The sequence below is a fragment of the Leopardus geoffroyi genome, chromosome C1 (assembly GCF_018350155.1).
Source record: "Leopardus geoffroyi isolate Oge1 chromosome C1, O.geoffroyi_Oge1_pat1.0, whole genome shotgun sequence".
NCBI classification, from domain to species: Eukaryota; Metazoa; Chordata; class Mammalia; order Carnivora; family Felidae; genus Leopardus; species Leopardus geoffroyi.
Window position 1 is genome coordinate 194109423 of NC_059328.1, and position 144179 is coordinate 194253601.

The 144179-nt window shown below is 38.7% G+C and overlaps 1 protein-coding gene across 2 annotated transcripts; it reads left to right on the top strand.

The window, feature by feature from the left end:
- The first annotated feature begins 7935 nt into the window (after positions 1-7935).
- PTH2R (parathyroid hormone 2 receptor) lies at positions 7936-99675 on the top strand. 2 transcript variants are annotated; one of them, XM_045481010.1, is made up of 13 exons: positions 7936-8420; positions 39482-39590; positions 47515-47625; positions 47734-47855; positions 56524-56621; positions 60248-60437; positions 61622-61775; positions 70523-70583; positions 78382-78448; positions 87789-87883; positions 95755-95893; positions 97351-97392; positions 98448-99675. In XM_045481010.1, exons 1-13 carry the CDS (start codon positions 8346-8348, stop codon positions 98841-98843), a joined length of 1659 nt encoding a protein of 552 aa, XP_045336966.1. In that variant the 5' UTR covers positions 7936-8345; the 3' UTR covers positions 98844-99675. The 2 variants fall into 2 exon arrangements, with proteins under 2 accessions (XP_045336966.1, XP_045336967.1); XM_045481011.1 differs by having other exon boundaries at positions 39482-39584.
- Positions 99676-144179: the final 44504 nt, after the last annotated feature.

Here is a 144179-nt window from a genome sequence, read left to right on the forward strand (position 1 = left end):
GTTAGATACTGGGAAAGAGGTTTGCATCTAATTTTCAAGAAACAAGTGAAAACCACTGGGCATTTAACAAGCGAGGGCAAAGGGAAATTTGAGAGAGAGGAGTGGGATGGTGCCACACACATAATTGTCCAACTTCTTAATTTTCCTTAGGCTTCATCTTGACTGAGGTGGGCTTTGAGTTTTTTAATTACTCCCTTTAATCCTCAGCAGGAAAAACTTAAGATTTGCTGTTGCTTCCATTTCATTATTTTCCCTTAAGCTACAAATTAATTACCGAATATTTGAGAAGACTTTGCATATTAACAACTGTAACTCGAATGTGATAGCTGTATGAAAGTGTCCTGTAAATACTGTCTCACTGTCCTTTGTGTAATTTTGTACAGCTGATAAGTTTCTTTGACATCGTTGCCTCACTTAATTCTCACATGAACATTTGAAGCCAGTTATTAATAATAACAACCATCCCAGATTAAACAGACGGAAAGCCACGTGCATATGAGCCCTTGCACATCAGCTTGGGGTTCAGGCAGAGGCTCCCTCCTTGTGGAACACTTTTTCTCTTCTGAGTAGCTGACCTACACCTGTGTATAGATGGCCAGGCTTTTCCTTGCTGCTATCTGCCTACTTCCCGAATGCCAGCCCGAAAGTCCCCCATCTAAACCTTGGAGGCTTCATTTCTTCCAGCTTCCCAAATCGAACTGTTACACGCTCAGAAGGAACACTGCCAACAGCTTGACAGGGGCCTCTGACATCTGGGTTTGATGAATGGGATTCTATCCTGGGTAAAATGGAGAGATGCTCTCTTAAACTCTCTGCAAGCTCTGCTTTAATTTCTAAGCCCCTTCTAACATAGCAGCCTTATGTGGTGCTGAGGTTGTGATTTTAGAACCATCAGCAAACTTTCACCCTCTGTCCCCCCTTCGAAATGTCTTTCCCATTAAAAAGATGGATTCTTGAACACATCATGCTATGTTAACAGATTAGGTACCTGGGAAAACTGTTAAATCACCATTTAAAATATCTGCTACTTCAAAAAAAAGTTTAAGTGTAGAGTTATGAAATAGCGAAAAAGAACTAGAAAAAACCTGATGACAAGATATTTTATTTATTTTTTTTAAATGTTTATTTATTTTTGAGAGAGAGGGATGGGGGCGGGGGTGGGTATAGAGAGAGGGAGACAGAGGATCTGAAGCAGGCTCCTCACTGTCAGTGCAGAGCCCGATGCGGACTCGAACTCACAAACTATGAGATCATGATCTGAGCCGAAGTCTGACATTTACCTGACTGAGTGTCCGAGGTACCCCTGATGAAAAGATATTTTAATTTTTAGTGTGCAATTTCTTTCTTGGCATAGAAACTAAGGAAGGAACTATCAAAGAAAACATTGATAGATTCAGATACATAAAAGCTTTTAAAAAATTTCTGCACTGATTAAGTATTACAAGTGTTTAATTGTACAAATAATTAGGCTGAATATAGCATTAGAACAATATTTTGGTATTTATACCAGAGAAAGATTCAATAGTCTAAATATAGACAGTGGTTTTCTACATAAGTAGGAAAATTCAAACTCAGCAGAGTCCTTTGCCCATTCTGAAACTATGGTCACAAGAAAAATCATTGATAACAATAATGATTAATACTAATCAATACTAATACAATACTACTCATAATAGCTAACATTTATTAAGTATTTCCCCTGGATTAGACTTTGCTTTTCATACTTTGTGTTTGTTAACTCATTTAACTTTTCGAACAAACTTTTGCCCAGGGTTACACGGCTAAGACACAGCTAGGATTTCAAACGCAGGCTATCTGGCTTCAGATAAATGCCACTTCATTTCTTCCATCAAGAGGAAAGAAAAGATTTTCAAAAGAACGAATGCAATTAATTACCCAATAAATATATACAACAGTCAACTGTATTGGCAAACTAAAAAATAGAATTAAGGCAATAATGACATATCATCCTTGTTAAATGGATGGGAGTCTAAAAAAATAATAATACTAATGAAAGCAAGAGTGTAGGAAAATGCTCTATTGAGATTACAAATAAGTTCACTTTGTAAATACATGTATACACGATAAACTTTAAATTTAAGCATATGGTTAACAAAAACTTTGATTTAAAATTTTAAGATAATATTCAATGATTTACATTAAAATACATGTTCAAGGAAGTTACCACAGTGATATTTTTGTTTCCAGAATATTTTTTATAACTTTTTGCTTCCAGAATATGTTATTATACAATAAACATATAGAAAGTATGGAAAATTAAATAATAAAACTGATCCAGCCCAACATTCTTATTGAGTCTGTTTGTTTCTCCTCCTTTAAAAAATATTATATACACTAAAGGCCAATTTTACTTTAAAATAATTATGTGTAGACACAAAATTAGATAAAGGAATTTTGGCTGATTTTTATTCTCTTTATGATTTTTCTGCATTCTCAAAATTTGCTTTTGGAGCAGATATTATTTAAAAAAGTGTGACTAAGAATATGTATGTATGTATGTATATATGTATTTATTTAGACTCAGGGAAGGGGGAAGAGGGAGAGAGAGAGACTTCTAAGCAGGTTCCTTACTCAGCACGGAGCCTGTTATGGGGCTCGATACCATGACCCTGGGATCATGACCTGAGCTTAAATCAAGAGTCAGACACTCAACCAACTGAGCCACCCAGGTGCCCCAAGAATTTTAAAATATATTTTAACTTGGGTTTCCAGAAAACGATAGTAGGCTGGGAATATATATTTGTTTCTACTTCCTGTGTAAAGCCTCATTGAAATGAGAGAAAACATATATATAATTGACCCTTGAACATCATGATTGAACTACAAGGGTCCACTTATATGTGGATTTTTTTGGTAAATCCAATTTAGTACTGTAAGTGTATTTTCTCTTCCTTCCATTTCTCAATAGCATTCTTTTGTGAAATAGCATTCTTTTCTCTAGCTTATTTTATTGTTAAGAATACAGTATTTAATACATATAACATACAAAAATACACATTAATTGACTATTTAAGCTATTAGTAGTTAAATTTGGGGAAGTCAAAAGTTATACATGGATTTTTGACTGAGTAGGGTTCAGTGCCCCTAACCCCTGCATTGTACAGGGGTCAACTCTGTATTAAAATTGTTTTTCTTCAATGTTTATTTATTTTTGAGAGAGAGAGAGAGACAGACGATGAGTGGGGAAGGGCAGAGAGGGAGACACAGAATCCGAAGCAGGCTCCAGGCTCTGAGCTGTCCACATAGGGCCTGATGTGGGGCTCAAACCCACAAACCATGACATCACGACCTGAGCCAAAATCAGACGCTTAACCGACTGAGCCACCCAGGTGCCCCTGTATTTTTAAAGAATCAAACTTCATCCTACTGGAAAACATCAAAGACTGAGATTGGTACACTAGAGTTTTTGAGAAATTCCTGGAATGCTGAAAGCAGATACAACTGCAAATACACACACGGACACAGACTCACACACACTCACAGACACGCACATACACACAGACACACAGAGACACGGACACAATCAGAGACACAGCAACAACAGCAAAAACCATACACAAACTTGGGATCAAAAAGCTTGAAGTCATAAGGCAATTAAATCACATTGATTAATTAATCTCAATTTAGTTAATTATTTTAGCACTTTCGTTGCCCTTTCCCCAAATCTAGAGCAGCTGTAGCAGGGATCTTTGCTCCTAGAATAAAGCTTTTCCAGTTAGTCCCTAGAGACAGTGTGTGGGTTTGCTCAAGAGCAGCTCAGAAAGGAGCACTGGAGCTTGAGCAAGCAGAGCAGAGCTTCAGATCCTGTGGTCCTCCTCCACGAGCACAAAGACAGAAGCACAGCGTTAGAACATGGGAAGACACCTACACTCAGAAATGGAGTAACAACAACCAAAACAAAAGTGGTCTTCCTTACCATAAGGCTGTTCTTGTGCAATTGAGGAAGTCGGGCTAATACCCTCCTGTCCCCATATCTCCACTTTACAAAGTAGGCTGCAAACGACATATCAGATAAGGGTTAGTATCCAAAATCTATAAAGAACTTATCAAACTCAGCACCCAAAAAACAAATAATCCAGTGAAGAAATGGGTAAAAGACATGAATAGGCACTTCTCCAAAGAAGACATCCAGATGGCCAACCGACACATGAAAAAATGCTCAACATCACTCATCATCAGGGAAATACAAATCAAAACCACAATGAGATACCACCTTACACCTGTCAGAATGGCAACATTAACAACTCAGGCAACAACAGATGTTGGCGAGGATGCGGAGAAACAGGATCTCTTTTGCATTGTTGGTGGGAATGCAAGCTGGTGCAGCCACTCTGGAAAACAGGATGGAGGTTCCTCAAAAAACTAAAAATAGAACTACCCTATGACCCAGCAATTGCACTACTGGGCATTTATCCAAGGGATACAGGTGTGCTGTTTCAAAGGGACACATGCACCCCCATGTTTATAGCAGCACTATCAACAATAGCCAAAGTATGGAAAGAGCCCACATGTCCATCAATGGATAAATGGATAAAGAAGATGTGGTATGTATGTATATATATATATATATATATATATATATATATATATATACACACTGTGTGTGTGTGTGTGTGTGTATATATATATATATATATATATATATATATAGTATTACTCAGCAATCAAAAAGAATGAAATCTTGCCATTTGCAGCTATGTGGATGGAACTGGACGGTATTATGCTAAGCAAAATTAGATAAAGACAAAAATCATATGACTTCACTCATATGAGGACTTTAAGAGACAAAACAGATGACCATAAGGGAAGGGAAACAAAAATAGTATAAAAACAGGGAGGGGGACAAAACATAAGAGACTCTTTATTTATTTATTTATTTATTTATTTATTTATTTATTTATTTATTAAAATCTACATCCAAATTAGTTAGCATATAGTGCAACAATGATTTCAGGAGTAGATTCCTTAGTGCCCCTTACCCATTTAGCCCATCCCTCCTCCCACAGCTCCTCTAGTAACCCTCTGTTTGTTCTCCATATTTGTGAGTCTCTTCTGTTTTGTCCCCCTCCCTGTAAATTAAAAAACAAACAAACAAAACAAAACAAAGTAGGCTGTTGAGCCACCACCCCTGCCCCTTTGTCGCAGAGGATAGTGCACTTTTCATGGAAGAGAAGTAAGTATTGGGCTATCAGACCTCACAACTGCCCCGGGGAGCCCGCGCCAGCTGCATGTACCAGTCTAAACAGTGGTGCTGAAACTTTATCTTGTATGAGAATTACCAGGAGCTTGTAAAAATGTAGATTTCCAAGTGCCATCCCTGGAGATAGGGGTTCAGCAGGTCTGAGGTAAAGTCAAGAATGTGCATTTTTAACAAGCATGCCAACTAATTCTGACACAGGTCAGTATGTGACATAGGGGACCTACAAAAGACAACAATGAACAACTGCAAAAACAAACCAAACAAAACTGCCAGAAGTCAGAGCATTTCCTTGGGGCTATGATTTGCTTGGGATTGAATCCTTTAATGATCAAGACCCTGTTTTTCATTTGTGGGATGATCAGAGCTGTCACTTATCTTTCATTGATTTTAAGGCTTGACAAGATATAATTTGCAAAGAGATTTGTTGGGTAAGTCACTCCATCAACTCAACATAAAGGGTTTTTTTTTGTTTTGTTTTTTTGTTTTTTTTTAAGTTATTGGTTTACAACTGAGCTTAACTAATTGTTCCTAGTTTACCCACAATATCAGCAATTATATATTTTCCAGCAAGGGTCACAAATATCCTGATGATCTCATAGGAGTTTGTGTTATTATTTTTTATTTTACCTAACTTTTTCATGTAGCATGATTTAATATCTTCAAAATTTTGAATAAATTTAGTCTAGAGCCTGGGGATTTTTACCTGTTTGTATGAATGAACCATTTAAATAGCATAAGTTTTACACAAATTGATTGTAAGTTCCAATATATAGGCCTGTTTTATTTTATTGAACATCTAGTTAATAAACAGCTGACAGTTTTGGGTACCCTTTTTACTGTAATGCAGGGTTTCTCAACCTTGTCACTATTGACGTTTGGGGACAGGGATTTGTCTGTCACGAGAAGCTGTCCTGTGGATTGTGGGATGTGTGCCAGCATCCCTGGCCTCTACCCACTGCATGCTAGTACTGTGTAGTGTGCCACACGAAACATGTGTCCAGACACTGCCAGGTGTCCCCTGGGGGACAAAATTATCCTTGGCTCAGAACCACTGCTGTAATGTGCGGTAAATCATTTTCAAGTTTAGGGAGGGCAAACAAAGAAAAATAAAATCTGGCTGGAAAAGTGTTTCTGGTTTTGTGAGTTCTAAGGAGTATGGAAAAAAATCTGTAATAATACTTTTGCACAAATAGAGGGGCACATGATTAGTAGTGACACAGCAATCGAATATCTGGACCTTGGGGCACCGGGGTGGCTCAGTCGGTTAAGCATCTGGCTCTTGATTTCGGCTCAGATCATGATTTTACAGTTCCTGAGACTGAGCACTGCATTGGGCTCTGTGCTGACAGTGTGGAGCCTGCTTGGGATTCTCTCTCTCCCTCTCTCTCTGTCCCTCCCCTGCTTGCACTCATGCTCTCTCTCTCCCTCTCTCAAAGTAAATAAATACACTTAAGAAAATAAGAATATTTGGACCTTGGGCAAATGACTTACTGTCTGTTTCCTTATCTGTAAATATGGCTAACAATAATGCCTATCTCTCACAGTTAATGGAAAGATGAGTTTTAGGTAAAGTTCTTAGAAGAATAATGGGAATGGAATAAATGACTTAATGCTATCTATCAGTATTATTGCTATTGCCATTATTTCTTGCTAGAGTCGGATAATATAACAGGTAATAATTCTAAATAATTTAATCAAACTGAAGATGTTAGATAATAATCACCACAGAGAGTGAATAAATCTTTGATAGAATAAATAGGAAGTGAACTATACTTGGTAATTTTACAGGTGTGTGCCTGTGTGTATGTTGTATAATTTAGATTTTGCTGCTTCTGAAGAGCACATGAGATTTTTCACAATACATATACATAATATAAACAGTGCTATTAAAATAGATAGGAGTAAACATTTTTAGACATGTAGAAACAGACATAAAAGTTATCCCTTTCTGGTGTTTTACAGTGGTCAACCATTAATAATCTACAAATTTTAAAAGCAAACCCAGTTTTCACTTTGGCACTCCTGTGAAAGCCAATTGTGACAAATCTCAGATCTTCATTGTCAAGAGGAGAGGGAATTATTTTGTTTCCTCTATAAGAATCATTCTTTCCCAACTGGGTCAGATCCTGGGAGACTGAATATTCCTGAACTCAATGTCTGTAAAGCAAGGTCTTTGGCATCTTTTATGCCTGTAAGAAAAATAAGGAACAGGTTTTGTCCCAGATGAAGATGTTTACACACACACACACACACACACACACACACACAAACTATAAACGAATGTCAGTTGCGTTTCTTTAATGTCTGGACCCAAAACTCAAAATGATGCAAAGAAATTTTGACCCAGAGATTTCTGCTGGAGTAGAATCTCTCCCACACCCTCCCCCTCTCTTCCTCCTGTCCCCCTTCCTTCTCTCTCTCTCTCTCCCCCCCTCCCCCTCTCCTTCTCTCCCTCCCTCCCTCTCCTTCCCTCCCCCTCCCGCCCCCCACAATTATTATAAACAGTGGTTAGGAGAAAGGCAATCGGAGAACTTGAGAGGGTTGTGGACAGTGCTTAGCACACAGGTGTCGCACACCACACTACCCAGGGCCTGCCTTGGCTGGTGGCTCTTCTGGACAGCAGGGAACTTTGAGACCACTCCCCGAGGACCCAGGGCGCCTCAAGAGACAGCGGGTTGGAAGCCGGTACAGAGTGGACAGTAGAGACGGCGGGAGCTGCGGGTGGCGGCAGCAGCGCCCAGGGTCCGTGGCCCTCGGGTCCTCTGGGCTGCGGGACGCAGTGACTTTCAGGAGGAGCGCGAGCGTCCCCCCGCCCCTCCTGCCTCCACGCGGGGCGCGCCGGGATCGGGGGCGGGGGGGTGGTGGTGGTCCGAGAGCGCCCCCCTCTCCCACGCGGGCCTCGCGGGGCGGTGAGTCAAGGCCGGGAGCCGAGCCGCTCTCCTCGGCAGACCCGACCGAGGCGCGGGCGGCGGCGCGCAGGACGGGGATCCGAGACGCGCTCCCGCCGCCCCAGCTGCGCTGCGCTCCCGGCCACAAGTTTGCCCCGCGTTGGCCAAGTTGCGAGTGGGGAGCCTCTCCGGGCTCCGGGGTGAGCGTCCGTCTTCTCGCTCAGGCTGGTCCGGGCATGGCCGGGCCGGGAGCGTCGCCCCACGTCTGGGGGTGGCTGCTGCTTGGAGGTTGCCTTCTCGTCGGAGCCCAGGTAAGAGTCCGTGCCCCGCGGCACCTGCTTCCCGGAGCCTCGGGACGTGGCGTTAGGGAGACGGAGACCGAGGCGTGCTGGGCTAACGCTGACACATCCGGGCACACACACACACACATACACACACACACGTGCACCCAGCAGGGTTTGACAGGCATTTAGTGGAGCTGCAAAGAATTACCTTAGGTGAGGGTCCTGAGGTGGGTTCTATTCAGACCACCGTCTTGGCATATGCAAGGTGAAGGGATATTCACGGGTTCTGGATCAGGAAGCGACGCTGGGAGGTGAATGAACTTTTCTTCCCCTTACACTCCTTGGTTCTCATTTAATTAATCCAAATTATTTTTGTCTGCTGGCAATTTACTGTCACTTTTGAGAACTTAAACTTCTAGGATTGATAGTAACTACTACTGAAAGCCGGGATAACCGGCTTTCCCTGATAGAGAATCACGTATCATTAATGCGAAGATGTTAGATAGAAGAGAAATACAGTGTTAAATAAGGCTCAGTTTGCTAATGTTAAGAATCAGTGATAGTTGTCATTTTGTACCGCTAGTACTGTTTAGAGATTTTCTGGGTGAATTTTTTGAATGGAACCTCTATAATGTGCAAATTACAATTCAACGTCACATTTTTTTGAGTCAAATAAAATGTAGGGTTTACACTCAGCTTTTCAGATGAACTGTAAGGAGATGCGTGTAGTTGTGGGTGTAATGCAGAAGAGCCCTGTGAATTTAAGCTGTATCAACATTATTTCTCTCTTCTTTTCAGCAGGGGGCGCACCTTGACCATCAAATGGAGCCCCAAGTGTTTCTGTGTTGTGTTTTGTTTTTTTTTTGTTTGTTAGTTTTTTTGTTTTACATTCTTTAACCATGAGAAAATCAAGGCATTGATTTATGTACTGATACTGTCCAAACTTACTACTATGTTTTTGGCTTTCAGATGACCAGTTTATATGTCAATTATCCTAACAGCGCTAAGGTAGAGGGAATAGTGTTCTGCTAAATACTGGGCTTTACCTAGCATGACCAGCATGTCTAATGTAAACTACTTATGTTAAAAAATCAATCGAACAATATGTGTGTTTTATCTTGACTAATACTATTAGCAATTGTAGGGTATGCTCAAACCTGAAAATTTTCACTAACATAACAGAAGGAATATGAGCAAATGGGAAAAAAAAAAAGACACCCTAAGAATTTGGTGACAGTTATGGAACTCTGGTGATCTCTAATATATTTCCTGTGTTTCTGTCTCATAAAATACGAATAATGTGCTTAAAAACATTGCTTCCTTGTATAAGGGAAAAATGAACTCTAACCATTTGTTTTATTCAGTGTTCTAGATTGCTTTTTCCAAGGGAATGGGGAGATATCGATTAGCACAACCCCCACCCCCACCCCCAATCACTATGGGATTGTGGGAAGAATTTTTCCTTTACTTTTAGCTTTCAATAAAACAATAAGGACATTTGGATGCTTTTTCTGTAATTTTAAACTATTTACATCTTGAGCCATATAATTCCTTGTTGTGGGAGTGTCTTGTACATGTAGGGTATTTAGCAGCGCCCTGTCCTTCCCACTAGATGCCCGTAGCATCCCCTGACACCTGCCCAGTTTTGACAACTAAAAATGTCTCTAGATGTTGCCACATGACCCTTGGGAGGCAAAGTTAGCTCTGGTTAAGACACATTGCTTTAAACTGACTTCAATTTATATTTATAAATTAAGAATTGTATGAAATGACAGTTTGTGATAATATGTTACATTTTTGGCCCCTTAAGCAAAACCTGAAGGTTAAGTGAAATCTGGAAGTGAAAAGAAAGTGATTTAGGTCAACACACTGACACCTTCTCTGATATTCAGTTTCTTCGTCTTCATTCCCAGCTAATATGTATATTGAATTTAGAGAATATATTGAAGGGAATGTATCAAAGCAGAAAAGCTTGTGTAGAACAAATGTTTAACATTCAGTAAATATTGGATCACATCCCAAAATAGATAATATAGACTAGTATCTGTCAATTGTTTTTAAATATCTCTGTGATTTTTGGTTGGTGAAATTGCTGCCTTGGCCTGAATGCACAGTTCAAAACCCATGCATTCACGCCCCAGGTGTTATTACAGTGCCCAGTAATGCCTTTCCTAAAGGCAGCTGATCATGTGGCAATGGGGAGCACTGTATAAATATGTGTAGTATTTTGTTTACTGTGTCAGTGGGTCCTTCTGGACACAGGCTCTGAGATGGAACTAGTGTTACAATTAGATTTGTTTGGTGGGGGGATAATGCCTCTGAAAGAGAAGGGAGTGAGAAAGTATGATCGGACAGGGAGAGCTTCACATCGGGGTGCAAATCTGCCAGAGTCTCGGCCAACCTCACGCAGACCTCAGGGGTAAAGGTTGCCCATCGGAGGAGTCCCACGTGGCGATAAAGTGGCCAGCTCCTAGTACTCCCACTGTTGCTTATTTACTAGCTCAGGGTTGTTTGTGTAATTGTGCACTTGGCCCCAGATCTGAGACTGGCATTTGAAAGTCCGGCAGCTGGAGGCTGTCAGGCAACCATACTCCTTACAGACAAATGGTTGGTTCTTTCTTGAATGACTATCTCAGTGTCTGCCTTCCTTACAAAATTATCAAGGAACAACATTGGTTTTGCTGGGCTCGAGAGTCAGCTGACTCCACATGATTCAGTCACCTACACCAGGCTCCATGGCTGCAGATCAGTGTGGCTCTGACAGTGTATGGGCAGGGAAGTGAATGCAAATCCATCACCACAACTGGAGAAAATTCCCAGAAGATCATGACATAGTGGATGGAAGTATATATGTTCTATAGAGTACTAGGTTTGAGCAGATACCAACGGGTGGGTTTTATTTTTCAGTAATCATTTTAGGGACATTCTGGTGTGGGGGAAGGAGCAGTAGCCTCGGAACCCAAAAACCATGTTCAAATTCCTCCTCTGATAACATGAAACCTCCTTGGGCATGAAACTTATTCTCTCTACTCTTATTTTGTTCACTAAGAAGGATAAGCTATACTGACCTTCTAGTGTAAAGATTCAGAGTCTACTGGGGAATCAAATCTCTTACTTGTGGGGAGGGGATGATAATCAGTGATAATATTTATTTATCTACCAAGTACTAAATACTGTGCTAAACATTTTAACCTATTATTATCTCATTTAATTCTCATAGTAACTTTATGAGATAGGCACTGTAATTATCCATTTCATGAGAAAATGGAGCTGAAATATGTTAGGTAATATTCTCAAGTCACACAGTTAACAAGTAGAGTAGTTATGATTTAGACCCTAGCTTCTACTCTGAAATTCTCGCTCTCACTCCCCCCAGATTGGTGCTCTCATTGTGGAGATCAGTTTGGCACTGCTTAGCTAAATTATGTCTATTCATACTTTCTGTCCCAACAGTATTCACCCCTGTGTATATATCCCAAGGAATTTCTCACACAAGTCCATAGTGGTTATTGCAATAATTCTGTGGTGTTGGGGTCAACTGGGTGTTCATAATGGGATACTGTGAAACTTAAAAAGCAGTAGATTCAAGGTACACAAAATAGCATATATGAGATCCTTTCAAAGAGGATAAGATATGGCATATAAACAATGAGATATATGACATAATTCCATTTACATACGTTTAAATACAAGCACACGAAGCAGCAATATATATTGTATAAACATCGAGATAAAAGATATATGTGTATATGTCTATTCACACAAGTGGTTGCATTTGGGAAGGTAGAGAAGTAGGAGTGGGGTATACAGGTAAAAGGGGATAGATCGATAAATAAATAAAATGAGTAAGCCTACAGCCTGTATGTCAATCTCTGTGTCAGTTGGAGATTGTGGTGATAACAGATGTAACTACCAACAAGCCATCATTGGTAGATTTAAGAAGGAGGACAGAATGAAGACATAGGCAGCTTCTCCAAGATGGTAAGCTAAGGGACTGTTCTTAGCAAAATCAAGCTGAAACTTGCCTGGATTACGTCTGCATTGTACTTATTTCCATAAGCACTACTGTAGTTAAAGATCCAGTGGTTGGTTGGTTTTCCTTCTGACCTGTTGACAGCCAGGATGGTTTCATTGTCTTCTAGTCATAGGGGAAGCCTTGTAGCCCTAAGGCGGTGGACTTCTCTGTGGCTGCACTGTGGGTAGAATCTTCAGCCCTGGCAGCCCAGAAGCTCCAAGATGGAAGGGAGCTAGATATGGCCTTTTCCTGCCAATGCACAGAGAGGTTTCATGTCTTTGGAACTTCCTCAATTCTTTGTGAATAAAAATACTATCTTTCACTGACGTTCACACATTCCATTTATTTTCCCGTCTTGAGCTTCAGTTGGTTTTGTCATGTACTAGAACCCATGTTCTTTCTTTCTTCTGGGGTTTTTGCCTTCTTCCTGAGTTACTCTTTAAATCTTTTAACAGCAATGTGACTTCAGGCAGCCCATTGTACCTTTTGAGTCTTCGTTTCCTCCATTCTAAAGTGATGGGCAATAATGGTGTTTATCTCATGGGATGTGAGAATATTGAATTGAAAAGTATGCAAACAGGGGCGCCTGAGTGGCTTAGTTGGTTAAGCAACTGACTCTTGATTTTGGCTTAGGGCATGATTTTACGGTGTGAGATTGAGCCCCACGTTGTAGAGCCTGCTTGGGATTCTCTCTCTCCCTGTCTCTCTCTCTCTCTCTGCCACTCACCTGCACATGCTCACTCTGTCTCTCTCTCTGTCTCAAAAAAAATAAACTTTTTTTTTGAAAAAAGAAAAAAAAGAAAAATATGCAAACATGCAAAAGCCTTAAGGCGTCTAATAATGAAAATGCCAGATCTTTTCTGTAAGTAGATTGGCTAAGGGCTTTTTATTGGATAATTATTAGATTGAGATTTTAAAACTTATTTTATTTATTTTTTATTTTTGAGAGTGAGAACGCAGGAGCACAAGTCAGGGAGGTACAGAGAGAGAGAATTCTAAGCATGCTCCACCCTGTCAGAGTGGAGCCAGACATGGGGCTCAGTCCTACGAACCACGGTATCATGACCTGAGCAACCTACTGAGACATCCAGGCACCCCAGATTGAGATTATTTCTAAACATGACTGGGAGCCACTAAAGGCTTTACGTGTGTGTGTGTGTGTGTATGTGTGTGTGTGTGTGTGTGAATTTTTCAAGGTTGTTTTCTGCCTCCAACACTGTTCCTTCTATTCCTTACAGTTTCTCCTTCAGAACCCAATTACATTCTGACAGCAATTGGACATTTTATTCATAGTGTTTATTAATTTATTAACAAATTATCTTCTGAGTATTTATTAATGTGAGTACTTGATTAATATCTGTCTTCCCCTTTCAAGAAACCATTCTGAAGACTGAGCAGCTAATCAGAAGGCAGTTGCAGCCATTCTGATAACACTGGTGTGTCTTTGTAGAATTGGAGATGCAAGTAGGCAGAGGGAATCAAGAGGTAGTTAGAAGGTACATTCAGGTGAAGGAAGAGTGGGTTGGGGCAGATATGATGAGTGAAATTTTTAGATAAGCTGTGTGTGAGGTACCTGAGTTATTTAGTAGATGGTTGGATATTATAAAGCTTAAGAAAAGCTCTGGATTTAGCATCAGCACTTCATAGGGGGTCCCTGAAACCACATGTGTGAATGATATTCTCAACGAGACTACAATGGAATTAAAAGGGCTGGCTAACTTGTTTAAAAGAGGGTATGCAGATAGGTTTTTTTTGTAAGATTACCCCTGGATTGTAAACTCACAGGGCACAAGGGACTAATAAACAATTTGGAACACCTTGTGACAATTAGCATGGTGCCTTTGGGTAGCTTACATGTTTGAATGAGATCATTTGTATTTCTTTCATTTTAAGAAAACTCATCCTCTTTGATCCCACTTGGAACTGAAGTCTCTAAGCATTTACTCCAGTTTTAATTTTAAAAATTAATCACTCTCTTCTAAGGGACAGAAGTAACTGCCCTGGGTACAAAGGATGTCACAGAACCTGCATCTTTCTAGTCATGGAGATGGAGAGAAAAGTGCTGTTGGTCTCTAAGAGAGTTCAATGTTTCCAGAGCTCTCTTGTCCTAATAAGTGATAAACAAGCAGGCTCAGTGTTGAGCCTGACTGTTATTCCATTGGCTGATGGAATTTTATAGATGCTCAAAGAAAGTAAATCATAGCTTTTTGGAGGGGGACAAAAGTACATAAAATGGTTAAGATGATGGACTTTGATATAAGAACTGAATTTGTAATCTAAGAACTGAATTTGGAATCTATGTTTCCTACTCTCTAGCTATCACTTAGCATCTCAAAAACTCAGTGTCTCCATTTGAAAAATGGGGATGACCTAAGGCCAAATTCATTGAGTTGGTGTGTGGGTTACACATCATGAAAACCTCAGGAGAAGCATTTAATGTAGTACACGTCACAGAGTTTGCTCATTCTCCCTGCCATCATTGTCATCATCATCATCATTTGGTTATGTTTTCTTTTTTTTTTTTTAATTTTTTTTTCAACGTTTTATTTATTTTTGGGACAGAGAGAGAGACAGACAGAGCATGAACGGGGGAGGGGCAGAGAGAGAGGGAGACACAGAATTGGAAACAGGCTCCAGGCTCTGAGCCATCAGCCCAGAGCCTGACGCGGGGCTCGAACTCACGGAGCGTGAGATCGTGACCTGGCTGAAGTCGGACGCTTAACCGACTGCGCCACCCAGGCGCCCCTTGATTATGTTTTCTAATTAGCTACTGTTGGTATAGAGAAACTGTTATTTTTAGTTATTGATTCATACCTACCAAGTTTATTCTGGAGCAGTAACAATTTTCTCCAATAACTATATCTGTTACTTCTTTTTATCTTTTGTCTTATTGCATTAGTTAGAACTCCCAATGTAATATTGAATGGTAGTAATTATTATAGGCAGTCTATCTTGTTTATTATTATTACTTCAACTGGGACTTCTTCTAAAGATTTATCAAGTATGATATTTGCTCGTGTTCATCAGTGCTAATTTTATTGGCTTGTTAAATGTGAGGCTCATGTAGAAAGTTCTGAATTACATCATATATGATTTTTGTTTTAAAATCATAAATGATATGCCATTTCTTTAAAAATATGTCAAAAAATAGCTGTTTTGATGTTCTGCCACAGATAGTGGACTACATGAGGGCAAGAACTGATTCTTAATAACTTTCTACAGAATATGGTACCTAGTAGATACTCATTGAATATTGGTAAGTGTTTGCATGATTGTAGATAGAAGAAGTATTATATATTGCTGCTTGAATTAGCAAATAAGTCAAATACTCTTGTTAATGATAACATACGTATTGGGTGCCCCTGTGTGGCTCAGTTGGTTAAGTATTTGACTCTTGACTTTGGCTCAGGTTATGATCTTACAATTCATGTGTTTGAGTCCTGTGTTGGGCTCTGCGCTGACAGTACAGAACCTGCTTGCGATTCTCTCTCTCTCTCTCTCTCTCTCTCTCTCTCTCTCTCCCTCTCCTTCTCTCTCTGCCCCTCCCCTGCTGGTGCTTGCTCTCTCTCTCACTCTCTCAAAATACATAAATAAATAAAAAAAATAAAAAAGTAAGATACGTAACTATAATATATTTAAACACCTAGCAAACAAACAAAAGTGTTGCTTAACACTCTGGCCAAATATTCGTGTGACTAGATTGGAATGGACTTCTATGTGTCATTAAGGCAAACTTCTGTCTTTCCTGATGTAAATGAAACCATTTACATCAAATTGCAAACTGGTTACAATTTCTTGAATAAGAATAATTTATATTACTTGTCACTTTCCTTACTTATATAATGAGGCTAGTGCTGTTTTCTATGAGAAAAAAAAATTCAGTTATTTTTTTAAAATACACTTTCTGAGAGCAAAGATTATGTTTAACAATGCATTTAAACCAATTTTGTGGGCATGAGATATGTCTAAGCTTGCATATCCTTCTGCCCACACTACAAGAGAATCTACCTTCAGAAAGGCACTCATGCATATAATGAGCCCAAGGTGGAACTTCTCCTCTGAGCATATATTCTGGCATTTTATTTCCTAGATGAATAAAATCAGTAAGACATGACATCCGGAAGCTTTTGGGTAGTCATGTAAGTGAAAGTTAAGCACAGTTTTCATGTGGATTAATTGAAGTTCGAGATATCTAAAAATTAGAAGAAACCATAGGTGGACACATGGGGCTTTCCCGCAGTCTTAAAAATGCCTTTTAAAAATCAATCTACAAAATGCAATATACTTCTGTTTCTCACCAGATCGGTCATATATAAGTAATGGCATTTTGTCTGTGGGTCTATCACATTTTTTTTTTTTTTTTACCACTCATGCTAATTGTGTAGTAAGTGCCCAAGAGCCACACTGTAGCTCCTGACCTACCTGAGGGCCAGATCCATGGCTAGGGTTTCTTTTATTTCTATCTTCTGCCACAGTGTCTATAAGTAGTGTTTTTTCCATGAAAGGTCTTGGTAGATACTTGTAGAATAAATATACTCAACAATCCTCGCTGCAAAACCAGCACGAGTGGTGTCGAATGAGTAGAAAACTGGCTGACATCTTTTCTGTGAACAGAAGGAGGTACCCTCCAAATAAAATTCTTTTTCCCTAGGTCTTCTTGTTTTCAATTTAGCAAAATTACAGTGGGCTACTAGGTATTACCTTTATGGTGCAGGCTCTCAAAGGGATTAAGACATGGCCTCGTTCTCCAAGGAGCTTCCACTCTAGAGGAGACCGAATGCCAACAATGCAAAGAGGAGTTCTGTGCCTTCTGTCTCCCATCCTGTGGCATCTGTCCATTCTCCTTCTGTCGTGTATTTTGTCTTTTACTTCCATTGTTTGTGCAGTGTAGACGGAAGGTCCTCAACTAGACATGGGAAAGGCCTGCCGATCTCTGCCAAAGGTTCTCATGTTCAGCACTTTTTTTTCTTTTTTGCTTCATTAAGTTTATGTTGGTCAAATATATGTAGAAAGTGATAAAAGTATAGACTTGGTGGGGCACCTGGCTGGCTCAGTTGGTGGAGCGTGTGACTCGATCTCAGGGTTGTGAGTTCGAGCTCCATATTGGGTGTAGTGATTACTTAAAAAATAAAATCTTTTAAAAAAGTACAGGCTTCATAATACTAGTTAATATTTATGCAGTGTTCACCATATAAAGGCTTTAACTAGATGCTTTATATGGATTACTTTCTTTAATCCTCACAACAACTTTAAGAGGAAGGCAAGAAGCATTTAACTAATTATTTTTATTAAAACATTTTAAAAACATTTATTCATTTTTGAGAGACAGAATGTGAGTGGGGGTGGGGCAGAGAGAGAGGGAGACACAGAATCTGAAGCAGGCTCCAGGCTCTGAGCTGTCAGTGCAGAGCCTGATGTGGGGCTCGAACTCATGGACCTCAAGATCATGACCTGACCTGAAGCTGGACGCTTAACTGACTGAGCCACCAAGGCGCCCCAAGAAACACTTTTTGAAAGCGTTTATTTTTGAGAGACTGCAAGTTGGGGAGGGACAGAAAAAGGGAGGCAGAGGATTGGAAGCAGGCTCTGAGCTGACAGCAGCAAGCCCGTTGTGGGGCTTGAACTCACAAACCACAAGATCATGACCTGAGACACAGTTGGACACTCAACAGACTGAGCCACCCAGGCGCCCTGGCAAGGAGCATTATTATTACCTTTCCAACATCCATGTAATTCCTCAGCAACTTTGTGGCAAACAAAGACAAGTGGTAGAGGAAGGATGCACAGTGAAAAAAAAAAACCCAAACCTGAAAATCCCTACCCTTGTGAACTTCACATTCTGTCATTCTTTTGAAGCCTGCTCTACCTGTGGTTTCAGATATATGTGCCAAGAAATTTCCCTAGGTTATCTAGTCAGACGTATATTGGCACAATTTTACATTGAAAGCAAGATAAGATTTGTGCTTTAATTATACAGATACAGGAAAACAAAGAATACCTTATCCATTGAACAACATCTTTCTATTTAAGTTTCAGCTGTGTGAGGTGAACAAGTTCTAGAGGTCTGCAGGACAATATAGTGCTTATAGTCAGCAACACGGTATTGTGCACTTCAAAGTTTAAGAGGGTAGATCTCATGTTAACTCTTTGTACCACAAAAAACAAAAACCAAACAAGAATCACAAGGACACTTTGGAAGATGTTGGCTATGTCTATTACCTTGATTTGGGTGATGGTATCATAAATGTTTGCATATGTCCAAACCCATTGAATTGTACCCATTAAATATATGCAGTTCTTTGTATTTTAATAGTGCTGTTAAAAAAAAAAACACACCAAAATACCTTACCCAACAAACAAACAAAAAACCCCAAACAGGGCAAAATGGGTGAAGGCTGTCAAAATAACAAGTTTTAAAATAAGTTTTAAAAGTTTTAAAATAAGTTTTAAAATAAGTAAGTCATGGGTTCCTGGGTTGCTCAGTCTGTTGAGGGTCCAGTTCTTGATCTTGGCTCAGGTCTTGATCTCAGGGTTGTGAGTTCAAGCCTTGCCTTGGCCTCTGTGCTGGGCATGAAGCCTACTTAAAAAAAAAAGTCTTTTAAATAAGTAAGTCATGAGGATGTAATGTACAGCATGGTGACTATAGTTATAATACTGTCTTGAATATTTGAAAGTTGCGAAGAGGATAGATTTTAAAATTTCTTATCACAAGAAAAAGAATTTTGTAAATGTATGGTAATGGATGTTAACTGGATGATTTGATATTTGCATATATTGTGGAATGACAAATCATTATGCTATATATCTGGAACTAATACAACATGTTCCACATGAGTGAAGCCAGATGATATTTGTCTCTCTGACTAATTTTGCTTAGCATAATACATTTTATTTCCATCCACGTTGTTGCAAATGGCAAGATTTCATTCTTTTTGATTGCTGAGTAATATTCCATTGTGTGTGTGTGTGTGTGTGTGTGTGTGTGTGTGTGTGTGTGTGTGTATATATATATATATATATATATATATACACACCATATCTTCTTTATCCATTCATCCATCAATGGACATTTGGGCTCTTTCCATACTTTGGCTATTGTTGATAGTGTTGCTATAAACAGTGGGGTGCACGTGCCCCTTTGAATCTGTACTTTTGTATCCTTTAGATAAATACCTATTAGTGCAATTGCTGGGTTGTAGGGCAGTTCTATTTTTAATTTTTTGAGGAATCTCCATACTGTTTTTCAGAGTGGCTGCACCAGTTTGCATTCCCACCAGCAGTGCAAAAGGGTTCCTCTTTCTCCACATCCTCACCAACATCTGTCATTTCCTGAGTTCTTTTTTTTTTTTTTTAATTTTTTTTTTCAACGTTTATTTATTTTTGGGACAGAGAGAGACAGAGCATGAATGGGGGAGGGGCAGAGAGAGAGGGAGACACAGAATCGGAAACAGGCTCCAGGCTCTGAGCCATCAGCCCAGAGCCCGACGCGGGGCTTGAACTCATGGACCGCGAGATCGTGACCTGGCTGAAGTCGGACGCTTAACCGACTGCGCCACCCAGGTGCCCATCCTGAGTTCTTAATTGCAGCCATTCTAACAGGTGTGAGGTGGTATCTCATTGTGGTTTTGATTTATATTTCCCTGGTGATGAGTGATGTTGAGCATTTTTTCATGTGTCTGTTAGTCATCTGGTTGTCTTCTTTGGAATGGACATGTCTATTCATGTCTTTCGTCCATGTCTTTACTGCATTATTTGTTTTTTGGGCGTTGAGTTTGGTAAGTTCTTTATAGATTTTGGATACTAACCCTTTATCTGATATGTCATTTGCAAATATCTTCTCCCATTCCATCAGTTGCATTTTATTTTGTTGATTATTTTCTTCACTTTGCAGAAGGTTTTTATCTTGATGAGGTCCCAATACTTCATTTTTGCTTTTGTTTCCCTTGCCTCCAGAGACATGTTGAGTAAGAAGTTGCTGTGGCCAAGGTCAAAGAGGTTTTTGTCTTCTTTCTTCTCTAGGATTTTGATGGCTTCCTGTCTTATTTTTAGGTCTTTCATGCATTTTGAGTTTATTTTTGTGTATGGTGTAAGAAAGCGGTCCAGGTTCATTTTTTGCTTGTCACTGTCAAGTTTTCCCCTTGCTAGTTTTTGTTTGTCTGAGAAACTCTTTATCCCTCCTTGTATTTTGAATAACAGCCTTGCTTGATAAAGAATTGTTGGCTGCATATCTTTTTGATTCATCACATTGAATATATCCTGCCACTCCTTTCTGGCCTGCCAAGTTTCTGTGGATAGGTCTGCTGTGAAACTGATCTGTCTTCTCTTGTAGGTTAAGGATGTTTTTCCCCTTGCTGCTTTTATAATTCTTTACTTGTCTGTGTATTTTGTGAATTTGACTATGATATGCCTTATTGATGACCAGTTTTTGTTGAATCTACTGGGAGTTCTCTGTGCTTCGTGGATTTTGATGTCTGTGTCTTTCTCCAGGTTAGGAAAGTTTTCTGCTGTGATTTGCTCACAAAAACTTTCTACCCCCTTTTTCTCTCTCTTCATTTTCTGGGACTCCTATGACTTAGATGTTATTCCTTTTTAATAAGTCACTGAGTTCTCTAATTTTTAAATCATGCTCTTTTGCCTTAGTTTCCCTCTTTTTTTTTCTGCTTCATTATTCTCCATAGTTTTGTCTTCTATATCACTAATTCACTGCTCTGTTTCATCCATCCTTGCCACTGTGACATCTATTTGAGATTGTATCTCGGTTATAGCATTTTTAATTTAGTCATGATTAGATTTTACCTCTTTTATCTCTGCAGAAAGGGATTCTATGCTTTTTTTCTACCCCATCTAGTATTCTTATTATCATGGTTCTAAATTCTAGAATACATCTTGCTTATATCTGTATTTTTTTTTTTAGCTCAACAAACTTTTATTGTGTAACTTTTTTTTAAATATATGACATTTATTGTCAAATTGGTTTCCATACAACACCCAGTGCTCATCCCAAAAGGTGCCCTCCTCAATACCCATCACCCACCCTCCCCTCCCTCCCATCCCCCCATCAACCCTCAGTTTGTTCTCAGTTTTTAACAGTCTCTTATGCTTTGGCTCTCTCCCACTCTAACCTCTTTTTTTTTTTCCTTCCCCTCCCCCATGGGTTTCTGTTAAGTTTCTCAGGATCCACATAAGAGTGAAACCATATGGTATCTGTCTTTCTCTGTATCGCTTATTTCACTTACCATCACACTCTCCAGTTCCATCCACGTTGCTACAAAAGGCCATATTTCATTTTTTCTCATTGCCACGTAGTATTGCCTTGTGTATATAAACCACAATTTCTTTATCCATTCATCAGTTGATGGACATTTAGGCTCTTTCCATAATTTGGCTATTGTTGAGAGTGCTGCTATAAACATTGGGGTACAAGTGCCCCTATGCATCAGTACTCCTGTATCCCTTGGATAAATTCCTAGCAGTGCTATTGCTGGGTCATAGGGTAGGTCTATTTTTAATTTTCTGAGGAACCTCTACACTGCTTTCCAGAGCGGCTGCACCAATTTGCATTCCCACCAACAGTGCAAGAGGGTTCCCGTTTCTCCACATCCTCTCCAGCATCTATAGTCTCCTGATTTGTTCATTTTGGCCACTCTGACTGGCATGAGGTGATATCTGAGTGTGGTTTTGATTTGTATTTCCCTGATAAGGAGCGACGTTGAACATCTTTTCATGTGCCTGTTGGCCATCCGGATGTCTTCTTTAGAGAAGTGTCTATTCATGTTTTCTGCCCATTTCTTCACTGGATTATTTGTTTTTCGGGTGTGGAGTTTGGTGAGCTCTTTATAGATTTTGGATACTAGCCCTTTGTCCGATATATCATTTGCAAATATCTTTTCCCATTCCGTTGGTTGCCTTTTAGTTTTGTTGGTTGTTTCCTTTGCTGTGCAGAAGGTTTTTATCTTCATAAGGTCCCAATAATTCACTTTTGCTTTTAATTCCCTTGCCTTTGGGGATGTGTCGAGTAAGAGATTGCTATGGCTGAGGTCAGAGAGGTCTTTTCCTGCTTTCTCCTCTAAGGTTTTGATGGTTTCCTGTCTCACATTCAGGTCCTTTATCCATTTTGAGTTTATTTTTGTGAATGGTGTGAGAAAGTGGTCTAGTTTCAACCTTCTGCATGTTGCTGTCCAGTTCTCCCAGCACCATTTGTTAAAGAGACTGTCTTTTTTCCATTGGATGTTCTTTCCTGCTTTGTCAAAGATGAGTTGGCCATACGTTTGTGGGTCTAGTTCTGGGGTTTCTATTCTATTCCATTGGTCTATGTGTCTGTTTTTGTGCCAATACCATGCTGTCTTGATGATTACAGCTTTGTAGTAGAGGCTAAAGTCTGGGATTGTGATGCCTCCTGCTTTGGTCTTCTTCAAAATTACTTTGGCTATTCGGGGCCTTTTGTGGTTCCATATGAATTTTAGGATTGCTTGTTCTAGTTTCGAGAAGAATGCTGGTGCAATTTTGATTGGGATTGCATTGAATGTGTAGATAGCTTTGGGTAGTATTGACATTTTAACAATATTTTTTCTTCCAATCCATGAGCAGGGAATGTCTTTCCATTTCTTTAAATCTTCTTCAATTACCTTCATAAGCTTTCTATAGTTTTCAGCATACAGATCTTTTACATCTTTGGTTAGATTTATTCCTAGGTATTTTATGCTTCTTGGTGCAATTGTGAATGGGATCAGTTTCTTTATTTGTCTTTCTGTTGCTTCATTGTTAGTGTATAAGAATGCAACTGATTTCTGTACATTGATTTTGTATCCTGCAACTTTGCTGAATTCATGTATCAGTTCTAGCAGACTTTTGGTGGAGTCTATCGGATTTTCCATGTATAATATCATGTCATCTGCAAAAAGCGAAAGCTTGACTTCGTCTTTGCCAATTTTGATGCCTTTGATTTCCTTTTGTTGTCTGATTGCTGATGCTAGAACTTCCAGCACTATGTTAAACAACAGCGGTGAGAGTGGGTATTCCTGTCGTGTTCCTGATCTCGGGGAAAAAGCTCTCAGTTTTTCCCCATTGAGGATGATGTTAGCTGTGGGCTTTTCATAAATGGTTTTTATGATGTTTAAGTATGTTCCTTCTATCCCGACTTTCTCAAGGGTTTTTATTAAGAAAGGGTGCTGGATTTTGTCAAAGGCCTTTTCTGCATCGATTGACAGGATCATATGGTTCTTATCTTTTCTTTTATTAATGTGATGTATCACGTTGATTGATTTGCGAATGTTGAACCAGCCCTGCATCCCAGGAATGAATCCCACTTGATCATGGTGAATAATTCTTTTTATATGCCGTTGAATTCAACTTGCTAGTATCTTATTGAGAATTTTTGCATCCATATTCATCAGGGATATTGGCCGGTAGTTCTCTTTTTTTTACTGGGTCTCTGTCTGGTTTAGGAATCAAAGTAATACTGGCTTCATAGAATGAGTCTGGAAGTTTTCCTTCCCTTTGTATTTCTTGGAATAGCTTGAGAAGGATAGGTATTATCTCTGCTTTAAACGTCTGGTAGAACTCCCCTGGGAAGCCATCTGGTCCTGGACTCTTATTTGTTGGGAGATTTTTGATAACCGATTCAATTTCTTCGCTGGTTATGGGTCTGTTCAAGCTTTCTCTTTCCTCCTGATTGAGTTTTGGAAGAGTGTGGGTGTTTAGGAATTTGTCCATTTCTTCCAGGTTGTCCAATTTGTTGGCATATAATTTTTCATAGTATTCCCTGATAATTGCTTGTATCTCTGAGGGATTGGTTGTAGTAATTCCATTTTCATTCATGATTTTATCTATTTGGATCATCTCCCTTTTCTTTTTGAGAAGCCTGGCTAGAGGTTTGTCAATTTTGTTTATTTTTTCAAAAAACCAACTCTTGATTTCGTTGATCTGCTCTACAGTTTTTTTAGATTCTATATTGTTTATTTCTGCTCTGATCTTTATTATTTCTCTTCTTCTGCTGGGTTTAGGGTATCTTTGCTGTTCTGCTTCTATTTCTTTTAGGTGTGCTGTTAAATTTTGTATTTGGGATTTTTCTTGTTCTTGAGATAGGCCTGGATTGCAATGTATTTTCCTCTCACGACTGCCTTCGCTGCGTTCCAAAGCGTTTGGATTGTTGTATTTTCATATTTGTTTGTTTCCATATAGTTTTTAATTTCTTCTCTAATCGCCTGGTTGACCCACTCATTCGTTAGTAGGGTGTTCTTTAACCTCCATGCTTTTGGAGGTTTTCCAGACTTTTTCCTGTGGTTGATTTCAAGCTTCATAGCATTGTGGTCTGAAAGTATGCATGGTATTATTTCAATTCTTGTAAACTTATGAAGGGCTGTTTTGTGACCCAGTATATGATCTATCTTGGAGAATGTTCCATGTTCACTTGAGAAGAAAGTATATTCTGTTGCTTTGGGATGCAGAGTTCTAAATATATCTGTCAAGTCCATCTGATCCAATGTATCATTCAGGGCCCTTGTTTCTTTATTGACCGTGTGTCTAGATGATCTATCCATTTCTGTAAGTGGGGTGTTAAAGTCCCCTGCAATTACCACATTCTTATCAATAAGGTTGCTTATGTTTATGAGTAATTGTTTTATATATTTGGGGGATCCGGTATTCGGTGCATAGACATTTATAATTGTTAGCTCTTCCTGATGGATAGACCCCGTAATTATTATATAATGCCCTTCTTCATCTCTTGTTACAGCCTTTAATTTAAAGTCTAGTTTGTCTGATATAAGTATGGCTACTCCAGCTTTCTTTTGGCTTCCAGTAGCATGATAAATAGTTCTCCATCCCCTCACTCTCAATCTAAAAGTGTCCTCAGGTCTAAAATGAGTCTCTTGTAGACAGCAAATAGATGGGTCTTGTTTTTTATCTATTCTGATACCCTATGTCTTTTGGTTGGCGCATTTAATCCATTTACATTCAGTGTTATTATAGAAAGATATGGGTTTAGAGTCATTGTGATGTCTGTATGTTTTATGCTTGTAGTGATGTCTCTGGTATTTTGTCTCACAGGGTCCCCCTTAGGATCTCTTGTAGGGCTGGTTTAGTGGTGACAAATTCCTTCAGTTTTTGTTTGTTTGGGAAGACCTTTATCTCTCCTTCTATTCTAAATGACAGACTTGCTGGATAAAGGATTCTCGGCTGCATATTATTTCTGTTTAGCACACTGAAGATCTCGTGCCAATTCTTTCTGGCCTGCCAAGTTTCAAAAGAGAGATCAGTCACGAGTCTTATAGGTCTCCCTTTATATGTGAGGGCACGTTTATCCCTTGCTGCTTTCAGAATTTTCTCTTTATCCTTGTATTTTGCCAGTTTCACTATGATATGTCGTGCAGAAGATCGATTCAAGTTACGTCTGAAGGGGGTTCTCTGTGCCTCTTGGATTTCAATGCCTTTTTCCTTCCTCAGTTCAGGGAAGTTCTCAGCTATAATTTCTTCAAGTACCCCTTCAGCACCTTTCCCTCTCTCTTCCTCCTCTGGGATACCAATTATACGTATATTATTTCTTTTTAGTGTATCACTTAGTTCTCTAATTTTCCCCTCATACTCCTGGATTTTTTTATCTCTCTTTCTCTCAGCTTCCTCTTTTTCCATAACTTTATCTTCTAGTTCACCTATTCTCTCCTCTGCCTCTTCAATCCGAGCTGTCGTCATTTCCATTTTGTTTTGCATTTCGTTTAAAGTGCTTTTCAGCTCCTCGTGACTGTTCCTTAGTCCCTTGATCTCTGTAGGAAGACATTCTCTGCTGTCCTCTATACTGTTTTCAAGCCCAGCGATTAATTTTATGACTATTATTCTAAATTCACTTTCTGTTATATTATTTAAATCCTTTTTGATCAGTTCATTAGCTGTTGTTATTTTCTGGAGATTCTTCTGAGGGGAATTCTTCCGCTTGGTCATTTTGGATAGTCCCTGGAGTGGTGAGGACCTGCAGGGCACTCCCCCTGTGCTGTGGTATATAACTGGAGTCGGTGGGCGGGGCCGCAGTCAGACCTGATGTCTGCCTCCAGCCCACCACTGGGGCCACAATCAGACTGGTGTGTGCCTTCTCTTCCCCTCTCCTAGGGGCGGAATTCAGTGTGGGGTGGCGTGGCCCGTCTGGGCTACTTGCACACTGCCAGGCTTGTGGTGCTGGGGATCTGGCGTATTAGCCGTGGTGGGTAGGCAAAGCGCACGGGGGCAGGAGGGGCAGGCTTAGCTCGCTTCTCCTTAGGTGATCCACTTCAGGAGGGGCCCTGTGGCAGCGGGAGGGAGTCAGATCCGCTGCCGGAGGTTTGGCTCCGCAGAAGCACAGAGTTGGGTGTTTGCGCAGAGCGAGCACATTCCCTGGCAGGAACTGGTTCCCTTTGGGATTTTGGCTGGGGGATGGGCGGGGGAGATGGCGCTGGCGAGCGCCTTTGTTCCCCACCAAACTGAGCTCTGTCATCCGGGGGCTCAGCAGCTCTCCCTCCCTTTGTCCTCCAGCCTTCCCGCTTTCCGAGCAGAGCTGTTAACTTATGACCTCCCAGATGCTAAGTCGCGCTTGCTGTGATAACACACTCCGTCTGGCCCCTCCGCTTTTGCCAGCCAGACTCGGGGGGTCTGCTTGGCTGGCAGGCTGCCCTTTCGCCCCGGCTCCCTCCTGCCAGTCCGTGGAGCGCGCACCGCCTCGCCGCCCTTTCTACCCTCCTCCGTGGGCCTCTCATCTGCGCTTGGCTCCGGAGACTCCGTTCTGCTAATCCTCTGGCAGTTTTCTGGGTTATTTAGGCAGGTGTAGGTGGAATCTAAGTGATCAGCAGGACGCACGGTGAGCCCAGCATCCTCCTACGCCGCCATCTTCCTATTGTGTTCACAATAAAATGGAATAAAATGAAATGAAGAAAGTGACATAGAATTAAAAAATTACAAAAAACAAAAACATAGTAAGTAGAATTTAAAAAATTATTAAAAAAAAATGAAAATAATAAATTTTTTCTCTTTCTGTATCCAAGAAAAAGAAAAGAGAGGAGAACAAAGAAAAAAAATAGACCAGCAAACAGAATGAAACCTGAATGAAGTTACATCTAGTTTCCCCTAAAATTCAAGCTATGAATCACTTTATAGTCCATATACTCAGCAGGCAGAGAGACTTGTGATGGTCCTCTAGGGCATTTGCTGTGAGAGTGCAGTTGGGCGGGGCTTGGTGTAATGGCTCTGTTCTCCACTAAGTGGCCCTTCTTAGCTTACTGGGGTGGATCAGTGAGGTGTGCGTATGCATCTATGGGCACACACAGGAGAGGTGAAAATGGATTCACCCAGCTTCCTAGTCTCTGGCACAGGAACTCTGAGCTCTGAAATTTCTGACTCTGTGCACCCCTGTTTATAGAGTCCTAATGGTATTGAAACCCTCTTCTTTCTCCCTGTCAATGGTTTTGGGGAACAGATTTCTTGTTCAGTCCCTTGTAAGTGTTTCCACTCTTTCTCTTCCCACTCTTTTGGAGGGAGAGCTTTTCCTGCACTCTTCTCCCCTTTCTCTGTTCTCTCTCTGCAAAACCAGCTCCCTACTTGGGGCGCTGGGTGGCTCAGTCGGTTAAGCGTCCAACTTCGGCTCGGGTCATGATCTCATGGTTCATGGATTCAAGCCCTGCGTCGGGCTCTGTGCTGACAGGTTGGAGCCTGGAGCCTGCTTTAGATTCTGTCTCTGTCTCCCTGCCCCTCCCCTACTCTCTCTCTCTCTCTCAAATATAAAAAATAAAACATTAAAAAAAAACCCACACGAAACAGCTCCCTACCCTCCGTGGCTTCTCTCTCCCCCAGTTCACCTCTCCTCACGGCATACTTGCCAAGTTCTGTGGCTCAAGTTATGCAGATTGTTGTGTTAATTCTCAGATCAATTTCCTAGGTGTGCAAAATGGTTTGGTGATGATCTAACTGCGTTTCAGGGATGAGAGAAGCCGAGAACTTCCATGCTGCTCTGCCTTCTTGGCCCTTCCGCCTGTCTCTCCATTTATCTGTTCAAATGTTTGTGTCCCAAACTACACTGATCTCACACCGTCTTGTCAAATATAGCTCTCTCCCACTCCCCTATCCCCCCACCCCCACCCCACTGGGTTAAATTTTACTTTACCTCCAATGAGACCATGTGGGTTCACACTTCTTCCTGATTTAGAAACCCTTTATTATTCCCGTATCTGCTGAGTAAATTCCTCATTACTTGTTATCTCTTCCTCCTCCTCCTCCTCCCCACTATTACTCATTCAACTAAGAACAGTCACACCTTGCCTCCTCTCTTTCATCCATAAAGCCAGCTATTATGTGATTGGTGGTTACATCCTTGTATCAGAAATCAAGGAAACCAGAGTTTAGTTCCAACATTCATCCCCCCTGTTTTTTGAGGGGTCATAGATGGTTTCATTTACAAGATCTCATAGTAATTTTCCTTTATTCTCTTAATGTGCATGCATAATTGTTATAGCTAATGAGTGCACAGAGTTTCTACTATGTGAAACTTACCTTATAGTTTGTGGGCCTTATTATTGATGGTGATTTTTACCTCATTGCTTTTGCTGGAAATTAGCCTTCTCATTCTCATTGGATATCAACCATGTATTTTTCCCAGTCACTACTCCTTCCCAGGAATCCACAGCTATGCTGCATGACAGATGTGTTGCCTCGGGTGGTGACACCATAGATGCAAATGGATGGAATGTTGGCCAATGCAATTTGGCCTGCAGCCTGATTTTCTGTATCTCAAATTCTTGTTGCCAGCTGCTTGAAGGAAACAGTCATCTTCCTGATGATTTGTTATGTCCCCAAATAGGGCAACACTGGTTTTTTTTTTTGGGTGAAGGTAGCTTATTTATTTTGTATTGTACTGTTTTTTTTAGGTTGTACAATGTGATTCTTTCAAAGGTGTACAACATGATGATTTCATGTATGTCTACATTGTGATATGATTATCATTATCAAGGTCATTAGCACATCCATCACTCACTTTTTCGTTCATTCTTTTTTTTATTTAAAAAAAAAATTTTTTTTTCAACGTTTATTTATTTTTGGGACAGAGAGAGACAGAGTATGAACGGGGGAGGGGCAGAGAGAGAGGGAGACACAGAATCGGAAACAGGCTCCAGGCTCTGAGCCATCAGCCCAGAGCCTGACGCGGGGCTCGAACTCACGGACCGCGAGATCGTGACCTGGCTGAAGTCGGACGCTTAACCGACTGCGCCACCCAGGCGCCCCTCTTTTTTTTATTTTTATTTTTTATGGTGAAACACTTAAGATTGACAGACTTACCTTGGAGATATTATGGGTTTGGTTCCAGATCATTGCAATAAAGTGAATATTGCAATAAAGTGAGTCAAAAGAATTATTGGGTTTCCCAGTGAATATAAAAGTTATATTTACACTATACTGTAGTATATGAAGTATATAATAGCATTATGTCTGAAAAAAACAATGTACATATCTTAATTATGAATACTTTATTAATAAAAAAATGCTAACCATAATCTGAGCTTTCAGTGAGTCATAATCACTGATCACAGATAACCATAACTAATATAATAATAAATGAAAAAGTTTGAAATATTGCAAGTATTACCAGAATGACACAGAGACATGAAGTGAGCAAATGCTGTTGGAAAAATGGTGCTGAAAGACTCACTCGATGCAGGGTCACCCCAAACGTTTAATTTGTAAAAAAAAAAAAAAAAGTATCTGAGAAGCGCAATAAAGTGAAGTATGCCTGTATTTGAAATCATGTGTTTCCCCCTAACTGCAGAGACCTCATTCAAAGGAAATGTTCAGCTTTTCTATGTTCATAGAAAACTTCTCAAATTCTTAGTGTGGAAAGATTTTGAAAGCCATTTCAGATGTAACTAACTAATTAGGTTTTTAAACAACTAAAAATCTTGAGCCAACTTTGCTGAGATTTGAAAAGGGAGCCTTTGCCTAAAGGATTGAATATTGCACAAACCTCCTTGATCTTATGTGCATAGTTTTTAACTTGGCTACCTCTGAATTTATGTTTTGATGGCAACTTTGTGTAAAATAAGTAAATTACTTTTGAGGAAGATACACATAGTTACTTCATTTGATTGTCAAGGGAGTTATTTTAAATTAGTTGATGAGTAATAGTTGACAATTAGTTTCTTGCTTAGGAGATCTGGTAATGGGTGGGAATTTAAAAATTCTCAGTTCTAATTGGGTTTCATTGAGAATAATAGGGAACCTTTCATATTTATAGAAGTCTGTAAATTATGGGGAGCTACCTAACGCGTGGTTTCTTTTGCATTCACATTCTTTGCCAAGTAGTCTTATTATATTTGAACTTAATTTCCTCAAATTAATAGATTCTATTATGTTTCATTTAACATTTAGTTGATCTGTCATGGTTATAATCATTAATAAACTAAATACAATTCACTAAAAACTATTATATGAATTAAAAAGCTATTTTGAGAAAATTGTAGATTCACATGCAGTGTAAGAAATAATACAGGGATACTATATACCTTTCACCCAATTTCTCCCAGTGGTGACATCTTTCATAACTATAGTACAATAACCCAAGCAGGAAATTGATATTGATGGAATCTGCCTCTTTAATTCAGATGTCACTGGTTTTGTATATACTCATTGGGCATGTGCGTGTGGGGGGCAGTTTTATGTAGTTTTATCACACATAAGCAGATACATGAGACTTACCACCACAGTTAAAATACAGAACAGTTTCAACACAGGAATCCCTCCTGCTCTCCTTCTATGGCCACAACCTCTTCCTTCTCTTCCCTTGCCCCTCCCTCCCCCAATACCTAGCAATGGCTGATCTGTTCTTTACCTCTATCATCATTAAATTACTTAAGAAATTAACATTGCTTTTTCTAAGTGGTAATTGCACTCTACAAATACCTAATAAATTCATGTGGTTAAAATGAAAGAGAAAGGGTGAATGACAGGTGTGAAAAATGACAGTTCTGTGTGACCACATTTCTAGTGTTGCCTTCTTAACTGATTTTGAGCCACATCACAGATAGATACATTATATTCTTTTTTAATGTTTATTTATTTTGAGAGAGAGAGCGTGAGAGAGTAGGGGAGGGACAGATAGAGAGAGAGAGAGAGAGAGAGAGAGAGAATCCTAAGCAGGCTCCTTGCTGTCAGCGCAAAGCCCGATGTGGGGCTCCATCCTATGAACTGTGAGATCATGACCTGAGCCAAGATCAAGAGTCAGACACTCAACTGACTGAGCCCCCAGGTGTCCCTGGATACATTATATTCTTAAACTGCTTTCAGTTTGTTTCCTGCATGAACAGAGTCATGGGAATTTTTATGGTTTATTGCCTAATGTGAAAAATGGACTGGACTTTGGATTAGGTCTGAGTTAGAGGTCAGTTTGTGAAAGGATTAAAAATCTTGAAGGGTGACTGGGTGGCTCAGTCAACAAAGTGTCTGACTCTTGATCTTGGCTCAGGTCATGATGTCATGGTGTGAGATCCAGCCCGGTGTTGGGCTCTGTGCTGATGGTGTGGAGACTGCTTGGGATTCTCTCTCCCTGTCTGTCTCTGACCCTCCCCCACTTATGCTCACTCTCATTCTCTCTCTCTTGAAATAAATAAACAAACAAAAATCTTGAGAAGTCTGGACGCTTGTGGTGTGTGTGTGTGTGTGTGTGTGTGTGTGTGTGTTTATTCTGTGTATTTTATCCATATAACTTGTTTTACTTTGAATTAAAAAAGGACAAATGGGGAAACACTTTCATAGTTGGTGTTTTAATTAAAGGTGGATGGTTCAAAGCTATCATTTATTATAACAGATTCCTTTTCTTTGTTAGAACCCAATATTACAGACAATAAATTCTAAATAATTAAAAACTTGTTTCATTCTCCATCTCACTTCACAAAATAAAAACTTTGCTTGCTCTCAGGGACGCACACTCCTGAGAGTGAAATCAGTATTTAAGAAAGTAAAATAAAATATTAATAGGTCTATATGAACTCTTTGAGGCCTGTGTGAAAACATGGAATAGAAAGTTAATAAAACTGATTTATTATTTGGCCCAGGAAACTAGACTATATGACAAGTCCTGAACTCCAAACAAATTTTTTTATTATAGACAAGCTCACCTTCCTTTTGGAGTATGGAAAGTAGAATGTCTAAAGAAATTCATTCTCTTTAAACATTCTTTCAATCCTTTCTGACTTAGAGTCAGATATGGTATGTAAATATTACAATAGCTTCCTAAGAAGGCATTATATACATTAAGGAAACTTCATTTTATAAAGGAGATATTTTTGCAAAATTATAAAATCATCATATTTTAACAGGTCTTACTTACCTTTGTTTTTTGCAACTACCTTGTGGCAAATCTTCATTTACTAGAATGACGTAATATTTTAAAATATTATATTGTGTTTTTTCAAGTTAGGTGGATTCTTTTTTAAAATATTAACTTATTGAGATAATTGTAGATTCATATGCATTTATAAGAAATAATACAGAGAGAACCCTGTACCCTCTACTCAATTTCTCCCAGTGGTAACATCTTACAAAACTATAGTACAATATCACAACCAGCATATTGACGTCGATCCAGTCAAGATACAGATATATTCCATCTCCAAAAGAATTGCCTTTGTTGCCGTTCTGTAGCCTCCCTCACATCTCCTTCTCCTCAGCCCTGGGGCAACCACTAATCTTTTCTCCATTTCTATAATTCACTTTGTGTCTGCTCTCTTTTTTTCTTTGTCTGCTTGCTAGAAGTTTGTCAATTTTATCATCTTTTCAAAGACATAGCTCTTTGTTTCATTGACATTCTCTACTGTGTTTTTTTTGTTTGTTTTAATTTTATTGATTTCTGTTTTTATCTGTATTATGTCTTTTTTTCTACTTGTTTTATTGTTAGTTTGCTCTCCTTTTTGGGGTGGAACATTGTGTTATTGATATGAGACTTTTCTTCTTTTGCAGTGTAGGTATTTAGTGCTGTAAATTTCTCTCAGCGTTGCTTTAGCTATGCCTTATGCATTTGGATATTTTGTGTTTTCATTTTCATTTAGTTCAGTGTATTGTTTTGATTTCCCTTGAGCCTTCCTTTTTGACCCATGGATTATTTAGAAGTGTGTTGTTTAGTTTCCAAGTGTTTGGAGATTTTCCTGTTATTTTCTGTTTTTGATTTCTAGTTTGATCCCATTGTGGTCTGAGAACATACTCTGTATGATTTCAGTTCTTCTAAACTTGTTGAGATCTGTTTTATGGCCAGGGATGTGGTCTGCCTTGATATATATTCTGTGAACACTTGGAAAGAATGTGTATTCTGCCTTGTTGAGTGAAGTGTTCTATAAATGTCTATTAGATCTCTTGGTTGGTGGTCTTGTTGAGTTCTTTTATCTCTTTGTTGCTTTTCTGTCTAGTTGTTCTATCAATGGAGGAAGGAATTATTGAAATTTTAAACTGTAATTGTGGATTTGTCTATTTCCTCTTTCAAATCTATCAATTTTGGCTTCACTTTTTTTTTTTTGATGCATGCCCTTTTACGACAGCTGTGTTTTCTTGGTGGAATGACACTTTTGTCTTCATACAATGTCCCTCTTGGTCTCTGGTAAGTTTGTTTTCTCTGAAGTATACTTTATCTGGTATTTTTATCTGGTATTAATATAGTTGGGGAAATGAGGGTGTCAATAGAAGTTCAGGTTCCCCAGCCAGCTGCTGTTGGCACCTAAGATGGGGCTCCTTGTTACTGATGGGTGGGGATGGGAGTTGTAGGCCCCATGTGGTCTCCACTGACCTCGTTGCGGGCTGGGGTGGCCTCGTTGTGGGCTGACTTACTTGCTACTCTCTACTCAGTCTTTCCTGACAGCATCCCAGAGGGGGGGATGGAGGGATACCTTGTTCCTGCCAGCAGTGGGTGGAAGTCCAGGCTCCCCAGTAACACTGGAAAGGCGAGGGCACTTGTCACAGAGCAGTGTGGGTGAATGTCCTGGCTCTCTACTTTGCTCTGAAACTATCTCTGGAGAGAGTGTAGGGTCACTTCCTTACAGCCCACCAAGGGTAGAAGACTAGGCGCTCCACTTGGCCTTTGAGGTGTCAGGATAAAACTGCAGCTTTTCTCCTGTGGTGTTTGGCTTAGATTGGGCTATTATTGCGTGAGAGTTTTCTGTCTCGTCAGGCTCCTCCTTTCCTTCTTGGCTATAGAGAGCAAGGTTTTCTGGAGGCCTTTGTTTTTGGTCAGTGTCTCTTGGTGTTTCTGAGTTACCAGCTTCTCACCTCCAAGTCCCAAAATACATGAGGCAGGGGCGCCTGGGTGGCGCAGTCGGTTAAGCGTCCGACTTCAGCCAGGTCACGATCTTGCTGTCCGTGAGTTCGAGCCCCGCGTCGGGCTCTGGACTGATGGCTCGGAGCCTGGAGCCTGCTTCCGATTCTGTGTCTCCCTCTCTCTCTGCCCCTCCCCCGTTCATGCTCTGTCTCTCTCTGTCCCAAAAATAAATAAAACGTTGAAAAAAAAAATTAAAAAAAAATACATGAGGCAAAAAGAAAACGCAGAGAATTCACCACTGTGTTGTTCTTTGGGATCTGAGGTCCCTAGCTGGTCTGCTTTCTGCTCTTCACATTTCAGAATTTTATCTTATGTTCATTTCATGTATAATGTCTAGGGTTTTTAGTTGTACTTACTGAAAGAAATAGAGAAAAGTATATCTACCCCATCATGCCAGAAGTAGAAGTTCCAGAATGCTTCTTTTCAAAAACATCTAATTTATGGGTGCATGTTTACTTAAAAATGGAATAAATGTGAATATTGAAATTATGAAGATTTGCATATTCTGACTTTAACCAGTCAGTATCTGTAACAAGAACGTTAAGTACTTTCAGTAAAATACATCGTTTTCTTTCACATTGTAAATGATCACTTGCCCAGGAAAAATTACTAACATCTTGTTTTTACTAAATGTGCCATTTTGTTTTGGATGCAGTCGTTGCTTTTGGAGTAATAGGCATTGAACATCAAAACTCCTCTTCTGTTTTTTTTTTCTTTTTAAAAAATTTTTTTTAACGTTTATTTATTTTTGAGACAGAGAGAGACAGAGCATGAACGGGGGAGGGGCAGAGAGAGAGGGAGACACAGAATCGGAAGCAGGCTCCAGGCTCTGAGCCGTCAGCCCAGAGCCCGACGCGGGGCTCGAACTCACGGGACGGCGAGATCGTGACGTGGCTGAAGTCGGACGCTTAACCGACTGAGCCACCCAGGCGCCTCTCCTCTTCTGTTTTAAGTACACTATCATTTTACTGTTTCTCTATGGTGAAGAACACTTGTAACTGTAACTAAGGAGGCAGAGAAAGTCATATAAAAGATGTTAAACATTTCCTTATCCTCAGTTGGAATGACTAAAGAGCAATTTAAAAGTTCATGAATTAGCACATTCTACTCAAACTTGCTCCTGGTTAAATTGGCCACATGTGTAGAGTAAAATATCTGTAGAAGCTAAAGTTTATATGATGCTTATGTTCCTGAAAAGATGATCCCAATAAAAAGGCTAAGTCTGCACAAAAGAAAACAAAAACCGTATTTGTTCAAATAAAAATTTACAAGGGGTGATTGGCAATGTTCATGTTTGATAACTGAAGTCAAATTTCTCTGAATCAAATTTTTAGTTCTGAATGTTGGGCACAGCTTTCCCAGTGTTTTCTAGGATTGAGGTACAAGAAAATAACTATTGAATTGGAAAAAAACAAACAACCCAGCCAAAAAATAAAGCAAAACAAAATGTGAATGGTGCCTGGCTGTTTCTGGGGAATGAATGGGAAGAAGTTAATTTTCCTACCATGCTCACTTAGATGACTCATCGGCTTCCATTTCATTCTCCCTTTTGGGTGCGTGAGATTTTTATGGCTCACTTTTAGTGTAGCTACTTTTAACTCAGAATCTGTATTGTGTTTGCTTGATAACTAAATTATGGTATGTATTCCAATCCAAAAAAATCAGTTTTTGTTTGTTCTCTCATTTCGTAAGTATTATTAAAATAAATGTGAGAATTGAACTATGAATATTATCCAGAAATCTCTAAAATTATATTCCAGACTATTCACTGAGCAACTCTGTATTGTAAATATGTTAGGAAATAATAAACTCATAGTTTTCAGAAATAAGACTTATTTTTGATGCTGATATGCGTTCTTATGATAGATATTTTCTGTATCTCCCATTTCAAGTTAACCTGCCAGTGTATCATTTTATGTTATTTAAAATCATAATTATCAGTAATTTCTAGGTGTTTTTATGCCTAATACAAACATCCATTTCTAATGTTCAGTCCCTAATGTCTTATTGCAAAACATAAAAAGGTTTGTTTTCCTTATTTCCTTAAAGGAATGATTCTAGAGAGTAAGTATTTATAACCAAAAATTAAAGATTCGAGGTTTACAAAGGATTGTGTTATTGGGAGTTTGTCACCTAGGTAAATTGATAGGTTTTTCATCTCATTTGATTTAAGATGAATGGATAAAGGAGATGTGGTGTATGTATATATATATATATATATATATATATACACGCACATATATATATATATACACACACACACAATGGAGTACTACTTGGAGGTCCAAAAGAATGAAATCTTGCCATTGGCAACAATGTGAATGGAACTAGAGTGTATTATGCTAAGTGAAGTAAGTCAGTCAGACAAAGACAAATAGCATATGATTTCACTCATATGTGGAATTTAAGAAATAAAACAGATGAACACAGGGGAAGAGAAGGAAAAATAAGGTAAAAACAGAGAGGGAGGCAAACCATAACAGACTCTTAATGACAGAGAACAATCTGAGGGTTGCTTGAGGGGGAAGGTCAGAGGGGGGGAAGATGGGCTAAATAGGCGATGGGCATTAAGGAGGACACTTGTTGGGATGAGCCCTGGGTGTCATATATAAATGATGAGTCACTTCTGGGTTCTACTCTGGAAGCCAATACTACACTGCATGTTAATTAACTTGAAATAAATAAATAAATAAATAAATAAATAGAATCTCTAAGCCCCTAGGAGAAAACAGAAATGCAAAGTTCTGGACCCTACTATTGTTAATAAATCTACAAAAACCACAATACTCAGTATTCTCATTCTGGAAAATAGATGGGCACCTGCAGAAAATTGCAGTTGACTATAGATACATTTATAAATTTTTTGACACCTCCCTTTAAAAGGTACAGATTAATTCCTCTCCCCCTGAGTGAGACTTGGTGGCTTGCTTTTTAGCTAATGGGATATGATGGGAATGACCATGAGTGACATCTGAGAGTAGATCATAAAGGCATGGTGGCTTTCTCCTTGCTTTCTCTCTGGACTCACTCATCTGGTGGGAGCCAATTGTCATGTTGTAAAGACACTTAAGCACCCATAGAGAACCGTAGGGTGAAGAACTAATGTTTCCTCTCAGCCGTTGAGAAACTTAAGCCCTCTGCCAATACCTGTGTGAGTGGACCACCTTGGCAGTGGATCCTCTAGTCCCAATCAAGTCTAGGTAACCACATCTGTAGCTGAAGTCTTGGCTGAAATCTCATAAGAGACTGAGTCCAAAACCACCTAGCTAAGCTTATCCCAAGCTGTGAGATAATTAATGCTTGTTGTAAGCCACAGAGTTTTGGGTCAATTTGTTATATAGCTAGAGATGACAAATACAGATTTTTTTGCTCCTTAAATTCTGTTCTTTTGGAATCACTCTCAGTAGCAAACGAATTGTACCATGTTAGATGGAGCGTGACTTTGTTATTGAGTTTTCTGGAAATTAATTGTGGTTTAAAGAGATATGTGTGGGTGCCAAGTTGACATAGGTAGATTTTGCTGGGTTTGTAATGTGTTAGCTTAGCTGTTTAAACTGCATTTCCCAGAATCCCCATTCCTTTTATGTTTCTGGTTAGGGTGACACACAAGACATGCTTTCATGAGTGCTGGAGGGCAGAAGTGAGGCAGCAGCCATTTTGTTTTTTACACTCAGATGGTCAAGGCAGGTGCTTTCGTATCTCACACGCATTGTTGGCTCTCTATTGGCTCATCTCATTGTGGGGGATAGCAGCCAGGCCTGCAGCAGATTCATATTTTCCTGGGTTCTTCTTTAACTTCTCTGATTCCTGGGCTAAGTGTGTTTAGGTCCATGATAAAGAATGCCAGTTTCTGTGGGACACCTACAACATGAAGGCTGGAGGCCCCGAGAACTCACATGCATTCTACTGTGTCCTCATGGTTCCAAGTTCTTCCTACTCTCTCCCTCTCTCTATATTCATCTCTTTTTAACTGCCTGACCTGCAGATTTCTAGCTCCAGCATCAGACCAAAAAAAAAAAAAAAAAAAAAAAAAAAAAAAAGGCCTTCTAGAAACTATTTAGTCACCTCCCACAACTGTTTAGTCAAATCCTTGTAACAAGTACTTACTTATCCTATTCTATTTTTACTTTTATTTCTCTATATATCCTAATCTCTTATAGTTCTGCTTCTCTGATTGAAACTTGACCAATAGAATGATCTTCACCATTATCTTGTACCTTCAAGTATGTTGGTTGTCAAACCCATTAAAGTTAGTGCAAGAACCACAAAGCGTCCCTGGGAAACACAAGGATTACCAGTCCACCACCTCCAGAAATAAATTCTGACTCACTGAGTCTGATGTGCAGCATAAAGATCTACATTTTATATATGCATCAGATTCAGGTGCTCCAAGCAACAGAATCTGAACAAACAATTATGAATATTTGGTCATATTTAAAATATATTTCATTGAAATAAGGTTTTCCAATAGTAGAATTTCCTCTCCATTACTGGTGGTGCTAAAGCCAAATCTAGGTGAACTCATCCAAGAAGAATTTATTATTCACTTGCTGTAGGTTAGAAGCATGTTTCCGGGTGGGAATCGGTATCAATGTATCTGATGAAAGATATCTTGTAGAAAGTTTGACTCAGATAAAAGACTATTTCAGATAGCTGGCTATCAAAACTTTAATTTTCAACTGTATCAGTATATAATGAAAGGTTATATCATGGCTTAAAAAATGTAATGGAAATATTGTTCTGTTTGTATTTTGTTCATTTCTACAGCTGGATTCTGGTGGCACCATTACCATGGAGGAGCAGATTATCCTTGTCCTGAAAGCTAAAGTACAATGTGAGCTCAACATCACAGCTCAGCCCCAGGGAGGAGGTAAAGGTGCTGAAAACATCATGTCTCCTTGTGTCCCTACCTCAGTCCTCCCAAAGACTTCAAATTCCCCTTTGGAGTTGGTAGTAGGGAGTTCCTCATCACTGATTACATGTTTCTATGTGGAAGGGCGTGATAGCAGAATCGTGTTCTTCTCATCTCCTTCACTACAAGCTCTTCCCTTCCAATGGACGGAGTGACTTGCCTGGTTTCTGAATTTCAGAATAGCCTCTGAGCATGTGCACATCGGTTTCTTTCTCAGGCCTCTCTTTGGGATCTGTTTGCCTGCAGAGAGCGTGCTCGCTGGTCTGCCCTTAACCAGCTAGTAAGCTTGGAGGGGCAGGCTCTGTTCTGGTGGGTATTGCTTGCAGTTTTAGGTAGTACTTATAAAGATCAGAAGAACAAACAAGCAGGCCCTTTTATATGTACCTAGGCCCTGTTCTCAAAAAACATTTTCTCCTTAATAAGGTGATTATTTAATTTCCATCTGCCTGACTCTTTATGCAATTTCTCAATTAGTTCCAAATTCAAGTGGGAAACTGAAAAAACAGAACTACAACACTACAGGTGAGCTTGCAGTGGCTTTGATGCTCTTGGATTGCTCTACTGTTGGAGCTGTACAGGAACTATGGCTTGTGGTGGTCCTCACAGCCTGGTGGTCACTCATAGTTTGCACTGGGGCCATTGAGAAAAGCTGTTTATTGGAATATTTGGAGGAGTGGGAAAACTATAATGTTTTATATGGGAAAATGCCTTGCCTTAATAGTTGAATATATTTAAAGAGTCTTTTTTTTTTTTTTTAATAAAGGGAGCTGCAGTTTACTGAGCTTCCCTAAATTCCCAACATTCTGAATGCAGCAGGTAATATCTTTAAAGCTATGCCCTATAGTGAAATATCTGGTTTGATCTACTTCATTCTAGTCTCCAAATATTTAAGAAAGTTTAAAGTTTATCAATAACTTCTCCTGCTTGAATAATATAAGCAATTTGAAATACTTTAATTGCTTCCAAATTGTATACTATTGTCATATAATTTTTAGAAGTTTTTTTTATGTTTTTATTTTATTTTTGAGAGAGAGACAGAGTATGAATGGGGGAGGGGCAGAGAAAGAGGGAGACACAGAATCTGAAGCAGGCTCCAGGCTCTGAGCTGTCGGCACAAATCCTGATGTGGGACTCAGACTCACAGACTGTGAGATCATGACCTGAGCTGAAGTCGGCTGCTTAACTGACTGAGCCACCCAGGCGCCCCGTATTGTCATATTATCTTATGTTAATAAAGTCATATGATTTTATATTAATTGTATATTATAATTTTTGTTCAAGCTGAAATATGTCTTGCAAAATTTCTTTATGTTAGAACTTGCTTGCAGCAAATGCTCTCAGTTTTTGTTTTTCTAAAAAGGTGCTTATTTCAATCTCAATCTTCAAAGATACACTTTTTCTGGACATGTGACTCTTGGTTGAGAACTATTTACTTTTAGCACCTGAATACTATTTCATTTTCCCCCTAGCTTCCACTGTTATTGGTGACAAATCAGTTTTTGGTCTTTGATGATGGTTAGTTTTTCCTCTCCGGCTCCTTTTAAGAGCTTCTATTTGACTTTGATGTTCTACAGTTTTATTCTGTATCTACCTGTGGATTAATTTGATTTCTAGCGTCTGAGGGTCTGTGTCTTTATTCAGTGGTGGGAATATTTTGCTATTTTGTCTTTGAAACTTTGTTTTCCCCCGTTCTCCTATTGTGTCCATCTGGAACTTTATTTAGACAAATGTAGGACCTTCTTATGCTACTCTTTGTGTCTTCATGTCTTATGTATTTACCTTTTCTTTGTTTCTCTACTGCTGTTTTGGGAATTTCTTCAGATATATTTTCCAGTGTGCTAACTCTTTGTTCAACTTTGTCTAATGGCTGTTTAATCCATCTACTAAGTTAATTTTGATTATCCATTTTTCGCATTCCAGAATCTTCATATTTAATTTTGATAGTCTTTTTATCTTCAATATCTTTTCAACTTATTCTTTTTTTCTTAAACATATTTTATCTTCTGCATTTGATAATTCTAATATCCATAGACTTTGCTTGTCAATGTGTATTATCATACATGGTGGCTTTATTTCCTGTTTGTCCAATGATTTATGATAAAGAACTCATGAGGTCCTCATTTAAAGCACATTTTTCCAGAGACAATTTCTGTCTGCTTCTGTGAGGTGCCTATTGACCTACCTATGTCTATTTTAAAATAAATTTAGGCTACACATGAGTGTGAGCTTGTGGTTAGAAATTTTCAAAGATTTTTTTCTATAGTTTTCTATTCTTTTTTTTTTTATTATTATTATAGTTTTCTATTCGAATTCTAAATGGAGGCAGGAGTGAAGCCAATCTCTTTCTGAAGGAAAGCTTTGTTTCTTGTTCCTTCACTAAAGGGGTCATTTTTTGGGGGGGCATCCTGTTATACAGGGGTTTTCTGTTCAATTTTTTGACTATATCAGGCTTCAGGCTCATCTTTTGTTACCTGAACACAATCATAATCCAAGCTGTAAGCCAGCAAATCAGTAGAGGCCTCCAGGGTAAAGCCCCAAATGCAATTCCTGCTGAGCCTATGGAATAATTTCTAGCCTCAGTGTTATTCCATTCATTTATAAATTTTTTTTGACATTTATTTATTTTTGAGAGACAGAGAGAGGCAGACTGCAAGTGGGGGAGGGGCAGAGAGAGAGGGAGACACAGAATCCAAAGCAGGCTCTGAGCTGACAGCACAGACCCGGACGCAGGGCTCGAACCCACAAACCGTGAGATCATGAGCTGAGCCGAAATTGGATGCTTAACTGACTGAGCCACCTAGGTGCCCCTTATTCCATTCATTTATAGCTAGCAAAACTGTGTTTTAAGAAAGCAAGTTTTTGTATTAATCCAGTCTTTGTAGTTGCCTTGTACTAGAAAGGAGCTCTCTGACACTAAAAGTGTCAGAAAAGAGATTTATTCATGCCACCTGTGAAGAACACTGATTCTGATATCTCAAACATGCGGGGCTACTAACAAGAAGTGACATCACCATAAAGGGATTTATAAAGACTATTATCTATCAAGGCTAAATGAGCTATTTTCTATGGAGTCTCATGAAATTTTGAGCTGGAAGATGGAGACTAGCTAGTCCAACATTGTTATCTTCAGTGCCCCTTTAAGAGTTTGAGAAATATATTATGTGCTTACCGTGTATTGCTTCTGTAGTAAGCAGTGGAAACAATGAATTGTTTCTGTCCTTGCCCCATGATGATGTCCTTGCCCCATGAGATGATGACCTAGTAAGGGAGGTAGACATCTTTCAGTATGGTGTGTGAGTTTAGCAACAGAAGCATCCCAACTACAGAACCAGTGAAAAAGTGTCTTAATTGATTGGGGATGAATGGAGGAGGCTTCCTGGAGGAATAATCATCTCATTTTAAGAGTAAAGGAGCAGGAATTAGATGTGTAGAGGAGGAGAGTAAAAGGACATTCCTGGCAGAGGGAATAGGATGGGCAAAGGCAAGCAAGTATGAATTGGTGACATATCACGTGAGTGACACATAAAAAGAATAAATGATCTGGATATAAACTTATGTAACATCTAAAATTTCTGAAGATGTGAATCATGTGAAACATGTAGATGAATAAATATCAGAAGAGAAAAGATCCTTTCTTTGAGACCTTTTCCCATACAAATAGGATAGAATTAAATCTGGTCAAACTTTGATTTACTTTTCAGTGAAAAATTATGTGTAATTATATGTAAATTGACTCAAAATTTCTTCAATTTGTGTGTAAAAAACTAGAATGACATTTTGAATTCACTGGCTAATTTAAGAAATTTCCATTTTTAAATTCTCTTAAAGTTGAGAGATGCATATCAAAATATTTAGGAGTGAGGTGTTATGCTGTCTGCAATTTACTTTAAAAAGCCCACAGCAAAAAATAAATTCGATGAAATAAATATGATAAAATATTAACAGGTCAGTTCTAGGTAATGTATATATATGCAATATTCCCTGTTTTATTTATGAAAAAAATTTTGTAATAAAAGGAAACATTTTCCCATGTCTATGAAAGAAAAGGAAAAGTAAATGCAAATACCTAGTTATAAAACGATTCAAGTAGTTAAAAACAAAACTCAAAATATTAATGGTCCTGGTTCGATTTCACAAATGTGGGGTTATATTGTGTTATGGGTAACTGTATAACTGAAAAGAGACAAAGTTGGAGTCTCCAAATTTTAGATTGTTCTGTGTAAATATCACGGTTTGAGGAGCTTCACTAATAAGTAGTTTGTCCTGGCATACAGAAAAGATTACGAGGAATGTAATTAATGGTGTAATTTGTAAAGTGAGTCATCAGGCAATTAATTAGTTTCTTGCTAACTAATGAAAGTATTTACTCACATGAAATGTGAAATGATGATCAAAGAGTAGATGTTAATTAAGATCTCTGTATTATCTTTGTGAGGTCATGGCTTCCCCAATCCTTTCAACCTTTGTGAATATTTATTATTATCTTTGTCAAAGGGCCACCAGAGAGATGAACACAATCTACAGAAACATTATTTTTGGGGAATGTTGGTTTTCTGAATTTTGGGGGGTATGCGTGTATGTGTGTCAGGTAGTATCTTGCAGGGAACTAGAAAAGTGTCCCCTTTAGAGCATGAAGAAAATGTCAGCAGATTTGGCTCCATAGCAGTTTAAAAGCTACATAATTATAGAATAAACTGGTCATTGGATTTTAAACTTATAGTAAGACCTTATTCCATCATGTGACTAACTCTTGCCAGAAAATATCAAATGACGTTGCAGCATACATTTTATAGGGACAACTTGTTACCAGAACACAGGAACCCACAAGAAATGTTTGTCCACGTCCAATTTATGTAGATTGCACAATAGATATCCAGTAAAGGATCGGACAGTCCAGATAAATAAGGATGCATGACTCGTTAAAGACAAAGTGAATGGATGGGAAGCCATGTGGAATGTTATCAAAATACAGAAGAGTGCTTAGGGTAAAGTTGATGAAACAGACTGATTCATTGCACTCTGCTTAAACAAGAAAGGAAAACAAAATGCAGATAATGGTGGAAAGAAGCCGGTGAAGCTGTGCACCAGAAGCAGGAGCCAGTGTGATGGGTTCCTGGGTTGCTTGTGACATGTAAAGGCCAGGCTTTTATTATGTGAGCAAAGTGAGGCTGTTTCCAAGAAAACGTTCTCTTTTATAGGAACAGTGTGGGCGAGGGAAGACATTTTCTTTTTCTTCTTGCTTCAGCGGTCCCCAAAGCAAATCAAGTCATTTGTTTCCATGTGATATGGAGGACACTAAGAAGATAATTTCAGGTTTATGCTGGATTCTTTTCTGTACAGATCAGTGTTTGCATGACTATTCAAAACTGAACAAACAAGTTGACATCATGAACATTAGCTAGAACAAAATTCCTCAGCTACAGTTAGTGCAACTGGTAACTGAAAAATTGAGAGAGTTATAATGGATAGTACCTGTAGTAGCAGAATAGGGGTGCCCAAAGATGTCCATACCCTAATATCTGGTGTTATGGCTGTGTGTGCTATGTTACATGGCACAGGGGCATTGCAGGTGGGATTATGGTTACGGGCCTTAAAAATAGGGAGATTATCCTGGATTATCTGGATGGGCTCAATGTAATCTCATGGCTTCTTCAAAGTGGCAGGAGAAGGTGGGCAAATAAGGGAAAAGGAGAGTGGAGAAGACACTTGAAATGTGAGAAGAGTTTGACCTGCCTCCTGACTTTGAAGATGGAGGAAGGGGTCATGACCAAGGAATGCAAGTGGCTGCTAGAAGCTGATAGCCAGCAAGGAAAGGGGGAGCTCAGTCCTAGTTGAACTCACTGGGCTTCTGACTTCAAGAAATAGTGAGATAGTAAGTTTGGGTTATTTGAAGCCGTTACGCTTGTGGTGATTTATTTTGGTAGCAATAGAAAAATGAATACAGCACTCATTAAAAGTACTCTTATTTTGAAATGGAGGATATGTTCTCTTCTTGGAAGTTCCCACACAGGTAATGGAGAGGAGTCCTGAAGAACACAGTGTTGGCACTGACTGACTTTATCCAGTCCATGTCAAGTGCTGGGTGGCTAATGCGTGGAATAAAACAGAATTCCCCACCTTCAGGGTCCCTGTGGTTTCAGAAACCAATACTAAAATAACACTTCATATTGGAAAGCAATGACAGCTCAGGTAAAAACATAGCAGAAAGGGGATAAGGAGTGTTTTGAATGTAATTCTAAATGGGGAAAGTTTACTCAGAAGTAACAATGTGAGTAAAAGTCTGTAGGATGGAAGGTGATAAGTGTTGAGGCCATGGGGGAATTGAACTGAGAGGAGAGCAGGAGGACTTTAGCTGAGATAAATAAATAGTGGGATCTTGAGGGGCTTTCAAACATTTATAATGTCTTTATAAGTCTTTAATGTCTTTATAAGACTTGGCTTCTGCTGGGAGTGAGATGGGAAGCCTTTTGGAAGATTTTGGCCTGTTTTGTGAATAACTGAAAGGAGAGGAAGAACGAATCTGGAAGCCAGATTTATGTTTCAATGAAAAATTTCTTCAATTTATGTGTGAAAAACTAGAATGGCATTTTGAATTCACTAGCTAATTTAAGAAATTTCAATTTTTAAATTCTCTTAAAGTTTGAGATGCATATTAAAATATTTAGGAGTCAGCTGTTATGCTGTCTGCAATTTATATTAAAATACCATAGCAAAAAATAAATTAGATGAAATAAATACGGTAAACTATTAGTAAGTGTCAATTCTAGGTGATGTATATATGTCACATATATACACTATTGTCTGCTTTACTTATGAAAAAAATTATAATAGAAAGAGAACAAGCATTTTCCTCATGTGTATGAAAGAAAAGAAAATGGAAATGCAAAAACCTACTTATAAAATGATTCAAATAGTTAAAAGCAAAACTCCAAATATTGATCCCAGTTTGACTTCACTAATGTGTGGTTATATTGTGTTGTGAGTAACTATAGAACTGAAAAGAGAAAGTTGGAGTCTCCAAATTTCATTTCATTTTTTTAAGTGTATTTATTTTGAGAGAGAGAGAAAGAGAGGCAGAGAAAGAGGGAGAGAGAGAATCCCAAGTAGGCTCCACACTGTTAGCACAAACTGACATAGGACTTGATCTCACCAACTGTAAGATCATGACGTGAACCAAAATCTAGAGTTGGACGCTTGACTGACTGAGTCATGCAGGTGCCCCAGGAGTTTCCAAGTTTTAGGTTGTTCTGTGTAAATATCATGGCTTGACAAGTTTAGACCATGGGTGTGACAATGGAGATTGTGAGAAGTGATTGGGTTCTGGATGCATTTTGTCCATTCAATCCCCTCCCCCGCCGCCCGCCACCCCATTCTGTATCTTTATACTTGATTCTTGAAGAAAGTAGATTTTGTAAGAATTTTGTTTAAGATGAGTGTTAGACTTAAACAAATGTCTAGAATTATTGGTAAAAAAAAAAAAAAAAAGGATCACTGGTAAAAAGGCAAATCCAAATCTTGGAGCTTATCTGTGAAGCTCAATCTGTTTCATATATCATATTTTTTAACATCAATTTTTTAAAATCTAGGGTAAAAAAAATGTAGCTACAACTATAGAAGCTGTTCACAATGAATTCCAATGTTTCTTATATATAGTAATTGCTATAACTCATATATACTGGAATCACTAAAATATTTTTAATTTATGCAAACCAAATGTTCTTATTAGTGGACCTTTAAGGAGGCTGTGTGGATGAATCTTAGGACATTTGCACCTAGTTTCACAACTACTAATTTGTTTTACATTTTGCTGCAGGTATTTTGAGTGCATTTAGTGTCTGGTTCCAATTGCATTTTTGTTTATTTGCTTTTTAATTTTTTCCTTTATTAGAGGGAAATTGTTTCCCAGAATGGGATGGACTCATTTGTTGGCCCAGAGGAACAGTGGGGAAAATATTGGCTGTCCCATGCCCTCCTTATATTTATGACTTCAATCATAAAGGTATTGAATTTTTCTGCAATGATTAATTTGGAATAGAAATGTATTTTTCCCCCTAATGGATGCCAAGGGAACTGAGCAATCTCAATGTTTTTCTTCGTGTCTTTACAGGAGTTGCTTTCCGACACTGTAACCCCAATGGGACGTGGGATTTTATGTACAGTTTAAATAAAACATGGGCTAATTATTCAGAGTGCCTTCGCTTTCTGCAGCCAGATATCAGCATAGGAAAGGTAATGATATTGGGGTGTCTGGGTGGCTCAGTCGGTTAGGGATCTGATGATTTCGGCTCAGGTCATGATTTCACAGTTTTTAAATTTGAGCCCTGTGTCTGGCTCCACACTGTCAGTGTGCTTGGGATCCTCTCTGTCTGCTCCTCCCCATCCTATCAAAATAAATAAACTTAAAAAAAAAAAAGGGAAAGGTAATCATATTTTTGTATTTGCAAACCCCTAAGGGAAAACAGTAATATTTTTATGCAGTTCTTGGTTGTCAACTACTATATGTAAAAACCTTTTTATTCTGGGACACAAAGATTATAAAAGATAAAAGTAAGTTTGGAATCTTTTTAGATATCTAGTTAAGGAAAGGTGTAGGACCTAAAACATTCTGTATTTTCTTTAGGCTAGAGTTATCTGGCTGAGATACAGGCATATATACTAATAAATATGTGTCGGTGTCTATTATGTTATAGCAGATTATGTTTATATTATATTGTATTATGCTATATTACATTATATTATGTGTAAAAATTGAGATAGGTAGTCAGCAGCAGGATTCATGACTTGTTTTGTTACCTATGAATGGTTCCATCTCGTTCCATTCTATATTCCTGAAGGAGATTTGTACTTTTAAGATGTATTTTTCATTTCATAAGATTAGCCAGTAGATGATTTCATTAGTATATGAAAGATTAGAGTTGTAGAATTACGGAGCAGCAAGGGCATCCTATAGGTCTTCCAGACGACACCTTAATTTTACACGTGAGTCAACTCAGAAGCAGAGGCTTTGGGTGTTAGATTGACCCAGCTCGCTGATGACAGGATCTAAAGTGGAATCCTGTTCTCCAGATCTCTCATCAGTGCTGTTTACAGTATAGCAATCATATGTAAACTTTGGAAACTTGTAGATAATCAATTTTAAGTGATATATATGCTTTAAAAGTCATGCTTAAATTCCTATCACTCAGCCCTCGTAAGTAAAATTCTTGACGTATATGCATATGATGTTAGGAGTGAATATGATAAATGGATGTATAAATTATTTCTATGGTGGACCTGAGAACAGTCTATAATACATAAACTGCCAGCATTAGACATTTTTCTTTATGCTTCATTTTTTTTTTTTTTTTTTTTAGTCGGGGGTGGTGAGTAGGGAGAGCAGTAAGGGAAGCGGTGAGTTGAAGATGTCTTTGATTTTGCACTACTAGGATTTCCTTTCTTAACTTTCTTCTTTTCTGACACATAGTGCTATCACCTTAATGAACTCTAGTAAGTTCCTGAAAGAACTTCAGCTTTATATTTCATTGTTGACAAGCTTCTTGCATAAAATTAGTCAATGTGAGGAGATGATGTATTCCACTATGGAGCTAAAACTAACAATGAGTTAATATTAAATGCTTCAAAAAAATTTTAATTTCATTGACACAAGTAAACAGTATTTACTGTGATGAATTTATTTGTGCATTAAATGATGATGCAAATCTTCCACAGCTTTTATTATTATTTTTATTTTATTTCATTTTGTTTTATTTAAAAAAAATTTTTTTTCCCAACGTTTATTTATTTTTGGGACAGAGAGAGACAGAGCATGAATGGGGGAGGGGCAGAGAGAGAGGGAGACACAGAATCGGAAACAGGCTCCAGGCTCTGAGCCATCAGCCCAGAGCCTGACGCGGGGCTCGAACTCACGGACCGCGAGATCGTGACCTGGCTGAAGTCGGACGCTCAACCGACTGCGCCACCCAGGCGCCCCATTCCACAGCTTTTAAATGGCCATTCAATTAAATCATGGTTTTACTTACACTGAACTCTACTCTTACAACCACTCTTTGTGATTACTATATATTCCAACAATCAAAGTAGCCAAGGATGATAATACACCCAATTTGTACTAGTTCATGTGAAAATGATCTAAAAATTAACTGAGAAGCACTTGGGTGGCTCGGTCAGGTAAGCATCCAACTCTTGATTTTGGCTTAGGGAGTGATCTCCAATGTTTGTGAGTTCGAGCCTCATGTTGTGCTCTGCACTGACAGTGGGGAGCCTGCTTGGGATTCTGTCTCCCTGTCTCTCTGTTCCACCTGATTGCTATCTCTATCAAAATAAATAAAAAATAAGCTTAAAAATTAACTAAAAATTTTGATGAATTTTGTTAGCATAAATAATTTTATCTCCTTAATTAAAAACATAAAGAGTGTTTTCTATTGTTTACAACCTTTAAGCAATAATTTGAGAAAACTTAAGAAAACTAAATATCCCCTACTAAGAAAACTGGATATCTCCTAAAGTTTTGATATACTCTAGGGCAAAGTGGTATTACTAATTTATGAGGTATTAATTCTTAATGGTTGTAAGGAGAGCTTTTGTATAAGGAATAAGAAGTAAAAACCAAAAGAGTGTGCATTAAGAATAAACATTTTTATTGGGGAAAATAAGATGAAGATATTTTACACATCTATTGTTTTGTTCCTTAAATAATTTCCTTATTGTTGGCTTGACAAAATGAGACAGTTACTATTAGTAAAAAGATGGGAAGGAACTCTTATGATAAGCCATAAGGTTATTAAATTTTTGAGAGTATTATACTTAAAATAGTAGTATACTCTAAAAATTACCATATAATACATCTCCTTTCTAAAGGCTAAATGAACTTCCGGAAAGCAATTTAGCAATATATATGAAAAACACTTCAAAGTGGTCATAACCTTTCATCTTATAATGTTATGTCTAAGGTTCGAGTATAAAGATTTGGACTGGGGGGAATTGAATGGACAAAATGTTCATTGAGCCACTAATTATTATAGTGAATATTCTGAAGAATATAAGTTTTCAGTGAAGCACCTTCCAGAGAAGGTTAAATAAGCTTATATAAATGTTTTTTGTAAAGACTTTGTGGCCTTAGGAAGTTCTTTTGTTATACAGTTCACAGAAAAAAAAAAAAACAGGTAATAAAGTTGTATGTATATTAAGAATGTAGATGTTCAAAACAATAGAAAATGCTTCATAGAGATAGAATGAAAAGAAATACACAAAATACAATGCTTCTTTTTGGTTGGTAGGAATTCAGGAGATTTTTCCTACCCTCTCTTTTATATTTTACACATTATCCAAATATTTTCTATAGAAGGTTTTAATATTTTATTAATTGATAATAAAATGTGGTAAACATTCTTAAAAAGGAACAAGAGGCAAAATCTTTTGTTTCCAGTTAGGATGTAGGAAGCTGTAGGATGTAGGAATAGATTAAATAAGATGCAAAATTGTTAATCTGTAATAACTCATGATGAGCTACGGATGCCAAGAACTCTAAATGATCCTAATTCTGCAAGTGGGAAAGCCCTTCCTATAAGAGACCTGTGACTGCTGTTTATCGCTGCATTTGTAGCAGAAGAGGAACAACCACACCATCGAAGGGGACAGAAAGAAAAGAGCCAGGCTTTTAAACCAACTTTTAACAGACAAGGGTTGGCACGAGGGCTTAGATTTCCAAGAAGTGAGCCACATTCACAGTGAGCTTTCACCCAGCAACCAGTTGTTTCCCATGGGGCTTCACTGAGTGTGTGGAGGCCGTGTGCCAAAGGCTGGGGGTAGCACAAGTGGGCTAAAAGAAATCCCCCAAGAGTGTATAGGGCTCTCAGAACGAGAGGCAGCAGTTAGCCAAAGGCATAGGACAGAACAGAGGCCCCGTGGGGCCTTCACTAGATGCATAATTGTACGGCCCATATGCCAGGGAAGGGCAGGAGAGCAAAGCAAGATCGCTAGCAACTCAAAATGCTGACGGATGGTTCAAATAGCTGCACAAGTTCTGTGGCTTGGAAAATGTCAAGTGTGCTAAAATCCATATAATGGCCACTAGAGGCTGCTGGTGCTAAGATCTCCAGGTCTGCTGAAGGAGTCTTGATTCTGCTCTCGAAACCTAAAACCAGGATAAAAGGAATCACAAAAAACATAAAACAAAAAACTACAACAGAGCTCAACTCAGGTTAGCAACAGAGTAACTCAGCCTCCCTAAAGAACCCTGACAGAGGAAGAGGCCTGCCTTTCAGGCTGTTACCATCATATACTTTAGTCCCTGTTATTCAGTTACTTACGGGGCCTGGAATGTAACACAAATTATAAGACAGGAACCCAAAATCTCTAGTAAAAATAACAGCAGAAAAAACCCCCAGATGATCCAGATGTTGGAATTTGCAGATGAGTACTTAATAATAACTATTAGAAATGTGTTAGATGATTTAGTGAAAAAGGTACATAACAGATGGAAAAATCAGATAAATGAAAACTTTAAAAAATAACAAATTCTAAAATTGAAATATTCAGTTCAAAGATGAATTCATTTGATATTCAACAACATACTGGATACAGCATGGTAAAGGATCAATGCACTTAGGGGCGCCTGGGTGGCTCAATAGGTTAAGCGTCAGGCTCTTGATTTTGGCTCAGATCATGATCTCAGGGGATCATTACTTTGAGCTTCAAGTCGAGCTCTGTGCTGACAGTATGGAGCCTGCTTGGGATTCCCTCTCTCTCCCTCTTTCTACTCCTCCTCCACTTGCACTCTCTCTCTCTCTCTCTCTCAAAATAAATAAGTAAACTTAAAAAAAAAAAAAGAAAATCTTAAAAGCAGAAAAAGAAAAATGGCACATTATATCTAAGGGAATAGCAATAAAAAAGATGCCTGCCTTTTAGTCAGAAACAATGGAGGCCAGAATACAATGGGATAACATCTTTAAAGTGATCATATGCATTAAGATAAAAGTAAGAAAATGATACATTGCAGACAAAAAATATGAGAGAATCTTTCTCATACCTTCAGTATAGGAAATAATCAAGAAAGTTCTCTAGGGTAAAGAGAACTTTACCAGATGGGAGCATAGATAGGTAAGAAGGAATGAGAGGTACCGGAATGGGTATTAATGTGGATAAAAATGACAGACTAGGGGTACCTGGGTAGCTCAGTTGGTTAGGCGTCTGACTTTGGCTCAGATCATGATCTCACAGCTCATGAGTTTGAGCCTCATGTCGGGCTCTGTGCTGACAGTTCAGAGCCTGGAGCCTGCTTCAGATTCTGTGTCTCCCTCTCTCTGCCCCTCCCCAACTTGCTCTCTCTCTCTCTCTCTCTCAAAAATAAATAAACATTAAAAAAATTTTTTTAAAAATGACAGACTAATAAACAAAACTATTCTTATCATTATTTATTGCTGTTTTATATCTAATCTTTATATCTGTATCTATAATTTAATTCATTTAAAAGTCTATTGACTGCTTAAGGCAAACATAATAGTCTCTTATTAGGGTTTATAAATTATGTAGACAAAATCTAAAAGGGACATAGTCTGGGAAGCAAAATTGAGTATACAATTGGAAACTTTAGTTTGTGAGATAGTTCAATATTATGTAATGTAGGCTCTGATGAGTTCCGGATGCATAATTGCTAAAAAATAACACAAGTGCAGTTTTAAGAAATAATTGGACCCCCGCTCCCCAAATGGAAGGTAAGGAAGTAGGTATAGAGGAACGAATTAAAGGTAAGACATCCAGAATGCAAATGCCAATGTGTTATATTTAAACCCAACCTTAGCAATGATTGTATTCAATGTAAATGAAGTAAACAGTCACTTAAAAGGCAGAATGGGTAATAAAAGTATGGCTGAATTATATACAGTCTTAAAGAAATGTACTCTAAATAGAAAGATACAGATGAATGTGAAGATAATAGATTTGTTGATATCAAAAGGGGGGATAAGTTATATGCAGAGCATACCTTAAGCATAAGAGAGTTGGTGTGACTAACTAGACTTTTTTTTTTTAACCAAACAAAATTTTATTTGTTTTTAAAGGTTCTTTTCTCCTCACTCTGCATTTGACCTTGTAGCCTCCCAAATGGTTGACACATATCTATGGGTAAAGACCCAGCACAAATTCATGCTGAATGTGTTTATAGTCAGGGTTTTTTCAGACACATGTTTTTTAATTTATTTTATTTTATTTTTTAAATTTATATCCAAATTAGTTAGCATATAGTGCAACAAGGATTTCAGGAGTAGGTCCCTTAATGCCCCTTACCCATTTAGCCCATCCCTCCTCCCCAAATCCCTCCAGTAACCCTCTGTTTATTCTCCATATTTAAGACTGTGACTAAGTAGACTTTAAGACAGTATTATCTATGTGGAAGGACATATAAGAATGATAAAAGAATCCATTTGCCAGGAGGAAATAACAATCCTAAATATGCATGCATCTAGGGGCTTCATAAAACAAAAATTGTCAAAGCTAAAGGGAGACATCATCAAATCCCATCATATTGGAATTTATAAAAATGCCATTCTGTCAGTAATTGGCAAAACAATTAGGTAAAAACTTCCATAGAATATCTTTCAAATAATTTGATTAAAATGACGTTTATAGAATACAATAGCCAAACACTACAAAATTCACATTCTTTTAAATTACACACCAAAAGTTCAAGTGTCAATAAATCTCAAGATTAAAATCATACAGAGTCTATTTTCTCAACACAAAAGAACTAATTGAATTCAATTAAAATAAAATATGTAGACAGTTGACAATATGTGTTGGAAATATGTGACCCATGGCAAAAGTTTAAACTGAATAATTATCAAAGCTGAATATATCAAAAATTGGGGGAAACAGTTTTTATAGCTTTCAATGCTTAATTAGAAAAGAAGAAAGGTAACCATTCAATAATCAAAAGTTCCACATTAAACTGTACACAGTAATACCTACAACAAAAGGAGACATCAAAATGGAATTCTACAAAATTTTCTTTTTTTTTTTTTTTTTTTTTTAAATTTTTTTTTTTTTTTCAACGTTTATTTACCTTTGGGACAGAGAGAGACAGAGCATGAACGGGGGAGGGGCAGAGAGAGAGGGAGACACAGAATCGGAAACAGGCTCCAGGCTCCGAGCCATCAGCCCAGAGCCTGACGCGGGGCTCGAACTCACGGACCGCGAGATCGTGACCTGGCTGAAGTCGGACGCTCAACCGACTGTGCCACCCAGGCGCCCCACTACAAAATTTTCAAGTAACCCCACAGCATGGCAGGAAAAATAAAACAGAGAAATGAAAAATAGAACAACAGAAAACAAAAAAATAAAATAATGGACTTAGCCTTAACATATCAATATTATATTTGAAAAATGGTTTAAATATACCAATTAACAGAGATTGAAGAAATCTATTAAAAAACACGATCCAAATGTATGCTGTTTACAAAGTTTGGAACATTTCAAATATAATGCTATACATAGGTTACATACGTACCATACAATACTATTTGGCATAAGAAAGAACAAACTTGATATATGCAACAGCTTGAATGGATCTTGAGGTCATTGCTCTGAGTGAAAAAACCAATCTCAAAAGGTCTCACACTGTATGATTCTATTTCTATAACATTCATGGAATTACAAAATTTTTTAAACTTAAAAATTTTTAAATATTTATTTTTGAGAGAGAGAGACAGACAGAGCACGAGTTGGGGAGGGGCAGAGTGAGAGGGAGACACAGAATCTGAAGTAGGCTCTAGGCTCTAAGCTGTCAGCACAGAGCCTGAACTGGGGCTTGAACTCACAGACCGTGAGATCATGACCCGAGCCGAAGTCGGAGGCTTAACCGACTGAGCCACCCAGACGCCCCTGAAATGACAAAATTATAAAGGTAGAAAACAGATTAATGGTTGCTAGGTGTCAGGGATGCTGGGGAAGAGGGGGGTAAATGTGACTTTAAGGGACCCCACTCTGTGGTGGTAGAATAGTTCTGTATCTTGATTGCATTGCTGGTTACAAAAATTTACATATGTGGTAAAATGATGTAGAATTATAAACACACACATTGCACCATGTCAAATTTCTGCCTTTGATATTTTAGTATAATTACGTTAAGATGTAACCACTGCGGGATACTGAGTGAAGGATACATTGGACGTTTTTTACTATCTTTTCCAGTTTTTGTGAATTTATAATCATTTAAAAAAATTAAAAAGGAATGGATCATTGATTCATGTAACAATATTGGTGAATATACAAAACAGTATGTTGACAAAAACAGTATATACTATTTAATTCTTAGTCTAAGAACGGTCAAAAAATACATGAAGTACATGAACAGATGATGCCAATTTGTGATGACAGAAATTGGAACAGTAGTTACAAGGGGACGAATGGTGGGTGGGTTTCTGGACTCTCAAGGGGCACAGCACAGCTGGTTTGTCAAACCCATCAAACAGTTCATTTGAGATCTGTATTTTATGTAAATGACAGCTCAATAAAAACTTAAAGCTAGAAATAGTATTCCAAAAATGACATCATTTTTACCAGTTTCCTCTTAGAATAGCCATGTAATATGCGTTTTGTTTACTTCAAATATCACATTAGATATACAGCTCCACTAATTAAAGTGGACAGCACAAAAATTCATGAAGTAAATATTGCAACATTTAATTTTCCCTCAATTAAGCAAGAAATGTCAAAGATTATTATATCTTTAACTCTGACTTGAATTTAGGAAGTAAAAGAAAGACCAGATGAATAATCAATGTTCTGTAAATGGGATAACACATTGCCTGTCTGTAAAGAGGGGAAGACATGATTCTTAAGTTTATGCACATCTACTTATTTGTTGAAACCTGTTTTTCTAATTAAATCTCTTCCCCTTCAGCAAGAATTCTTCGAACGCCTCTATGTCATGTACACAATTGGATATTCTGTCTCCTTCGGTTCCTTGGCTGTGGCTATTCTCATCATTGGTTACTTCAGGTGAGTGATCCCTTACCCCTTTTTCCGTGAAGGGACAGGTTCTGTTTCCTATGTATAGAAGATGTAAAGGTGTCAAAATTTCTGCCCCCAAATATTTTTCTCAGTGCAAGTTTTTGAATTCAGCCTAGTGTTATGATATCATTTGGCTTTGAAGATTTATTTTTATGAGGAAATTCAGGGTTTTCGTTTTTGTTATAGTTTAAAAACTAAAAAAATCTTTAAAAGCATCAAAGCAGTATGAAACCAGTAAGCCAATAGATCTGCAGGATAGTGTATTGTTTGCAAAGTGATGCATGCAAAGTGGAGCAGAATGAGTTACAAAAATTTTCATTCCTGGTGCAAAGACTTCATTTTTCCCAAATGATTTTGGTGCCATTGGACAGAAATTCATTTAAAATGATTTCCCAAATTATCTGATGAGATATATAAAATAATCATATTTATTGCTTCTGTTGTGGTTTATTTTTTATCCACTGAGACTTTTGCCCGATTCAATTCAACTTAATCTAAATCAATACAAAATTTTGAGCACCAGTATGGAGATTAAACAGTGCACAGCATGTATGGGAAAGGTATACTCATGATGTTTGCAGCTAGTTTGTGACTCAAGTAGCTGAGAAAACAACTAGTATACAGTGTGAGAAGTGCTATGATTCAGGTGGTGGATGGTAATTTGGGAGGGCAGAGTAAGAAGAGGAGGAAAGACCTCCCAAATGAAGTGAAATCTCAAAAGACACAGGAGTATAAATAAGATTTAACCAAAAAGGACCATTGGGGAACAGAGTTTATATCAAGAAAAGATTATATCAAGAAAAGCATGGAATATTTGAGAATTCAGAGTTGTGGTGTAGGTAAGTGATGGGCAATGAGTGAGACAGGAGAGGTAAGCATGGTTGAGGATGTTTTGAGACCTGAAGGTTATATGAAGAAATTTGAACTTTATCCAAAGACCAATGAGGAGCCATTGAAGAATTTTAAGCAGAAGAGTGACATGAAAGGTCACTTGTAAGGTGGAGGGTGAATTGCTGGGAAGCAAGATAGGAAGCTCATTTGGAAGAGGGTGTCAGAATAACTCCGGACAAGAAGATTGTGGCCTGGCCAACAGCAGTGGCTTTGAGGATTGGCTAGAAATGGAAGGTTTTGAGGTACATTCATTAAGACAATACGATTTTAATAATTTAGTGCTAAATTGTGTGTGGGAAAAGAGATGAGGGTAGATGACATATTTAAAAAACAAAATGTTTTATGTTTTGTTTCTGACCATCTTATGATCCCCTCTTGCTTGAAACTTCTCATATATATTTCCTGTTTTGTCTTTCTCTTTTGATTTATCATTATCTAATGTACTATCTGATGCTTTACTTATCTTTTTATTTATCTCTTCCTCTAGAATGTAAAGCTACGTAAGAGCATTAATTTTTTTCTGTTTGCTCATTGTAGCATTCTTAGTAGCTGCAATGTACTTGATATGTAGTGGTGCTTAGTAAATATTTGTTGAATTAATAAATAAATGACTAATTTAATATTCCAACTACTTCTTCTAAAATGATTACTCCTATTATGGTAGTATAGTTTACATTTTCAAAACTTTTTCTTTATTGATTCACTAGTCCATCTACTCAACAAGCATTTTTCTCTACCATACGATAGACTCTTTTTAGTACTGATGGAGGACAAGTTAAGATATGTTGCAGACTGGAGAAGGAGTATATACACCATTGAGAGAGACTGACTCATTAAATGATTATCAAATCAAATAGTGTTAATACTATAATACAGGTTTTTATAAAGGGTATTGGGAACACCAAGGAGCTAGTCCAAAACTGACTAGATGACAGAGAGAGACTTCCCAAAACAACTGACATGTGAACTGATATTGCAATGATGAGAAGGAATTCAGTACATTCCAGAAGATGGGAACGCAATGTGCAAAACTCAGAGACAGGAAGGAGCAGAGTAGATGCTGGGAACATAGAAGGGTCCAATGTGAAGGCAGCATTTGATTCATACGGAGAAGTGGCCAGGTAGCAATGGCCAGGAAGAAACTAGATTTAGTGGCACTGGGTTTTGCAGGCCCTTGTCAAAGGCTTTGAGTTTTGTCTTGTAAGGGTAGAGAATAGGGAGCTAATGAAAATTTTAAAGTAGAAAGGGAACGCAATCAGATCTGTAAAATTATGAAGGCGTTCTCAAAACAGTCTTGTGAAATTGGCTTGGCAGTTTTATCCCATTTTAGAGACCAAGTAACTGAAGCTCAGTGTCCAAGGTCACAAGGTCACAGGTGGTCCAGTTGGAAACAGAACCTTCATCTTCCAACTCCTATCCAGAGTCCATTCCATTATACTAAGTGTAGCTCTGGTTGTTTAGAATAATAGGTGAATATTTAGGAGAAAAAAAGCTACATAGAATTTCGGGAGGATACAAATCACTAAGTAGTAATTCTTCAATTTACATGGTAATTTATCACTCTATTTAACAAATTCTTTCTAGATAGTACTTTTTATACAGCTACTGTACTGTATAGCAGAATGGTATACAAAAATTTGAGAAACTTCTGTCTCACAAAACAAAGTACTTTTTTATAGGATAGTAAATCATGTTGAGTCTTCTAAAAGTCAATACCTATTTATACACTCTGATGGCACTATTCTCAGTCAATGGTTTTCACAGACACCTGAAAACCTATCTGGTCAAATCCCACTTGCTTGTGAACAAACTCCCCCAAAAGAATCAGTGAGGAGGACTATCTGGGCAGAATGGACATGCATATCTGTCCCTAACATACTAATAAAACACTTCCAAAATGTCTAAATTTAGCTCATTCTTATTTGGCCTACCCCCTCCTATGTTATGAAATATAAAAATATGTTATTGGATTACAAATTTCTTGCTACCTTACCTTTGTGTACTTTGTCCTTTCTGTAAGAGAAGTAGGATTGTGTCCATTGTACAGGGAGATTGTACTGTCTCACAGTCAAGCAATGGTAGAGCTGAGCCAGATTATACATCCCTTCCTAAGTGTTGGTTTTTTTTTTTTTCCATCAAACTTAAAAAAAAAACGGTCTCTTTTGGAGTTAGCTGTTTGCAAAGGAAATTAGTAGTACGGTACCTACTTCTAAGTAAGTTATGACTTGTGTCTAAGATTCTTTTATGAACTCAAAGCTTTTTCTATTAAAGTAAGCTTGTTTACTCTTTAACATTACTTGGAAATAAAGTTGTGTAATGCTAGCAAAATATTTTACTTCTTCTTACAGAGAATCTATTGAAAATGTGGAAGTTCCACTGTTAATATTTATCCCTTTTGAAAATGGTTCTTCATTAACCATTTATTACTTTCATATATAGTTTAGTATAATGCTACAATATAATATAGTATAATAATTAACTGCTAGATCAGAAGAAACATGGTAGCAGATCAGGATAAATTTGAAATTATTATCTCAAAAAGTTACATTTTAGTTTTTGATCCCAGTTGTTTCTATTGGAAATCTATAGTAATGGGTTTCTGTCTTTGTTCACGCGTACTATATTTTATCCTTTTGTGGAGGAGTGTGGGCTCATTCATGTATTTTCTTTCCCCACTTCTAATTTCATCCAAATCGAAGTACTGAATATTTTTTTTTCCGTAGACGATTACATTGCACTAGGAACTATATCCACATGCACCTGTTTGTGTCTTTCATGCTGAGAGCGGTAAGCATCTTCGTCAAGGACAAAGTGGTCCATACTCACATAGGAGTAAAGGAGCTGCAGTCTCTGGTAATGCAGGGTGACCTGCAGAGTTCCATGGAAGTGCCTTCTGTGGACAAGTCACAGTATGTAAGTGTTTTCACCATTTTCTCTCATTACTGATTCATGTAACGTTATAGATACGTTACATTTTACAGTCCACTAAATATTAACTTGTTTGGGCTTATCTCATCTCTGAGTTAACAAAAATAGATGACCAATTTGTATAATGTTTACTGCCTCAGTTCTGTCCTCAAGCTTCACACCTAGTTACTCATCATCTTAGACTATTAAAAGTGTTTGGGCTCTTTCCTCTAGAACATTCTGGCATGGAAACGTCAAAAATCACATGACTGGAGTGCATTTGGTGTATGGCTTCTAGCCGCTGTCATGGCTTTCAAAAGTAAAAAGCCCACTTGCAAAACCAGAAGTGTGGGATTTAAAAGCCCACAACATTTAGTTTCTTTATTGTAGACTCAAAGACTTGTTCAAATATAAGACGACAGAGTACTTGATTCTGTTCTCAAATGTCCCGGGGTTATTTAGTGACCAGAATCACACAATATATCACACAATAATTCAGTTAATTAGATCACTGATGCAATATATCTGGAAATTAAGGATACTAGTTTATATGCCTTGATGGTATGAATTGATACCTTTTCTGTGTCTTTGGTCTTTGCCCTGTAACTTTGTAGGTCCTCCTGATTCTGATTCTGGGCTGGCTTTGTGACTTGTTTTATCCAATAGGATGAAGTAGACGTGGTAGTGTGACAGTCGAGGGTAGAGCTCTGTGAGTGAGCCCAGCCAAGATTAGCTGAACCTGGCCCAGATCAGCAGAATCACGTAGTCAGTCCATAGAATCATAAGATGTATTAAATGTTTATTGTTTTAGCCATTGACTTCTGGGGCATAAAAAAGACAAGAATAAAATAAACTTATGGTAGAATAATGGCTAATATTTCTTCTTTATGCTCTTCTGTACTTTCCTATTTTTTTCTGATGATTAAGTCTTATTTTGATAAACAGGAGAAATTAAGGAAAAATGATTTTTTGGTAACTTCTAATCTTATTAAAAAAAATAGAATCAAGCCCATAGTCTTAGAGATGCGGTCTTAAAATAACTTTGTTCTCTCTTCCAGCAGTCTTGGCTTTCCTAGACACAGGAAATAGATTATAAAAAAGAAATGGAGAACTGCTTTTTGGTGGTCTGATATTGCATCTAGCACAGTTTAGGGTTCTAATATGATGCAATTCTGGTTTATTTGTAACAGATTGGGTGCAAGATTGCTGTTGTGATGTTTATTTACTTCTTGGCTACAAATTACTATTGGATCTTGGTGGAAGGTCTCTACCTGCATAGTCTAATCTTTGTGGCATTCTTTTCGGACACCAAATACCTGTGGGGCTTCACCTTGATAGGCTGGGGTAAGGTATTTATGTCTCCTTTCCCTTTAAACTGGATTGTGGATTTGAGGACTTTCTGTTAAGCCTATCCTTAGCATACTTTCAGCCATTTTCCTGAAATCTCTCCCCATTTTATCTTTATACCTCCTTTTTTCTCTTCCATTGTTCATTGGGGAAAGTTATTAAGATCAAGTCTGTAAGCCCCTCAGTGGTAAGACACTTTTCGTGTTTAACTTATGGTTGGTGTTCTTAGGCCAGATTCTTGAGAGAATTCTTTGGCAGGAATATAAAAGACCACATTGTTAGCCATAGACATTTAGAACTGCTATGCTCATGTCTTATGTCAGTGTCCTGATTTAGCAACAATTTCATTCTAAATATTTTGATTTTTAAATTTCGAAGCTGTACTGATACATCATTGGTAAGTTGGTGAGAATTCCAGGAAGGAATTTATGAGATTGCATCTCCATTGCATTTAATGATACAAATTACAAGCTAATTATGTGGACTTATCATGTCTTTTGGAAAAAAATATTCAAATTACTTTATGCATATGTAATTAAAAAAAAGGATAATCAGCTCACATTCCAAAAATGCCTTATCAGTACTAGACTGGACTAGGCACTAACTCAACATGACATGGGGAAAAGGATGTTGCTTTTTTGTCCAAATTTAAGAGAACTTAAAACTCTTATGTGGCTGCAATTAAGAAACCTCATGATCAACAATTGCAGCTCTCAATTGTTATTTTATTTTATTTTTTTAAAGCTTATTTATTTTGAGAGAGAGAACACACACACACACACACACACACACACACACACACACGAGAGTGGGGGAGGGGATAGATAGAGGGAGAGAGAATCCCAAGCAGGCTCCTCACTGTTAGTGTAGAGCCCTATGTGGGGCTTGAACTCACAAACGATGAGGTCATGACCAGAGCCGAAATCAAGAGTTGGACGCTTAATCGACTGAACCACCCAGGCGTCCTTCAATTGCTGTTTTAATATTCAGATTATGAGGTGCTTGGCATTGGAAAAAAATTAACTAGGTGGTTCAAGATTACATTTGAAGGGCTTTTTTTTTCCTCCTCCAAAATAAGAATATTTCTTTGCTTGTTTTGCCTTAATATTGTTTTAACATTTGAAAATGTGAAGTAAGGAATATTGAATTTCCTGCTAGTTAAGGAATAAGATTTAAGAAAGCAAAGGGTCTATTTACTATAAAATTTAATTTATTATGAAATGATTGTTGTGAATAAAGTTTTATTTCTGAAGGCAGCTTGTCTGTTTTAAAGCTCTCCCTTTGACTAGCAGTTACTAAAAATAAAAAAAAGATGCATTTTATTTTTTTAGAGTACTTTGGAAATTTCCTCAAAAGTGTTTGGCAGTTTGCCTTCAAATCAAAATTACATCTGTGTACATACATAATTACTAGAAGTTGGTAAATGTGTTGATAGAAAACATTTGTCTGAGTTACATTTTATATTTTGGATTTCAAAACCACTGGTCACACATAATATATTCTTTTTTCTCTGTTTACTTATTGGTTTGATGGTTAACTCCCCCATTGACTCTTATTTGGTCAGGGGCACCTAGGTGGCTCAGTTGGTTAAGCCTCCAACTATGGCTCAGATCAAGATCTTGCAGTTTGTAAATTTGAGCCCCGTGTCGGGCTCTGTGCTGACAGCTCAGAGCCTGGAGCCTGCTTGGGATTCTGTGTCTCCCTCTGTGCCCCTCTCCCTCTCACTCATGCTCTGTCTTTGTCCCTGTCTCTGTCTTTCTCCAAAATAAATAAACATTAAAAAAATTTTAAAAAACAGAATTTTAAAAAACAGTCCAGTGAGCTTCCACGCAAGTATGAATTTCATACCTTCCTTTACAACTCTTATTCAATTGTCCACAAGAACGTTGACATTGGAATTATGCCTACAGTAGAGAAGCATCATTACTTGAAATCTTCTTTTTATCAAATGCTTTAAGAACAAACATGAAATCAAGTAGGCTTCACATGGAAACTTTCTTTGAAAAGCATTTTACATGGGTATATCATGTGCACTTAACCACAGTCTGAAACACTAATAACCAATCGTTATAGAATTACAGTTCTCCACTTAGTCTACCTTCTGACTCTCTTTGCAACTCCATTTAAAAAAATGCTCTAACCCTCAAAATGCTCTCCTCATTGTCACTCGTCTTGCTTGTTCAATAATATATAATAAAAAAATGCTCTAGTCTAGGGCATATATAATTATAGGTGTATATTTTTAAGAATCTCTCTCCAATACTTAAATGCAGTTACCATTTAATGAAGTAATATTTTTCCCTTAGCGCTGACAGTCTGATTGGAAAATATTTTTATTTCTGACTCATTTTTCTAAATTCCTATAAGAAAAACAATGATCAACAACATTATAGCTGCTTTGCAGGATCCTTGGCTGGAAATAGTTTAGAGTGAATCCAATTTTGTGCTTTCTTCCACTGATGTGACTTATGAGCTTCATTAGAGAAGAGAACTTGCTTGGATTCCTATGTTACTCATTGGACCCAGTCATTATAACTTTAAGCTCTCTTTGGCTAAATAAATACTCAGAACATTATTGCTCACATTATGGTGATGTGTGCAGCTTTATCATTTACATTGATTTTGCTGGTTCTTAAGAATAAATTGGAAAGGAAGGAAATTACAGTCTAAAGAAGAAGAGATGCCATATCTGACCTTTAATAAATTGAAGGCAAATGTTTAAAATAACTGTTTTTACACATCTTCATCACAAAACAAGATGTATACCAAGGAGTAAAGGCAAATTCTGATGATGACTATATTTCTTTTCTTTCAACCAACCACATTTGTAATTTTTCCTATTCCTGCTTCAGTTTTCTCATAAACTGGGCACTTTATTCTTGGTTCCATTTTGTTCTTTCATGCATGCATTATTTTTCTATATATTTAATTCTGTATTGAAAAGGTATCAGTCTTATTCATTCATCCTTATTGAATGTAGTCATTTACCTCTATAGTAGCAACCATTCTTTTTTTTAAAAAATTTTTTAATGTTTATTTATTTTTGAGAGAAAGAGAACATGAGGGGGAGAGGGACCGAGAGAGAGGGAGACACAGAATTGGAAGCAGGCTCCAGGTTCTGAGCTGTCAGCACAGAGCCCGATGTGGGGCTCGAACTCACGAACCGTGAGATCATGACCTGAGCTGAAGTCAGACATTCAACTGACTGAGCCACCCAGTTGCCCCTAGTAGCAACCATTCTTAATTTTCAACTGTTAGATAAGGTGCCAGGATGTACATATTATCATATAAGATCACCTATCCTGGTTCTACCAATTAGTCATGTCTCTTTTGCCAAGCTTTTGTGTAGAATATTTTCATATTCTGTATTCTCTGAAAATAATCAGGAGAATAGTCTGTATAAGCTGATGTCAATTCAGCAAATATTTTTTGATTATCCAGTTGGCAGTAAATATAATTGAAATATAGAGATATGTCGTAAAGACTACACAAGAAACATGCAGTCTGACCAGTAGGTCATTTTGTTTTGTGTTTACCTGTTCTGATCAGATGTATTATATTCAAAATATTTGATCTGTAAGACCTGTTCTCCACAAAAATTATTTTTGATAGTCAAATGATACCTTTACACAATTAAAAATCTAGAAAAGCCATTTCTCCCATCCTTCATGATTTTTAATTCCCTTATTATTTCTACTGAAGATTGTCTTAAAATTACATTTAACAGAGTCAATAAAAGATCTATATTTTAGCCTTACCTTATGTAAGATACAGAACAAGGTTTTCAGATGTTATTTGAAGTTTTACTCCTAACCATTTAAAATTACAGGGGCGCCTGGGTGGCTCAGTTGGTTAAGCTTCCGACTTCAGCCCAGTTCACAATCTCATGGTTTGTGAGTTCAAGCCCCATGTCGGGCTCTGTACTGGCAGCTTAGAGTCTGGAGCCTGCTTCGGATTGTATGTCTCCCTCTCTCTGTCTCTGCTCCTCCCTGGCTCTCTCTCTCTCTCTCTCTCTCTCTCTCTCTCAGAAATGAGTAAACATTAAAAAAAATTAAAATTATGTGGATGATTACTTCTTTAAAAGAAAACAAATTATAGTCAAGTTTAGATTTCCGTATGTAGCGATTATGTAGGTTTCTCTCAGTGGGTTCACCTGGTTTTAAGATTTCACCTCATCTCCACCAGTTTGATCTACAGTTTCTGCCCACTGGCAATATTTAATTCAGTAAGCATATTTTCTTTTTTATTGTAACTCTTTTATTTCAGACTGTTCTTTCCTGCAGTACATTACTGCATTTTTTGGATTATAATAAAATATATTTTTATATATATTTAGTAATAATATATATATTTTTAAATTTTGTTTAAATGTTTTTATTTATTTTTGAGAGAGAGAGAGAGATAGAGCATGAGCAGGGGAAGGGCAGAGAGAGAGGGAGACACAGAATCTGAAGCAGGCTCCAGGCTCTCAGCTGTCACCACAGAGCCTGACATGGGGCTCGAACTCACGATCTGTGAGATCATGACCTGAAGTGAAGTCGGACGCTTCACCGACTGAGCCACCCAGGGCCCCAATAATAAAATATACTTAAAAAAATTCTTCTGTTTCCTGTAGCAATTCCATCTCAGGAGGAGGTAGCTCTTCTAAAGTTTCAGAAGTAGACACTCTTCCTTGTAACAAAGACTTTCAAAAGTTTTGCAATTTTCCTGACAAAAAGATGTGCTCACTCAGTATTGGCTTCATATCTCCTCAGAGTTGAGAACGATTCTGCCAAAATCATAATGGAGCCACTTCTGGGGGCGCCTGGGTGACTCAGTCGGTTACGCGTCCGACTTCAGCTCAGATCACAATCTCGCGGTCCGTGAGTTCGAGCCCCGCGTCAGGCTCTGGGCTGATGGCTCAGAGCCTGGAGCCTGCTTCCGATTCTGTGTCTCCCTCTCTCTCTGCCCCTCCCCCGTTCATGCTCTGTCTCTCTCTGTCCCAAAAAAATAAACGTTAAAAAAAAAAATTAAAAAAAAAAAAAAAAAAAAAAAAAAAAGGGGGCGCCTGGGTGGCGCAGTCGGTTAAGCGTCCGACTTCAGCCAGGTCACGATCTCGCGGTCCGTGAGTTCGAGCCCCGCGTCGGGCTCTGGGCTGATGGCTCAGAGCCTGGAGCCTGTTTCCGATTCTGTGTCTCCCTCTCTCTCTGCCCCTCCCCCGTTCATGCTCTGTCTCTCTCTGTCCTAAAAATAAATAAACGTTGAAAAAAAAAATAATAATGGAGCCACTTCTAAGTTCCTTAAAGAGATAGATAGGCAATGGAAATGGAATTCCAGCATTCTGTGGCGGGTAGAGCGGGAACTGGAGGTATAGCCTGGAACTTCATGTCTGAGCAGTCAATATGTTGACTAGATTCCCTGGGGAATCAAGATTTCTGGTTATTAAGATATTGTGTGTCTGTAGCTAATCCAGGAATCCCATGTCACGATGGGTCTCTAATTTTCAGAACTAACTTTACACTTTATGATCAACCTATTTTACTATTGTAAAATAGTACTGGCACCACAGGAGGAGAATAAGGATGAGGAAGGGCTTTATGAAGCCTGTGAAGTATCCAAAATGAGATGAAACTCAGTAGACCAAGACTAGAAGATCCTATGTACTGCCTTTGGCTTCAAAGCCTCCCTGTTTTATGTGTGGACTGCTGCCCAAGTTTTTATTTGAAGAAAGGTTTTAATTGCCTAAGCATTTTTGACTACTGTTAATTAGTCCCAAACTTCATTTTAGTTTTTTAATTTTTTAATTTTCTTATTATTAAATTTTTTTTTAATGTTTATTTGTTTTTGAGGGACAGAGACAGAATGTGAGTGGGGGAGAGACAGAGAGAGAGGGAGACACAGAATCCAAAGCAGGCTCCAGGCTCTGAGCTGTCAGCACAGAGCCTGATGCAGGGCTCGAACTTATGATCTGTGAGATCATGACCTGAGTGTAGTCTGTTGCCCAATTGACTGAGCCACCCAGGTGCCCCCAAAACTTCATTTTAAAGGGGAATAGTAATGGAGCCACATGAGAACCCATGTCTATTTTTTAAAAAAAATTTAATGTTTATTTATTTATTTTGAGACAGAGAGCATGAGCAGGGGAGGGGCAGAGAGAAAGGGAGGGAGAGAGAATCATAAGCAGGCTCTGCACTGTCAGTATAGAGCCCAATGCAGGGTTTGAACTCAAGAACTGTGATCTGAACTCAGGTACCTTGAGCTTGAACTCAAGAACCTGAGCTGAAATCAAGAGTCAGATACTCAACCTACTGAACCACCCAGGCACCCTCCACCCCTGTGTTTACTTATTTTTAGACCAGAGATTGATTCCCTCTCAGAGTCACTTATTTATACTGACATTTCATGAAGATTACTCAGCTCTCAAGGTAAATGTATATATTGAGTAACATTTGAATTTACAGTAAATTTACTTACATTGGCATTCAGACTCAAAATAACATCTGAATTTCAAGCATTTTCCTCTATACTTATGTGTTCCCAATTATGTAATGATGTGATACCAAGATTGGTAATCAAAAATCCTTAAATCCCCAAAATGGTTTCAATTCTTTTTTCCTCCATGGTTGCCTCTGTGCTAGCTTTGTGAGTGAGAGTCTTCCAAGAGGATGAGAAAAGTAATTTCATGAAGACATAGTGTCTGATAGAAGATATTTGTTATAATGATCATCTAAAGCAGATTTCCAGCTCAATCGTCCTTGATCGATGTGTATAGAACATTATTCAGGAAATTGCTTGATTGGGAGATTGTAAAGGAAGCAAAAGATAAAGACCTGTAAATGAGAAAATGTGAAAATTCTGATCAAAGGCAGACACTTTTTTAAAATAGCCAAGGCAGCAGAACAGTAAAGAGAGCTATGTCAGGGCTCTTTGAACCACCCTGGCAGAAGGGGCCAGGCTGTCTTCATTACACAGCGTCATTCTTGTTTCCTCCTCAGGGTGCTGACTGATAACTGAAGTTATGTTATTGATTTTGCATCTCCCTACAGAATATGCCTCAGAAAAATGGGAATATTGTTGATCTGTTTATTGTTTTATTTTCTGAAAGTAGAATAATCCTTGACACATACATGGGCACTTAATAAATGCTTACTGGGTGGATGGTTGGATGGATGGATGGATGGATGGATGGATAGGTAGATGAGTAGATAGATGGATGGAGAGATAGATAAAATATGTGAACTGAACCTAAGAAATAATCAGAATTGGGTAGATCTATTTTTTTTTTGTTTATTTATTTTTGAGAAAGAGATAAAGAGACAGAGCGTGAGCAGGGGAGGGACAGAGAGAGAGAGAGATGGAGACATAGAATCCCAAGCAGGCTCCAGGCTCTGAACTGTCAGCACAGAGCCTGACGCAGAGCTCGAACTTGCCAACCATGAGATCATGAGCTGAGCTGAAGTTGGAAGCTTAACCGACTGAGCCACCCAGGTGCCCCCTGGGTAGATCTATTTTGATAAAAACAATTTTCTGGAACATAGAATTTGAAATTTAGATGTTGTATGCAAGCAATAAATAAAATTGGAATACAGAGTTATAAAATTAAATAACCACAGAGTCAGGCTGCAGTGCTGAGGTTAAATTCAATGAGATGATCACCGAGGAGGCCAAAACTTTCTCTATTACAGGGCACCATCTTATTTTCACTTTTAATGGCATTTTTCTTCATCTGAACCTATTCTTTTTCACTTTTTTGCTAAAAAGGAAAACTCAAAAAATTACAAATGTGTTTTTAAGAGTAAAGAATTTAATATTGTGTTTAATAAAAATGTCCTAAGTTAGATTAAAACTTTTTCTCTCCCCTTGTAAAGTGCCTCCTAGCTTCTGCAATGTTTTCATTATGCTCTGTCTTTCCTTTCTTCAAACCACTTTCATAAATTCCACAGAATGAGAAGCTGTCCATCCAAGCCTTTGGTCCTGTTTTGTCATGTTCCATAAAAGTTATGGTTTGCGATTTTTTTTGTGATGTCAGAGTCTAATCAACTATAACATGGACTGAACAGTCAGCCTTTACTGTGGGCACACTTTATACACTTGTGGAAAGTCAGTGTAATAGATTTGACATTGCAAGCTCACGAGGTGTTTATCATTTATGAAGGACACATATTTCAGCGCCCAAAGCCTCAAAGTAACATAGGGTTCACCCTTCGCTATGGTCTTAATGCATGCATATGCTTGTCTTGAGCCAACATGAACCCCCCTCAAAAGAAGAGGCTACACAGATTAAAACTTCCTAGTATAGCTTCTCTAATGGCTTGCACATTTAGAATGGCAAAGCTCTAATTTTTTACAATAATAGCCTCCCTGTAGCATCTCATGAAGTCTGTGGCCTCATTCCTCCGTGAAGGCTTGTAGCTATCAGTTTGGCAAGAATCAAAGTCCAAAGCTCCAACTGCTACCTGCTTCTGACTCCAGGAACTTCTGTCCCCTCCCCATGTGGCTTGATCCTACATCCCTCAAGGGGACATTGGGCCAACCTTCAAATCTTCACACTTTCAGGGGCAAATTACAGCAATGTACCTGGCTCATTTCTCAGGGGGGTCAAGAGGAAAACTAAGAAGAATTTTGTGTTGATATACCCATATTTTTTCATGTCTATTTTCCTCTCTCAACTTTTAGTAGTATATTTTTATGTGTGCTGAGTATGAGATTAAAAATTCCTTTAATCTTAAAGTAAGTATGGTCCCTGAATCCCTTTTTGATTACAGGGTTCCCGGCAGCATTTGTTGCAGCCTGGGCTGTGGCGCGAGCGACTCTGGCTGACGCAAGGTGAGTGAAAAAGAAGAGGTAAAGAGAGAGCCTAAAATTTCCTAAGACTCAGTCTTCCTGCCTGGAATTTACACTGGCTGCTGTTGTGGACCACATTTCCTTTTATGGACATCATGTAGGAAATTACCTTGGTGAAATTATAACCTTTGATACATTACCAACAAGCTATCCATCCCAGAGGTCTTGGGACAGAAAGACTCACAGACCAGATTAGGATGCTTGACCTCTCTGGTTTGTAATATCATTTTAAAACATATTGTAAGAATTCAAGGGGAAGGAGATAGGTTAAGTTAACATGCTTAAGATAATGGTGGAAGCATGTGGAAGGATCGCACCACCTGAGTCATGGGATAGGCAATATTCAGATCTCCTCTCTCAATCTGTCCATGTCAGCCGTCCCCACTTGATGGTGTGGTTTGGAAGACCAGAGATGTGGTTGCAGCAAGGAGACCCACAGACAGAAGGTGCCCTGGGCCAATGACACACAATTGCCTTCTCGTATTGATGAGAAGAAAGTATACTTGGTCATAGTTATAGCTGGCCAGTTAGCCTGCTAAACAGCTTTGGGTTTTATTTGTGTGCCTTGGGCAGAAAATACATGGGCATGGGTTTCACCAATCAGTGGTGGAATTAAGATGTCAAGGATATTGAGCACTTCCTGTCTATCAGGGGTATTTTGTGTCTCATATATATGGTGTATCATGAATATATAGTGCCCAGTTATACTTATGTTTAACGTGCATGGGCTCCACCTATTACATACTTATCTCTATTTGATGCAAACTATGGGTTTCATCCAACCCATTTGGGTTTTTTTGGTCTTTTATAGAACAATTAAATGTTTTCAAAAAATAAATGCACATTGGAAGTGATTCACTAGGATTACCAAGTAGCCTGGGGCTAATTTGAAGTGGCATTTAATTATTATTATTATTTATTATTATTATTATTTAATGTTTATTTGAGAGAGAGAGAGAGAGAGAGAGAGTGTGCGAGTGCATGAGGGAGGGGCAGAGAGAGAGGAAGACAGAGGATCTGAAGCAGGCTGTGTGCCGACAGCAGTGAGCCCAATGTGGAACTTGAACTCATGAACTATGAGATCGTGACTTGAGCTGAATGAAGTCCAATGCTTAATCAACTGAGCCATGCAGGTGCCCCTGAAGTAGCATTTTAAAGTACAGTGCAGTGATGGTGAATGATGGTAAAAGACCTTATTTTTAGACTTACACAGACCTGAGTTCAAATCTTGGTTTAGCTGCTGTTAGCTTCAAGACCATGGGAAACACACATGACCTCTTTGTACATCCGTTTCTTGATATAAAACAGAGATAATAATGTATACATGACATTAATACAGACAAAAAGCTTAGCACAGCCTGGTAGCTGACAGGCACTAAATGCGGACATAATGAGGAAGGGTTCAGGTGCAGGTAACTCACAGGCCTGTTCTACTACTTGTTGGTCTGTGACAACAGATGTACTACCTGGCCTCTCTCATCAATGAAGTGCAGGTAAAATGAATATTACTCTTCACGGCATTGTTGTAAGATTGAACGGGAATGTATGCAAAATACCTAGAGTTTTGGAATAGAGTTTGGAATAGTAAGTACTAAATACTTATTAGCAAGTATTATTCCCTTAATTATTTCATTAATTTATACCTATATGTAATGTCTGACCAAAAATAATGTTTTTGTTATGTTATTCCATTAGAAAGCAGGACTTATGTTTTCATTAATCCTAACTGATGGTATTTATCCTATCAAGCCAGCGGAGCCTTGATTCTGCTAAAGTTAGAGCTTAAAAATGAGGCTGGAGAAGAGATGGGGGCCACATCTTCCAGATCTTTATAGGTTACATTAGGATGGTTGTTTTCTTTTTTTTTTTCCTTTCAGTGACAATGACAACAGATTTGCATTTTATAAAGATCATTACCAGCATGAAAGGAAAAATGGGAGAAAAGTAATAATAAAGATGACAGCTAGCATTTTTTAAAAAAAATATTTACTTATTTTGAGGGGAGTGGGGAGAGGGGCAGAGAGAGAGAGGGAGATAGAGAATCCTAAGCAGTTTCCATGTTGTTAGGGCGAGCCCAACGCAGGGCTCGATCTCACAAATCGTGACATCATGACATGAGCTGAAATCAGCAGTCAGACGCTTAACTGACTGAGCCACCTAGGCACTCCAGTAGCTAGCATTTTTGAATGATACCCACATTCCAGGCACTTTCTAAGGTTCTGTAACTATTAGTTTAATTGAACTTCATAACAACTCTATGAGACTGAGGCCAGAATAGTCGTACCCAACATTGCACAGCCACAAGCGGTAGAGAAGGAATTTGTCTAGACAGTCGGGCTCCAGAGGCTCTCAATAAATACCATGAGCAGAGTAGATGTTTCTTTTAAGACTAGTGGTGTTTTTATTTTCTGTGGGGGAGGAGTGTTGTAGAGGGATTCCTTTTACATTATCACTGACAGCTGCTCACCCTTCAGTTGCTTCAACACCTCTGGTAATGAGGGATGCAGAGGGGACAATGCCCATTGTACCCTGGGCAGTTTTTCATGCCTTCATTATATCTGCATTTTGTCCTTCTACCACTTGTAGTTCTATTCTCTAAATCAGAAATAATTCATCGCCTATGATGGACTTTTTAATAGTTCACATTTTTTGCAAGGTATGAGCTCATGCTGGGGCATTGGTGTTGTATGTAAACATACAGAGCTATTTACTAGCACATGTTTCTCTCATTACATGATATGATTAAATCTACATTTCATGGTGTTGAGAAAGGAAAACCATAACTACAAGTAGTCTGCAACTTCAGTATGTTTGAACTCACTATCCCACCATGTAAAATCTTCCTTATCAAATTCCTGTAGCATTTTGTATGTATATTCTGTTATTTTCCCTTTCTTACATACTATCTTATTTCTCTTGATGTGCATGTATAACTGTCAGATTTGAAAAAAAAAACCTATGAATTACAAACGGGTAGGAGTGAATTTCTCTGTTTTATAATAGAAAACTCTTCAATGCTTGCTGATCAGTTGTTATGGATCTATTTGGCCACTTTCCTCCATTTGCTAAGTGTCTCTTGAGCAAGATAAAGTCTGACTTAATGCAAACTGTGAGTTACCAGGAGATGCATTTTCTCGTCCGTTTGTTAATTGTGGCCATTTCCCTTAGCCTCAGACTTCCCATTTGTAAAATGAAAATATTCTTGGTGATGAGTAAGGTTGTGAGTCTGCAGGGGGTAGATTTGAAAATCAGATGAGAGCCCGTTTATGAAAGGGCTTTGCAAACTCCAACTTCTATGCAAACATTAAATTTGCTAATAATTGAGGGTTAATGTTACCAGCATTATCATTATTGCTATATGTATACGATGATACTGGAAATGTCAAAGAAAACTTACAGTGTCTGCTATTTGATTTCTTGCGGGGTGGGTTGAGTCAGTAAAGAGGTACTAAATAATGCTAAATAATTTTACCCTGAGATGTGTAACCATATAACTTAGATTCGGAATTTTAGAGAAAATAGATCCTGAGGTATTTTTTCGTTCAATCCTCTCATTTGAGAGATGAATAAAATGCCTCCCAGAGACATCAGGTTACATCTCCAAAACCTACGGTCAGCCTGTAGCAATTTTGACTCATTCATCCGTTCAACAGATATTCCAAGCCTTGAGCATAGAAAGCAAGCAAAAATATTCACAATGCATTTTATATTGAATTAGATAATTAGTTTTCTTAGCGATCTTTTATTCTTTCTTGAAAATCATAAACTGAATCATATACCATTAACAGTCATATGTATTTTTTTTAAGAAAAAAAATTATACGTGTATTGTTTTTGAGGCAAAACATCCTTTAGGTACACCATATTTCAAAAAGTACAACTGATACTGAATATTGCTCTGAAACAGTTGAATTAATGCCAAAAAAATTAAATATAAGTTAGATCATGTGACTCCTCTGTGCAAAACATTTATTCCTGCCTTACTCAGAATAAAATTTCGAATTTTATAGTGTCCTGATTTGAACGTGATAATTGGGTTAAGGGGCCATTTTATATTTATTTTGCATATAAAATAAAACTGTATTATCACATACATAGCATGATTTCAAAGTTGCCTAACTTGATTTTTCATGAAATTCAGCTTGTCTCTGGATAGAAAGTTTTTGTGGGTTTTCTTGAGGGTAATCTGACCTACAGAGAGTGCTCTGCCACAAAGTTCAGCTTTGGAGCCAGCTTGGGGCATCCTCAAAGGATGAATGGGATCTCTGCTCCTGTCTCTAATATTTGAGATTCTTCTTTTTTCTAATCTGGCCTTCCAAAGCTAGAACTCTGATTTTCTCTGTAGTCTTGCCTATTAGAGGTAAGCCGACCAGACTCAGTTTTGGAAGATCCTCTAAATGCTACTGAATACACAAAGGAAGTCTTACAGTTCTAAAATTCTATCAAAAGTTATTTGGCTAAGCTAGGGTAAGAAAATTGAGTAGTTTTGATTGGACAAATGAGCTTAAAAAGTGAGTATATTTGTTTCTCTTTCTTTTTACTTAATGAAAGCAACCCCCCCCCCCCCATTAGCTACCTTGTTACCTTCTCCCTGCTCATTCAAAGGAGATGAGATGCCAACAGGAAAGGTGGGACCCAGTTGTGGGAAGGACCAAGAAAGATAGCTTCTATCATTTCGAGGAAATCTGCATGGTTCCCAGGGCTTCTGCACTTCCCCTGCTCTTGTCACTTTGTGAGTTGTGGGTACAATGTGGTGTTCGGTCAGCACAAGTCCCTGGATCTGTTCTGGCAGAACAGTGCCTCTCCTATTCCCGGTTCTGGCTCCAGGAAGTCCTAGTTCCTAGTTTCTAGTCAGACCCTGTGCCTCATGCTCACTACTCAGAACTGCATTTTTAGTTACATTCATTTCCGCATTTTTGAGAGTGTTAAAATTTAATTTGTGAAGTCTGAACAGAGGGTAGTTTCTGAGCCATGTTAACAAACACAGCATGAGCTGGGACATTGAGGAGTGAATGAATGAAAAGCAAGGATTAATAGTGTTTTCTTAAAAAAAAAATCTGACATCTCAGTTGCCTTTCATATCAAAGGGTGAATTTGAAACTTTGACATTGAAAATTATCAAAGTCAAGTTTTTCCTGTTTCTAGAGGTAGCTGGTTTTGACCTAGTTCCAAATAGAAGTATTTTATAGAGCTGCAATTGTACAACTGAACTGAAGTGTGTTAGGAGACACCGTGATGAAATGTCATTGAGGCAAAGAAAGAAGATTGTGGAGATATTACCAAAAGTCAAAGCAAAAAGAAAATTTACAGAATTCAAGAGCCTTGCAGCTAGTGAATCAGTGTTCAATTTATATTCATACAATATATGCCACTTTCCATTTAGTAGGAAGCGTTTTTCGGGTAGCGTGATAGACATTCTGCACGACTCAGTCACGCTTATCTTTCCTGTATGGTTGAATAACGTGAAAAATACATGCATGCAAATAATGCTAGGAAAGGTTTAATGATGTGCGAGTGCAAAATCTCCCTGTCTTTGATTTCCATGTTATTCAAACTTCAAGTCCATTGATTCTGCAGATTGCAGTGTATCAGGGTCAGGATTATACTTTGGTCTTGGGGTCTAGTTGATTCTACTGTGGTACATCTTTCTAATGGAATGCTGTGCTACTGAGGTGTCTGGGTACCGATAGGAAAAGAAATAAAAAATGTACTGTTAAAAGGAAGGAGCCAGTTGCAGAACAGAGTATACGTTGCACTTTTCGTAGGGTAGGGGAAAATAAGATATAATATTTGGATTTGTATATGCATAAGAAAACACTGGAAACATATACAATAAAGTAATAAAAGATATGATGTATACAGAGAGAGACAGGGGCAGAGGAAAATAGGAAGATGGGAAGAACTGAGATGTCTCAATGGCTGTCTTTTCATATAGTTTGATTTTTCAAATGGGAATGTATCACCTGTATGAAAATGTTAAAATTTAAAACTATATGGTCATTACATATATACTGAAAATGTTTTACCTTCAAGGGGATAGTTGAAATTGCTTTGTATTATCCATAACTTATTCATTAATTTAAAAGTAACTTTTTGATAAGTTTATCATCTAGAATTAAAAAATTATCCTTATATCCCTAATATTTTTTATATAATTTCATTTATTGTCCCTACAATTGATGCTAGGTGTTGTCTAAGGAGAAAGAACCCAAGAAAGAAGCTTTTAGTCATGTATCTTTAATGTATAAAAACTGTTTAAAGTGCTACATTAAAGTTTCAAGCAGAACTAGTTTTTCTCAACGCTGTTCCATTTATTTCAATTTCACCCAATCGCAAACCAGCCTGGGTGAGACTGAGTCAACTTACTTTCAATTCAATTCAATCCAAAAAATATTTGTCAACTACCTACATGCTCCATATTATTATAGGCACTTCTACTACATCAGAAAATAAGAAAACATTCCCTGTTCATGTAGAAACTAAATTCTAGTTGGGATGGGAGTTGAGCAGAAGATAAACATAACAAATAGGTAAATCATATAGTGTTTTTATTAAGTACTGCTAAAAACAAGCTGTTTACAGTCAAAGATAAAATCATGGATTTTATGCTAATGTAAAATGAGCATTGTCAAAGATCTTTTAACTCACTAATTAATGAGGGAACCAGAAAGATGTTATAACTGGTTCAAAGAAGAAATATAGGAATCACACGCTTATATTTAGCAAAATGAACACTGAAATAAATTTATAAATACATGCAGAAATTCAGTCTTCATAAGGCAATAATCAATCATATTCCACCAAACACAACTAGTTTTCATTTCTATGTATAAAAATCACTTGCTTCTAGTTTTCTAACGCATATCTGTCAACAAGGATGATTTGCATTACTGTCAGTTTTTAATGTTTATTTTTGAGAGAGAAAGAGCATGAGCAGGGGAGAGACAGAGAGAGAGGGAGACACAGAATTCAAAGCAGGCTCCAGGCTCTGAGCTGTCAGCACAGAGCCCAGCTTGGGACTTGGACTCACGAACTGCGAGATGGTGACGTGAGCCGAAGTTGGATGCTTAACTGATTGAGCCACCCACTGTCAGCTTTTTATTGCATTTCGATGGATAAGAATGATTCACATTATTGTCAGTATTCTATAGCATGTGGAGTTATAACATAGAATTGTTGGAACTTTTGGAAGTGAGACGACTTTCTCATTCCAGTGATAAGAAAATGAAGTATCAGGTGCACCACGTTTATAAGACAATAATTTTTGGTGGCTCTGGAACTGTAGTTTTGACTTGTTGATATAAAATTAAACAGTATTTGTAATGCTCCACAGTTCATCTTATGGAAACCAAGACCCATTACACATTTTTTCACTAGTTTGGGTATTTAATGAGGTGTGTGTGTGTGTGTGTGTGTGTCTACTTATCTTTCAATCAAAAGCTTGGGACGGGGGGGGGGCGGGGGGGGGCGCCTGGGTGGCTCAGTTGGTTAAACATCCAACTTTGGCTCAGGTCATGATCTCACAGTTGGCGAGTTCAAGCCCCACATCAGGCTCTATGCTGATAGCTCAGAGCCTGGAGCCTGCTTCATATTTGTGTCTCCCTCTCTCTCTGCCCCTCCCCTGCTTGCATTCTGTCTCTCCCTCTCAAAAATAAATAAACATTAAAAAAAAAAAAAAAAAGCTTGGGACAGGAATGTTCGGTAAAACTTAAAATGCTACTTGGTTCTCACTGCCTATTTGCTTGTCAATTTATTCATGAAAATTCTTTTTCATATCTCAGATGCTGGGAACTTAGTGCTGGAAACATCAAGTGGATTTATCAAGCTCCAATCTTAGCAGCTATCGGGGTGAGTGTAAAAAGCCTGTGTAGTAGAAAGAAAGGAATAGGATGCATAATTAAGTTGCTGCTAAAACTGAGAGAGAGTGTGTCTGTCTCTTTCTTCTACAAAGGTTTAGGAGACTCACACATTACAGCAATAGCTGTTGGGAGAGTCTGGGCTAGGATCATACCAGTACTTGTGGCTGATGCTGAGATCTATGCAGAAAGCACAGACCTTGCTTTAATCAGCTAGCACATGGTTAAATTCCAGGGCTTCAAGATATCTGTGACCATTTACATGTTCAAGGAGTTGGAAGGTCCTAAAACTCTTCTCTCTTTACATCTGTTATATTATAGCTCCACTTTACTGTTCTGATCACCTGGTAGTAAGTAGGTCAGGAGGAGAGGACAAATAGTGGGAGAACAGAGGAATTACTGGGAGAAAGAAAAATGATAGGACGCTTCATTATAAAGCATTGACTAAACCTCTTCCTTGGCATACTGTCTTCGAGTAGTTAAGAGGTTGCTATGTGGAGACATATTCCACAGAATCCTGTCTGATATGTAATAGAAAAAGACTGGAGTAGGCAATGTGTATTGCATGGACCTTATCTGCCTATAATATTTCACGGGTGTATTATATCTGTGTTGTGAAAGAAAACAAAGTTACACTTCTTTGTGTCTGACAAAACTCACCAAAATGTTTACTCTTGACTTCCCTTGAAGGCTTTATCGCTTCTCTGTGGTTTGATGAAGAAATTATACCATCTCATGTTTCTTGTGTTAATTCAAGATTATAAACATCTTAATACAATGACTTATGTTCCCATATTAACTGTTAAATCATTTGAAAGTAATGTAGGAGTCTAATTCTTAATGATTTTCTTTTTTTTGTCTTTCTTTGTTCTCCAGTTTCTTACTTTTCTCATTTTGTTTTCTGTAGCACAATGCATCACCCAGTTTGTCATTATGTTGCCACACTGGATACAGAGGGACAGCTATTAATGGGACTGAGGTTTTGTAGTATTTATCCAGAGTCAGAGAAAAGCTTGTTTATCTCATAGGAAAAATGCAGAAAGAAAAATAGAAAAGATTGAAAAGGACTCTTCATTTCAAAAGCCCATTGGTGTAAGTGCTTATGGGGGAAATAAAATGTAGAACACTTTTAGAGAAGCCGGTTTGTATCCTTGAGAAAACAGCATATTAGCAAAGTAGGACAGATTCTATGTCATAGGAGAAGCTATAAACGGACTGTGGGTAAATGAATGAACGACTTACATTTATAAACTCTTATCATTTAATTTTAATTTTAATGAAGGGCTGCTTTCTTAGTCTGGGGATAAACCACACCATCAAACCATTTGGTGATAAACTATATCCCTGGGGGAGCATGAATGAAGTTAAAGATACAAATTCACTTTATGAAGTAGAGTCTGGTATTTACCACTCTGATTTCCCTTTTATCCTCTAATACTCTATCCTCATCTGTGCTTCCCTACCTTTCATTTTCTTTCCTCCTAGTTCCTCCTCTACTGGGTTCGCTCATCCATCACTTACCATCCTCTTTTTAAGGGGTCTTCTTACTTTTAGTGTCTTCAGTGCTTTGTACTAGAATTGTGAAATAAGAGATAATATGAAATAAGAGATTATATGAAAATGTAGGTGAGTTTAAGAACATCAAGTGTGAGTTTTCATTTGCTGGAAAGAAAAGACCTGTGAAAAGTCTAAGAGATCCTTGCAAAATTAATAACTGAAGCAGAGGACAGTGGAGAAAAGTAAATCATAGGACGTCTTCCATTGAAACCGTTGATTTAAAATTTTTTTAATGTTTATTTATATTTTAGAGAGGAAAAGAGAGAGAGAGTGCACAAGCAGGGGAGGGGCAGAGACAGAGGGAGATGCAGAATCCAAAGCAGGCTCCAGGCTGTCAGCACAGAGCCTGACCAGGGGCTCCAACTCACAAACTGTGAGATCATGACCTGATCTGGGAACGCTTAACCGACTGGGACAAAGTGGGACGCTTAACCAACTGAGCCACCCAGGCACCCCCAAAACCATTGATTTTTTTAGCCAAAGCTTTGTGTTTTTGTGTTTGTTTGTTTGCAGATCTTAGTTACATTGTCAACATGGATGAGAAGTTTATTTGCTGAGGTTTCTAAACTGAAAAGTAAAACAGTAAAGTTAGGTGATTATGGAGGTTCTTAGAAGATTCCCCATTGGGGAAAGAGAGCTAGAAATGATGGTACACTCATTGCATTTTGAAGAAAACTTAGGGGGAAGCCACTTTCATATTCTCGTACTAAAATTATGACAGCTCCAAAGCAAGAATTCTTAAATGTTTTTCCAATATCACAACACCCATTTATTCTCATGAATCAGAGAAGATTCAAGAGAAGCTTTGTGTTCTTTGAGCGACCATTTTGTTTTAGTATTACAATTCAGTTATCACAGTTCCCTTTAAGGTCCTCTCATTTCACTGTAGAACCAGTCTGTAAGGAAAGAGGTGTGCCTGAACCTCGTCCTCGTGTTCTGAGTGACAAGGCTCCCTCCTCTCGGCTCCTCAGTGTCCTGAAGCTGGGAAGCATGACAAATAACAGCAAACACTGCACAGTGCTTACCTTGCAGTGGGCACTGTTTTAAGTGCTTTATTTACATAGATTTATCTAATCTTCTGGAAGAGGAAACTGCCCGAGGTCACACAGCTAGTAAGTGATGGAGTAAGTGGCTAGTAAGTGGGGATTCTAACTTCAGGCCCACTGTCTCTACCCAATGAACTCCTTGCACGTATAATAAAATCTAACGTTCCTGATAGTCTAGAGAAGCCCCCGGTCACTCGTGCCTGCACCATTTACATGCAGTACCTCAGCCACATTGTCTTCTTTTCAGATCCTTGAACTTGTCCACCTCTGCCTCCTCAGGGCTTTCCCACATTCTGCTCTGTACCCCTGGAAGGTGGGGGTGTGCTTTCTTCCATTCCTCACTTCAAATGCCACGTCTTCATTGTGGCCTCCTTGATGCCTCCAGTCTAAATTAGGTCACACCTGTCATAACCCACAGAGCAAGGTGAGGTGTTTTTCCTTCTCAAGATCATCACAATGTATGAAGCTCCTAATTGTTGAGCGTCCATCTTGCCCTCTAAGCTACAAGGATTATGTGATCAAGAACCATATTTTCCCTAAACTTCTATATTTCTAGTGCCTAGCAGGTTTCCTGGTGCAGAGTGGCCACTCAATAAGTATTTGTTGAAAAAATTAAACTGTGTGCGAAGTAGATGCCCTGGGGAACTGGTAAGAGGCAAGAAGTGAAATGAGAGCACCAAGCAAAGTGCTGTGTAATTACAGAACCTCTGCATTTCCTGTAACCTTTTCATTTCCAGAAAAGGTAACTAGAGTCCACGCAGATAAAGGTCACAGATAGTGTGACAAAATAAGACTAAGCACGGTTTTGACCATGTTCTTGTCACTTGCACTCCAAAACGTGTCAAGATTGTTTCTTGAGGGGCGCCTGGGTGGCGCAGTCGGTTAAGCGTCCGACTTCAGCCAGGTCACGATCTCGCGGTCCGTGAGTTCGAGCCCCGCGTCGGGCTCTGGGCTGATGGCTCAGAGCCTGGAGCCTGTTTCCGATTCTGTGTCTCCCTCTCTCTCTGCCCCTCCCCCGTTCATGCTCTGTCTCTCTCTGTCCCCTCCCCCCCAAAAAATAAATAAATAAACGTTGAAAAAAAAAAAGATTGTTTCTTGAATTTATGGGAAAAAGGTCTTTCAATTTTTAAGGCAATATTTAGTTTTTAATGTATTAACTTTGGATAAAATATTTGTTTTTCAAACTTGCATTGCATGTGGCAGGGTTTTATGTAATTAGATATGCTCCATATACGCTATCAGAAATTATTTGCCAAGAATTTTTTTTTCAACGTTTTTTTTTTTTTTTTAATTTATTTTTGGGACAGAGAGAGACAGAGCATGAATGGGGGAGGGACAGAGAGAGAGGGAGACACAGAATCGGAAACAGGCTCCAGGCTCTGAGCCATCAGCCCAGAGCCTGACGCGGGGCTCGAACTCACGGACCGCGAGATCGTGACCTGGCTGAAGTCGGACGCTTAACCGACTGCGCCACCCAGGCGCCCCACCAAGAATTTTAAATATAGGTTGGATCCCTCACTTAATTCTGGCTTTGGATACTGGAATAGCAGAGATTCTATTAGTTGGAATTTTGTGTATCTGGGAGTAAAATCTGGGAGTAAATGTGATCAGAAGTTCTAAGCTATATATAAAGCAAACTGAATTTAAGAGAATATAGGAGTTTATAGAGAATAAGCATTTATAGGTTCTAACTTGAAGAAGTCATATCGAGAGAATCGAATTTTAGAGATCATCAGACTTTAGTACAAATTTAGGATGAACCACTGTATTTTGGAATCACACAATCTAAAATTATAGCACTGTTGTTGGCTTTGTTTTATTCACAAGTGTTAAAACCATGTTTAAGAGAACATCAGAAAACATTAGAAAACATTCATTTTTTTTGTTCTGAAAATAAACATCTGCCAATATAACAATTTGTTATTCACCTGCAACACGCTGTTGATTTGAGGATGATTAAGAAAAAATTCTTCTGTATAACATCAAACTCTGAGAGGAATACTTCCTGGTCGACAGCAGAGACGGAGCATTGTTTTGGTGCTGGGCCTTCCAGAACATTGATGGAAGGAAGAAGAGGGCACGCAGGGCAGCATGGTCTGGAAGAAGTGGTAAAGGTGAAGTTGGCGGATGTAATCCATCCTGACCAAGGGGGCCACCGCCCCCGGAGACAGGAGGACCTACATTCACACAGGAGGCTAAGGGGCAGACTCCTAACCCTGGAGATGCTGCAGGGCAAGTGTGCTCGTGGCAAGCTCCCAAGGCAAAGAAGGATGGGCCAGGTCAAACAAAGTCCATATTCTTCCCACATTTGCTCATTAAATACTTCGATTTGTCTCCTTCAGGGCTGGAGACAGTGAAGGGGAGAACGGAAGTGCATGTCAGTTGAGCAGCGCCCCCTGGCAGGGACAATCGGGACCAGGAGAAAGCACCCCTCCCCCGCATGTGTCCAAAGGCAGAGCTGAAAATTGCAGGGGCCCAGAGATGGGTTTCTAGAGGTTTTATAACAGTGGGCTTTCCTATACATAAATTCTGACTTCTTTCTCTGAGGATGTCTTTTATGATAGACACGTAGAAGTGAACACTCTACATGAAAGGGGGATATGCTGATTTCCCAGAATATAACTAGGGCTTGGAGAGGGCATATCTCACGCAGTCAATTATTCATTCACTCATTTAACAAGTCCCGATAAAACACCGAGAACATTGCGGGTGCTGGGTGAGGCAATGGCCGTGATACGGTGGGGCGACAGACACCAGTTCCTCCTGAAGCTTAAGCAGAGTGGGTGAGGCAAACATTTAAACGTGACAAGTGCTGGGGTGAGGTTGGAACAGCTTCTGAGGAAAGCTGACATTCAGCCTGAAGCCTAGGAAAATGAGCTACCCTCGTGAGGGAGGGGGGGCAGAGGGAGTGAGAGAAGGATCCCGGCCAAGAGGGCTCTGGGAACAAAGTCTCAGAGATAGCCTGCGGGGCCAGAGGTTTCCAGGCTGAAGTTTTGAGTTCTTTGTTTCAATTCATCTGTGCTTCACTTTGAATCCATCTTTAAATTTTTAATTGAGAGAGAACCTAATGTTTACATTTGCATTATTTAAAAACCACATTTGCATAAAATTGATTCTATATGTGACTGGTTTTAATGCTGACGAGGGGGTCATTTTATTCACCTTCTCTGTTTTGGTTTTTTCTTTGTTTTATCTGTGCTTTGCCTGAAGTAGACCTTTAAGCAAAATTTTACAAGAGGTTCACATGAGAGATGCGAGGACTCTCTAATTTTCTCTTAGAAAGGACTCTCTAATTTTCTCTTAGAATCGTGTCTTCATCTTCTAAAATCAAATTGAAGAATCTCACCAGGACGCATCTTCTTGGTCTCGTTCTTTTATCATTCCATTTGCCCCGCGTATAACGTCATTTTTCCGTCTACAGGCTCAGATCTTCCTTTGGCGCAGGGACTTCTCCCTCATATTTTTATTGGTTTGTTCAATTTATCATTATCTTTTCTGCAGAAGGAGAAATAAACCTACATGATAACTTGCAACTCCCTGTCGTCCACACAGGCACCTCTCCCCTCATCCTGTGGGTTGTTCTCTCTGTTCTTTACCTCCCGTGTGGGAAGCGTCTTCAGTGGTCTTCCACATTGCTGGATGTGTTCTCCTGCTTTGTTAGATCTGCTGTTTCGAATACTGATTTTAAGACTTGATTATATCTTATTTTATTTAAATAATTAATTTATTTAAAATTTTTTTTAATGTTTATTTATTTTTTGAGACACACACACACACACACACACACAGTCAGGGATGAGTGGGGGAGGGGCTGAGAGAGAGAGAGAGAGAGAGAGAGAGAGAGACGCACACACAGAATCTGAAACAGGCTCCAGGCTCTGAGCCGTCAGCACAGAGCCCAACGCGGGGCTCGAGCTCATGAACCGTAAGATCATGACCTGAGCAGAAGTCAGATGCTTAACCGACGGAGCCATCCAGGCTCCCCAAACTTGATTATAGTTTAGATTCTTTACAATCTTTTCTTAATCCATCCTGCTCTTTAAGTTTCTGTCTCCATGGTAACTCAACTCTATTTTATGGACAGTACGGTGCAGTGGTTGAGTGCATGCTATTGCGTCCAGGCGGCAAGGGCCTCAGGAGGCCTCTGCCACGTGCTGGCTGTGTGACTGGGAATAATTTGTGTAAACTGTTACTCAGATTCCTCATCTGTAAAATGGGGCAATAATATGCCTATCTCCTGTGAAGACTGAGTCACTTCGCGTAATACACTTAAGTGGCCAATAACTTAGTTTCTAATTACCCTTTATTCTATACTTTCCTAAATTATTCAGAGTAATTATTTGGAATGTCACCCAACTATTGTCGCAGGTATCGGCATATTTCGTTAGCTGATCTTTTAAGGCAGCACGTTTTACTCAATCTTAGTTTTTCTTAATTCTTTCCATAATCCACTTCCTTGTCCTTAAATGCATCGTCTTCGTCATTAAACTGATGTATTGGATGTGGGTATTTTCTGTAGTCAAATTCTTGGGAGTTTTCAGTATTTATTTAGTGTGGTCCGCTGGCCAATTCCTGGTCGTGAGCTTTTTAATATGGATGGAGTTTAAGGTTGGCCTGCCTGAAGCCATCTACAATTTTTCCTTTTCCAGGAATGGGAAATGACAAGTGATAGTCCCCAGTTGGCATTGCTTCCATAGCTCTGCCAACTTTAGTTCCTACCACTTCGTCCTTTAAGGGTAATTACACATCATCGCTTCTCACCAGTTTGACTCCCAGCTGCACTGTATCGCCCGGGGCTGTAGTCATAGGGAGAGTAGAATTAATGAGGCCTGACATGAGTGGCTGTTCACAAAGTAGCACTCATGTGACATCTGTGAACAGCTCTCACCCTCTTATTGAAAAAGATTTTGTGTCTTAGGCACTGGCGTGGCTCAGTCGGTTGAGCATCTGACTTTGGCTCAGGTCATGATCTCACTGTTCTGGAGTTGGAGCCCCTCATCAGGCTTGCTGCTGTCAGCACAGAGCCTGCTTTGGAGTCTCTGTTCCCCTCTCTCTACCCCTCCCCTGCTCATGCGTGCTCTCTCTCTCTCTCTCTCTGTCTCAAAAATAAACAAACATTAAAAAAAAAAAAAAGAAAATGATTTTACATCTGGGGCCAGGGGTTGCGGTGGGTGAGGATGAATGGAGGTCCTCAGCTCTCATGTTTTGCATTTTTTTTTTATCCTCCTGAAGAGAAGGTATAAGATAGTGGTTAAGAATTCACAGTACAGACCCACACAGACCTGGGTCAGATTCCCCTGATAGCTGGGTAGCTTAGGTCAAATCAGTTGATCTCTTTGGGCTGGAGTTTCTTCATCCGTAATAAAGGGACCTATGCTTGTCCCATATTCCTGTGAGCATTTAAACTCAGGTGTTCAATAAATGGCAGCTCTTACTGGCCTGAAAAATCCTTATTCTTCCACCAGCTCACAGTGCACCTGTGTCCTTCCTCCAGGGTATGGGGCTCAAGTCTCAGCCCCTAGTTCTTATAAGAAGTGTGACATCAGTGAGAGGTGAGAGCATAGTCAGTAGGTAGGATGGCAAAGAAGGTGGCAGGGGGCTGAGGGCTGATGGAGACGATCAGCTGGACCCAGGAGAGGGGCACATGAATCACCCCACAACCCAAATTCTTCAAATTCCAGAAATGGTTGAAAACTCGGCAAGACAAGTTTTATTTTCCAAGATCCAGAACTTGATCGGTCCTCTCTTCCTGCTGTTCATCTGCCGCTAACACAAGCCCACTCTTGGCAACCCACATTACCGTTATTCCTAAGTAGTGACACTTTCTGGACTGCAGGCATCTCCAGGGCCTCAGGCTTCTACTTCCCTATGACCCTAGACCCGGAGATCTTTTCTTTTTCTTCATTTTGGATCTCTTCTCTGATTCTTGTGGCCCTCAGACATAAAAGGGCTTATCCTACCAACACCTCCCCAACATTTTTAAAACCAGAGCTTGATTGTCTCTGGGGTTCTCACACCTGCAATATTTCAAATTCAATCTAACTGCCTCTAGTGGGGGCCTATTCTTAGACAGCATCTTGTTTTGTGTGTGCCTGAGAAGTGTTTTTAAAATATTGTTTTAATTGAAGTGTACATAACATACAGTGTTAGTTTTAGGCGTACAACTTAATAGTTTAACAATTATGTATATTACTCAGTGCTCATCAAGATAAGTGTGCTCTTAATCCCTTTTATCTATTTCATCCATGCCCCACATCATTTGCTTTTTTTTTTAAACCTATATACTTCACTCAATACTTTTCATATGTCATAAGAAGGATAGCATCCCCCAAACAACTCTATTATTTCTCTCCCTAAGATATATACAGAAGCTGGGAACTCATTTCAAAAAGGGCAGGTAGTTACATTTGTATAACTATTATCCTTTATTCTGCCAGTCTGCCACAGGACTTCATCTGAACTTGGGTTTGGAAATTCCCTATGGATTCTGGCAGATCATCCTCTGGCATTTTTAGTTTCCAGTGCTGTTGAAACTTTTTATCTCTGTGTTTTCATGAGGGCAACTCAAGAATCACTAGCTGTCCAGTATCTTATCTCAGAGTCCCTCTTTCACATATATGGAATGGGTATTATGGTTTTTGAATACAAAGAAGTTCAATTTGTATAACTTTTTATAAACATCTTGATGGCTAAGTTAATAATTCTTTGTAATATTACCTTCTCTTTCAGCTCAATTTTATTCTGTTTCTGAATACGGTTAGAGTTCTGGCTACCAAAATCTGGGAGACCAATGCAGTTGGGCATGACACAAAAAAGCAATACAGGTAATTCCAGGACAGGCATCTACCAGAGGAAATATTTTGGTTACTATTTAGAGTAAAGAACAGGTATTGATTGATCTGAAATGTCTCTGAGAGATAAATTTGTGAATATGAATTTTCACTTGGTTTTGTTATGCCATTTATCAGAAATGCATAGATATATTTTAGGAAAATCTAAGTAATCCAGAACCTTCCTAATGTGCTTACATTTTAAGTATTAAGTATAATTTTTTTTATCTGTTCTTAGCAGATTGGGATTTTCCCATAAACAATGTGACTACCCAGAAAATCTCTTGTTGATGATCTTAGCAGACAATTTTATCTGTGTTCTTTTTTTTTCAATGTTTATTTATTTTTGAGAGACAGAGAGAGAGAGAGCAAGTGGGGGAAGGGCAGAGAGAGAAGGAGACAGAATCTGAAGCAGGCTCCAGGCTCTGAGCTGTCAGCACAAAGCCCAACACAGGGCTCGAACCCACCAGCCGTGAGATCATGACCTGAGCTGAAGTCGGATACCTAACCGACTGAGCCACCCAGGGGCCCCTCTGTGTTCTTAAAATAATATGTCATAACTGAAAATATCAAGAAGGTGGGTTTGCTGTATTGTTTCCAATCTGTCCATCAAACTGGCCCCTACCAAATATAAATTTTTAAGAACGTTCAAATACACTGAGCAAGACACATTATTCAGTCTTTCATGAAGAAAAGGGCAAATTGAATGTTTATGATCATTATCAAGCTATCTTAAGGGTATTCCCACTTTTCCCAATGACAATTTTGGGAGTCCCGAATACTAACAGCCTCTATCCAACTGTGCACACATCCAGTGGTCAGGTGGATGTGGATTAATCTTTATAATCCCAAAGTAATAACCACTTCTTTCTGTCTTGGATTGTTAGGAAATGCTGTCTGTGACACAGAAAGGAAGAAACCATAGTCAGTATTTTGGTTCAGTGTCACAACTGTTCTCGAAGCCCTTTGTTGAATTATTTCCCTCTACTGTGTAGGCAACTTTCACTGTCAGGCAGAAAAGATGACGGGTATAGACTGGAGTCTGGGATAAGACACACACTGAACAAACCAGTAGCTGCAGGCTCCAATTATTTTTAATGTGCTGCAAGCGGTATTATTATAATATAAATTGTGCCTAAGAGTTTACAGTGAAGGACCTTTGCCATACTAATGTAGCCTGTCTCCTGTCACATCCCACTGATGAAGACAAAGGCCAGGGGATGACAGAACAGTGGAAAATGTAAATAGCTCTTCAATTTTCTCCATAAAGTGGAAAAGTACAAAGGTTTTTGAAAGCTGCTTACTTCTCTAGTTCTGAATAAAAGCTCCTTATTTTTATAGTTCTAAATGATGTGAACTTGAACTCTCAGTTAAAAGTTACCAAAGAGACTTGAGAAAAAATTCTGGAGAGAACAAAGGGTGAATTATCTTAAAACATAGTTTGAATAGACAATATTTTGAGTTCATGCATGGGGGAGTATTTCTCAAAACAATGGAAGAGAAAAATTCATCAAGGATTAAAATAATCTATTCAGAATTCAGAACAAATTTTTAAATAATCTGGGGCCCAGAAGTGTTTTAAGTTTGAAGTGATTAATTTGAACAGAGTCTAGACTAATGTCAGGTAGTCAGGGAAAGTATTTTCCAGCCACATACATTTTTTTTTTTTTTTTCAAAGTTTATTTACTTTTGGGACAGAGAGAGACAGAGCACGAACGGGGGAGGGGCAGAGAGAGAGGGAGACACAGAATCGGAAACAGGCTCCAGGCTCCGAGCCATCAGCCCAGAGCCCGACGCGGGGCTCGAACTCACGGACCGCGAGATCGTGACCTGGCCGAAGTCGGACGCTTAACCGACTGCGCCACCCAGGCGCCCCCATACATTTTTTTTTTTAATAACTAAAACACCCTTCGTATTCTTACTAGTGTCCAAAGTTCAAAATGTGGTGAGGAAAGGCTCTGTCTTTCTTTTTATTTATCACATCAGTTATTTTAAAACAAGACTGGTGTGTAGAAAAGTAAATAATATATCAGATTTAACAGCAAGGCTGATGCATTTTTTGTTTTTTTAAAAAAATTTAATTGTTTATTTAATTTCAAGAGAGAGGGAGAGAGAGAGAGAGAGAGAAAGAGAGAGAGAGAGAGAGAGAGAGAGAGAGAGAGCATGAGCAGGGGAGGGGCAGAGAGAGAGAGGGAGACACAGAATCTGAAGCGGGCTCCAGGCTCTGAGCTGTCAGCGCAGAGCCTGAAGCAGGGCTCAAACTCACAAACTGTGAGATCATGACCTGAGTTGAAGTCAGATGCTTAACTGACTGAGCAACCCAGGCACCCCTGCATTTTTTGTTTTAAATTACAACTCAATCCCCTTGCAAAGTAAGAAAAGATTGCCAGAAGTGGAAGAACATGAGCTATGAGAAATGCAAGATTGAATGGACAAGAACATTGGAATGTTTTGGCTAATTTGACTTTCCATTCAATGTTAGACAAAGATCGTATTTATTGTTTATTATTTTTGGAATAAATTCAACCAATGTCTATTATGCAGTATGATAGTAAAGAGGGCAGATTTTAAGGCTGAATCCTGTAGTCATTGTCTGACTTTAGGCGAATACTTTGCTTTTCCGAGCCTCTGTCCTCATCAGGCTATGGGATGATAACGGCTCTTACATGGTTGGCAGAATAAAAGGAGGCAGCCAGTATAGTATGTAACAGGGGCGTCATAGGCAACAGCTTCATTGACTGAGTGCCCTTTTTGTGCCACACAAGAATTCAAAGTATAAGAAGACATGGTTTCTGTGTGCAAAAAAATTTGAGTGAGTGGTGAGAGAGAGAGAGAGAGAGAGATTAATTTAATTAAACAAAGTGAGGAGAGTACCAGTAGAGATGCACGTACAAAGTGTTAGGTGTATAGATAAAAGGAGAAGATTAATTCAAGCTCGAGAGGGATCGAAAAAGGCTTAAGGGAAATAGTAGTTTTTTTCAAAAAGCTAAGTTGACTCTGACAAGGAAAGTAGAGATCTTCCAACACTTTTCACCTGGCGAGAGAGCTGTTGCAAGAATTGAGTATCTACGTTCTAAATAGGACACTGAGTCCCACGGGCCCTTCGATTCCTTTACATTCCTCTCATGGCTTTGCCCTTGGAGGCAGAGCCGCCACCGTGTTTTCAGCAAGCCAGAAGGCCACGTTCAGTTGGTGCGTCCCTGATCATCTCACTAGGCAGCTGTGCCTTTTCAGAGAGCCGGGCTGCGAAGACGTACGGTGTGCGTGAGTGACCCGATGGACGCCGAACAAATCAGTGCCCAGGATTGCTGAATGCTTTGATGTGAGTGCGAAAATCCATCTTTATAAGCGAACAAATGACCCATGTATCCATCGGCCTGGTACATGCCCCTGCTTCAACTTACCCCTGGCACTGGAGGATAAATTTTCAAAGAGGATGTAATCATAACTTTTATACAAATATAAATGAACACACTTCAAAGATTTTATTTAAGTCATTAATGAAGGAACTGGTAAGACATTACACATGCTTAAAAGGGAATCATGAAGGCTGAAATGAATTTACAAATGGATGCAAATTAGTAAAACTTGTTAATATCCACAGGGCTAAAATTAGTGACGTTCCACTGGGCACAATTTACATTTCTGTGGACAGGAATTATTTGCACTACTACGGTAGGCCAATTTCTAAGATGCATACTCCACCTTCCCCACCCCCTCCCCTGCTCCACCAAGATTACCTTCCGCCTGGTGTACATGCCTCTATAATCATCCTCCATACCCCTTCTTGAGCAAGACCTGCGATAGGACAGTTTCTCCCTTGCTTAGGTTACATTACAAGGCAAAAGTGATGGGGTAGTGACTCCTGTGAGTGACAGCCTGGAGAGAGGTCCTCCTGCTGGCTTTGAAGAAGTAATCCCACATGTTGTGAAGGCATATGGCTAGGACCTGAGGACAGTCTGAGGGCAGCTTGTAGGAACTGAATGATCCCTGGCCAATAGCCAGCTCCCAGTCCTACAACTTCAAGGAGCTGAGATCTGCTAGCAGTGTGCATGAACTTGGAGAAGAGCCCTGAGGTCCAGATGAAAACACAATCCTGGTGGCTGACACCTTGATTTTGGCCTTGTGACACCCTGAGCAGAAGACCTATGTACATCATGCCTGGACGTGAGGCATATAGAAACTGAGAGTGAATAAATGGATATTGTTTATGTCACTAAATTTGTGATAATATGTTACATAGCAATAGAAAATAAATTCAATTATCATGTTTGCTGCAAATTAACTTTTACCTCTACAGAATTGTAAAAGAGCCTAGTCATAGAAAAAGAGAAAAAACAGATGGCTGAGCTAGCAGGATTCCCACTAAATTGCAGTCTTTGACAACTGTTTCTTGCTCTGCTTTGAACCAAACTGTCCCTAAAATTTTATATTTGTGCTCATTTCACAATGTGTTGCACTTCTTTCTTCCCCCTTCCCTTCCCTTCCCTTCCTCTCCCTTCCCCTTCCTTCCCCTCCCTTCTCTCCTCTCCTTTCTTTCCTCTCTCCTCTCCTCTCCTCTCCTCTCCTCTCCTCTCCTTTCTCTCTCTTTCTTTCTTCTTTCTTTCTTTCTTTCTTTCTTTCTTTCTTTCTTTCTTTCTTTCTCTTTCTTCTTTTTCTTTCCCGTTTTAACCTAGTTTATGGCTCCTAGTCACACACAATAGGAACAATCAAAGTTAGCTTAAGTTTGAGAATATCTCCAGGGGGATTTATCCATTCATTTTAAAAATATTTTTTTAATTTAATGTTTATTTATTTTGAGAGAGAGAGAGAGTGAGCAGGAGAGGGGCAGAGAGAGAGAGACACACACAGAATCTGAAGCAGGCTTCAGGCTTTGAGCTGTCAGCACAGAGCCCCACGCAGGGCTCAAACTCACAAGCTGTGAGATCATGACCTGAGCCGAAGTTGGACACTCAATGCACTCAGCCACCCAGGTGCCCCTATTCAATCATCTTAAAAGAGGAAATGCAATTTCCTTTTCAGGGTCATGTTAAACAAGACTTGTAAAGTTCTGCAAATGCAGTTAGTGCTGTCCCCCTTTATCTGATTAGACTGAATTCCAATGTCATGAAGTTACTCACAGTGTCTTGCTCATTTATGCAGTGATGGAAAAGGATAGTCACTTGTCAGGATTCAGGAGGACAGGCATATCCCAAGGAGCCTCTGAAAGTTGAAAGGTTTAGTTAGGTCAGAGAAATCCATGGTCTTACCATGGATGCTGCCTTGAATGAAACAGACTTAAGGTAGAATTTTCAAACTAAGTGGACTGTAGATGAGTCAAAGTATGAAGTGTGGGGCTAGAACAGCACAGGGGAAAGCCCATAGGCCACTGGGGAAACTGTGAGCCTGAGGCAGAGCAGACGGCTCTGAGACAAGAGGAGCAGATGGTCTAGGCACTACTGAGAGATACAAGAGGCAGAGGAGAATGAGATGGGACACATACGCAACTCTAAATGTCTAAGTTAGGCTTTTGAATATGATTTTGTGGGACACCCAGGTCCTGCAGGAACTGATAAGATGGTTAGGATAGGAAAGTGGATGTGTCTGGAAGATGATCCCTATGAAAGCCTTAGACTATTATAGCTCTTATAAACTTCTGGGCTCTGTAACTCATTTTAGAGGAAAGAAAACCGAATCCCAGTCACTTAGGAAATTAATGGCAAATCTGGAATCTGAATCCAGTTCTGTATAGTTTTAGTCCATTGTGATCTCTGCTCATCCACACTGTTTATTTCTAAGAAGGAAACTAGGTAAGTATATACATAAGTAAACAAATAAAGAAGGAAGGAAGGAATGAAGGAAGGAAAGAAAGAAGGAAGGGAGGGAGGGAGAAAGAAAAGTAGCTGGAGGAAAGACCAGTAAGAAAGGGAGAAGGTTATAATTGTTTGAGATTACTGGGGCATAAATGATTTCCAAAGAAGGGAATATTTGAGGAATAAGAAAGAAGCCAGGGGCGCCTGGGTAGCTCAGTCGGTTAAGCATCGGACTTCGGCTCAGGTCATGATCTCGCAGTCCGTGAGTTCGAGCCCCGCGTCAGGCTCTGTGCTGACAGCTCAGAGCCTGGAGCCTGTTTCAGATTCTGTGTCTCCCTCTCTCTCCGACCCTCCCCCGTTCATGCTGTCTCTCCCTGTCTCAAAAATAAAGAAACGTTAAAAAAAAAATTAAAAACAAAAAGAAAGAAGAAGCCAGATTTGGCAGATTCTTGGATAAAAAGTACAAAAGAACCCCCTCCCCCCAAAAACCCCAAAGCCAAACACCAGAAAATGATGTGCTGGGGTGTACTAGTTATCTACTGTGCAAATGAATTACCACAAACATAAGTGGCTTAAAACAACAACAACAACAAAAAAAACTTGCTATTTTAACGTTTCTGTAGGTCAGAAATCTGAGCATGGTTTACATGGACCTCCTCCCTCAGGATCTCTTATAAGGGTCAACTGAGATGTCAATCAGGGCTACAGGCTTATCTTAAGGTTGGACTGGGGAAGAATCCGCCTCCAAGTTTATGAGATTATTGACAGAATTCAGGTTTTTCTTGGCGGTTGGCTGATGCCACCCCACCTTGCCACATGGGCCACTCAGTAGACTAGCTCACAGCATGGTTGCTTGCTTCATTGGACCAAACAAGGGAGAGGCTTTGTTATTAAGATGAAAGTTACAATCTTATGAAATGTAATCACAGAAGTGACATCCCATCATTTTGCCTGTAATCTGTCAATTAGAAATAAGTCCTAGGTTTCTGTCTATACTCAAAGGAAGGGGATTAACAAGAATGTAAATATTAGGTGGGGAATCACTGCAGGCCATTTTAGAGTCAACCAACATACTGGAAACCTGGGGTTCCTCCAGATACACAAGAAAACATATGTGAAAAAGTAGTTAAGAGAAATAAAGTCAAATTGCTTACCTTGCAAAATAAAGGTACAAAACCTAGAACTGTAGATAATTTTTAGAATATTTACAGACAGCAAAAAACATTGACCATATGCAGCTTATAAGAAAATATGAAATGATTAATGGAGATCCAACTGATGAAGAAACTAGGGAGTAGTTAATTTTATTTTAATTAATTAATTAAAAAATTTTAGTGTTTATTTATATTTGAGAGAGAGAGAGAGAGAGAGAGACTGAGCACAAGCAGGAGAGGGGTGGAGAGGGAGATAGAATCTGAAGCAGGCTCCAGGCTCTGAGCTGTCAGCACAGAGCCCAGAGCCTGAGGCAGGGAGTGAGCTCTTGAGCTGAGCTGTGAGGTCATGACCTAAACGGAAATTAAGAGTTGGACACTTAACTGATTGAGCTACCCACGTGCCCTGGGAGTAGTTAATTTTAAAATGAACAAAACAAATCAAAATGTGGTCTGTGGAAAGTAAAGATAATTAACATGAATGGAAGTAATACTTGTTTAAGTCTCAAACATAGAAGTTAAAGTAAATTTAGGGCAGCAACAAAGGGCATTTCATAGCTTTATGAAAACAATATCTGTTAATCCAGGAGAGTGGAAATGAGATTAGAGAGAATTAAGAGATCATAATCATGGGAAGTGAGAATAAACAATTTGATTTAGTATAAAAAATTTAGCTTTTTAAAAAAAGTACTATTTCCCTTAAGCCTTTCTCAGTCCCTCTCGAGCTTGAATTAATCATTCCCTTTTTTCTATTTAGTATAAATGTGACAGGAAGAGGAGGGAGGGGGAAAAAAAATCTAGCAGAAGCCATGGGATCTAAAGAGATGGGGAAAAAGTCAGCCTCTCCTAAGCTTGGTTTTTTCCTGCAAGCCATCTCCACGGACCGGCACTCTAAGTTGGTTAATAAAAAGGCTTCTTTCAGGAAACTCGCCAAATCGACCCTGGTCCTGGTGCTGGTCTTTGGAGTGCACTACATCGTGTTCCTGTGCCTGCCCCACTCCTTCGCCGGGCTGGGCTGGGAGGTCCGGATGCACTGTGAGCTCTTCTTCAATTCCTTTCAGGTAGACAGCTCTGGCTCTTGCATTGTGGTACCCCCCCCCCCCCTTGCAACTTTTTTCTCTGCTCCTCTCTCCGGCTTTCATGCACCTGTCTCCCGGGGGGGCCACGGAAGGGTGTTATTCTCTGGAGCCTATGCTTTTAACCTCTGCCCACAGCAGGAGCTGCTTCTCACCAAGTCTGGGCAGTGAGACAAGAAAGCATATTGCTGTAAAATATGGAACACGTACAGAGCAGGGACTTCTGCGTGTGTGTATGGAAAATAAACGAAAGTCAAAGAAAAAGAAGGCAGGGAGGAGGCAAAAAAGGGAAAGGGAGACAAAAAAGGAGAAGTAGCTGCTACCCGTTTTATCTCACTTGAAAATACGATTACTGTCATCACTTACATGGCTTACTGCGGACACCTCCCTCCTCCGGGGCACTCGCTCGCTGCCACCTCCGGTCGCCTTAAATCTAGTCTCCGTATATAGTCTGGAGGATCTTAAAAATAAATTTGATCATGTCACTCATCTACCCGAAGTACCCAGAGTTTTCCCATTGCACTCAGAATAACACCCAAATGCCATTTGCTGGTGTGCACAGCCCTATGTGGCAGGGATCCTGCCCAACTGTGACCTCGCGTCACACCGTGCTCCCTGTCACCCACTGAGTTTGAGTCATGCTCCTGCTTCCACACTCTCTGTTCCTCAAACTCATTCCTATCTTAGGGGCTCATACTTGCCATTGCCTTTGTCTGAAGGACTCTCCCCACAGCACCCCCAATATTCACAAGGCCTGGCTTCTTCTTGTCACTCAAACCAGCTTAAATGCTATCTCTTCAAAGTGCTCTTCATTGAGTTACCCATTCAATATACCTTCTCCATTCCTCTCTTTCACATTTTGTCTGCATAGCCCTTATTATCTTACAATTTTCCAGCGTGGCTAGGTGTTTATGTTTTATCCATCTGTATTTCCTTCTAGATTGTAAGCTCTAAGGGAACAGGGACCCCGTCTGTCTTGATTAAATTGTTCACCCTTGGCATGCTGAGCAGTTTGCACTGTAGAGGCTCAATAAATACTTTTGAATGAGTGACACAAAAGTTTGTCTTTTTGCCATATGATAGCCTACGTCTGTAGTTTCCAGCATTCACAATGTATAAATACCTCGTACTCACCAGGTGCTATTCTGTGATCCTTGAGTGACAACATACATGAAGCTAATAAAATGGGAATCAATTCTTTGTGGGTCTTACAGTGTTTTATTCAGTTACTTGTTTGGTTCAGCTGACACCAAGGAAGGATCTCAGACAAATATAACATAAACTTAAAGATTTGGAAACATCAGGAGAGAGTAGTTCATATAATTTTCTGAAGGAATCATACCACCACCCAGTTTTTCAATTTATATATTTTGACACAAGACACGTCAGTGCTGTGATCTCCATGAACTGTCAGCATGCTAACATTCTGTTTTGTTCCCCAGGGTTTCTTTGTGTCTATCATCTACTGCTACTGCAACGGGGAGGTAGGTTTGAAGAGCCCCGGACGCCCCACAGGTGTAGGTCCGAGTCAGCTTGTAAATGGCCATCACGGTGTGGCCTGAATCTCTTCAGGATCCCCAGGAGTGACAGGAAAAAATGAGCAGGGAGAAAGGGGATATTTCGATCATGAACTATTTTGAGAAAGCAAGAATGAATGGAAATAAGCTAAAGTCTTCCTCTTCTAGCACTTTTCAATGTTAATTCAGTTGCAAACCCTGATATCAGAAACAAAAACAAAAACCCAAACACCATGCAACTTGTTGGAATGTAAATTGATACTTGGAAGGACAGTGAATTTCATATTCCAGTTAATACATAAACTTACATTCAATTTCGAGTCCTATAAGAAGCTAAAAAATAAGTTTTCTTGGGACAAGTCCATGAGAATATTTTGATATTTTAAAAACCACACGATGGTGACGGGACACTTTTAGTTCATTGAGGGGTTGGCTGGAGAGCATTAGCCATGCTGTTATCAGCTTACCAGGTTTCCACTGCTTTCCATGGAAATTCCAACTAAGCTCTCTTCTGGTAAGTGGTAATAGCAGGAGAACTGAAACCTCAACCACAAGATTGGGAGCAAGAGCCCCACCCTATTAAGAAGTCATTTGCAGTGCCTGTTTTTCGTGGTACGGGTTTCCTTCCCATTTTTTCCTCCCTCAGTATGCCTGTGCAAAGTCACAGTATTACATTTCAAGTTGAGTACCTTCCATGCCATTCCTCGGGCACAGCTGGCACTATTTACCCCCCCCCCCCCCCCTTCCACCCAGAGTCCTCTGTTCCCTCTCCCACAAGTCAGATGTTTCTATGGGCTGCATTTCAGCTTATATTAAAATAGTGATCTTGGACAAGACCCTTTACCTCTCTTGGAGCCAGTAATAACATGTAGAGGTTTTCTGAGGTTGAGGGAGAATATGTACATCATTCCCTGGCACACAGTGGAAACTCGGCGATTACTATCGCTGAAGGGCAAATATCCGTCTAACAAGGCTTCAGGCTCCCTGATGGTTTCTGACGCACAATATTTCCTGTGACTTAGGTTCAGTCCGAGGTGAAGAAGTTGTGGGGCCGGTGGAATCTCTCCATCGACTGGAAAAGGACGCCCCCATGCGGCGGCCACCGATACGGCTCCGTGCTCACCACCTTGACCCACAGCACCAGCAGCCAGTCGCAGGTGGCTGCCAGCGCTCGCATGGTGCTCATCTCTGGCAAAGCCACCAAGACAGCCGGCCACCAGCCCGACAGCCACGTGACGTTACCCGGCTATGTCTGGAGTAACTCGGAGCAGGACTGCCTGCCACACTTGATCCACGAGGAGACCAAGGAAGGTAACGCCAGGCGAGGAGATGAGATTCCAATGGCGGAGTCTCCCAGGCCGTTGGAATTCAACCCAGACCCTGAAGGAAGCAGAGGAGAAACGGAGGATGTTCTCTGAGTCAACATCTGTGACTTTAAAGAGCTGGTCCCTCAGGTTGTGTGAGAGAAGCTTGGCTGGCTTCCTCTGCTTGCGCCCCAGAACTGAAAATTCAGGGTTCAAAGTGTTATTTCACAAAAATTTTCAGGTTGCATGAATTTGAGCCTATAAATCCTAAAGACACAAAAGAAGAAATGTCAGTGGAGTAGTTTATTCTCTTATGTTGGCATCAAGTTCTCTTCCAAATTGTTGTGCGACAAATTGCTCTGTGATTGTTCATTTTTCTGCTGCTCTTGGGTAGAAAACGTTTCACTCCCTTGGCTCTGGTTTTCTCTCATAAATATCACCCTAAGTATGATAGAGATCATTCAGTATGTGTCGTTTCCCTTTTCAGATATGAGCATTCTGTTTTTCTCTTTCTCATTTTAAGGTACTTCTACCGTTGCATTTCTTTGGGGGATGCAGGGGAGCAATTAGGGTCTGAAGATGTACGTTGAAACGTGAGCTAAGAACACACACACACTGGAAAATAAGGGGCTGGGCTTTGATAAGATAATACATTTGTGACATATTTGTTTCTTTCTAGGAACAAGAATTACTCAAAAGTGTATTGCACATATTCCTTCTTTTGAATGTCTCCTTTGTGACCAGCCAAATCTCAGGTCTTCTTCACTCCTCTGTAAAGCTTGACATGTCACACGGTTTTCCCCGTTAGCTTGTGTCTGCAGGCTGATTGTGTTTGTAATCGTTTGTATCGCTGGTAAGGCACACAGCATCCGTGCCTTTTGTTCTTTGTTCTGTTGCTACATTCCAAATGGCATGTGGGATAAATTAAAAGTTTGTTTTAAAAATACATTTTGGGTGAATTGTAAAAATTTTCCCTCGGCATCTAACTTTGTTTTTGAGAACCAACCCAACGTTCTTTCTTCAAATTGATGGAGACTGGCGTGTACCTCCAGCACGTCCCTGAACTTGAAACCTCAGTATATTGCAGCAGTGAAACATTGATTGAGTGTATGTTAGGTACCCAGCATCCCGTTGGTTTTTATTTACAAGCATTAACTTAATTTAATCCTCACTACAAACTTACGATTAAGTTGTATCACTGTCACCCTTATTACAGATGGCAACGTGACTCACAAGTGGAGTAACTTGCCCACAAGTGGCACAGCTAGTCATGACAGAACGTGGCTTCAGATACAGAACTACGGACTTGAACCATTCATGAACCATTCATGACCATAATGGTTCATGACCATTATGCTCCACTGTAACCAATATATATGTTGCCCATTAACCAATCAAAACATTCAATTAATTTCTTCTGGGTAGAGAGTGCTTAAGAACCCTTATTATGTCTTAGCCTCTGAACTTCATGAAGTTTCCACTCTAGTGGGGGAGACAAATGTATGTAGGACATGAAAATATTACAGAGTAATGTGTTTCTAAGTGAAACAACACAGGTCAAGCTGATCTGTCTCATTTTGCTGAATGATTTACTCAACATGCCACTAGTGTCATGATGAATAAGGTACGCTGAGGTCCACACACTTTTTTCAAAAATATACTTTCCTGCTATGTTCATTCTTGCCTTCCTCTTCTGTGCCACACAGAGGTAATTTCCTCCTCATCCTGTTTATGGAGGTGCCATTTGCAGATTTAATTTATTTGAGTCTATGCTTTAATGTCACACACCATGCTGTCTACTTGTCGGGAGAGAACCATCATGGGCTGAGAGATTCAGTTCTATAGCTAGTTTTCTGTAAGTCTTTATAACGTCACTTAACTTCATTTGTTCAAGTTTTCTATCTTTACAATGAAGGTGGGGCACCTGGGTGGCTCAGTTGATTAAGCGTTGGACTCTTCATTTCAGCTCAGGTCATGATCTCACAGTTTGTGAGATCGAGCCCTAGGTTGGGCTCTGGGCTGACAGCGTGGAGCCTACTTTGTGTTCTCTCTCTTCCTTTCTCTCTGCCCCTCCCCTGCCCATGTGCTGTCTTTCTCTCTCTCAAAGGAAATAAATAAAAAAATAAACTCTTTAAAAAAGTAAAATGAAGATAATACCTGTCTACCTTACAGAAATGTTCTGATAAGAGAAATCATACATTGAAAGCACTTTGTAACATAAAAATATCATACAAATATGCGGTTTGGGTTGTTGTTATATTATACTTTCAAGTTAAAATCTGGCTTTGCCCCATTATAAAAGACCTCCTTGGTCAGTGCGACATAATAAATTTTAGAATACATATATTTTGATAATATGGAAAATATTAAGCGTTCTTACTTTCTAAGCCAACCCCACATTCTAAAGCTACATCACTTGGGATACCTGGGGGCTCAGTCGGTTAAGCATCCAACTTTGGCTCAGGTCACGATATCACGGTTCATGAGTTCAAGCCCTGCACCGGGCTCTGTGCTGACAGCTCAGAGCCTGGAGCCTTCTTTGGATTCTGTGTCTTCCTCTCTCTCTGCCCTTTCCCTGCTCGTACTCTGTCTCTCTCTCTCTCAAAATTAAACATTAAAAAAATTCTAAAGCTAAGTCACTACTTCTTTATGGTAACAAGTGTTAGTATAATTCTTTATGTTAACAAGTGTGAGAGTAACCTAAGTTTTCTGTATTTAAAATTTTTTAATATTTTATTTATTTTTATTTTTTATTTTTTTAATTTTATTTTTTTAATTTTTAAAATTTACATCCCAATTAGTTAGCATATAGTGCAACAATGATTTCAGGAGTAGATTCCTTAGTGCCCCTTACCCATTTAGCCCATCCCCCTCCCACAATCCCTCCAGTAACCCTCTGTTTGTTCTCCATATTTATGAGTCTCTTCTGTTTTGTCCTCCTCCCTGTTTTTATATTATTTTTGTTTCCCTTCCCTTATGTTCATCTGTTTTGTCTCTTAAGGTCCTCATATGAGTGAAGTCATATGATATTTGTCTTTCTCTGACTGACTCATTTCACTTAGCATAATACCCTCTAGTTCCATCCACATAGTTGCAAATGGCAAGGTTTCATTCTTTTTGATTGCTGAGTAATACTCCATTGTGTGTGTGTGTGTGTGTGTGTGTGTGTGTGTGTGTGTGTATATCACATCTTCTTTATCCATTCATCCATCGATGGACATGTGGACTCTTTCCATACTTTGGCTATTGTTGATAGTGCTGCTATAAACATGGGGGTGCATGTGTCTCTTTGAAACAGCACACCTCTATCCTGTAGATAAATGCCTAGTAGTGCAATTGCTGGGTTGTAGGGTAGTTCTATTTTTAGTTTTTTTTGAGGAACCTCCATACTGTTCTCCAGAGTGGATGCATCAGTTTGCATTCCCACCAACAGTGCAAAAGAGATCCTCTTTCTCCGCATCTTCGCCAACATCTGTTGTTGCCTGAGTTGTTAATGTTGCCATTCTGACAGGTGTAAGGTGGTATCTCATTGTGGTTTTGATTTGTATTTCCCTGATGATGTGTGATGCTGAGCATTTTTTCATGTGTCGGTTGGCCATCTGGATGTCTTCTTTGGAGAAGTGTCTATTCATGTCTTTTGCCCATTTCTTCACTGGATTATTTGTTTTTTGGGTGTTGAGTTTGATAAGTTCTTTATAGATTTTGGATACTAACCCTTTATCTGATATGTCATTTGCAAATATCTTCTCCCATTCTGCTGGTTGCCTTTTAGTTTTGCTGATTCTCTCCTTCACTGTGCAGAAGCTTTTTATTTTGACGAGGTCCCAGTAGTTCATTTTTGTTTTTGTTTCCCTTGCCTCTGGAGATGTGTTGAGTAAGAAGTTGCTGTAGCCAAGATCAAAGAGGTCTTTGCCTGCTTTCTCCTCGAGGATTTTGATGGCTTCCTGTCTTACATTGAGGTCTTTCATCCATTTTGAGTTTATTTTTGTGTATGGTGTAAGAAAGTGGTCCAGGTTCATTCTTCTGCATGTCGCTGTCCAGTTTTCCCAGCACCACTTGCTGAAGAGACTGACTTTATTCCATTAGATATTCTTTCCTGCTTTGTCAAAGATTAGTTAGCCATACATTTGTGGGTCCATTTCTGGGTTCTCTATTCTGTTCCATTGATTTAAGTGTCTGTTCTTGTGCCAGTACCATACTGTCTTGATGGTTATAGCTTTGTAGTATAGCTTGACGTCTGGGATTGTGATGCCTCCTGCTTTGGTTTTCTTTTTCAAGATTGCTTTGGCTATTCGGGGTCTTTTCTGGTTCCATACAAATTTTAGGATTATTTGTTCTAGCTCTGTGAAGAATGCTGGTGCTATTTTGATAGGGAGTGCACTGGATATGTAGATTGCTTTGGTAGTATCAACATTTTAATAATATTTGTTCTTCCTACGCAGGAGCGTGGAATCTTTTCCATTTTTTTTTTGTATCTTCTTCAATTTCTTTCATAAGCTTTCTATAGTTTTCAGTGTATAGATTTTTCACCTCTTTGGTTAGATTTCTTCCTAGGTATTTTATGGTTTTTTGTGCAACTGTAAATGGGATCAATTCCTTGATTTCTCTTTCTGTCACTTCATTGTTGGTGTATAGGAATGCAACCGATTTCTGTGCATTGATTTTATATCCTGCAACTTTGCTGAATTCATGAATCAATTCTAGCAGTTTTTTGGTGGCATATTTGGGTTTTCCATATAGAGTATCATGTATTCTGCAAAGAGTGAAAGTTTGACCTCCTCCTGGCCAATTTGGATGCCTTTTATTTCTTTGTGTTGTCTGATTGCAGAGGCTAAGACTTCCAATACTATGTTGAATAACAGTGGTGAGAGTGGACATCCCTGTCTTGTACCTGACCTTAGGGGGAAAGCTCTCAGTTTTTGCCCATTGAGGATGATATTAGCACTGGGTCATACATATATGGCTTGTATGATCTCAAGGTATGCTCCTTCTATCCCTACTTTCTTGAAGGTTTTTATCAAGAAAGGATGCTGTACTTTGTCAAATGCTTTCTCTGCATCTATTGAGAGGATCATAAGGTTCTTGTCCTTTCTCTTATTGATGTGATGAATCACGTTAATTGTTTTGCAGATATTGAACCAGCCCTGCATCCCAGGTATAAGTCCCACTTGGTCGTGGTGAATAATTTTTTTAATGTATTGTTGGAGCCAGTTGGCTAATGTCCTGTTGAGGATTTTTGCATTCATGTTCATCAGGGAAATTGGTCTATAGATCTCTTTTTATTTATTTATTTTTTTTCAACGTTTATTTATTTTTGGGACAGAGAGAGACAGAGCATGAACGGGGGAGGGGCAGAGAGAGAGGGAGACACAGAATCGGAAACAGGCTCCAGGCTCCGAGCCATCAGCCCAGAGCCTGACGCGGGGCTCGAACTCACAGACCGCGAGATCGTGACCTGGCTGAAGTCGGACGCTTAACCGACTGCGCCACCCAGGCGCCCCTATAGTTCTCTTTTTTAGTGGGGTCTCTGTCTGGTTTTGAAATCAAGGTAATGCAGGCTTCATAGAAAGAGTTTGGAAGTTTTCCTTCCGTTTCTATTTTTTGGAACAGCTTCAAGAGAATAGGTGTTAACTCTTCCTTAAATGTTCGGTAGAATTCCCCTGGAAAGCCATCTGGCCCTGGACTCTTGTTTTTTTGGCAGATTTTTGATTACTAATTTGATTTCTTTACTGGTTATGGGTCTTTCAAATTTTCTTTTTCTTCCTGTTTCAGTTTCGGTAGGGTATATGTTTCTAGGAATTTGTCCATTTCTTCCAGATTGCCCATTTTATTGGCATATAATTGCTCATAATATTCTCTTCTTATTGTTTTTATTTCTGCTGTGTTGGTTGTGATCTCTCCTCTTTCACTCTTGATTTTATTTATTTGGGTCCTTTCTTTTTTCTTTTCGATCAAACTGGCTAGGGGTTTATCAATTTTGTTAATTCTTTCAAAGAACCAGCTTCTGGTTTCTTTGATCTGTTCTACTGTTTTTTGTTTGTTTGTTTTGTTTTGTTTCGATAGGATTAATTTCTGCTCTAATCTTTATTATTTCCTGTCTTCTGCTGGTTTTGGGTTTTATTTGCTGTTCTTTTTCCAGCTCCTTAAGGCGTAAGTTTAGGTTGTGTATCTGAGATCTTTCTTCCTTCTTTAGGAAGGCCTGGATTGCTATATACTTTCCTCTTATGACCACCTTTGCTGTGTCCCAGAGGTTTTGGATGTGGTGTTATCATTTTCATTGACTTCCATATACTTTTTAATTTCCTCTTTAACTGCTGGTTGGCCCATTAATTCTTTAGTAGGATGTTCTTCAGTCTCCAAGTATTTGTTAACTTTCCAAAGTTTTTCTTGTGGTTCATTTCGAGTTTCATAGCATTGTGGTCTGAAAATAGGCACGGTATGATCTTGATCTTTTTGTACCTACTTAGGGCAGATTTGTGTCCTGGTATATGGTCTATTCTGGAGAACGTTCCATGTGCACTGGAGAAGAATGTATATTCTGCTGCTTTAGGATGAAATGTTCTGAATATATCTGTTAAGTCCATCTGGTCCAGTGTGTCATTCAAAGCCATTGTTTCCTTGTTGATTTTTTGATTAGATGATTTGTCCATTGCTGTGAGTGGGGTGTTGAAGTCTCCTACCATTATGGTATTACTATTGATGAGTTTCTTTATGTTTGTGATTAATTGATTTATATATTTGGGTGCTGCCACATTTGGCGCATAAATGTTTACAATTGTTAGATCTTCTTGGTGGATAGATTCCTTGGTTATGATATAATGCCCTTCTGCATCTCTTGATACAGTCTTTATTTTAAAGTCTAGATTGTCTGATAGAAGTATGGCTATTCCGGCTTTCTTTTGTTGACCATTAGCATGATAGATGGTTCTCCATTAGCTTATTTTTGATCTGAAGGTGTCTTTAGGTCTAAAGTGGGTCTCTTGTAAACAGCATATAGATGTATCTTGTTTTCTTATCTATTCTGTTACCCTGTGTCTTTTGATTGGAGCATTGAGTCCATTGACATTTAGAGTGAATACTGAAAGATATGAATTTATTGCCATTATGATGCTTGTAGAGTTGGAGTTTCTGGTGGTGTTCTCTGGTCGTTTCTAATCTTTGTTGCTTTATATATATATATATATACGTATATAATTATGTGTGTATATATATGTATATATATATACATATGTATATATATGTGTATATATATATATATACATTTTTTTTTCATCTTTTCTCCCCTCAGAGAGTCCCCCTTAAAATTTCTTGCAGGGCTGGTTTAGTGGTCACAAACTCCTTTAATTTTTGTTTGTCTGGGAAACTTTTTATCTCTCCTTCTATTTTGAATGACAGCCTTGCTGGATAAAGAATCCTTGGCTGTTGGGGCACCTGGGTGGCTCAGTCGGTTAGGCGGCTGACTTCAGCTCAGGTCATGATCTCACGGTCTGTGAGTTTGAGCCCCGCGTCGGGCTCTGTGCTGACAGCTCAGAGCCTGGAGCCTGTTTCAGATTCTGTGTCTCCCTCTCTCTGACCCTCCCCCGTTCCTGCTCTGTCTCTCTCTGTCTCAAAAATAAATAAACGTTAAAAAAAAATTAAAAAAAAAAAAAAAAGAATCCTTGGCTGCATATTTTCCTGATTCAGCACATTGAATATATCCTGCGACTCCTTTCTGGCCTGCCAACTTTCTGTGGATAGGTTTACTGCAAACCTGATCTGTCTTCCCTTGTAGGTTAGGGACTGTTTTTCCTTTGCTGCTTTCATGATTCTCTCCTTGCCTGAGTATTTTGTGAATTTGACTATGATATGCCTTGTTGATGGTCGGTTTTTGTTGAATCTAATGGGGGTCCTCTGTGCTTCCTGGATTTTGATGTTTGTGTGTTTCCCTAGGTTAGGAAAGTTTTCTGCTATGATTTGTTCACATAACCTTTCTACCCCTATCTGTCTCTCTTCCTCTTCTGGGACCCCCATGATTCTGATGTTGTTCCTTGTTAATGAGTCACTGAGTTCTCTAATTCTTAAATCATGCTCTTTTGCCTTCATCTCCCTCTTTTTTCCTGCTTCATTATTCTGTGTAAGTTTGTCCTCTATATTGCGGACTCTCTGTTCTGCCTCATCCATCCTTGCCGCCGCGGCATCCATCCGTGATTGCAGCTTCGTCATAGCATTTTTAATTTCATTCTGGCTACTTTTTACTTCTTTTATCTCTGCAGAAGGGGATTCTAATCTATTTTCGACTCCAGCTAGTATTCTTATTATCGTGATTCTAAATTCTGGTTCAGACATCTTGCTTGTATCTGGGTTGGTTACATCCCAGGCTGTCATTTCTCTGTGCTGTTTCTTTTGGGGTGAATTCCTTCGTTCTGTCATTTTGAAGGGAGAAAAGGAATTAATGAGGTAGAAAAATTAAAATTAAAAAATATTAAAATTTAAAAATTACACACACACACAAATTGAATAAATGATGCTAGATCCTAGGTGTGTTTTGGTCTGGGTGTTGAACGTGGTTTGACAGAAAAAAAACGGGGGGAAGAAAAAAAACAAAATAAGGAAATCGTTTGAGAATTTGAAAAAAATGAATACACTGAGGTAGACTAAAATGATGGGAGTAAAATAGAATTTGAAAAAATATACACAAAAGTAAAGAATATAGTAGAAAAAAATTAAAGAAAAATATTTTTAATAAAAATTAAAAATAAAAATGAATTATTCTTTTTCTGTATTCAAGAAAAAGAAAAGAAAAAGAGAGAAAAGATTAAAAAAAGAAAAAAGGAAATCGTTTGAAAATTTGAAAAGTGAATACACTGTAGTAGACTAAAATAATGATGGAAGGGAAAGAGAATTTGAAAAAATTTACATAAAAGCAGAAAATATAATAAAAAAATTAAAAAAATATTTTTAATAGAAATTGAAGGTAAAAACGAAGTTTTTCTCTTTCTGCATTCAAGAAAAAGAAAAGAAACGAAAAAGAGGAAAAAAGAAAAAAAGGAAATCGTTTGAAAATTTGAAAAGGTGAATATACTGAAGTAGACTAAAATAAACTGATGGAAGTAAAATAGAATTTGAAAAAATTTACGCAAAAGTAAAAAATATAGTAATAAAAATTAAAGAAAAATATTTTTAATAAAAATTGAAAATGAAAATGAATTTTTTTCTCTTTCTGTATTCAAGAAAAAGAAGTATAAAAGAGAAAAAAGAAAATTGAATAGATGGACCTGCTAACAGATTGATGTAGGTCTGAGATTACTTCATTTTTCCCTACAAGTCAGACTTGTAGCTCTTTATAGTCCATAAACTAAGCAGGCGGGGAGACTTGTGTTCTTGAAGAGCGAAGTTGGCCCAGTTGGGCGGGGCTCAGGGTAAAGGCTCTGTTCTCCACTAGATGGCGCTGCTAGCCTACTGGGGTGGATTGTTGCAGGGCTCATAGGTGCGTGTGCGTATGCGCATGCGCGGGAGGGGTGAACCGGCGCCACCCAGCCACCCACTCTGTTCTCCTGGATCAGCAGTCACGCACCTGTCTTCTGTCTTCAGCTCTCGTCCACTCCCTGCTTTTTCACTCTCCGTGACCAGGCCCCAGACAGTACCTCTCTCCCGAGTTTTGTCTCAAATGTGGCTGTTTTCCCTGGCCCCTTACTTCTGAAGGACTGTGGCTTTGACCTGTTGCGCCCCTCTGTGCGAGGGTCTCACTGAGCAATGGCTGAATGAGCAATGGCCGAATGTCGGCTGCACCCAGGAACGCCCACTGGACCCTGCTGTTGCCAGTGCCCTGAGACTGCGGCCAGGTGCCAGCCCGCCCCAGAAAAAGTTCACGAGACAGTGTAGCAGCAGCTTTTCAGGGATTACGGAAAATCATAACACACATCTGGCGCCAGGCTTCACCCTTAAGGACCTTGTTCCAGCACCAGTGAATGTGGCCGTTTTCTAGGGTCTGCTGGGACCAGGTGGCTTCAGCAGTCTTTACCAAATGTCCTTCCGGCAGTGGAACCACTTTTGCCTGTGTGGCCTGAGAACCTCCCGGACCGCACTCTGTTCCTGGGGATTCGCCCTTCCCACCAGAGCATCGCCAGGTATGGAGCTGTGGAGTTGCAGCCTTTGTGCTCCCCTTGTTTACAGTCTTGATGGAATTTAAACCCTCTCCTTTCTTCCTTTTTAGTTTAGCCCCTGCGGCTGTTTCCGATTTTCCACTTTCTCTCCAGCTGCTTTTGGGGAGGGGTGCTTTTCCCGTATTCTTCCCCCCACCCCACCCCATTCTCGGTCCTCTCTCGCTTGCAAAAGCACCTCCCTTCTTGTGCCTTCTTGCTCCCCAAGTTCACTTCTCCTCTCTGCGTACCTGCTGAATTCTGTGGTTCAGGTTGTGTAGATTGTAGTGTTAATCCTCTAATCAGTTTTCTAGGTGTGCAGGATGGTTTAGTGTTGGTCTGGCTGTATTTCGTGGACGCAAGACACAAAAAACTTCCATGCTGTTCTGCCATCTTGTCTCCTCCCTCTAAAATTTTTATTTTTTAAAAAATGTTTGCTTATTTATTTTTGAGAGACTTATTTTATTTTGTGAGAGAATGCATAAGCGGGGCAAGGACAGGGAGAGAGAGAGGGAGACCCAGAATCTGAAGGAGGCCTCAGGCTCTGAGCTGTCAGCACAGAGCCTGATGCAGGGTTCGAACTCATGAACTGTGAGATCATAACCTGAGCAGAAGTCAAACACTTAACCGACTGAGCCACCCAGGTGTCCCACCAATGTTTTCTTTAAAGTTCAGGTACTCATTAATTAAATAAGCCTTCACTTAAATCCTATTACGTGACAGATACTATGCTATGTGCTGGGGCCATGACAGAACATAAGGCACAATGTATTCCCTGGAAGGAACAAAGAACCCCTCAGGTACATGCTAAGGCTCTTTGCCTCATCTGTGTACACACATGTTTCTTCTAGGTTTTGATGTTTGCATCCACTTAGACAATAAGTTATACCAGTCTTGATTTTATCAACTAAAATAGCAGGTAGTTATTAAGGATTGTCTTATCTACATTCAGAGGCCCATTATTAAGTTGCCGACCTTGAAAATATGAATGATTCCACATAAAAATTATGTTTGCTGAATTATGAAAATATCAGACAATCATATGAGCCAACAGCTGCTAGAGCTGGGTGGTGGCTGGCCTCTACAGACGGGACAGCAATGGAGCGAGTGCACCAGATGCCCACCTGACTTCATCCATTATTTCTGTGACCTGCCTGGGCTCCAGACCCCTTTAATCTACATCTCCCGATGTAGGCAGTGCCTTACATCAGACTTTAACAACAGTTTTCTAAAATGTTCTTGTGGGGTGGGAATGCAAGCTGGTGCAGCCACTCTGGAAAACAGTATGAAGGTTCCTCAAAAAAACTAAAAATAGAACTCCCCTACGACCCAGCGATTGCACTACTAGGTATTTATCCAAGGGATACAGGTGTGCTGTTTTGAAGGGACACATGCACCCCCATGTTTATAGCAGCACTATCAACAATAGCCAAAGTATGGAAGGAGCCCAAATCTCCATCAGTGGAAGAATGGATGAAGTAGATGTGGTAGGTGTGTGTGTGTGTGTGTGTGTGTGTGTGTGTGTGTGTGTCTGTATATATACAGACACACACACACACACACACACACACACATACACAATGGAGTATTACTCAGCAATCAAAAAGAATGAAGTCTTGCCATTTGCAGCTATGTGGATGGAACTGGAGGGTATTATGCTATGTGAAATTAGTCAGAGAAAGAAATGACTTCACTCATATGAGGACTTTAAGAGATGAAACAGATGAACATAAGGGAAGGGAAACAAAAATAATATAAAAACAGGGAGGGGACAAAGCATAAGAGACTTATAAATATGGAGAACAAACAGAGGGCTACTGGAGGGGTTGTGGGGGGGGAATGGGCTAAATGGGTAAGGGGCATTAAGGAATCTGCTCCTAAAATCATTGTTGCACTATATGCTAACTAATTTGGATGTAAATTAAAAAAATAAAATTAAAAAAAAATGTGCTTGTGGGGGTGTCTCGGTGGTTCAGTTGGTTAAACATCCGAATTCGGCTCAAGTCATGATCTCATGCTTCATAAATTTGAGCCCTTCATTGGGCTCTGTGCTGACAGCTCAGAGCCTGGAGCCTGTTTTGGATTCTGTGTCTTCCTCTCTCTGCCCCTTTCCTGCTTGCGCTCTGTGTCTCTCTCTCTCAAAAATAAATAAACATTAAAAAAATTTTTAAGTGTTCTTTGGGAGTGAAATTCTGTATCATTTTAATTTTTCTAATAAAGTTAAGCAACCAAGTGTGTTTTTGTTTGTTTGTTTTGCAACCAAGTATTTTTATGTGTAGTGGTATTTAGGCTTGAAACCACAGTTGTGTTTAGATGAGTCTATTAAAAGAAAAATTCATCCCACGATTTCTGTGCTTTCATACTCCAGCCACACTATTTATAGCTTCATTTTCTAAGTCATCTCTCTGACTTGTTGCCAATGTAACAGATATTTTTCTCTTTGGAAATACAGTAAGTTCTAGATGCAAAAAGGACTAAATTGTATGGTAGGTTACAGGGGTGGCTTGTTGACATGGATATTATATTTTGAAACCCTGTTTTCCCTATAGCCGAAGGAAGTCTGATATCAGAGATAACAAAATTCCATTGCCTAGTGTAAACAAGAATGATTCTGGTCACATAACTCTTACTGTCATGGCATCGTCTCTTTCTGCTCTCGTTAAATAGAATGGAAATACCTTTGCTAAAGTTGCTGAAAAGTTCCACGGTTTTTAAATTGTTGGAAGAAAATGCATGAGGTATGTTTGAGTTGGGGTCTATTATTTATAGCTAGAGATTAAAAGTATATAATTCAGAGGTGATTTTCCTTGGAGATTATGGCAGGTAGAATAACCCCTCCCCCCAAGATATTTGCCCACTAATTCCCAGAATCTGTGACTAAGTGGGGCTCCTTGGCAAAGAAGAATTAGGTTGTATAAGGATTGCTAATCAGTTAACCTTAAAATAAATGGATTACCTGGGGGTCCTTAAAAGTAGAAGAGGGAGGCAGAAGAGGAAGTCAGAGTGATGTAACATGAGGACTGCCTCTTGTTGCCAGCTTTGAAGATGGCGGAAGGGGCCATAGGCAATCTCTAGAAACTGGAAAAGGCAAAGAAGCAAATTCCCCCCTAGAACCTGCAGGAATGCAGCCGTATTGACACCTTGAGTTTAGCTCAGTGAGACCCTTGTTGGACTTCTAACTTACAGAACTTTAAAATAATCAGTTCGCACTGTGTTAAGCCACTGAGATCATGGTGATATGTTATGGCACCCCTAGAAGCCTATTACAGAGCTTTATATAGATGACCTGCCTGGGAAGAATTATCATGGTTGGTTAGAATTATGCTGAATAACTGCTATTTGTCTGCTTGCTTCATGAAGATCACTTATTTTGCTAGTGTTTATGGTGTTTTATGTGCTGCACTTACAGGGAGGAAAGTTGTCTCTTTGCCATTTAACTATAACTCTTTTTTTTTTTTTTTACCAGTGATTTTCATTTTAGAAACATACTTTTTTTTTTTTTTTAATCTATAAAGGGCATTCTCATCTTTTCTAAAGAGTTGCCAAGTATCTTGTTTTATGAGTTGGATTTCATTCGTTGTCTGTCTTTGGACCTGCTCTGCATATGTCCTCCACCTTCAGTCCCCCTCCATGAGACACACAGGGACTCAGTTGCTCAGTCAAGCTCTCACCTGCTCATTTAGGGATGTTCAAAGCTGAAAAGATGGCCCACCCTGTGGGTAGTTTAGAAATAGCATAGGAACTGAGCTCAGCCTTTTCTGTATTTTGTATTGTATAATCATAACACGCTGTGAAGTTACCACCGTTTCAAAAATGAAGAGAAGTTAGATGATTTGCTCCAGATCAAAGGGGCTGAATCTGGATTTGAACCCAGTTCAGTTTGACTCCAAGGGCTTTGATTCTTCTCTCATGCATATAGACTTTTTTACTTTCTTTATCAACAAACTAGTAGTATGCCAAGTAACCAAGGAATAAATAAGAATTCGTTGTAACTGTTGTGATAGCAAATTATTAATAGTTATGGAAATGTGAAAAATAATAGCATGATTATAGTTTTGGGTAAGAACATTTTAATTTCCCAGTATCTTATGGCTATCAGAATAAAAAATAACTTTTTAGTCTCAACTCTTTTTTTAATTCTAGCCAGAATCTCTAAGTACAGATATGGAGATCTCACTCCTGTTCTTAAGCTGCCTCATGAGACCATGGAAAACTTGCCCACGTATTGTTGCAAAGATGACTTTGAACAATTTATCTTCAGATTACTCATCTTTATGGCATTTAAAGATAGCTTTTATGTGGGTTTCCACTTATTCACTATTACACAAACCACTCAGAGCAATGGAACTATCTATAAATGGTGCAGAAGCCAGGCACAATGGCAAACGTCCTCTTTCACTGACTCTTAGTTTGATGTTGTTAGCATTTCAATTTTGCTCCTACTTAGACCCATAATCTCTTCCAATGCCACATTTCATTTTGGGAGCTTACGGGCTCATTTGATTAATGATTTAAATGGCTGAATAGGAAAACAAATTTAGTATATGAAGCCATGAGTTTGTGTAACCTTTTTTTCCACCTCTCTAGGACCAGTAGATTCAGCAGGTTCATGCTGACCAAAGACATTTCTTAAGTCTGCCCACCTTAACCTCCCCAGAGCATGTCAACAGAGATCTCTGTCTCAGAAAAATGCCAGTCTGAGAAGGCAAAAAGAGTCGGTACCCCTGAGTTGGCTTAACTTATGCAGCACTGGACGCTTTCCCTTCCATTCCAGTTGGCTATCATAGCATCTAACATTTTCAAAATTACTGTAAGTTGTAAGAATGCCTCAGTAAATCATAAGAACTCTTTAAAATTTGTGCATCAAAATATAACAATGTGTGATTTAATCTTGTTGGATCTCGTTTGGGGGGGTCTCATTATGGACAGAAAAGCCAGAAACCAAGAAGATTTTCACAGTCTTTTTTTTTTTTTTTTTGCACACAAAGAAAATGGTTTCTTAAAATAGGACTACTTAAGCAAGTAATATTTCCCTTAAAAATCTCATATTGCCTCAGTTCAGTCATGAGAAAAACAATAGGCAAACCTAGTTTGGGGACATTTTACAGCATATGTGGCCAAGTACCTCTCAAGGTTGTCAAGGTCATGAAAAGAGAGGATAGACTGAGAAACCATCTTGGTCAGAGGAGACTGGAAAAACATGACAAGTAAATGCAATGTGTCACCCTTACTGGGATCCTGGGACAGAAAGAGAACAATAATGTAAAAATTGGTAAAATCCAAAGTCTAAAGGTTAGTTAATAGTAAATGTGCCAATGTTAGTTTCTGAGTTTTGACAATTCTGTAATGGTGATTAATATAAAATGTTAACAAAGGGGAAACCCATTGTCAGGTGAGGGCTATACATGAACTCTCTGTACTATCTTTGTGAATTTTTCTGTAAATATAAAGCTATTCCAAAATCAAATTCTCAAAAAATCTCATTTTAATAAATTAGGAATCAATTTAGGAAATTAGTATGGATATTATCTAATTCCACTTGAAATTTTCCATATCAAATATCTAATATGATTGCATTGAAATATAACAAAAAGCACACACCAGCATCTTTGGTTTACAAATATATCTAATATTAATCCCACTTTTGAGAATAATAATTACTGAATGCCTTTACCTGAAAATGTTAAATATTTGTTTTTAGCTCTTCCCATAGCAAACCTTCTACCTCTTTCACATTCACTAATTATAATGCAAATTTTCTAGTTATAATTCAGTCTTAGGATTTTGAAACCCTTGGGGAAAAATAGCAAATGCTGAAAGTGTGGTCTGGAAACCTTAATTTTTGGAGTAGTCATTCATTTTGTTACTATTTCCTCTCTGGTAAAGCTCCCCTCCCCCAACCTTTTGAATGCTATCTTTATTCTAGTTGAATTTCTGTTACATTGAAGAGACTTGGGAAGGAACTCAACTCCTGTAGTTTTATTGTGTCAGTTGGAACATCATCAAGGATACAACACGCATTGTTCTGTGTGTTTCCTATTTGACAAGTCCCCTTTTGTGAAGGTATCCGTTTCTATATTGCAATCTAGATCACATATTCCCCTTTGGAATAAAGTGGTCAAAAGAATTCCATTGTTTTCCTCTTGCTATAATTCTCATAGATAGATAATACTTAGGAAAGCATTTATACATACATTTATACATTCTGTTATTAAAGTTACATTTATACATTCAGTGACTACAGTTGGAGTTAAGTAATGTGTAGAAGTTTTTTGTAGAGTTTTAGGCTGTGCTCTTGCAATCTCGGAAATTTCCACCTGAGCGACAGTGATATACGTCAGCTCTTTAGTTTAATCAACATCCATTGAACTCTGATTGAAAGCCATACATTTAAGATAGGGAAATAACAGACTGTCCCTACTCTCAGGAAGCTCACAATCAAATGTAAAGACTGTTATGAGAGAAGATAGTTATGGGGCCACAAAGGGGAAATAGTTGGTTCAGACATGGAATAAGAAGCAGGCCTCCTTGGGGAAGTAAAGCAGAGTCTAAAGAAGAGTAAAAGTGCTAGAAACTTCTCTCAGGAGGAAGGTGTTCCAGGCAGTTGAACTTGCAGGTGGAAAGCTACGAAGGTGTGGGAGAATGTGGTACTTTTGGGGAACTTTCATGAAGTATAAGCTGGGAAGACAGAGAGATCAGAGATGTGGCTGCAGAGGGAGGCAGGGAAAATACTGGTAAGGACTTCTGTTCCTTCTATCTATAATCTAAAAGGAATCCCTAACAGAGGTAAGCAGGAAAGGAGCAGGTATATATTTCTAAGATAACTCTCTGTATGAGATGAACTAGAAAAGTTTAAATAAGTGTGAGGAAAAGCAGTTAGGAGGTGAGATACAGGAGTCTGAGGGGTACGAGAGATACAGGGGTATGAGGAGATCAGTGGAAATGGGGGGAGAAGGTATTTAAGAGGTAGAAGGCAGGTGGAGGAACTAAAGAGGAAAACTGGTAATTCCAGAGTTGGATGTGCTGAGTTCGAGAGCTCTGTAAGTCAAAGGAGCCTGCGGATGGAAGCAGAAGAGAAGACAGAGGAAAGTCCTCTAAGGTGGAGACATGACTCTCTGTCGTGGCTTCAGCAATCCTCAGCAGCAAAAGTCTACCTCCCAGCCTGCTGAGCAAGCATTTTCCAGAGTTCTTCTCTGGATGCCACTGAGGCCTTCCTAAGTATTATCTATCAGGTTCCAGCTCAAAGAAAAGAGCCATAGTCTGATAATTCAAGGCTGCCAGAGGAGGAAACGAGCCTCCATGGGAGTGATGATCTGCCTCCCTTTGGAGGCTTGGGCAGAGTAGCAACTAGCTGTTAGGAGCTGTATGAATATTCATGAACAACCAAAGGAATATTAAATAACATAGCCTCTGCACTCCTTTCTGTCTTCCTCATTCTGATCAGAGGTAGCAGATCTGTGTCAGCCTAAATAATATTCACATAAAAAGGAGAGGTTTGTATCAAGCTATGATTGGTTCCAGTTAATGGATCAGAAGAAAGATACTGTAGAGGGCATCTTGTGGTTGACGCCCATCACCTGTTCTCTTTCCTTCTGGTAATAACACCCCCCCAGGTTCCTTTGGGAAACCACCCCCTCCCGCATCCTTAGTCATGTGATTTGAGTGGAATTGACTCTACTTACAAGTCCCAGATGGGACCTGTTAGGCTACAATCAAACAACTTATTTCTTCCCCCTGGCCAGTTATTGGGTTATTGGCCATCCCATCTGGCCAGATGAGGGTATAACCAGAGAGAAATCGGTTGGGCTCCCAGGAAAAGGAAGCTGTCTCCCTTACTGGACTGATTGTTAAGACATGTGCCGGGAGCATAGTTTGACAGTAAAGCCAGCCCCGAAGAGGCAAAGCTGATGCATGTATCCTGGTGGCTTTGTTTCAGGTAGCAATTCCTTTACCTCACATATAATCTCTTAAATCCTGAAACCAATCAGTGCCTGATTTTATTTACTTATTTGCCAGTTGAAGACTGTCTGCCATTTTCAACCCAAAGTTATGTTGATATGAAAAGTCACACTTTATTTAGAAGGTTATTTTATTCATTCAGCAAATATTTATCATGTGCCAGGTTGTGTCCCAGGACTTGGGATTAAGGCAGTGGATGAGACAGGCTCTTTATTCTCAAGAAAATTGTATTCTTTGGGAAAAGATAGCACAGACTGCAAATAAATGAAGTCTTGCACAGACAAGATAACCCCAGATTGAGTTAGCTGTTATGAAGAACATTAACAGGGTGATGTGATAGAGAATAATGTTGGGGGAAATGCTTAAGATACAGTAGGTCAGACAAGGCCTTTTACTGAGGATGTAGTTTCTGGGTTGAGACAAAAAAGCAAGCTATGGAAATATGTTTGAGGGAGATGGCATATAGCAAGAGCAAAATTCTTTATCAGGAAAGGGCTTTCAGTATTCTAAAAATGTAATGAAAATCAGTATTAATTGAAGATAATGAGCAAGCAAGAGAGAAGGCGTGACTGGAGAGGTGGGCTTGGTATACTCCTCTCGTGAATAAAAATTACCCTCTATTTTTAACCCTGATGGATTTCCATTTCATTCATAAGTCATTCATTTGACTAATACTTATGCCTTTTATGTACCAGGTTCTGGGATACATACAACAAATAAAGGAATTAATAACTCAGAATTCCTGTTTCAGAGGGTCTCATCGTCTCTGAAATCTCTTTTCACCCAGAGCCTCTAGAATCTCATGCACTTCGCTGTTCAGTGTTAACAGCCCAGGGTTTGTAACTTGAGGTCTGTCTCCTCACATTCATCACCAGCTCTGCCAAGCACTGTGGTTCCTGCTTCACATCCTATTACATCTTCTGTGTGACCTTCTCATACCTAAACCTCTTTCCTTACAGTTGAGCTCCCCGCTTTCCCCACTTGTAAGCAGTTTTCTAATGCAAAGGCTGATATGCTCTCAGCACAAGTGCAACCAAATATGGCATATAATTTGTTGTCATAGTGGTCGGTGATCTTAGCATACACATGCTTCACAATGTAGTATATATTATGCGTATCTTTTTAAGGTTGTCTCACGTTTTTAACAACAAATTCAGGAATTCCATACAGAATCTAAAACTATTCTAATGGTGTTAATGGAGATTATATGTTTATGAGATTTTCTATAGATTTTCTAAGGCAACTTAAAGCCAGACTGACAGATTATGAAAAATAACTAAAGAAATTTGCATACGCACATAAATCTGCCATCGAAATGGGGAGGCCCAGAAAAAGTAGCCTTCATGTTTTTAGCACTGCTAGAAGCAGCTTTATATATTAATATCAGAGAGAATATCAGAAAAGCGATGATTAAGACAAACAAGATAATGTTCATTGGCAAACAATTATCAGTTGTTACTTTATGCAAAGTTCTTGAGCAAGATTAAGTGATACATGCCTTTCAATGGACATAATTTTATAATAATGAAAATAATATTTAGAAGACAAAATGTTGAAGAATCATGAGGCAAATCCAAATGTTGAAAAAGTTTGAAAGCTCTGGAATACCAAATTTGATTTCATGTAGTCATTCAGAATGCTGAGACAAGTGGTTCACCCCAATGTAGCCATTGTCCAAGTGTAAAAATGAATATGAATTTAATTAGCTTCACCTGACTTTCCCTCATTTATTAACTGTCTTTAGGTTTCTAAAAAATGTCATAAAGTAGTAGTATGCATTTAACTCTGTAACTATAAATTTTATATTCATGTAGATAGATGGATTTAATGAATAGGCCCTTTATCTAACTGCCACCTCTGTTATTCTTTTTTTTTTTTCTTGAGGGTGACCTGTATATTTATTGTTTTTTTAAATATATGAAATTTATTGTCAAATTGGTTTCCATACAACACCCAGTGCTCATCTCAAAAGATGCCCTTGTCAATACCTGTCACCCACCCTCCCCTCCCTCCCATCCCTCATCAGCCCTCAGTTTGTTCTCAGTTTTTGAGTCTATCTTATGCTTTGGCTCTCTCCCACTCTAACCTCTCTCTCTCTTTTTTTTTTTTCCTTCCCCTCCCCCAGGTTCCTGTTAAGTTTCTCAGGATCCACATAAGAGTGAAAACATATGGTATCTGTCTTTCTCTGTATGGCTTATTTCACTTAGCATCACACTCTCCAGTTCCATCCACGTTGCTACAAAGGGCCATATTTCATTCTTTCTCATTGCCACCTAGTACTCCATTGTGTATATAAACCACAACTTCTTTATCCATTCATCAGTTGATGGACATTTAAGCTCTTTCCATAATTTGGCTATTGTTGAGAGTGCTGCTATAAACATTGGGGTACAAGTGCCCCTATGCATCAGTACTCCTGTATCCCTTGGGTCAATTCCTAGCAGTGCTACTGCTGGGTCATAGGGTAGGTCTATTTTTAATTTTTTGAGGAATCTCCACACTGTTTTCCAGAGCGGCTGCACCAGTTTGCATTCCCACCAACAGTGTAAGAGGGTTCCCGTTTCTCCACATCCTCTCTAGCATCTATAGTCTCCTGATTTGTTCATTTTGGCCACTCTGACTGGCGTGAGGTGATACCTGAGTGTGGTTTTGATTTGTATTTCCCTGATGAGGAGCGACGCAGAGCATCTTTTCATGTGCCTGTTGGCCATCTGGATGTCTTCTTTAGAGAAGTGTCTATTCAGGTTTTCTGCCCATTTCTTCACTGGATTATTTGTTTTTCGGGTGTGGAGTTTGGTGAGCTCTTTATAGATTTTAGATACTAGCTCTTTGTCTGATATGTCATTTGCAAATATCTTTTCCCATTCTGTTGGTTGCCTTTTAGTTTTGTTGATTGTTTCCTTTGCAGTGCAGAAGCTTTTTATCTTCATGAGGTCCCAGTAATTCACTTTTGCTTTTAATTCCCTTGCCTTCGGGGATGTGTCAAGTAAGAAATTGCTATGGATGAGGTCAGAGAGGTCTTTTCCTGTTTTCTCCTCTAGGGTTTTGATGGTTTCCTGTCTCACATTGAGGTCCTTTATCCATTTTGAGTTTATTTTTGTGAATGGTATGAGAAAGTGGTCTAATTTCAACCTTCTTCATGTTGCTGTCCAGTTGTCCCAGCACCATTTGTTAAAGAGACTGTCTTTTTTCCATTGGATATTCTTTCCTGCTTTGTCAAAGATGAGTTGGCCATACTTTTGTGGGCCTAGTTCTGGGGTTTCTATTCTATTTCATTGGTCTATGTGTCTGTTTTTGTGCCAATACCATGCTGTCTTGATGATTACAGCTTTGTAGTAGAGGCTAAAGTCTGGAATTGTGATGCTTCCTGCTTTGGTCTTCTTCAAAATTACTTTGGCTATTTGGGGCCTTTTGTGGTTCCATATGAATTTTAGGATTGCTTGTTCTATCTATGAGAAGAATGCTGGTGCAATTTTGATTGGGATTGCATTGAATGTGTAGATAGCTTTGGGTAGTGTTGACATTTTGACAATATTTATTCTTCCAACCCATGAGCATGGAATGTTTTTCCATTTCTTTATATCTTCTTCAATTACCTTCATAAGCTTTCTATAGTTTTCAGCATACAGATCCTTTACATCTTTGATTAGACTTATCCCTAGGTATTTTATGCTTCTTGGTGCAATTGTGAATGGGATCAGTTTCTTTATTTGTCTTTCTGTTGCTTCATTATTAGTGTATAAGAATGCAACTGATTTCTGTACATTGATTTTGTATCCTGCAACTTTGCTGAATTCATGTATCAGTTCTAGCAGACTTTTGGTGGAGTCTGTCGAATTTTCCATGTATAATATCATGTCATCTGCAAAAAGTGAAAGCTTAACTTCACCTTTGCCAGTTTTGATGCCTTTGATTTCCTTTTGTTGTCTGATTGCTGATGCTAGAACTTCCAACACTATGTTAAATAACAGCGGTAAGAGTGGACATCCCTGTCGTGTTCCTGATATCACGGAAAAAGCTCTCAGTTTTTCCCCATTGAGGATGATATTAGCTGTGGGCTTTTCATAAATGGCTTTTATGATGTTTAAGTATGTTCCTTCTGTCCCGACTTTCTCGAGGGTTTTTATTAAGAAAGGATGCTGAATTTTGTCAAATGCTTTTTCTGCATCGATTGACAGGATCATATGGTTCTTATCTTTTCTTTTATTAATGTGATGTATCACGGTTGATTTGCGAATGCTGAAGCAGCCCTGCAGCCCAGGAATGAATCCCACTTGATCATGGTGAATAATTCTTTTTATATGCTGTTGAATTCGATTTGCTAGTATCTTATTGAGAATTTTTGCATTCATATTCATCAGGGATATTGGCCTGTAGTTCTCTTTTTTTACTGGGTCTCTGTGTGATTTAGGAATCAAAGTAATACTGGCTTCATAGAATGAGTCTGGAAGTTTTCCTTCCCTTTCTATTTTTTGGAATAGCTTGAGAAGGATAGGTATTATCTCTGCTTTAAATGTCTGGTAGAACTCCCCTGGGAAGCCATCTGATCCCGGACCCTTATTTTGGGAGATTTTTTTTTTTTAATTTTTTTTTTCAACGTTTATTTATTTTTGAGACAGAGAGAGACAGAGTATGAACGGGAGAGGGGCAGAGAGAGAGGGAGACACAGAATCGGAAACAGGCTCCAGGCTCTGAGCCATCAGCCCAGAGCCTGACGCGGGGCTCGAACTCACGGACCGCGAGATCGTGACCTGGCTGAAGTCGGACGCTTAACCGACTGCGCCACCCAGGCGCCCCTGTTGGGAGATTTTTGATAACTGATTCAATTTCTTCGCTGGTTATGGGTCTGTTCAAGCTTTCTATTTCCTCCTGATTGAGTTTTGGAAGTGTGTGGGTGTTTAGGAATTTGTCCATTTTTTCCAGGTTGTCCAGTTTGTTGGCATATAGTTTTTCATAGTATTCCCTGATAATTGCTTGTATTTCTGAGGGATTGGTTGTAGTAATTCCATTTTCATTCATGATCTTATGTATTTGGGTCATCTCCCTTCTCTTTTTGAGAAGCCTGGCTAGAGGTTTATCAATTTTTGTTTATTTTTTCAAAAAACCAACTTTTGGTTTCATTGATCTGCTCTACAGATTTTTAAGTTCTATATTGTTTATTTCTGCTCTGATCTTTATTATTTCTCTTCTTCTGCTGGGTTTAGGGTATCTTTGCTGTTCTGCTTCTATTTCCTTTAGGTGCGCTGTTAGATTTTGTATTTGGGATTTTCTTGTTTCTTGAGATAGGTCTGGATTGCAATGTGTTTTCCTCTCAGGACTGCCTTCGTTGCATCCCAAAGTGTTTGGGTTGTTGTATTTTCATTTTCATTTGTTTCCATATATTTTTTAATTTCTTCTCTAATTGCCTGGTTGACCCACTCATTCTTTAGTAGGGTGTTCTTTAACCCCCATGCTTTTGGAGGTTTTCCAGACTTTTTCCTGTGGTTGATTTCAAGCTTCATAGCATTGTGGTCTGAAAGTACGCATGGTATGATCTCAATTCTTGTATACTTATGAAGGGCTGTTTTGTGACCCAGTATGTGATCTATCTTGCCACCTCCGTTATTCTTGATTCTAGTGGAATCTAGTAGGGGCACATCATAACATTACAGTGAAAATTTGTGATGTTCAAAAGAAATAAATAACAATGTAACTTTCCAAACAATGATTAAGCATGAAATATAGCATATAAATTCAACCATGTAAACTGTGAGACACAAGCTGCAGTTTGATAGGGAGTTTGTGTAAACATCAACACTACATGTCAAGATGGAGAGAAAAAACAAAGATAAACAAAGATATGCCCTCTCATACCATGACCTAGCAACAGTGTGCCAGGCATGTGGACTGTGTAGCTATGATCAGCCTCTGCTTGTGACTTGACTAGGGTGTGGGTGGGGACATGTGTAACAGGGTGAGGGAACATGGTGGTGATCAGAACCCCCTCCTGCACTCATAATGAGCTACTACAACCTATTTTGGTTGTGGTCAAATTGTTACTCTCGCCAAATGATATCGTTGTGATTGTAGCAACATTTATTTTTATTTTTATTTTTTTAAAGGTTTCATTTTTAAGTAATCCCCCCACCCCTTCGGTCTCCAACTCACAACCCCGAGATCAAGAGTCACACGTTCCACAGACTGAGCCAGCCAGTCGCCCTGTAACATTTTATTTAAAAGTCTCTGACTTCATATTACTGTAACCAAAAGCAGAATTTTTGAAAATTCACATTTTTTAGGCTGTTTTCCAGTGACTTCATTTCCTTAAAAAGGACTTTGTTGTGTTAACTTAAAATGAAGTTCACCTATTTTCATTATGCCACAAAGTGAGTTTTGACAAAAGCTCAGCCCTGTCCACTACCACTGCACTCAGCAATATTTTCTTCACCCGGAAGAGTTTAATTTGTGCCCCCCTCCCCCCGCCCCCCCGTCACTGCCCTGCTGCTCATTGAACTAGACAACCACTAATCTCCTTTTAGTCACTACAGACTACATTTGCCTTTCCAGTGTTCCATACAGAAGTCATCACACATCATGCTGAATTCTCCTGCTCAGCACAATGCTTTTTTACATTCCGCCATGTTGCTGAGGCACCAGTAGCTCGTTCCATTTATTGCCGAGTACTATTCCATCGCATGGATATATAATAAATTTTTTTTTATTCAGCTGTTGATGGAATGATGCACATCTCCAGTCGTGGCTATTCCAAAAATAAAGCTGCTATTCATATATGTAAACAAGTCTTTGTGTGAATATGTGTTATTTCTCTTAGGTAAGTATGGAGGAGGGGAATTCTAGACCTGTATGAGGTGTGTGTTTAACTTCATAAGTAACTATTAAGCTGTGTTCCAAGTTTGGTTGTATTATTTTGTACTCACACTAGCCATATATGAAAGACTTTAACTTGGGCCATTCTGCTGGGCACAGAGTAAAATCTTACTTTAGTTTTCATCAGAAGTTCCATGAAGACGAGTGATGTTGAATATGTTTTCTCATATTAACTGTCTGTTCATGTATCATTTTTTATGAAGTAACTATTCATATATTATTTTTCATTTTTATTAGGCTGTCTTTGAATTGTTGAACTGTAAGACTTTTTTTACATTTTAGAGAGAGCACAAGTGGGACAGGGGCAGAGGGGGGAGAGAGAGAGAGAGAGAGAGAGAGAGAGAGAGAGAGAGAGAGAGAGAATCTTAAATAGGCTCCACACTCAGCACAGAGCATGATGGAGAGCTCAGTCCCATGGCTCTGGGATCATGACCTGAGCTGAAATCAAGAGTTGGGCGTTCAACTGACTGAGCCACTGAGGTACCCCAAGAATTCTTAATATATTCTGTATACAACTCATTTTTAGATAAAAGATTTGTGGTTTTGTGAATATCTTCTGTTGGTGCTTACCTTTGTATTTCCTAAATGATGTCTTTTGAAGAGTAGAAGATTTCAATTTTGATGAAATGCAATTTGTCAAAATGTTTTTTTTAATGATGTATGGGTCTTGTGGCCTGAAGAAATCTATGCCTACTCTAAGGTCACAGGAATTTTCTCCTATGCTTTCTTCTAGACGTGTTAGGGTGTATTTTTTTTAAGGTTATTTATTTTGAGAGAGAGAGAAAGAGAACATGTATGTTCGCAAGCAGGGGAGGGAGAGAGAGAATCCCAAGCAGACTCTGTGCTGTCAGTGCAGAGACTGACATGGGGCTTGATCTCATGAACTGTGAGATCATGACCTGAGCAGAAATCCAGAGTCCCATGCTTAACAGAATGAACCCCTTGCTGAAAGTTTTTATTGCAAAAGGTTTTTAAATTTTGTCAAATATTTTTTCTATTTCCAATGAGATGTATATCATCTTTGTTTTTCAATATGATGAATTACATTAATCGATTCCCTAATGGTAAACCAGTACTGCATTACTGAAAAAAGCCTTTTTGGTCATGGTATATTATTATTTTTATAGCTTGCTCTTAAAGATGTTTGCAACTGAATTCATGAGGACTATGTTTGCTAGTTTTGGTGTCAGGTCACTCAATATCGGCCTCATAAAATGAGCCAAGGTCTTCCTTCTTTCTCTGTTTTTTGAAATAAGTTGAATGTCTTGGTATTATTTCTTCCTTAAATGTCTGATATAATTTACTAATTAAGTCTCTGCATGTGAAAGTTACTAATGAAAATGTTTTACATTATGAATTCAATTATTTTAAAATTCAATATGGGACAATTTGGCTTCTCTACTTCCTTTTGACTCAGTTTGATCATTTGTGTTAAGGTATTAATAAATATGTGTTAATATGTGTTAATAAATATTAAGATATTTATTACTTTATCTAAGATGTCAAATTTATCAGCATAATTTTATTCATAATTCCTTAATTATCCTCTTAATGTCTGTAGTTATGTAGTTATGTTCCCTCTTTCATTCCTTGTTTTGCTAATTTGTATTTTTTTTCTTTATTCTTGGTACAGCTAGATGTTTACAAAAAATTTCAAGGCTTCCAAAGAACGAGTTTTTAATTTCCTCGACTTTTCTCTATCTTTTGACCACTTTTTATTTCATTGAATTCTGCTCTTGTCTTCATTATTTTCTTTCTATTTTGGGATCAATTTATTCCTATTTTTGTAGGTTCATAAAGTAGAGACATTCATTTTAGAACTTTCTTTTCTAAATAAGCACTTAAGGTCACAAATTTCTTTTCAGGCACTGCTTATTAGCACTGCATATATTTTAATATGTTGTATTTTATTTATTTTTATTCTTTAAAAAAAGAGCTTAATTTGTAGAGTAATTTTAGGTTCAGCAAAATTGAGAGGATGATTCAGAGCTATCCTATATTTCCTCTGCCCCTACACATACATAGCCTACTTCATTATCAACATCTCCCACCAGAGTGGTACATTTGTCACAACTGCTGAATCTATAATGACATAGTGTCACCTAAAGTTCATAGTTTACACTAGGGTTTGGTCTTGGTGTTTATACATTTGTCCAAACCCATAGAATATATGGGACATGTTTCTACCCTCACAGTATAACACCCAGTAGTTTCACTACCCTAAAAATCCTCTGTGTGATGCCTGTGCATGCCACCCTCCGCTGCCGAAACTCTGGCAACCACTGATCCTTTTACTGTCTCCTTATTTTGCCTTTTTCAGAATGTCATATAGTTGGAGTCATACAGTATATATAGCCTTTTTGTATTGGCTTCTTTTACCTCTTATTGTGCATTTAAAACCTTCTGTGTCTTTTCATGGTTTGACAACTCATTACCTTTTAGCTCTGAATAATATTTCATTGTCTGGATACAGCAGTTTACTTATCAATTTACCTACTGAAAGATGTTTTGGTTGCTTCCAAGATTTGGCAATTATGAATAAAGCTGCTATAAACATCTGTGTGTAGGTTTTGTGTGGACTTAAGTTTTCAACTCCTTTGGGCAAATACCAAGGAGCACGATGTTTTGCACCGTATGGCAAGAGTATGTTTAGTTTTGTAAGAAATCACCAAATCCTTTTTTGAAGTGGCTATACTATTTTGCATTCCCACTAGCATCCTCATCAGCATTTAATATTGTCCCTGTTCTGGATTTTGGTCATTCTAATAGATGTATAGTGTTATTTTATTGTTGTTACTTTATTTTATTTATATATTTTTTAATTGTTTTAATTTGCATTTTTCTGATGGCATATGATGTGGAGCATCTTTAAAGATGTTTATTTGCTGGGGCGCCTGGGTGGCGCAGTCGGTTAAGCGTCCGACTTCAGCCAGGTCACGATCTCGCGGTCCGTGAGTTCGAGCCCCGCGTCAGGCTCTGGGCTGATGGCTAAGAGCCTGGAGCCTGTTTCTGATTCTGTGTCTCCCTCTTTCTCTGCCCCTCCCCCGTTCATGCTCTGTCTCTCTCTGTCCCAAAAATAAATTAAAAACGTTAAAAACAAATTTAAAGATGTTTATTTGCTATCTGTATGCTTTGGTGAAGTGTCTGTTAAGGTCTTTGACTCATTTTTAAAATTGGATTGCTTTCATATTGTTGAGTTTTAAGAATTCTTTGTATATTTTGGGTAACAGTTCTTTCTCAGATATGCCTTTTGCAAATATTTACTCCCTGCCTATGGCTTGTCTTCTAAGTCTCTTGACAGTATCTTTCATAGACCGAAAATTTTAATTTTAATTAAGTCCAGCTTACTAATTACTTCTTTCACAGATTATGCCTTTAGTGGTGTATCTAAAAAGTTATTGTCAAATCCAAGGTCATGTATATTTTCTCTTATGCTATGTTTCAGGGTTTTTATAGTTCTGCATTTACATTTAGGTCTGTGATTCATTTTAAGTTACTTTTTATGAAGGGTATAATATATGTGTTTGAATGTATTTTTTGTATGTGGATGTCTAGTTTTTCCAGTGCCATTTGTTGAAAAGACTATCTTTGCTCCACTGTATTGTCTTTTCTCCTTTGTGAAAGATTAGTTGGCTGTAGTGTGTGAGTCTATTTCCAGGCTCTCTATTCTGTTCCATTGATCTATTAGTCTATTCTTCTGCCCATACCACACTGTCTTGATTACTGTCACTTTATAATAAGCCCTAAAGTCAGGTAGCATCTGTCCTCCAACTCTTTTCTTCTCTTCCAATATTGTATTGGCTATTCTGGGTCTTTTGTTTCTCCATATAAACTTTAGAAGCATTTTGGCAATATCTACAAAATCATTTTCTGGGATTTTGATTGAGAGTGCATTGAATCTGTAGATCAAATTGGGAGAATTGACAACTTGACATTAATGAGTCTTTCTATCCATAAACGTAGAACCTGTCTCCATTTATTTAGTTTTTTGATTTCTCTTACCAGTTTTATAGTTTTCCTTGTAGAGATCTTGTATATTTTTATTAGATTTATGTCCAAGTATTTCATTTTTGGGAGTGCTAATGCAAATGACAATGTGTTTTCAATTTGAAATTTTACTTGTTCATTGATGGATGTGGGAAAGTGACTTTTGTATCTACAAAAGGTTATATTCTATAACCTTGCTATAATTGCTTATTATTTCAAAGACTGCTTTTTGTGGCTTCTCTCAGATTTTCTACATAGATAGCCATTGTTATCTGTGAACAAAGGCAGTTTTATGTTTTCTGTCCCATTCAGTTGTCTTATGGCATTAGCTAGGACTTCCAATATGATATTGACATGGAGTGATGACATCCTTGCCTTGTTCCTCATCTCAGTGGGAAAGTTTCTAATTTCTCACCATTAAGTATGATGTTAGTAGGTTTTTTTTTATTATTCACAAGTTGAGGAAGTTCCTCTCTATTCCTGGTTTACTGAGAATTTTTATCATAGATGAGTTTTGGATTTTGTCAAATGCTTTTCCTGCATCTATTGATATGATTGTGTGATTTTTTTTAGCCTGTTGGTATGATAGATTACATTAATCAATTTTCCAATGTTGAACCAGCTGTGAATATTTGAGATTAACTTCATTTGGCTTTCGTATATAATTCTTTTTACACATTGTTGGCTTCAGTTTGCTAATATTTGGTTGAGTATCTTTGCATCTGCTTTCATGAGATATATTGCTCTGTGTTCTTTTCCCATAATGTCTTTGTCTGGTTTGGTATTAGGGTGTTGCTGGCCTTTTAGAATGAGTTTCTTCTTTAAAAACATTTTCTAAACTGGACAGTTACATGCAAAAGAATGAAACTGGACCATCTTCTTACACCATACACAAAAATAAACTCCAGATGGCTTAAAGACCTAAATGTGAGTCCTGAAACCATACAAATCCTTGAAGAGAGCACAGGCAGTAATTTCTCTGACACCGGCTGTAGCAACATTTTTCTAGATATGTTTCCTGAGGCGAGGGAAACAAAAACACAAACTTTTGGGACTACATCAAAATAAAAATTTTCTGCACAGTAAAGAAACAGCCAAGAAAACTAAAAGGCAACCGATGGAATGGGAGAATATATTTGCAGATGACATATCCAATAAAGAATTATTATCCAAAATATATAAAGAACTGATACAATGCAATACCCTAAAACCAAATAATCCAATTTAAAAATGGGCAGAAGACATGAACAGACATTTCTTCAAAGAGATGTACAGATGTCCAACACATGAAAAGATGCTCAACATCACTCATCATCAGGGAAATATAAATCAAAACTACAATAAAGTATCACCTCGCAGCTGTCAGAATGGCTAAAATTAACAAAAGAAACAACAGGTGTCGGCAGGGATGTGGAGAAAAAGGAACACTCTTGCACTGTTGGTGGGAATGCAAACTGGTACAGCCACTGTGGAAAACAGGATGGAGGTTCCTCAAAAAATTAAAAATAAAACTAACTACCCTATGATCCAGTAATTGGACTACTGAGTATTTATGCCCCAAATACAAAAACACTCATTCAAAGGGATGCATGCACCCCTATGTTTATTGCACTATTATTTACAATAGCCAAACTGTGGAAGCAGCCTAAGTGTCCATCAATAGGTGAATGGATAAACTGTTTGTATGTATCTGTACACACACACACACACAGGAATATTATTCAGCCATAAAAAAGAATGAAATCTTGCAATTTGCAACTACATGGATGGAGCTAGAATATAATACTAAGCAAAATAAGTCAGTAAATGAAAGACGAATACCATATGATCTCACTTATATGTGGAATTCAAGAAACAAAACAAAGGAGAGAGAGAGAGAGAGAGAGAGAGAGAGAGACAAACCAAAAAATAGACTTCTAACCATAGAGAACAAAGTGATGGTTACCAGAGGGGAGATGGGTGGGGAAATGGCTGAAATGGGTGACAGGGATTAAAGAGTACACTTATCGTTATATAAAAAAAAGAATGAATAAAAATATTTTGTAATTTCTCTTGCAACTTCTTTAAAAATTAAAAAAAATGTTTATTTATTTTTGAAAGACAGAATATGAGTGGGGGAGGGGCAGAGAGAGAGGGAGACACAGAATCTGAAGCAGGCTCCAGGCTCTGAGCCATCAGCACAGAGCCCAATGTGGGGTCGAACTCACGTGCCATGAGATCATGACCTAAATTGGACGCTTAGCCAACTGAGCCACCCAGGTGCCCCTCTCTTGCAATTTCTTGTTTGACCAGTGGATTACTTAAAAATGTGCTGTTTAACTTCCAAGTATTTGGAAGACTTTTCAGATATATTTCTAATTTCTAATTTACTTTCATTGTAATCAGTGAACATATGTGTTCTGCTTCCTTTCTTTTAAATTTATTGACTTATTTTATGAAGTGTCATGTGGCTTATCTTTGCTAATATCCCACATCCACTTGGAAACAATGTAAATTCTGCCATTGTTAAAGAATTAATTGTAGTGAATATGGAGTTAAATCAACGTTGTATGGTTAGGCATAGAATATTGTAATAGTAGTCACTGAGGCACTCATTATTAACATTTTTTGATGGGACTTTTGGGGCTCTCATAGGAGATGCTTTTAATTTTAAGGTGCACCCATGGATTAATTAATAATCCATGTGATTTTCATCTGGAAATGATTAAGGAAGCAGGTGTCTTTGAATATTTGAAGAGCAGTGTAGTCACACTCAATTTGCACCCAAATCCACCACAGCTGCTAAAAATGGTTTTGTCCTTAATTAAATTCTTATTTTGAGTGGAAACAGTTTTTCCTACCAGCTAGGGAAAAGCTAGGGCCATATGCTTGGAAACTGTGACAGTGGCCTTTATGTCATGCCTCAGTAAGAGACGTAATCTCACATGGCATAGGCATTAATATAAACCACATAAAATAATATTTTTACAAACCCAGAACCAGAGCAGTGCTCTGGGGAGGGGAGATTGACAGGAAATGAATATGAGAGAATTTTCTAGAGACATGGAAATATTTTAGTTCATGATAAGGCATATACAGGTGTATATATTTGTTAAAATTGTACATATAAGATTTCTTAAAACGTATTTGTTTAAAGCAAAAAAACCCCAGTATATTGTAAGATTTACAACATGTAGAATTTTACTTCATAAAATAAGTATAAAATGATAAAAAAATTTAAAACCTTACTGTGCGCATTAATTTTCTGGGAGTCTAATTGATTAGGCCTATCATAAAACCTAGGAATTGGCATGCTTAGCAATCATTCTGGGTGCTTCTTTTGAAGATAGTTCAGTGGCTCACATTTTGAGAGATAATGGACAGAAAAAATTCCAAAGAGGGAGGACGCTTTCTGAAAGAAGTAGGATTTTAGGTAGGTATTGTAGAATAGGAATAGTTAGATAAGCAGCAAGCAGTTACATCCATTTTGAAGAGAAACACTCATTGCCTGAAAATTCTAACATGTAAGGACCCATCCACTTTGTAAATTTCAGTCCTATTGTTATTTGGTTTATAGCAAATTAAGAAAAACACAATAAGCTGGCTACTGACCCGTGTGTAACCATGGTAACCTTTTTAAAAGCATAATTTTCCTGAAAAGAAAGTAGCAAAAATGGCTATGTAACCAACAAAATATCTCTTTGAAACATCCAAATGAAAATTAGAGAGGAATTGGATGTAGTGAAGCATGGAATTGCAACTCAAAGAAATATAACTTGGTTTGTCTACTAATCTTTCCACAACTCTCACTTAGGGATAACAGGCAAGATAAGACATTTTCTTCTTTTCTTCAAATATAATGTCATCATGATTAATAGTGAGTTAGAGGTGTCCTGAGCTGCATTACAGTGAAGGACTGAACTTTGTACTGGTGCATTTAGAACTTGAGGATGAACATGGGTATATAATTCATCTACAAAGGATGTGTAATTCATATTACAGTAGGTACATCATGTATTAAAACTGGTGATTTCCATATCAGTTAGGATAGGTGATTAAGAGGTTTGAGGAAATGTCAGGGAGCATCATGTTACTCTCTAAATCTAGTGGTGTTTCATATTTAAAGCCTATGTACTTATTTGTTAGTAACATAAAAAGCACACATAATCATTACAGTAATGGAAAAAAGCCATGACTCTAAATTAGGAAGAACTGAATTCAGATACAAAGGAAACAGGCATAGACCATTTTCCCTCTTTCTCATTTTTACTGTGTGTGTGTGTGTGTGTGTGTGTGTGTGTGTGTGTGTGTGGCTGTCTATATTTGTATGCTTTTAATTTTATTTTTCGTTTTTTTTTAAGAGAGAGAGCACACAAGCCGGGGGAGGGGCAGAGGGAAAGTTAGCATCCCAAGCAGCCCCCGTACCTAGAGTGGGGCTCATTCCTACAATCCTAGCATGACCCCAGCTGAAACCAAGAGTTGGATGTTCAGCTGAGTCACCCAGGCACCCCTGTATTTGTATGCTTTTGAATGAAGTTGGTGAGAGAGTTATAAGTATAGATAAGGAAGTTTTACATAACTTACCAAATGCAGTGTCATTTAGATAAACATGGTAAATATGTAGTGATTTTATTAAAAGCTGAAAATTAAAAAACTAATCAAAGAAAGCTTAATTAACACAGAAATACATTCGAATTTATTTAAAAGATGTCACATTTAGTAAAAATATTCCACAGTAACTGTGTGTACAAATAAGTAACAAGTAAGTACTGTGATTAGTTTTAAAATTTCTGCATAGATTTAAAAACCTGAAGCACCCAGAGCATGTCACAATGACATTGTATTGGGAAGTGACGTGTCCTCCTCAGATAAGGTGCATAATGTTAAATTAGTGGCTTGTTGAAAGATACTGTTAAAAAATAGGATATTAAAGCACAATACTCAAATACCTGTGCACGTTCACACACAGTGACATTAAGAATCTAAAAAAAAAAAAAAAAAAGAATCATTATTCCTGAATAAGAATAAGGGGATTTAAGACATTTCAGAATTCTAATCCAGTGAGAACTGGTCACTTCTTTTCATGGTGTCCTTTCATTCAAGAAAATGATGAAACCCTGGGGGGACATGAGGGCCTGAACATGAATGGGGGAGCAAAACATGAAATATATTTAAATATGAGAGATGACCAATGAGTGCCCAATGCAGAAAGTCCCTAAATCAGGGTCTATATGGGAAAGGAAAACAATATTTTTATCATGTTGCTTTGATCAGTCCTTACTGGATTCTCACTGGGTTTAAAGTTCTATGCTCTACATAAAAGCTCAAGGTTTCAAGGAGTTGCTGCTGAGACCTAAAAACTTCCTTCTTTTCCATCACTGTTTATATGACTACAATTGCATTCTATCTATAGCTTGAATGAAATATTTCTTTTGTGAACAATAAATAACACCACTTCTTATGAAACTACCTTAGGCCAGCGGCTCAGTGCTCTCTGGGTACTAATCCTTCACAACCCCCCTTCACATAATGAAATTGATGCCTACCGTGTGACCAGGCAGGATTTAAACTTCATTACCCATAGGTTATTAATAAATAATATTGCTAATGATAATTGACTTGCTATAATTGCAATCTCCTTGTTCAACAGGACTTAAACCAGAACGCTGGGGAATTAACCTCATTTAAGTGGAAACAGTACATGGCTGGGAGCCACAGGCTGTTCTAATTCAGCTCTGGAGCAAGCTGGTTATTCAACCGCCATAAGCTCGCAAGGTATTCTATTTTAAAACGGGTAGGTCACTTTTCAAGCTTTTTATCTGAAATCTTCATGTCTAAGAATATTCTATCTGGATAATACCTAATATTTCCATTTGGAAAATGATTCGGTAAATGATTGGACTTAGTGATGTATTTTTAATGAGGCTTTGTTTTGTTCTGTCATGACTTTTGGGGGACTATTTCCACATCTTGCTCTGACTTTTGTTACCAGTTACCCTGGTGGTGGACGGCGGGGTGGAATGTGGGTCCTCCAGGAGTGGGGGCCCAGAGCAGGAGCTCTGTGCAGCACAATTTGCCTCTTTTTTAGGGCACTTTGACGCTGGCAGGCAGTGATCACACGATAGCACTGGTTTTTGATATTTGGTTTGCTCTCGTGTAGGCAGTCATTTGTCTAGTTTTTAGATGATCCCAGTGTTCCACAGATGAGCAATAATTAAACACCTTGTCAGAAATTGTTGGTTGCCTTAAATCATGAATTAATAAAATATAATTTAATTAGAACATTTCCTGATAAAAGGATCAGTGATAGGGGTGCCTGGGTGGCTCAGTTGGTTAAGCTTCTGACTCTTGGTTTCGGCTCAGGTCATGATCTCGTAGTTTGTGAGTTTGAGCCCCATGTTGGGCTCCATGCTGTCAGCCTGGGACTCTCTCTCTCCTTCTCCTTCTGCCCTTCCTCTGCCCTCTCTGTCTCTCAAAATAAATAAACTTAAAATTTTTTAAAAAGATTAAAAAAATGAAAAAAAGGATCAATGATAATTCCTAAGGTATGAATGTGATATTATTAGTACGTATAATTTATACATTTTGTATATAATTTTATACATTTATACATTATACATTATACTTATTGAAGCAGTGAATCTATTCTTGTGACAAAATATGCAGAAGAAGTGATTTCCTTTAGAAAACTCACTGACAAAACCTTTGACACCACTTCCTGGAATATGGGGCTACTAAGATTCTATGTCGAAGCAAAGTGGTTCCAGTTAATATTAGGTTCAAGGGGATGAAGATAAGCTTGGTTTCCCTTATCTTTGTTGTCAATTTGAATATTACTCTAATCAGGCCCTTATTTGGTCCTTGGAAATAAAAGCTTAGTATTTTGTAGTTGGATTCATAAGACCAAGTTATGTGTTAATGTAATTGTATGTGTTCTCTATTTTAAATAAAGCCGTTTGTATTTTGGTGTTGCTCTGAGTAATATTTTATTACAAACATGGAGGAAGACTAAATGTATTCTCCATCTTTTTTTTTTTTTTTTTAATTTTTTTTTTCAACGTTTATTTATTTTTGGGACAGAGAGAGACAGAGCATGAACGGGGGAGGGGCAAAGAGAGAGGGAGACACAGAATCGGAAACAGGCTCCAGGCTCTGAGCCATCAGCCCAGAGCCTGACGCGGGGCTCGAACTCCCGGACCGCGATATCGTGACCTGGCTGAAGTCGGACGCTTAACCGACTGCGCCACCCAGGCGCCCCAGTATTCTCCATCTTTTAAAAGCCTCACATTTTAAAATGAAGTAGATCTCTAAAATAGTTGTTAAATCAAGGAAGAAAGAGATTTTAAAAGTGTAGGGAAAATGGAAAGTCTCATGAAATTAGGGTACATGGATGCAGGCTTTTAATGCTCACTGTTTTAAGCATACCTCAATATTTTGTTTGTAACTTCTTACTGTGAACCAGCAAAAGAAGTCTTAGGGATGATGCTGTTCATTATATCATTGCGAGCAGAGCCTGCATTACAAAGAGGAGATTGTGGTATTATTAGGGCTGGAAATATCTATCATTCTGTATACTTCTATTATAATATTTTATCATGCTCCCAGGGAAATACACTTTCCCTAATAGGTAAAATTGTCCAATAACTCAAATTATAGATTTTATTTTCTGTTTCTGTGGGTTGTTTTGTTTCTATGTATTTTTCTTCTCATCTATTTCTATTCACACAGGTGCAACCACATTGCTTCCCATTCCTGAGAAAGTGAATGGAGCTAGAAAGATGTGTTTTTCATTTGTTTTGTTTCAGGGACTGCACTCTTACAGCAAGCATTTTACTAAAGGGGCAGGACTTATGTAAAAAAAAAAATTCCCAATTGACACTACAATACGGGAAAATATGGGCCCTTCTAATTTTGCTGCCAGGAACAGTTTGCCTCTCAGGCATGAATTTTAAGGGCTTAGTCAGAACTATAGGTATGGAAAACATTGTTTTATTTTGTATAACTAGGGTAACTCCTCCATGTCAACCAGTTGGCTTTAGAGTGGCTGTTCTCAAGGTGAGTTCCCAGGACCACTGGAATGTCCTCAAGACCTTTTTTTCAGGTCCATGAGGTTCTGGTTTTTCTAACCATGTATCTTGGTGAGGCTGGTTTTCTTCATATGCATCACCCCAAAACAACACATCACAATAAATTGGATGCAAAAGCAAGTATTAAAACCCAGACATTAAATAGATTTTATAAAAACATAAGAGCTATTCTTACTATTTTGTTTGTTTTGTTTCTCACTATTTTTTTCCTTCACATTTTAATTTAAATTTCAGCTAGTTAACATACAATGTGATATTAGTTTCAGGTGTAGAATTTAGTGATCCATCAAGTACATACAAATCCAGTGCTCACAAAAAGTGCCCTCCTTGATGCCCATCACCTGTTTAACCCATCCCCTACCACCTCCTTTCTGGTAACCCTCAGTTTACACTCTATAGTTAAGAGTCTGTTTCTTGGTTTGCCTCTCTTCCCTTCCCACCACGTTCATTTGTTTTGTTTCTTAAATTCTCATATGAGTGAGATCATGTGGAATTTGTTTTTCACTTATTGCCTTATTTTGCTTAGCATAACACACTCTAGTTCCATCTGTGTCATTGCAGGTGGCAAGATTTCATTCTTTTTGATGGCTGAATAATGTCCCAATGTCCCAATAATGTCCCAACACACACACACACACACACACACACACACACACACACACACACACATTCATACCACATCTTCTTTATTCATTCATTAGTTGATGTACACTGGGGCCATTTCCATAATTTGGCTATTGTAGATAATTCATGCTGTAAATATCTGGGTGCATGTATCCCTTTGAGTCAGTATTTTTGTATCCTTTGCTTAAATACCTAACAGTGCAATTGCTGGATCATAGGTTAATTCTATTTTGAACTTTTTGAGAAGACTCCATGCTGTTTTCCAGAGTGGATGCACCAGTTTGCATTCCCACCAACAGGGCACGAGGGTTCCCCCTTCTCCACATCCGCTCCAGCACCTGTTGTCTCTTGTGTTGTTGGCTTTAGCCATTCTGGCTAGTGTGAGGTGATAGCTCATTGTAGTTTTGATGATCAGTGATGGTGAGCGTCTTCTCATGGGTCTGTTGGCCATCCGTGCGCCTTCTGTGAAAAATGTGTACTCATGTTTTCTGCCCATTTATAATTGGATTATTGGTTTTTGGGTGTTGAGTTTTGTTTAGAAGTTCTTTATAGATTTTGGTACCCTTTATCCTATCTGTCATTTGCAAATATCTTCTCCCATTCGGTGGGTTGCCTTTTAGTTTTGTTGGTTATTTCCTTAGCCGTGCAGAGCTTTTTACTTTGACGAAGTCCCCATAGTTTATTTTTGCTTTTGTTTCCCTTGCCTCAGGAAACATAGCTAGAAAGAAGTTGCTATCACTGATGTAAAACAGGTTACTGCCTGTGTTCGCCTCTAGGATTTTGATGGTTTCCTGTCTCACATTTAGGTTTTTAATCCATTTTGAATTATTTTTGTGTATGATGTAAGAAAGTGGTTCAGTTTCACGTGTTTTGCATGTAGCCCTCCAGTTTCCCAGCACTGTTTGCTGAAGAAACTGTCTTTTTTCCATTGGATATTCTCTCCTGCTTTGTCAAAGATTAACTGACCATATAATTGTGGGCCTATTTTTAGTTTTAATATTCTGCTTCATTGATCTATGTATCTGTTTTTGTGCCAGTGCCATACTGTTTTGATTACTACAGCTTTGTGATACAAATTGAGGTCTAGAATTGTGATACCTCCAGTTTTGTTTCTGTTTTTCTTTTTTTTTTTTTTAATTTATTTTGAGAGAGTGTGTGAGCAGGGGAGGGACAGAGGAAGAGAGACAGAGAGCAAGAGAGAGAGAGAGAGAGAGAGAGAGAGAGAGAGAGAGAGAGAATCGTAAGCAGGCTCCGTGTTGTCAGTGCAGACCCTAACATGGGGCTTGAACTCACGAACAGTGAGATCACGACCTGAACCGAAATCAAGAGTCGGATGCTCAACTGAGTCACCCAGGCACCCCTGTTTTTCTTTTTTCAAGATTGCTTTGGCTATTCAGGGTCTTTTGTGGTCCCATACAAATTTTAGGATTGTTTGTTCTAGTTCTAAAAACAAAAAATGCAATTGGTATTTTGATAGGGATTGCATTAAATGTAGAGATTTCTTTGGGCAGTATAGACATTTTAACAGTATTTGTTCTTACAGTCCAGTAAGCATGGAATGTCTTTCCATCTGTTTGTGTCATCTTCAATTTCTTTTATCATTGTTTTATAGTTTTTAAAGTACAGGCCTTTCATGTCTTTGGTTAAGTTTATAATATCCTCATTATTTCTTGAGCATTTGATAACTACAAGACCAGTAAGTTTTTATGCCAAAGGGATGATTTTTCATTCATTGATTTCACCATTCCATTTGAAATTTGATTCAAAGTCTTTCATGCTTTTTTCTTTCAGGAGAAATAAAAAGACAAGGAAATGGATCATTTCCAAGAGTCCAGGGAAAGCTTTGCATTGTGTAACATAATAGATTCTTGAAGATGAGGGCTTTGAGATCTTTGTGTTTTTGATTAATGTAAATAGTCCAAACCTGGAATAATTTACTGACTCAATATTTAGAGTTATGAGTATTGTCAAATATGAATAGAAAAAGTCACTCTCTTAAATTGTATTGTCAACATCTTTACCATTATTTAGAGAATAAAGTCCCTTCTGTTACATTCTGCTGGTCATAGAAAGTCAGAAACCCAGACCAGATGCAAAGAGTAGGAAATGAATCCTGTTTTTTAAGAGGAACTGCAAAAATCTTATGGAAAAAGGACTGGAAATGAAGATTTGCAGCTACTATTACAATTTACTGGAGTCCTTATGAGTGTCCTTTTGTCATTTTGTAGTTGAGAAAACAAGGCCGATCAAGGTTAAGCAAGCTGTCCAGGGAGATACAGTAAGTGGCACCCCTGGAAATGGACTTTGGGTCCAGGAACCATATTATTTCACTATGCTGTCCCTCCAAAGGAGTGGTAACATTTTAACTAATGTGTTTGGTGTTTAAGCTCCAGAAAGGAAAAACTAGGGAACATTAGGGCTCATGATAAGTAAACTTGCTTACTCATTTTTGGAAAGATGGTGATCTTAGACACCAGTTAAATTTCTTATACCATTAGTAAGTTTTGCCTACATCAGGTATTTTCTCTGATTTTGCATGGATAGTAAATTGGGGTCTAGGCTAATAGAGAACTACTAGCACCCATAATTCCCCTTTCTCTTGTCATTATTACCCAGGATATTATAATATTATACTAATAATGCTGAGTCAAATATCCTCAAACAAGATTAATCAGGGTGGACTTGAAGTTGATGTCTTATTTCATTTATAAGCATTTCTGAACCAAATGTTATGTCAGTGTGGCAAGGTTAACATGTCAGAGGGAACATCTGGGAACAGGTTCAAAGGGATCTCTTCTCTATTGCACATAATTATAATGTCATTCTGTTTTCTTGGAGAGAGTAGTATTACCTACTATAATAAATTATCTTCCTAATGAGCAACATAGATCACACTATGATTTTTCCCCTTTGTCTTCTTTCAGTGGACAGTAATCACAATTGCATAATTTCATAGTTTTGACTATTCTTACTCTGTTTTAGCCTCTCCAAAGTTAGTCTGTTTCATGGCATATTATCCTTTTCTCGTGGTGAATGGTTCTGAGTTTGATGAGCCTCTCATTAGTGTGCTGTGAATAAAACGCTCCAAAATCCTAGGCCAATGGCAAACTCTCCACACTGATGTCCTCAGACTTTAAAATAAAACCTGTCCTCCATATCTTCTCAAAAGTTAGCCAGTGATTCCATTTTAAGCAGGAGGAGGAACAGATAAGGAACATGAAAGTAGTAGTGATTAAACATAAACCAATTTCTGACCCAGGGGTAACTGGGAACGTCACCAGAACCTCAGTCATCTGACTCATGGCCTGTCCCTTAACACTATTCTTTGCCATTTAGAATCCTGGGAGGTGTCTTTTTTGTGTTGTTGAATGGCACCTGCCTCCTGACCATGTTGGGGCATCCTTTTCTTTCCAATAATCACTGAATGGCTAGTGTGTGCTTCCTAAAGCTGCTTCAGCACCTTTCTCTCGTTGTGGTGGCCGTTCTTTTGCCGTGCTCCCCCGGTCACCGCATCGAACTAGATGGGAATCATTCCCCTGTTCCCCCATTTGTATAAAACCACCTCCCAGCCCAAACAGACTTGCTTTGTGGGCCTTCAGTTTCTCAGATATTTCTCATGATGTTGTTCTCTTCAAACACTGATTGATCTAATTTATTATCACTTTCCCTCTCCACATTGTCTCTACCTCCATTGTTATCCAGAACTTTGGCAAGTTTCCTAGGGGCTGAATCAGATGATGACTTGAAGAACTCAAAATTATTACTCTATCCAAAAATCCAATCAGAATTCTAAGAGCAGGGGCTCAGTGAGGTTAAGCATCCAACTCTTGATTTCAGCTCAGGTCATGATCTCACGGTCTGTGAATTCGAGCCCCATGTCAGGCTCTGAGTTGACAGCATGGGATTCTCTCTCTCCCTCTCTCTCTCTGCCCCTCCCCAGTGCACATGTGTGCTGCTTTCTCTTTCTCTCAAAATAAAAAACCGGGGTGACTGGGTGGCTCGGTCAGTTAAGTGTCCGACTTTGGCTCTGGTCATGATCTCATGGTCCATGGGTTCAAGCCCTGCATTGAGCTCTGGGCTGATAGCTCAGAGCCTGGAGCCTGCTTTGGATTCTGTGTCTCCCTCCCCCTCCCCTGCTCGTGCTTTGTCTCTCTCTCCCAAAAATAAGTAAACATTAAAAAAAACATTAAAAAAAGAATTCTTTTTATTTATTTATTTATTTATTTATTTATTTATTTATTTATTTATTTACTTTTGAGAGAGAGAGAGAGAGAGAGAGAGAGAGAGAAAGAGAGAGAGACAGAATATGAACTGGGCAGGGGCAGAAAGAGAGGGAGACACAGAATTCGAAGCAGGATCCAGGCTCTGAGCTGTCAGGCCCGCATCGGCGAGGCTCAAACTCACAGACTGCAAGATCATGACCTGAGCCCAAGGTGGATGCTTAACCAACTTAGCCACTCAGGCACCCCCTATCCCCCCCCCCCCCCCCCCCAAAAAAAAAGAATCCTAAGGGCAAACTAAATTTATGTACCTAGTCTGTGTCCTCACTTACAATGACCTTCCTTCTCTTCCAATCCTCTGTTATACAACCAAGGAGGGTAAGGGACAACCACTGTTTTCTCTTTGGGCTATATCAGCCCAAAGACTCTAAATCACTGTGTTCCTTCTAAGGCTTACTATGTCTGCTGCAGCCCACCTGCTTCTGTTTCCTGAGGCACTCCAAACGGTGTAAGGGAAGACTGTAGTGGTAGGATCTCTGACTCATTAGACTTATCTGAACAAACTCTGTATAAACTCTTCCTCTCTTAGCCATGTTGTCTCTTGCTTTATTAAATTGTCATTGTAAATTCCTACCCACTGACATATTGGGTGTACCTGAATCCCCAGATGTTGCAACGATCAAATCACTGTAATTTCTGACAGCTGGATCGGGAAATATCCAACCTTTGTCCAGCAAACCTGCCCAGATAAATGAATGACAATCAAACTGACTTGAGCGCTGTATAAATCAAGCTACGCTTCACAGATTTAAGAAGAAAGTATCTTTAAGCCCTTAAATTGATGAGAGAGGGAACTGAGACGAAGGCACTCAGTTTTTCGGTTCTCAAATACTGACTCTGGATAGGGCTATCCTCATTCTAGAATGGGTGAATAAAACCATCCAGAGAACCTTGATCTCAGAGAGTGCCTTGCTATGATTAACAAAAATGTTAGAAAACATTTTTTGAGGCCTTACAAAGATGCAGAATACATGGCTGAAATGAGATAGCAGCAGGAAACTTGCAGTGAGAGATATGGAAAATTATCTGTCCCATATAGGAAAACAATACAATGACTTCTTTTTGTGCCAGTGATGTAGATTAGACGTGCTATAGGCTCCAGAAGTGATGAAAAATACAGCTAACATCCTTTAAATACTTGAATTCATGAGAGAGTAAGAGAAATCTCAGAGGAGACAAAATTTATTAGGAAATTCATACTACATCATTTGCTTAATTTTGTTCTAAACACCTGTTGGTTGGTACAATGACATGTTTTCATAAAATAAGTAATTTAATAAATAATTCAGGAAATAGAAGGTAATAGAAAGGTGGAAGAAATTGGAACATGTTTTGATTAATCACACTAATGTTTTAATTTTTAATTGGATGTGTTAATTCTGCATTTGATAAAAATGATACCTTTTAGTTTTTTCAGCTCGTTGCATGCTATCTTAAAATGGTAGTCTATTATTGGAATAGTCAGTCTCTTTATAAAAAAGGTATTTCATTCTTGCTAGCAAATATATGGTGTTTTATATTCTTCATCCCCTCCAGATATGTTTCTTTGAAGTTCTTCAAATAAAATGTCTACTTTTGAGCTGATACAACAGTTAGTTTTATTGTAAGATACATCATCAGTGTGGCAGACTTTTGTCAACTTCATAGCTGCTGACCCTTTTGTGAATACTTTTCGCAAAATATTTCCCACACAGTTTGTGTTGCTGTCTGAAGTTAGAAGCCAACTCAGTCTCTCCGAATCACTTTCGTATGAGCAGAGACATGTGATCTGAGGTCTGTCAATCAGACAAACTCACAAGGCTTCCGTGAGGCAGTGAATACCCTGAAGAAGCAGGCTCTTCACAGAATGGAGCTTATAGGTTCATGTTAAGACGGTGCTTCTGGCTGGTGGGCTTCTGGCTCCTCTGCCCCCAAATGAACCCTGAACAAACTATGAAGTAAAGGAGATGTATAAATTCTGGAAACTCAGAGTAACAGAATCAACAATACTGAAGGAAGCCCTGGGGAAGCTGGAGATGAGTGGAGAGCTGTGAGGACCTGTTTCCACCAGGGCAGTCAAGGGAGACAAACTTCTGAGTTGTGCTCTTGCCTCTCTCCCTGACTTTGCTCTGGTGCGGTCATTATCTGCCTCTTCACTATGTTGCTGGCAGGGAAAAATCAGGACAGTGCAAAACCTTGCTAGGCTGGATCTCTAGCCCCTCCACTTTACAAAAGGCAAGTACCAGGCAGAGTGGTGTCAGAAGAAAACACAGGCTCACCATCCCAAACTACAAGACACCTGAGGACTACAGCTATCATGAAGAAGGAATAACGGCTAAGCTAAGCAGCATATGCCCTCTCAAGCTGGATTGATGGTAGAAACAGAACAAAAATAAAAAATAAAGCATATTAAGAATCCTTGAGTAGATAAGGAAGACATTAGCAAATGAAAACAAGAAATTTAAGGACAATGAGAAATTACAAGGAAATGGAAATATAACTTAGGAAAAATCTACTGGTAAAAATAAAGCATAAGACAAAAAGCGGGAGGGACACAGGTAAAGAATAAGTGACTTGGAAGATTAGCAGTCTCTCAGAAGGGGAATGCATAAAATAAAAGAAAATCTAAATATATTGATGACGTAAAGTGCCAGCATATAGGTAAAAAGGGTGCTAAGAGGCGAGGTAAAGAACACAGAGAAATGAAAACATTTGAAGGAATGATTAGGATAAGATTCTCAGGATTTAAAAAATATTCTCAGGATGAGAATATTTTTGGAGTGTCAGGTGAGAGAGAGGAAGAAAAACTAATACCTCTACATACATTACAATAACATTTAAGAGAATTGCCAAGTGTAATTCTCAAAAGTTAAATATGTGGTTCTTACACAAATATAGAATGGGCAGTGTCATCAAAGACTTTTTTCAGCTAATGAATGAGGAGACTAGTATGATGGTAAGTATATTCAGAGCATTTGAGGGACAAGGATTTATATGTGGATTAGGAAAAACATTTTTAACAAAAGAATGTTAGAATGAGACTGCTAAGTTTATACAAAATAGTTAATGTCTTACAGGATGATAAAACCATAACCTGTGTGGCTATCTTTTTCTAAAGGACAGAAGTCTACAAGTTTACATGTAACTTCAGGGTCTGAGCTATAGTAAAAGTAAAGAGGAAAGTCAAACACTGGTATATCCCCTAAGTAACTAATCCTTAAGGGAACCTATTAAACAGTGTCCCAGGATGACACGGGGAGGACATGCCTCCCACATTTGCCTTATTTCCCAATTAGATATTTTTCTTCCTATCAGGTCATGGATATAGAGGTAACAAATAGATTTCGAGTAAATAGATCCTCCAAGCTATCATTCTTTGTGTTGACCTCTCTAGATCATTCTTACCTAAATCTCTCTTTTGTTGTTATTTCTGTTTTTATCATGTGACTTTGGGCAAGTGTTCGCATGCATTGGCCTGATTTTAAACATTGTAATTCTCTACAAGGGAGAGTCGCAGTACCAGACAATTTCCCTGAGTACCGTGGACTCAGCAAAGCTAAACTTAATTCT

Coding starts and splice junctions, on each gene's coding strand:
- PTH2R (XM_045481010.1), top strand. CDS start 8,346: ATGGCCGGGCCGGGAGCGTCGCCCCACGTCTGGGGGTGGCTGCTGCTT. Junction 78,449..87,788: donor CAATCTTAGCAGCTATCGGG/GTGAGTGTAAAA, acceptor CTTCTCTTTCAG/CTCAATTTTATTCTGTTTCT. Junction 97,393..98,447: donor ACTGCTACTGCAACGGGGAG/GTAGGTTTGAAG, acceptor CCTGTGACTTAG/GTTCAGTCCGAGGTGAAGAA.